The sequence below is a fragment of the Pempheris klunzingeri genome, chromosome 19 (assembly GCF_042242105.1).
Source record: "Pempheris klunzingeri isolate RE-2024b chromosome 19, fPemKlu1.hap1, whole genome shotgun sequence".
In the NCBI taxonomy this organism is placed as follows: Eukaryota; Metazoa; Chordata; class Actinopteri; order Acropomatiformes; family Pempheridae; genus Pempheris; species Pempheris klunzingeri.
The window spans coordinates 5011573-5133468 of NC_092030.1; the positions used below are offsets into that span (position 1 = coordinate 5011573).

The 121896-nt window shown below is 42.1% G+C and overlaps 3 protein-coding genes across 3 annotated transcripts; 2 read left to right on the top strand and 1 right to left on the bottom strand.

The window, feature by feature from the left end:
* Positions 1–5777: 5777 nt before the first annotated feature.
* rxraa (retinoid X receptor, alpha a) lies at positions 5778–98220 on the top strand. Its single transcript, XM_070850073.1, has 11 exons — positions 5778–5838; positions 32873–32986; positions 64606–64844; positions 79230–79380; positions 81691–81870; positions 85585–85754; positions 91544–91673; positions 92964–93096; positions 94908–94999; positions 97198–97303; positions 98067–98220. Exons 1-11 carry the CDS (start codon positions 5811–5813, stop codon positions 98212–98214), a joined length of 1491 nt encoding a protein of 496 aa, XP_070706174.1. The 5' UTR covers positions 5778–5810; the 3' UTR covers positions 98215–98220.
* Positions 98221–103704: 5484 nt separating this feature from the next.
* On the bottom strand, positions 103705–110880 carry wdr5 (WD repeat domain 5). The gene is made up of 14 exons (XM_070850358.1): positions 110736–110880; positions 109668–109777; positions 109348–109456; positions 109010–109083; positions 107886–107975; positions 107397–107486; positions 107180–107263; positions 107035–107090; positions 106247–106293; positions 105930–106005; positions 105659–105692; positions 105253–105327; positions 104958–105045; positions 103705–103872 (listed from the first exon to the last, which is right to left on the bottom strand). Exons 2-14 carry the CDS (start codon positions 109743–109745, stop codon positions 103772–103774), a joined length of 1002 nt encoding a protein of 333 aa, XP_070706459.1. The 5' UTR covers positions 109746–109777; positions 110736–110880; the 3' UTR covers positions 103705–103771.
* Positions 110881–111352: 472 nt separating this feature from the next.
* Positions 111353–120222, top strand: LOC139218551 (bromodomain-containing protein 3-like). Its single transcript, XM_070850157.1, has 11 exons — positions 111353–111465; positions 112414–112732; positions 115378–115515; positions 115600–115735; positions 116405–116520; positions 116624–116956; positions 117052–117180; positions 117303–117491; positions 117973–118100; positions 118190–118464; positions 118601–120222. Exons 2-11 carry the CDS (start codon positions 112475–112477, stop codon positions 118702–118704), a joined length of 1806 nt encoding a protein of 601 aa, XP_070706258.1. The 5' UTR covers positions 111353–111465; positions 112414–112474; the 3' UTR covers positions 118705–120222.
* The last annotated feature ends 1674 nt before the right edge of the window (positions 120223–121896 follow it).

A 121896-nucleotide genomic window follows, 5' to 3' on the forward strand; every position in this document is an offset into this window, starting at 1 on the left:
ACACACTAATATCCCACACTGACAGGCCTCTTTTCACATACAGGAAAAATGACTTTGATTTCAGCAAAGCAAAATGTATTATCTCTATCACATCCACCATGTCTGACTCACAGAGGTTTATTATTAGGTTCAGCCTTGCGCGCATGTGCGACTGTCACTGCTGGTCTGTAGGTGTCCTGTGGGTGTCCTGTTACTCCACTTCACTCTAATGTTCCTCTCAGTGAAATGACTCTCTCTGTCTCTTTCAAGCACCATTGAGTCTATTTCCTTCACAGGCGGTCTGAGGATCGCGTATCACACCAGCGTGCGCATGTGTGCATCTTTGCAAACACGTGTGCACATAAGGAGGCAAGAGGTGTGGAAGCTCCGCTTCCACAGCCTAACCCAAGGTCGTATCAGAGCTTAATGGCTTCAGCAGATGGGGTGGTCTCTTGTCATATTCTGACTGCTGTGCCCACATGGACTCTGGCCTGGTTAGACCATCCATCCTTGTGGCGGCTGTGAGGCCCCTCGCTGAACGTGCGCTGTGCCCTGTGTGTACACAAGATCTCTGGCCTCAGTGGGGAATGTTTACCCAGCTGAAGTCCAACAGTGTCGCACTCTCTCCCAGCTGTACTGAACAGACTGGAAAGGAAGTCACTTAGGACACATCTATTGAACAATATCAGATATGTCGATATACGCTTCCCTGGGATTTATAACTGTATTAATGTGCCATTTGAAGAGGTAAATAAATATAATAATGATATTTTTACATTTTCCATCTTTATTTAATTGTAATTGACTGTAATTGTTTACATGAGTAATGCTTCCAAATCTTACTGCACTCATTTTTCCTGGATGCACACATTTGCAGCTGATGCATATTAAAGCACATTGTAAAGGAGGATGAAACAAATTGACAAATACAAAAATAGACACTTTATCCAGCCAGGCACTTATACTTCTGCCAAATCATTCAGTCTATATAAGTAAACGGGGACTGCCGTTTTGTTGCAAGATGCGCTGTGATTGCAAGTCACAACGCTGCAAAGCAAATCGGGATTAGGAAGCAGGATCAGCAACAAAACTGGAAGCCAAAAAAAAAAAAAAAAAAAGCTCTCTGTGAAATGTAAATGAGTGACTCCAGTGAATGTAGTGAGTGATGGTTAACACTTTGACTGGTTTCCGGCACATTTTGGCCACAAATTTCTGCACGATCAGGCACCCAGGTTCTCAGTTTCAGCTCACACACATAACTCACATTAACTGGCTAAAAATAAGTGTTCCGGTTGGATGGATAACTGATAGAAAAAAGGACATTTGGAAGAAAGAATATTTTTAATGTTCTTTCAGCACAAAGTCATATTTTTCTACAGATTTTGTCGGAAACTCATCCTAATCTGAAAACAAAACTGAACTGAAAAAACTGTATGCAAATTATTGATCAGAAATTCAATCGGTTACGTGAACACAATTTCATTCTTAACCTTCCAATATGTACTTACACCACCTTTCCTCTTTCAACTCCAGACCAAAAAAAAAAATGTTTGACTACACCTTCAACCCTTTGCACAGCCATAACTCACCCTCTCAATCTGTCGGCTCCAGCAGCACACTAGCTCCATCATCGTGCAATAATGCTGGACTCAATCGTAGGTAAGAAGATGATGCTCTGCGGGGACGGTGATTCTCCCTTCCAAGATAAAACCAGCTCCTGCCAAGTGCTCACGAGATTTATCGCCATGTCTGTTTAAATGTAGCCAATTTCACTTTCATGTGATATTAAAGAATGATGCATGCCTAAGCTTCAGATGCTGCCGTTGAGGGGGTCTCATCTGCCCATGGCAGCATTCAAAACCCTGCATGGCAAGTCAGTGATACAGCTGGTGTAATGTTCAATATTGATAACAGCCCTGAGCGGAATGGGCTCTGATCATTTACGAAAATATTGTGCGTTTTTGTTTTTTCTCTCAAACTACCTTTTCTTGGCCGTGCGCCTGGATTCCTCCCATCCATCAGTTTGATTTGATGGGCAGATATCTGCAAAGCTCTCATCACCTCCAATGAAATGAACTCTGTCTGTGAAAACAGAGCAAAGCAAAGTACCTCTGTGCATACGAGGTCGAAAGTGTGTCGTTCGAAAGCAGGAGTTATTTCTGATATCTTTGTTTAACAGGTTTATGTTTTCATTTTACTTTGTGGGATGAAAAAGAAGCCCTGAATGAAGACGTGCTCTAAAACATGGCCGCTGTCAGTGCTTTGTGCTCTGGTGGATAACGCTGCTTCTGCATGGTTTGGCCCATTTAATACAAATCACTTTAAAATGATTTTGAAATTTGTATTTTTTTCTCTTTACATTCATTTTTGTACAGCACAAAAATCAATGGAGGTAATACACTGCAGTTGTTTTGTTTGAACTTGATCAACGTCTAAATTATCATTAGATTTTTTCACAACTTGGGTCTTATTGTCATGGATTTAGCCATCATACCTATCAATGATAATAACGTAATAGTCAGCAAGTCAGCAATTGCTGACATTTTGGGATCTGGCGACTGGAAAGAAGCTTTATATAGACAATGAAACACTGAAATGATTGGAACTGTCATTTGCAAACTAATCAGGCTCAAATGTGGGCTAAGACTGAACAACGTGTATTCAAAAGTGGTCAGCAACAATGTATAGCACCAGTAGCCTAAGTGACTTGTACTCGGGGCACTAAAACGGCATACACCGGTATGCTGCTTTTACAGTTTTCTCCACTATTAGACAAAATAGCCATGTTTATAGCCATTTGTGTGCCTCTGTGTGTGTGGTGGTCCCTCTTCCTGCCTCTGTGTGCGTCTCCAGCGTTCAGTGTGTCAGCTCTTGTTGATTTCCGCAGGGGAAGTTGCCTCAGTGCTGTCCTCAGACAAAGCCCTGACCCTGGGGTTAAGGAATGTGAACCCGGGGCTCTGACGATCAAGACCTTCCCTTGGGGCGGACAATGCTGAACACCTCAGCAAACGCCCTAATGATCTCACATGCTTTTGTCTTCCTCATAGCACACCTTTTTCCTCAGCCCTCAGTCATGTTCACATTAAGTGGAATTTCCTCTATCAAATTAAGAGGCTTGGCTTAATTGGCTTTTTTTTTTTTTCATTCCATTGGTGATTAAACAATAAGTTGATGAATCTACAACAGTTTTGATAAATTGTTAATTGTGTGTGTCATTAATAACACAAGAAAGTCACGTTGATGATGATAAATTGAGTATGTTGGAGTTTTGGACCATTGGTCGGCGATGACGTCCTGTTTTGAAACTGAACGGTGAATTAAAAAAATTGCAGTATATATTTATCTGTACATTCCTCGAGATTGGAAACCATTGTCACTGCCACTGAAAGAGGCTGTAATCGCTTTTACGGATGAGCTTGTTGTGAATGGTCAAAGAACAAAGGAGACCAAAAGGCCCTTGTCTCATTTATCACCCACTTTAAGAGAGGGAGAAAGAGGAGGAGGTTAGCTGTCAAAGCAACCATAGCAGAGTGTATCGTAACGGTGGTCTCCCTTCCCCTGAGGCCCAAACACATTGCTTAAGGTGGAGAAAAACATGGCAAAAGACAAAGAGCGAAAGAGGAGCAAGAACTGAGCCAAGAGACATTGCATTTAAGAGTTAAGTATAGACTTGAGACCTCTGCAAGCAGACGGGTGAGTCGCTGAGGAGAGTCAAAACAGCCTCCAGAGAATTTATATGGATGGAGGTGAAGGGTCAGGCAGCTATTAATCATGGCCCAAGTTGGGGATTAAATAGCTTGGTGTAGCGGGCAGATGAGAGAACCCGGTCTGACTGAGGTGTTTAAGAAGACCATGCTGTGTCTGTCTTCTATTACAGAGCACAAGCCCGAGGCGAACCAGCCTTCTGAACCAAGGACAAATAGGATGTCCAATCACTGCTCCTCCCTCCCTCTCTCCCCCTGTGATGAACATTTACCCAGCCATTTATGTCACTTAACATCATCGTGCTAAAATGACACTGTCTGATTGATAATTGTTTACTTGGAAGATAGATGAAGGAAATATTCACACATAAGCGAAGCCCTGTGCTGTAACAATCAGCCATCCGTAGGACTCATTTTTTTTCTCCTCACACCCACAGAAACTCACACACACACACACAGTCTCTCTCCTACACACTCACACAAACACACCTTGAATCAGTGCCCAGTCAGACTTAACTTTTCTCTTTTTTTGCACAACTGCCTTTGATCTTTGATGTGCCATGCATTGCATTAATTATGTATCTCGCCTCAGTACAAACGTGGTGAACACCTTCAAGTGCGTAATAGGAGCAGGCTCATCACGGGGGCCTGGAGGATGGCTGCAGGAGGCATGTGTGTGTGTGTGTGTACCCTCCATGGCTCCTATATGCACTGCATAGGAGATTTTACAGTATGGGGAACGTGCAAAACCTGCATCTGTGGTGCTCTCTTTCAATCTGGGCCAAAGAAGGGACATTTTTCACTCACCTGGAACATGTGTCACCTCTATGTGTGCAGGATTGAGCGTTGAAGGGGGAGAGGGGGCACACAAGATGCATGTGCCTAGAATTAGGCGGAAACCATCATGGCCAGAAACATATACAGTAGCGAGAAGAATGACAGAGAACTAGATCTGCGCTAATGCAGTGGGAGGTATGCAAATTGTGCACGATGCCGTTTGCTGTAAAGCGAGCCGCAGGAGGCTTGTGATCTGCAATAAATTCATGGATTTTTTTTCAAAGGTTTTTTTCATTTTTTCATGTTGGCAGAATTTAGAAAACATTAGCCGATGTAGAGTGGGGAGCTTTGACAAAAAATCTTGACATTTTAGATTGCACTGGACTAGATCCCCTCCCCCCCTAATATAAACACAATATCTAGGAATTGGTTGTCATATTTAATAATTTCATTGAATTTAGTTGCAAGTTGGTAAAAAAAAAAAAAAGATAATTTGAATTGAGTGTCAGGTAACTTTCTCTCTACATCGGAATGAGAATGTACGAGACATTCAGGTAAAGAAGAAAAGAAGCCAATATGCAGGCAAAAGAGTTTGGGGGTCTAGAAAAGTTTGAAATAATTCAAGTTTACAATCCAGTCTTCCAACTGGATAAAATGCTGTCAAACCCCAGTTGTACAGTGCCCTGAGCGTGTCTTTGTTATTTCTTTGACTTGTGGCAGCTTAGGTAAAGATTGGCTAATTGCAAAGTGCAGTTGAAACATCTACTGGATCTCCTGAGCCAACAGTCCCGGTTCAACAGATGTGACCAGGTTAAAATAACAGCAGATAAGCAGCGAAAAGAGTAAGTAGCTGCAGCTCAGCCGAATGGGCTCCACCCGGAAGAAATCTGCGGGCTTTGTCACATCTACAACGAAACGCACGGCACGCTTTTCTGTCTCAAAGTGTCAGTGAAGTTTCAAAGTTCGGCCTCGGCGTCTGTCTGTGGCGTCGCTGCAGCTCGGCGGACGCTGGTGGGAGTACCCCCTGCGCGGGTCCCCTTTGCAGCGCGGATCCAGTAGTTGGAGTTGTTGTACGAGCGAGCGCGAGAGGGTGAGAGAGGAGAGAGGAGAGGAGCAGCTGAGTGAGCTAACAGAGGCAGAAACATTAGGTTATCATCCGAGACTATCACACAGCGACCTGTCACTTTTACCGCTTCGAGCCCAGTCCCGTCTGCTTGCAGAGGACCAAAGCAGCAGCAGCAGCAGCAGCGGCAGCAGCGGCGCCCTGGTCCGGTCTGCTCCAGCAGCCGCCCGTGAAAAACTCCCGACCGCGGTCGTCTCAGCTGGCATGAGCTAACCTACCAGACAGACATGGAAACCAAACCGTTCTTGTCATTGGGTAAGTTTGTTTGTTTGATGACACAGCCCGGCGCTGTGTGGAGATGCGGAGGTTAATGCATCACTCCGATCAGCAGATTGATGCGAAACGTGTCTTCGCGCTTGTTTTCCTCTTTTTCTTTTTCTTTTTGCCCCCTTTTCCCCTCTTTTGACAGCGCGTGGAACGAGTTGCCAAACGCATCCAACACGCCGAGCTGCTGACGAGCCGCGGCTCCGTCTTTAACTCCAACTAACGTGAACTCGTGCTTTCCAAACGAAATTAAACCAGACAAACATCCTCCGTGTTGAATATTGCAAGCAACGGCGCAGTTGGAGCGGATGACATTGCGCTTTGATACGTCTACTCTTTGGGCACATTGTGCGCATTCCACGCGTGCGCTGCAATCCAATGCGTGAAACTCCGTTTAAAAGTTTGTGGGAAATGTGCGTCGGTTTATTGAGACGAGATGTGAACGAGCAGAGGCAGAAACGCATTTAAAGTGAATGCAACTGTTCACTTTTTTCTTTTTTTTTACTAGTACAACACGTGCTGTCTGTGTGTTAGTGTGTGTGTGTGTGTGTGTTTTCATCTGGTAATTCGTTATGCTGTTTTTCACGTGACTTGGTCTAACTTGCGGCTAAAATGACTTCCGTTTGACTTTGGATGTGTCGCTGGTGGTTTGAAAATGAACCCAAGCAGCGCACGAATCGGGCTTCAAACTTGACTCGGAGTTACCTGACTCAGTAAGGAGTTTGTCTCTTATGACTGTGATCAGGTAAAGATTAGTGCCAGGTGCGCAGGTGGACTAGCAGTAGTGTCTCTGTAGTTGTTGTCATGTCTCAGGTCTGAACACAAGCCTGTTTTTTTTTTTTTTTGGGGTGGTGGGGGGTGAAAGTGGACACTTGGTAAAAGGTACTCAATTTGGCACTCAGTGTATTTTTCCAGAGGGAGAGTGGCAACTCTCTCATTAATGGTCATTCTTCATACTTCCAGAAGGTAAAAACACAGGAAAAAAAGGCAGCATTTACACATGTAGTCAAATACTAACACAGGATGTGTTTTATATATCCTGAAGTTCAACAATAATTTGGCTTGTGTTACTCTGTTTTGAAGCCATTCATCTTAAATCCAAGTCTCATTTTTATTTAGGGATTAATTTCCACGTTAAACACACATAAGCACACCACACTGTAAATGATTAATGCCGAACGCTACTGTGAGTTTGTGTGAGTGAACAGAGCAGACCCTTGTCCCCTACAGCAGAGATACAGCACAGGGCTGTAGGCGAGCCCTCTTATTGTGTCTGCTGCTCTTTCATGAGGGCGTCGTGTTACACCTCGACACGTATCATCAGCCGCCTGGATGCACCGAGGAGATTCACGGGGACTTCTGAGACACTGGGCTGCTTTCTTCTGTTACAGGGCCCGCTCGCCGACACTGTCGCCACAACGCCCTTTATGTGGCTTCCCAGAAATACTCTAAACCGCCAGTGTTACACACACTGACAGGCTGTTGTTACAGGTGCACCGTATTGTGTGTCCACACTGAAAGTGCTTCAAGTTTCACTCCTGCCTAAATGTACACTAGTGCAGCTCGCACAGACACTTGACAGCACATACAAACAGCAAAGCCTTATCTGAAAGCGTCTGTGGTCGGTGTAAGGCTCGACTCCTAATTGTTTAAATGAAGAGGAACACTTTCCCAGCAGTGTTGGATCTCCTCTTTTCCTCGCAGCCACACTACATGCTGCATCAGCACCTCCTTCACCGCATATTCTCCTAATCTGTTGGTCCTCGAAGTCGCCATTTATATTTAAACTTGCTTCTTCAAAGGTCCACTCTGAGCGCTGATTGTTAATTGGCCACTTCAAGGACGCCGCTATCTGTGAAGTCCTTGAACGTATCGATTAGCCGCTCACTCAGTGTAATTATCTGTCGTGCTGCATTAGAAATTCTGACATGCAACTGTTAGAAATGACAGCCAGTACATTTCACAGTTATAGATTGGTTGTTGGCTGTGATGACGACATCCCCCCTCTGGCACAGAGTCCTCAGTGCTGTATGCTGATGCGCTGCCTGATTCCACTATCAACCCCCCCCCCCCCTCCCCTCCATATCTGACTTTAAGCTATAAAGACTGAAGGGATGACATTGAAAGGAGAATGTGTGCTTCTGTCAGAGCCATAGGAGGCTGTCAGTGATTTAAACGACGTGACTGTGAAAGGAAAGGAGGGCTTTGAACAGTGCTTAGACAAAAAGCCTTTTCCCTATAAGTCAGGTGATCTGTAGGTATTGATTTCCTGTTCTGGTTGACTATTTTGTAGCAAATATGTCAGCACCTAATTAGTTCTACATAATGATATTTCACCTGCTGGGTGTTGCACTTGTGTGGTTTTATTGAGTTCTTCCACAACGTGAGGAGGTTGACAATAGATTGTGTTGTATAGTTCCAATTGTTTAGCTCTCAGTGCCAAATGTGGGCTATTTAAATGAAATAGACTTGAGTACAGTTGGATAGAGGCCCATGTGTGAGATGCAGATGTGATTTCTAATGAAATGATTATTAAAACAGGTTATTTTCTTTAAAATGACTGAGAGTCATGAATACAAACATAACAAGCTAGCACATGTTTAATGAAAAAATAAATCTAAATTAAATATCTGAATAATAAAACGAGAAGACTTTCACTCTTCTGTTTTTAATAGAATTTCTATTTGCTGAAATTTGACTGAAAACCTGACCAAAGTCCTCATGGTTTACAGCTCTATCGGACAAAACTCCGTCTTTTCATATATAATTAATTGAACACAATTGAAAGGTACCTGATGGTATTGTTTTACCACCTGCTAACGGGGTGTGTGCTGTTTTTCCTTAATGCAGTGGAACTAAACTTTCTGTTTGGGGGATCATAAGGTACCCCCAGCACACACAAGTTCATGGTCTCTGATGAGAAAGTGAGATTCATGATGGTGTGTGTGTGTGTGTGTGTGTGGGAGAGACTGACATTCCTTTTCTGGCAGTAACTCTGGAACAAAGGTAATACAGGGAGAGTAGTGTCTGCTGGGAGGAAGGTGTGTGTGTGTGTGTGTGTGTGTGTGTGTGTGTGTGTGTGTGTGTGTGTGTGTGTGTGTGTGTGTGTGTGTGTGTGTGTGTGTGTGTGTGTGTGTGTGTGTGTGTGGTGGGACTGGGCTGGTGGAATTACACTGCCAAAAGCATTTGGCCAAGTTTGTCTTTTTACGGCCGTCCAGTTTTGTGTTCCTGATGTGATGCTTTTGCTCCCCTTTTGAGAAAAGGGGCTGCAGCTGTCATTTTTATTGGAGGAGTTTTATAGCGAGACTTAATGGCTTAAAGTGACAGCTCTCTCTCCCTCTCCTTTCTCTCTTTTATTTTTTTTCTCTCCCAATCTCACCCACGAGGCCTTTAACTCAAGCAAATCAAAGAAAATTTGCTCGCCGTCTATGTGCCCACCCTCCACTTTCCCACCCCTCACCCCTGCCAACATCCAAACCAAAGTGTACCAGAGAAAAAAAAAGATTTATGCTCCAATTATGAACACAGAAAGAGTGTGCTTTTTTTTTTAAATTACAGCAAACTGTCGTGAAGTATTGACCAGTGTGCTTTTTTTCCTTCATGGAATATCTCTGCTGCTCAGTAGAAAGCATTAAGAGTTGGCTTCAGATAAAACAGTGCATACTTTTAGCCTGTCAGGCTCTTTCCTCTGCAGCCCACACTTGTTTATGTTCTAAACATAGTGTTGCTGGAAGGCTTTTTGATGCACAAATCATAAAATGACTCAAGGGCTCGTTAATTATTTGTGTAAAGAGCTCCTCGCTCGCAGGAGGTCTTTATTAATAATGACCGCACTGAACTTTGCACCTCAAACCTTGACCTTTGCTCCTCATATGCTCCATCATTTCAGGAATTTGCCTTAGGCATTCAATCTGTTGTTTAAACTGTTTAAGACAGTAGCTTGTAATTCTTTCTTTTTACATTGTCTCTCTCTCTCTCTCCCTTTTTGATTCTTTCTTTTTTCCTTTTATGCTTTGTCACTCCGTCTTGTCTAGATTCCACAATTTGCGATCTGTGGTGACTAATATTAATGCTGCAACCAAGGATTACTCATAGTGCAGTCTATAAACTAGTGAAAAATGGCCTTCATAAGTTCCCAGACTCCAAGGTGATGTGTTCACATTGCCTTTATTCATCCGATCCCAAAATGTTCAGTTTACAATAATACAAAACAGCAGCAAAGTCTTTCATTTCAAAAGCTAGAGCCAGGGAGTGTTTGGCAGTTTTTGATAGATGCCTTAAATGATATCAACTTCTTCTTCCCAGAAGTAATTTACACTCAGTTTTGAATTTGTAGAAGCTTGGGTGTTGCTGTGAACACTTTCAATACTCGGTCTTGGAATGATCCGAGCACCATTAGTCTCAGGGTTTATTGGAGGTCCTCCGGGTGTCTGAATGGCTTTTCTGTGGGCTGGCAGTATTCAGGGTGCGTACAGCCACTCTTTTGAAGTGGAAACGTGGTCTCTGTGGGGATTTGACCAGATCACACTCATAATTCGCATTGAGAGGAAGGTCGGTTTGCCCTACTCTAGCCAGAGCTCTCTTCTGTGCTCTGTGTACATCGCCACGCATGATTACTAGCAACTACAAAAACTAGTGACACTGAGATAGAAGCAATATGAATAAGAAAGGAAGAGAGAGACATAAAGAACACGGTATATTGTAATTTGTACCAAGAAAACAGCCTAAAATAAAAACAGTAGCAATCAGAGGCTACCTACCATCTCAACTCCTCCATAATCCTCAGGTTGGCATGTTTTCCATAATAAAAATAACTGTCGACTCTTCCTCTGTGATCGTAGTAAAGCATGAAAATATCTTGGATGTTTGGCGTGTATGATGTGTTTTTTTTAATTAAGTTATGAGGCTTTGATGGGTATTCGCTGGAGAGGATGAAGAATCGAATGAACGCTAGATATGTTATGCTTCTTCATGTCATTATATTTCTTGATGCCCACATTTTTTTTTTCCACAACCATTCTAATTGGCCCCAATGAGAACAACAGTTTTGGAAACAGAAAAAACCCCCAAAAATGTTGGTTTATTTCAGTTGAACCAGTCGTGTAGAACAATGCGGGAGGAGTGAATAGAATTTGATGGGTCACAAGAAGATTAAGCATCATTGCTTTATGTGTCGTAATAATATGGATCTGTTACACTGGTTGCGATACCATCAGTGTGTAACATGATCAAAAGATGGACTGATGTGTTTGATGTTCGTGCACCCCTCAGAGAAAGAAAAAGAATTTGATTATAGACTCCAGCTGTGAGGTTGCTTTTAGAACCTTTACATTCAGGTGTATACAGTGCGCTCTCTGTCTTTTTCACACACACACACACACACACACATGTACTCAAAACACCCCATGTGTGTCTGTGTGTATGTACATGTAAACACCCTCCGCCGCAGCAGAAACAGAGCAAGGTAATTAAGACTCCGTCTCTCGCTGCGCCGTCACAGTTTCTTTTTGAGGTCACAGGGAGCGAGAGGAGGTGTCCCAGTGTGCCTCACGCCCTCCTCCCTCCCTAACACCACCACCACCGCTGCCGCCGCCACCGTTGCCCTTATGTTTGTCTGTCACCTTGCCAGATGCAAGGGGGGTGGGGCTTCCACGCATTGCTGGGCACATGGCCACGGAAATCCCACAGCATGCAAAACACCTTGGTTATGTTCTGTGTGTGCATGTGTGACTGTGTCAGTGGGCGGGTGTTTGGGTGTAAGCAGAAGGCGGTGGTTTTGAGAGCAAAGGGTGAAGGTTATGAACATTTATGCCTGCACGCCAACAAATACATATCTTGACTGTGATCAAGTAGCTTCAATATCCATATTTTTGCATATCAAATGAATTGCAAGGCACTGATTTAATATTATGAATGTTAGCAAAGTAAATCCTGAATGTTTTTATATTTATTGAGGAGAGAAGATTTAAAAAACAAAGAGGTTTGCCAAGATACACCTGAAACTGGCTAAGGATATCCCCCATCTTTCTTTCCCCAGGCAGATGGAGGTTTGCACTGGCATTAAAATCAGACCTGACCCCAGTCCTTCCGCCTCAAGCCGCCAAATTTGATAGCTGAAATGTAGTTATTTCTTTTCCAGAGAGAGAGAGAGAGAGATTCACTTACTTTGAACACACAAAGGCTCTCATACATAGCGAAATAACTTATTTGGGAACAGCCAGAATTTAGATTAGACTTCGACAGAGTAAGGCACAGTACAGGCTTGTACACAAATAGCTTTTTAATAGCCAGTGACTCAGTTCTCTAAAGTTATATTTATACACTACACAGATAAACCTGCAGATCTGATGATAATGTTACCTGAAAATGCGCCTATTTCCCTTTTCCCAGTATTGGCCAGATGAACGTGGCATAATCGTAGTTTGTAATTTTCCTAAAATCAATATAATTTCCTTGAATAATTTTTTCCAAAGTTTGATTTATTTTATAAATTTTTGACCATTAGTTTGATATACTAACGCAAGGCAAGGTGTGTATTTCTGGAGGGAATTGAAATGGCATTGATGACATAGTTGTGTTTATTCATTGAATGAGTAACCGGAGCTCTGGTGAGGTCATGTTCAGCTACTAATGTCATTGAAACTGTCGTTCCTTTTATTCATCATTCGTAAAACTTTCCCCCTTCATCAACTTCCCGTAGCTATTTTCTCACTGCTTTGGAAACTCTTTCATCACGTCTTAACTTTAGAAGCTCTGGCTAAGATGCTTTGTAAATTGCCTTTATTGGGATTTAACCTTAAAAATTCTAAGAAACTGGCATCGATCTAAGAATTTCTTTTCTTTTTTCACCACCATACCAATCAGAGCATTAGATTTTATGCGAGATTGTGAATGCTGCTCCTCACCTCAACAATATGACGCTGCACAGCAACATACCATAGCAACGGTTTCTTGCTAAGAACAAATAATCTAACATGCCAGTTGTGTCAGAGCAAGTGTGTTGACAAATGTTATATCGTATGTAATAATGGCCACATTTTGTGGCTTGAGAAGCAGTCAGTCAAAACCATTGATGTCCCAATGTAAGCTCTGCTAACCTGCCAGCCTGCTATTAATGAATGAAGGCCTTAAATATCAACCACGAGTTCAGAACATTGTTACATTTCAGATGATACCATTTGCCCAATTGACACCTTTTATCAAGCTCCTGTTTCTACGACTGTTGTGTTCAGCATATATTTGCACAGGTTTTAAAGCACACCAGGCTTTCATATTGATAGTAGCTCTACACTATTGTTCAGTATTCCTCAATATCCATTTTTAGCATAAATGTTAGTCATTTTCCTCTGTTTTCTTGCAAGTTGCCCTTAAAGCTCGTAGTTTGCCTCGTTTTAGCAGTTCTTCAACTTTCAGTTTCCCTTCCTCTGAGTCAGCCCTGCAGGGAAAGTTGAAGCTGTTGTTCAACCAGATATAAAGTACTAAAGTACTTCCAGTATTTCCAATAAGAGTACGTTCCCCAGACGCAGTGCATTGGGAAGTTTTATTTGACTTTCAGGTCCTTCTCATAATAAAACAACAGGATTCAGGTTTAACTTTGGTGAAGTCTGTAAGATTAGAGGCTGCAACTGCAATTATGATAAACACAAGATCTATTAGGTGACCAATCCAGGGAGTACCCCGCCTCTCGCCCCAAAGTCAGCTGGGATTGGCTCCAGCCCCCATGAGAACCTTAAGGATAAGCAGCGTAGACAATGGATGGATAAGATCTATTACAGGAGCTACAGTCTGGATTATGGATGAGATAGAAGATACTGAGGGACATTAGCAGATACAAAAGTACTAACACAAGTCTTCTCAGAAATGAATATAAAGCATAACTACGTACGTGCTTAACGGGTTGTAACTTTCACGTTATCTCCTCTAATGACAATGTATGGGAGAGACTGGAGAAAAATAGATAACAGGGTTCCTTTGTGGGTTTTTCCTCTGCCTGCTGTAGAACAAAGAGTTATTAACTCTTTGTTGACGCCTGCAGGTCTAGCATGTTCATACATCTGCCCCAGACGGTGGCCCCTCCACACACACACACACACACACACACACACCTGTATGCATGCGTACACTCCCACAGACATGTGCACAGATAGTCTGTACAGAAGTCTGGAGGGCTTTGTCACCTCTGGTTAGACACCTTGCTGCAGCCGTCTGGGTTTAGGAATGTTCTCAACAGGCAGGAGGATAGAAGAGTGTTAAGAATAGAGGGGGAGGGGCCATCTATCTTGAAAAACAACCCCGGCAACGCTGAACCTATTTCTCGCTATATTGACAGATGACCATGCTGCTCCAATCATTCCATCTTGAAGGGCACAGTCAACAACAAAAATATACAGCTGGATTTCTACCCCTCCCATTTATAACAGAGTGAAGTTCAGACTCATGTTCCCTCCCTTCCTCTGCCCACAACATTCAGGCTATTTGAGTCAAGTATTTTATTGCCCCTAAAGGGAAATTTGCTTTGCAGACAGGGTTTGCAGTAAAATCACGCAGCAGAGTCATGTAATACAAAACAATGAATGAGGCCGCATTAATATTAGACAACAATGAAACACATAATAAATATAAACCCACCCTGACCATGGCAAGACCAGAGTTTTGTTTTTTTTTTAAACTGTGCACCACTACTTAGTCACTGAAACTAAGAGGAGTGGATGAATGCAGAAAGCGCCTTAAGTGGAGACAGAGTTGAATGCACTCTCATATGGGCTATAGAATTTGTTAACCTGCTTATTAGAGTGAGAGAACACTCGCACTGTGCCACCAAGGAAAATGTTCTCGGAGTCATGTAAAAGGATTATATACATGGCTTTGTATCATTGTTCCATGACTGTATTTTTTTTTTTTTTCTTGACTCTCTAACATAATGAATTTAGAATTCAGTCCCAATGTAACCCTACCGGTCTAAATAAATCTGCTGGTTGTGCTATTTCGGAAGAGAAAGTTGAGCAACCAAGTTTTTCTTGACAGACAGAGACAGGCAGGCGCTGGCCATGTCTTTGTCATCTGCATTCTGCATACCAAAGTGCTGACAGTTGCCTGCGCAAACAGCTCTGACAAGTTCAAGTGTCACATTTAGGATGCTTTCTTCTGTTTCAGCTCAGAATGGGAAACAGGAGAAGGCAGCAGATTAAACGGGACAGATCTGAGCTTTGAGTTGTTGGCGGAACTGGACTGTTATTGGCAGGACTGCGTGCAGCTGTGTAGATTTATGTATTTTTGTGTTGTGTGTGTGTGCATACACTAGTGCTGCAGCTAACAATTACCTTTGTTATTTGAGTAATATGTTTTTTAATCAGTTATTCTCTTAAATCAGAAGAAAATAGATGCTTGAACCGGAGTATGTTTGGTATTTTTTCTAGTTGCATCACTTAAACAATGATGATCAAAAATGAATCTTAATTAATATCCTGGTGATGAAGTGAATAATTTATCGACTTATCCTCACAGCGTGAACATTTCTGTTCGAGTACCAGAAGGGGTATGTGTGCATGCATACGTGTGCCACGTTCACGACTGGCTGATGCTGCGACATGCATGCGTTTAAGCGGCGGTGGTAGCGGCGGGGGGGGGAGTCCCCAGCACACTGATTCATAAACTGGTGCATCTAGAGCAGTGTAGAGTTGAGCTGCTGAGAATCGGTGCGCTGTCTGGGAGAGGGAGGGTCAGGGGTTGTGGCTGGGTCACGCTCTGTGGGAGAGGAGCAGCCTCAGCAGACATGACAGCGTTTGTGTGGAGGTGAGGAGAAGGGGAAAAAGGGATTTTAAGGGGGGAAAACAAAACCGGATCACAGTGGAGGACGGTAAAAGGAAGCAGGAAGCATGTTGTTTTTATTTAGGTCTTGCTTCGCTCAGTGCATGGCTTTTTTTTCTTTTTTTTTTTTTTCTCCTCACATCAGTGCTGCTATTGTTAGTAACAGAGTTAATTGTTAATTGATCCAAAGAGCGATAAAACTAGGCACCTAATCTCCCTCTCGCTGTCTCACACACACACACACACACACACACACACTCTCTCACACGTGCTGTAGAGAATGAGAGTGGATGTTTATTACAGGATCTTGGTGGATGCTATGGTGCCCTGGGGCCTATTAAAGCCCTCTCTTTAAAGGCACTATCAGGGAACACTGATGTGGGCTGCTTAAAGGAGGGCAGCGTAGAGGGGTTGTAGAGAGAGAAAGGGAGAGCAGAGGAGAAGAAGGGGAAGAAAGAGAAGTCTCTGGAACAGCGAGCAGAAGGAGGGAATAAACAGAGTGAGCACATCTGGATTGCCTCAGCAGAATATTTGTGCAACATCTGGAAAAATTCCCTGGAATTTAAGGGTCCCCTCCTTTCGTTTCAGTTATTTTTTTTTCTCCTTCTTTTCACTTCTTCACCGTCCTGTTTTCTGCAGCTTCAAAGTCTCTTACCCTGGTGCGGCAGGCACGTAAATATTTCTGTAGTAATGCATGTTGAGCCCTTGCAGACTTTATAGTGGGCCAAATTGGGCCCATGTGACCAACTCCCCTTTGTGCAGGGCCAGGCTAATTAAGTGGCACAGGAGTAAGAGGGCACCCGGCTGTGGACCCAGACCTCGGCCAGTTGTGGGCCAAACGCAACTCCTCATAAAAACCGGCCCCCAAAAAGAAACAACAAACCCTCTACTTCTTACAGACAGTAAACTTTAAGTCATAGCATGAAAAATAACCTCTTTGTTTTGTTTTCACCAGAACGTACAGACTTTTCTTGTATGGCACGAAAAAGCCACCGCACGTTCTGACGGAAACGCAAACAATCCACCTTTGTGTTATTTCACAAACAAATGTGGCTTTTTCATGTGTTAGTTTGTTGTCATTGAAAAGGACGTACAAAGACTGTGTCCGTGAGTCTCCTTTTGAGGTCTGAATTCCCAAGAGGGAAAAGGAAGCTTCAGTATTGAATCAACACCTTCAGTCGTTTCTTTATCATCATCATCATCACTCTGCTTTCACACAGTGCACACAGTTGCGTTCAGCTTCGGGGGCCCTTGCAGAACATAAGAGATGCGCGGCGAGGCTTGTCCGCCTCTACAGTGAGATCACAAGCGCGGTTCTCTCCCCTCTCATCAGTGGCGGAGCGAGCCTGTGTTGATTAAGAGCGATTAAGATTCAGACAAGCTCCGACTGCCTTCTGTCTTACCTGGGCGATGCTCCTTGTGGGTCGGCGCTGCTGACAGGCAGGTAGCTTACTCGGAGCAGAGGGGGGAGCGCAGGAGAGCGCAGAGGTACATGCTAATGTGGCGACTGCGCTGATCAAAAGAGATGCATCGCAGTCTCCCTCCGATGGGCTTACTGATGCCGGTGCCCCCCTGAGAGCTACAGTGTGCACAGGCAGGAGTAGGGCAGTGATCAGAGGGAGTGAGAGGAAGAAAGGAGGAGGAGGGGGGAGTCATACTTACGGAAATGAATGACAGTGAACGGAGGGAATGGGAGAAAGCTGAAGAGAGAAATCCATGGAATATAATGCCATCAATATTGAGCATTTCACTTATTCGTCAAACAAAAATACCAAACATTCACACGTTTCCTTCATTAGCGGGTCATCGGAGTGAGAAGGACATGCCATTCCAGTTCGTCAATCATCTCTTTCTATGAATACACTGAGCTGATTTTTTTTTTTCCCCCTCCATCTTGCTGTGCCGTTGGCCTACATCCTTCTGCTCAGATGAACTCACAAGTTGCACTCCTTTCTAGGAATGCTGATGTTGGTGATATAGCACACTGTATGTGTTTGTGGGACATTAGACTATGTATGCAGAGCAGTGTTGGCATGCTGATGTGCACGAGGGTGCGCGCTGGTATTTGTGCAGGTCAACTGAGTCAGTATGCGCTGGCATGTAAACAAGAGGCAATTACTTCTTTCTTTTATTCAGACAAAAATATATTTCCAAAGAGTTGTAGAAGTATTGTTTGCAACATTGTTTTACTTGTGTCTTCTCGCGTTTTCACTCGCTGCGTGTGGTTTATTACTGTGCTGTGGTGGTAATAGTCTTGTTGCAAGAGGGAGCACAACAGTGTTTGGACGAGTGAAAATCCAATCCTGTCGAAAAAACAGTACAAACTACTCCTAACTAACTAAACCACTCCTTTTTTCTATTTTTTTTTTGAAAAATTGAAAATGACGACTTTCACTTGAGTTCCAGAAACTGATTTATATCAGCACATCTGTGGATTATTATTATTTTTGTGATACATTTGTGAAATATTTAGTCAATAAAATGCTAGAAAATAGTGAAAAATGGCCATTACAGATTTCTGGAGCTCACGGTGATGTCCTCAGCTGACCTACAGTTTGGACCAAGAGTCCAAAACCCAAAGATATTCACTTTACATGATAGAAAACAAAAAAAAAAAAAACAGGAAGAGGGCATTTTTACATTTGAGAAGCTGGACGCAGGAAATATGAAGAATGTTTTCTTGAGACTTTTCTGGACCATTATTATGTTAAATTAATTGCTTCTCTCCAAGCCATACAAATAGAAAAAAAAGGATGCACAATTCAATTCAGATGCATTCAGGATTGTTAATAATAGCATTGTTAGGAAGAGGTATCTCACTGCCAGGCTTAAAAATAAGATTATGACAGTGTGGGTGCTTGCTACCTTTTTAAATGAGAATCGTAGAGGCTGGGGCCTTGCAGTACACAACTACACCGGCCTGTAGTGGGTGGGAAGCATTTGTCCTGTGCCTTTTGGTTATTGTGTATGCGGACATCTCTATGTAGCCCTGCAGAATGACCTTGCTCTTGCTTGTCCACTTGCCTGTCCCTTGATCCAAATTAACTCTGCTGTTTTGGCCCCTACTTTTTGAGAGGGTGCACCATTGCTCAGCTCTAAGCTGATCTGACGGTCTGTCTCTCTTGGTCAGTAATTGTTATTTGAGATAAGAGTTTTTACCCTGGAAGGCAGATTTTGTATTTTTGGAGCAGCTTTATGCTTCGTTGGCTCATTGCATCTTGCGGTGTGTGCAGGTAGAAGTACAGTGATGTCATCAATGACATTTCCGCAGAAGGAGTCCGCTGCAAGCCCTCAAAAGGTGCCTCACCTGTTGACCTGACCTGGACCTTGCTATAGAATCAAAATAAACTTGATTCTTCTTGCTATACTTATTTTATTTGTATGCGGTTGAGGTTTAGTGGTCTCACTCCTGGTTTACACAGTAAAACTGGAAATACGCCTCTTAAGCTTAACCAAAGGATTCCATATGAACTCATAATTGGCTCTAATAAATACCAAGTTTACATCTGAGGCAAGAAAATTGTCATAAAAATGAAGTTCAGAGACTGCACACAGAGCAGGATGCAGACCTGCGGAAACATAAGCAATGTCTGTCCATCAACAAAATTGCTTGCATCAGGTGAACAACTCTATATTTAAAATAGTCAGTATCTTGGTGTATGTAGCTAAGAGAATAAATACATTTTTTCATACTTGATCATGACTAATTTCCTTTAAAAGTCCACCGTCGTTTGACCTCTACCACTGAAACATACCGTTGATACATACAATATTTTGTACTAAAAGGTATTGTACAGTCAAGACTATTACATTTTTAAATAAATTGTTTTGTAAACTAGAAAGATTATATGTTAAATATTGAGGCTTACTAAATAATGCCTTGCAGTTTTCATGGTTAAAAATCATTATGTCCCCATCAATTTCTTCATGTGCACCCATACCGTAGCATGAGGGATGTTGATGCCTTATAAGGTTGTCTGTGTATCATTTCTTCAGTACTTAAATCTGTAAATCTGATTCTTCGTTGCAGCAGCTGCCTGGTTTATCTGCACACAGTGGTCTAAACGCGCCGTGCTGGGCCTCGTGACCCTGAAAGCCTGGGGGTCAAACCGATTGGAGAGAAGAGCCACGTGGTGGTCTGGGTCGTCAGTGTCATTACACCACATTGATTGGCTCAGATCCGGTGGCGAATCTCCAGTTAGGGTTCACTTAGTGAAATTATGAGTAGCTAGCAAAGGATTTCAGCTCGGTGTCACACACATACCAGTCGCTCCGCCTCAGCTGACCTCGGATGAGAATGAATGATTGATATTCCACAGGCTGGGCCCCAGGGGGATTGACTTGAGTTTTTGACCAGCTTAGCCTGTAGTCCTCTGCTTGATTGGCAGCAATAGTTTGCTCTTTCAATTGAACAGGGTGGGTGGCGGGGGGGAGGGGTTGATGGAGTACCAGTGGCATTTTGCATCTCATGACATGTCAACCTGCATTATGCTGTATGTGCATCTCAGTCACTCATTTGATAGTCAACTCAGAAGGGCATTGAGTCACAGTTAGAGTGCATCATTCAGTGTCACAGCTGAAATGTCTCATTGTGAGAGGGTTTTTATTATTAGCTAAAGCCTCGCTTATTTTTAACTGATGACTTTTTATTGTAAAAATATTAGCTTTTAATTTTAACCAGTGTGGTAGCTGACTTTTATACAGGGTGTCCTTTAGCGTTAAGCTAACTTATGACCTTATGACTATGGTGTACTGGTACACATCATTGTGTTGCTGCACAAAAAATATGTTTTTGTGTAAAAATGAAATGATAGAAGCAGCGTCATGATCCTTTTTATGTGTGTTTATTGATCCGCTGTAGTTTGCAATTACCAAGCTACCTGTGTAACGTCTTCAGCAGTGCAGCAAAGCCTACCTTCTATCTCAGGTGACACTGTTGTGCCAGATTTTTAAGAAGAGCTTAAAGCTTCAACAAAAAGACACTTTGAGGTTTTGAAGGCAATTCAGCGAATCCCAAATCCTATTTTGTGTACCTTTGACATCATGCGATCGTGCTGTCCAGACATTAGGGCACACTTTTGCTGTCACTTTGCAAAAAGTTGAAATATGTGACATCTTTGTTTTTTAACATTTCACCGTCCTTTGCTTTTTACTCATAATAATGGACAATACATGATGCAGCCATTAGCTTGTCACAATGGAGCTGTCTCACGCTGGAACTGTGCTCCCTCCTGTTATGATCATTTTCATGCTATCTGAGGCTCTCACTTTGTTTCCTGTCTCAGAGGGAACGGCTCGCTCGAGTCTTTAATGCTCTGTTTTTGTGCTCACTGAAAAGCTTCGCTTCTACCCAGAATACAGTGCAGCATCACACTAACTATGCTGAGCCTCATCCCCCACGGAAGAGAAATAATTTATAAAATGAAAACTACATTTGTTGTGTAAATGACCACATGCTGTAGGATATTTAATCCTGCCTGCAGTCGATCCCAGTCATGTGACTTGACCTAGTTTTGCGTGCCTCCCTCTGCTGTCTCCCTCTTTTTCTCTTTCATTCTCTTTCTCACTCTTTCTTTCTCCCACAGTCTCCAACCATTGCTCTGTTCGCCCTGCATCCCTTTTTCATTCTTGTTTCTCCCTCCTTGTTCTCTCTCTCCATTATTTTCCCTTTTGTTAGCCCCCATGCTGGCTGCAGTCTCTTTTGGTGTTTCTTTTTTATGAAGGACCCAAAGACTTTTTTCCTCCTGGGGCGTCCACGGTGGTGTCTGTGACTATATGGCCAATAAAGCTTGATTATGCACTGAATACCGGCCAAGCTCAAAATTAAGACATCTGTCACATGGAAGAAGTAAGTAATTAAGTACTCACTCTGTATTTTTTCTAGAGGTTTTTTTCAGTGGGGGAGTGGGGGTTTTACTGCATAAACAAACTTTAAACATATATTTGTATTCATATATATATATATATATAATACCTCTTTGACCAACTACTTAGGGGAGGGGCACTGTATATTAGCCTCAAGTTTCATCTTCTTGGCCTTTTTTCTTGGCCTCACTAACTAAAGTGACGTTAACTACCTATCGTCCTCATGGACATCAGTAATTTTTCGCCTCTTGGAGAAATATTTTAACAAACTCCTGTGCAGTGAGGAATTTTACAATATAGAGTTCATGTAAACACTGGGAATTATTTTACCAATGTTTATTGAGGTAATGTCACCAGTATTATATTATTAATATTAATTCTAATAAAAATTCATTGTGGAGGTTTGTTTAAACTGTAAAATCTAACTTAACATTAGCATGTACCTTATTCTCTGCTAACGTGATCCTATTCTATGCCTTGAGTGGCATTGCAAAATGTATACAATGGAATCTCACTTACAGAATGAATTTTTAGGAATCTGATAGAGATTTTCTCTGTATTTTTTGTTGTCTTCCCGGCTTTGTACAGGCGTACTTACAGTGGCCCTGACCTGTGAGCCAGGACATTCTTTTCAGTCTGTTCACTGTTTTGTTGTGTTGTGACATGGTATATTTGTTCCACTATTGCTTCCTGCAATTTAAATCTCACCTTGCCAGAGTCAATAGTAGGAATTAATATAATATAATATTATACTGTAATGCATTTAAAGATGCATACTTTTGATTATTTAAATGATTAGGTGCCAGTTTTGCCAGTTCTTTTTTTGAATCGTATTATGAATTTTTATTATGAGTAGTAAATAGAATACAACATGTTAGATATGAAGATAAAATAGTGTTATTTATTTAAAATTAGTGTTGCACATTTCATATTTCACTTTGACATGTGGGCCTTTGATGGCGCAGACCAACTTCTTGCTGTCCTACTACACAAATGAATAACCCACCAAAAATTAAAACAAGCTAACAGGGCTTATCACTGCCCAAACATTAATATAATACATCCAAAGTAACTGTCATCCTGTGACTTCAATTGTATAGTCACCCTCAAAACCCTGTTTGCTGCAGCCACCTGCAGTTTGATATACACTGCTGAAAGGTCAGAGGAGCCAGGACTTTCTTTTCCCTTTATATAAGCATTTGTGACAGCAGTGTTTAGTTGAAGAAAGGGTTGAAATATGTGAAATGATTTGCAAATATGGCCTTTAAATTTTAAACCTGATAGAATAAATTTATAGGTCATTTGCCAGATTGACGTCCTTGTATGAGCAGCAGCAGCCTGCTTGGCATAGATTGAAGTGAAACAGTTTGATTGCCTTTTGGAATGCGTGCCATACTATCTATTCCTGAAGAGCACAAGACATCACTCAGGCTTTGGAATATTACTGTAACTCACAACAAGCCTCAGCCTTTAGCTAATGTAGTGAGCATTCTACACTGTGTGTCAGTGATTTTACACGTTTTATATTTGTCTCCATACAAGCTATTTTCCGTCTCCCCACAACAAGTGGCTTATAGGCTATTACTGGCTATTATCTTTCTGCAAATACGAACTAATGATGCTGTCTGGGTTACAGCTTTCAATGTCAAGGCTTTGAGAAAAAGAACCCTTTGGTTTTAGTCAGTGTGTAGCTGCTATTTTGGAACAAATTACAGCGCAAATGTCATTTGTTTCTTGTCTTTCTAAATCCAGAAAACTGAACTGTGGCACAGAACGCGTCATGAATCGCACACAGTAGTACTATATGCAAGGTATTAGTTTCACAGCTCATGGCTGGATGCTACGTTATCATGGAGAGGTGAAGTGTTTTCCCACTTGAATAGTATTCTAGGAGTGATTATAGGAGAATGATTATTCTTGTATAATCACTCCTGTTGAGTTTTGTAAGGTGAGACTCATGAAATTTAATGAAAGTCTTTCATCATGAACCATTTTGCACGATTGGCCCATTTAAGAGTAATTATTTTAGTGCTGACTCTGAAGGTTGAGCAGGGTCCAGCTCTTTAACCTATGTCATAATTTTTACATAACATGCACAAAGAGCCAAAGAGCAAGTTGAGATCCTTAGCCAGAGCTTTCCTGGACCTTGTCAAGACTTTGCTAAAGACCTCAGGATTAATTAGACTTTTGAACTACTTCAGATGTTAAGTTTGGGAAAAATCAATGTCATCTCCTACGTTTTTTTTTTTTTTTAAACAACTTCTTTATGGATGGAAATTTATGTCATAGTCTAAACTGGATTTCATTAGTTCTCTAAACACACTGGCCAAATTCATACAATACAAAAAAAGAACCAAAAGAACAAAATGTGTTTTCAAGATGTGACTTTCAGTCTCACACAAATAGAAGTTATGTCTTGCCTATCAAAATTTCCTTCACAAATGGATTGCTTGGGGATTAGATGCCAGGTGGAAGTATGTTTATTTTTAAAGAGTCACGAGTAAGTATGAAGAACAGCTCCCTCTCAAGGTGCAGCCGTCTCAAGTCATGTCATTAATATGGGACCTGAAACATCAATACTTGAGGGTTCGCTCAGTGAGAGAGCCCTGTTGTCTCCATTCATTATCTTGGCACAAATTCTTCATTCCAAAAGTTGACTTTGCTCTGTAAGCACCATTTTCTGTCCAAGTCTTTCCCAGTCCAGCTTGGCTCAATGTCATATAGTGATACTAAATCTGAGGTGTGCACTTTACAACCAATTTACTGTAGATTTTAAATCCTGGACAGGATTATTTCAATATTTTTCCCTTCTGGAGTCTACTCCCTAATGGAGCTTTACAGTCAGCAAGCTGGAATAAACATCACTGGTTTTAAAATCCCCCACTCATATGTGCCTCCAACTTAAAGAGGCATTTTAGCCAAAGAGTGCACTTAATCCCTGTTTTTAAAGCTCTCCTACAAGTGGTCTGTCTTGTGTAAGTCTTATTCTACAGTATTATAAATTTCAGTGTTTTTATTGTTCTGGTTTTGAGTGCACACCCATGCAGAGCAGCTGCAGCTCCAGATGTTTTTGTTTCAGGTTTTGAATTATGTAACACTTCATATTAATATGTTTCACATAACGGGCACACTGCAAACACATTGTCTCCTATGACATGTATGTGTGGCTTTTTTTTAAATCAAGTTTTTAAAGTATTTCAAATTCTTGATATTTGCTGGCTCTGTCTTTTTAAATGTGTACTTTAAACTGAAAACCTCTGGAGTTTGGATTGTTGTCAGGATATTGGGATAAAAAACTATTGAAAATACTACTTATCATGCATATCATATATTACGTATATTATATTATGTATAGTAAATGTTGTAAACCCTAAAAAGAAAAAAAAAAAAAAATTTCAGTGTACTTGAGTATCAGAGTGTTGGCATATGTACATGTGCCATGCCAACTTGAGCGGGGCAGTGGGTGCAGAAGGCCTCATGCCAAAGGCAAAGGCAGAATAAGTAAATGTTAATGCAAGTCGTGACTTAAGCTTGCGTCACCTTGATTGGTGAATCTGGGTCAGAGTTACAGAACACATTGTTCGTCAGAAAAGAACAGAAGACGTGGGTGGCAACACAAGTCCTTCCCTCTGTTGTGTCCTTGGGTGATAATACAAGTTTACATCCTCAGTACGCGGATTCAAGATGTACTAGACTGAGAAAGCAGGAGGAGGTTAATAGGAGATTCTATGCTCCTGTAGAGATGGAAGCATGGGTGTGTGGAGTCAATTTAGCAGGCTAACAGGAAGCGTGTTCTGGGACCTTCAACAAGGACTAAGGCAGGCAGAGAGTGGGGCACAGGTCGCTGCGCTGTACCACACCTCCGTTTCGGCCTCACTGCTGTTGATGCATTCAGTTTTCCCCAACAGAATATTTATCTCCATACTGTGAAGCCAAGCTTTATTTTAACATCAGTTGCTGGAGGTAATTCTCTTTGATCAGTCTAAAATATCAGCTATGATCATGGAAAGTTGAAGCCATGAACTAAGGCCAGAACTGTATCCAATTCCAACCATGAATCATCAATTGCAGTGCAATCGAGGGTGAATCCTACAAAATACTGGATGAATTTACACTAGTGATCCATTAAAGGAAGCACATAAAACAAAGTTTTGTCTCTGCCTTTCTGGTGGTGATATTTCACAGCTGAGAGAGGGCCAGTGTGCGTTCTGCCAAGGGCTGTTGGCACTGGCAGATAGTTCGTCATGTGAACAGCTACTGTAAAGATCAGGAAAGGGATAGTAGATTTTTAAATGCTTCCTTGTGACCTTTCCAGGGTGAAAGGAGCCTTTTTTACCCATGCAACTTTTTCTGAGTCCAATCACACAAATTTGATTAGCGTCGTTTGCCCAAGGAACTGCTCTGGCTGCTGGGCTGCAGTGAGGCCCTTGTTCCTCAATTTGCCCTGCAGAAAGATTCTGACGTTCACAAGCAGTCTTTGAACTGGCCCCTTCTTTTCTTCCCCTCTAACCACATTTACCACACTCTTTTAGTTTCCCCCCCGGTCCCCCCTTTCTGTCTGAGGCTACTCACCAATGGGCTGCCTTTGGCTTCATCACGTCACAGTAAGTGAGACATGACTGTTATAAATTATCAGAAACTGCTGCTTTGGTGTCATCTAAGCTTAACCCTGGCACTGTGTAATGTTCTATACAATACTTCGAGAGACTGCAGTACATCTCCGTGGGAATGGTGAACCTGAGAGACCGGGAGAAATGGAGCCACAGTCAAAATACATCCATCTGTCATTCAGTATTGAGTCATCCTACAACACTTTTTTCATACCTCTCACAGCAGTTATGAATGCAGGTGTACTCTATGTCTGAAATCAGTCAAGTTTGGATTTGGTGTGTGTGTGTGTGTGTGTGTGTGTTTTACACCAACCAATCCAGAGACTGGAGGGTGGTGGGGTTGGTTATTTGCACCAGAAGTTGTCCACACTTTCAACCAGTTGTCTCCAGATGTGTTGCTCTCTTCACAAAGTGACAGAATTATGTCTGGCTCTGTGAGCGTAGTCAAAACCCTGATGTCGACAAGGGCAGTGGAGCAGGAGTGCTGTTTAATAATTACTGTTGATATATGTTGGTGTTTGTTTTAGACTGAGGAGCACACAAGTCAAGGTTTTGCAGCTACTCAACGTTGTATTGAATGGGGAGAAAATAGTGTGAAGGTGATGGCGTGTGGAACAATATTTAAATTCAGTTTTGACTATGCCACCTATGTTACTCAAAGCTACTAAAATCCAGCATGCATTTACAATAAGCACAAAAACAACCCCAGACAATAGAATTAACCATTTTATTTCAGTTAGTATTTTATTTAAATAAGTCGAATCACACCGTTACTTGGAGCAATCCTTAACCACCAAGCCTATCTGCGTTCCATAGAGATCTAAAAAAAGATTGTGGAGAACAACTCAAAGTAAAAGCCTATGGTTTGCAGATAGGCATGTGCTGCTCAATAATAACGGTCCTAAAGTTACAGTTTTTCAAAGGTCAGCTTTGTCAGTTCTACCTTTTCTACAGATGCCTTGCAGCTTCAAATGCCACACCAGGGCAACTGCCACTTTCATTATCCTGAGACTGTGTGAAAGTGCAGCCTCAATTTCAGACAAAGTAGGAAGGAACTTTTTTTATTTTTTGAAAGAGCTGTCGCTACAGAAAGGTGCTGTTGTTCATTTCAAAAGCGCCTCAGTTTAGATCTCGCAAAACACAGTGGCTTGAGAAGTCATTCAATAAAACTGTCCAGTTAAATTTTTTATTGCCGGTCCAGACCTCAGTGGCGGTTGGTTTTGTGACTCACAACTTAAGAAACAAATGCAAGTTGCAGAAATTAGTCACTTTTGTTTTCCAGTTAAGTGGGGACTACTCATAGCGTCAACCTCCTCGTCATTTTGTTAAAGGAAGTTTTGTCGCAAGTGCCTTGGTCTGTTTTGGCTGAACCTGAGAATTATGTCTCCCGGCCAAGGTCTTTATGGGTATCTGTTTCTGCACATTTTTTCTAACCTTCCAATAGGACTAAAAGAAGCCCTCAGGTGGCTGATGTTGCCCTAATTCATTCAAGGCACAGGAAATTATGGCTCTGAAGAATCTGTAGCTTCAGCGAAAAGTGTGTTCGCGTTCAGTTTCTGTACGTACAAACCGCTTGTACCTTGATACAAGGACATCCTTTTATAGGTTTGACACAATATTCCAAATAAAATGTGCAGTATACTACAGAGGCCTGTAAGTCTTTTCAAAGCCAAAGCCCTTGTTTGTCTGAGGGGTCACCTTATGTCCTCATAATCAGTTCGCCTGCTCCCGCTGACCTGTCCTGTCTGTGGTTTCGCTGCTCAGGGACCCTCAAGGTTGCAGAAATGGGGTCTAACTTAGGTTGGGATGTCATCCCAAAGGTAGTGTTTCTGAAACTGTAGGAAGTTGTAATGAATCCAGATGTACAGAGACAGGTGTAGAAGTGACAATATAAGGTTTGTGTAAAATACGTCAAAGCTATTTTTTTAAAATTGAGTATAATAATGTGGTCAGCATCTAGGTGTATTGCCTCCAGTTATCTTTATGAGGTTTGCTTTGTTGTCGTGATAGAGCTGCTCAGGCTTTGTTCTCATGGAGATAAATAAGAGCTTAGAGGCATGTTTAAATGTGGCTTTTTCCCTTCAAAATAGGTATCATCTAGGGGGAGGGAAGACAGTTTGCTGATGTAGCAGACATGCTCAGGAGCAGGTCGGATGCCTTCCATGCTGATAATCGGGATCGGAGAGAGATGCAGCACTCAGATGAGAAGTGTTTGATTGTCAGCTGATGGGTGCTGTGGTGCCTTTTAGCTGCTCACAGAGAGCTGAAGCTAAATGTAAAGTTGTTTCAACACATAGGCTTTGTCACAGTGGTAACTGTTGGTGTAATGAGACTGTGTTGCACGGGGTTAGCTCTCCTTAGCGAATTGCAAATGGATCATTAAGTTGTTGCACTTGATACCTTTCATTGATACAGCATGAAACACAAGCACAGAATGTGTTATACACACTTGCAAAAAGCCTTGACCTAGTGGTGACTAGGCCTGTACCTCAGAATTATTTTCATTGTTGACTAATCTCTGAATGATTTTTATTCATGTAGTCTTTAGAATGCTAAAAAATGAGAAAAATGTCTGACCAGTAGTCAAAAACACCAAAATATTTAATCCAGTGATATGAAACACAAAAGCAGCAAAAGTAACAGGAAAGTAAGGGAAAAGGATTTAGTTTTTAATCAGTTTTCTAAATTGAATAAAACACTTACACAGTGTTTATGTCTCAGCATGTGAAAGTGAGTACTGTATTCTTATAGTTAATTTATTAATGCTTAACAGTCATTACATTATTCAGCGCTCATTCACAGTGAAGTCTTCTTCCTACAAAATAGCATGTTGATGAAACAGTAAATCCAATAAAATAGATATCTGAAGGACATGCGGGTAAACGCTTGATAAGCACACTCGAAAATCAAGGCCTGCGTAGAGGACAGAGGATGGGGGACAGCGTAGAACTTGGCCTCTCTTGCACAGGTTTTCTCTTCCTCATGTGGAGCTTTGAGCCATGCTGTAGAAAACCTCTGAAGGTGAATGACATTCATGATGGTAACTGTGGCGATTGATGACTCCTCTGCTGGTCTGTCCTTCTGCACGCTCTACCAGGACCTTATCCCCTGGAGTACCACATGGGAAAGGCTTTTTTTTTTATTGCACCTGGGAGATGCATTAAGGGCCCAATGAACTCTGACCTTGGGCTTGATCACCCTGGCAACACGAGACATGAACAATTGTTACGCTTGAAGAGAACTCGGCTGCAATCCCTTAAACTCTCATAAATGCTTGAATGTATTTCATTCAAAAGACTTGAGTTTTGTTGGATCCTGTAAAGTCTGGAAGCACTTTCACTGATGTATCTGTGATAAATGAGCGTTGTCTGTTAATGAAAATACTTCTGCTCTTATCCATAAGTTTAGTTATAATGGAAGATTTACACACCTTTGTTTCATTAGAACCTTGTCATTAAACTTTTCTTTTATTAGCCTTAAATCAATAAAAACCCTTCTTTCATTAGTGAAACATCTCAAAGGCTTGCCTTCATTAGCACAAGGTTGTAAATGCTGCATGCGATTTCATTAGCAGCCTATCTTTAATGAGGAAACCCCCAGCGTGTTTACACTGCTCTGATCCCCCATGATCACCAGTAAGGAAAATGCTGATTGGCTGCTTTCATTTGAGCTTGTTCTCCCGAAGATTGGATGATACAGTTATTAAAGCCAATTAGATCCTTGCTGCTTAGAAGTGAAAAGCAAGATCAAACATTACTGCAATCAAGGTCCTACTGGAGTATATGGGCCAAGATGGAGAAGATTTAATGACAAGACATGCACCAACCTTAACACTCATGACAGCAGCTCCTGAACCTGCACATACATGTCCGAGCTACCGCCGCACTTTCATCATTTACTTCAAGGCTGGAAAAGTAAACCCTTCACTGAAAATGATTTATGATGCCAACAGGAAAAAGACATGAACATGCCCCTCCAGTCCTTTAGTATTTTAAATGTTTTTACAACTGTCAAGTGAAGGATTCATCATTTTGAATTTAATTTATCTGAAAATGACCAAAGTTTGATGTAATTCGTACATCTGTGTATTTATTTTTGAAATTAGTAATTCTTTTTCAGAGAAACTGAGATCATGTTCAAGGTCAAACTGATTTGTTCAATCTTCTAGAAATTCCAAGTGTTTGAACACCATACTTTAGCACTACTCTGTCCCGTGGGAACCTTAGTCCAGAGGATGGCTTGCAGTGTTGGCCTCTTTTTGTGGGGGAGCTGCTGTCTCCTTAGTTTACTCTAGATTTTGGAAAAGTCCAACTTGACTGGGAGCCTTGGCTCACATGTTAATGCCTTAATGTTCAGTGACAATGCTCAGAGCTCTATACCATGTGCCATTGTTTGCCCTTCAACCCATTTGTACAACCAGGAATATGCTGAACTGTAGCAGATGGAGCAGGACTTATTTTAATCAAAATTTTACAAGATTCCTCCAAGATTTTTTTTTTTTCCTTACACAAGAGATCATGCACCTCATCCACAAGTACTGGAAAAATCCTTCTGCATTGAGATTCTTGGTTAGGAGGAGTGCTTGGTAGAAAATAGTTTACAGTGAAACTACACAAATCCTTCTTTGAGGATAACAAAACATTGTGATGATAAAGATGAAATGGCTAAAGTATTTTATTAGTTTTTCTTTTATAATTTACAATTACATATGTTTTATCTTTGTCATTATTTTGTAGTACTTCTTGTAGTATAATGTGAAATGTGGGCACTGCACTACATTCCAGCATTGGTTGTATATCATTGACATAATATTAAATGATTTCATCATCACCATGTTCAACAAAACCATTAAGGTCTTGCATTGCAGTGATGATAGATATCTCCAGATTTTGGCAAATGATGTGAAAATCTCATTTGATAGATTGCACCCAAGCTAAGAGGAAAAACATGTTTGATTTCATTTTGGGGTGAACTAATCCTGCAAGATTGACAACAAATGTACAACTTTTTGTACAGCACACACACACACACACACACAGGCAAACTAATTTCTTAAGCTGTTGTCATGTGGAGTCACCAACATAAATTTTATTATTCATTACATTTTACTCATGCCCTTCCGACATGCCTTTCTTATTAATGATACCCATGAGTCAAACATCTGATAACAATAGCATTATTGTGCTCAGCAAACATTGAGATAAAGCTTATAAGGAGAAACATGTTGACTTTGAGTTTAATGAGACCGCCAAAATGCTCTGGTCGTCTGTTTTATTTAATGCGTGATGTTCGGGTTCATCTCGGTCTGACTGTGTTTGTTCTTGCTGGTCCAGACTTGCTTTGTCTTGTCAGTCCCTGCTTCACCCGTAATACTAATCAAAGCTTTGAAGAATGCATCGGGCATGAAAGCCCCCCCTTCCTCATACATCCACATAACTGCACATGCACATGGCGCACACTCAGACTTGCACACACTTATAAGCAGAACATATCAGCATCCCAGGCTCACAGCTTATCAAGAGGAACTAATTCAATATCCCTTTGCCTGTTTTAAATGTCATTCTCTGAGCTCATCCGGAGTGACATGTTTTTCATGGTGGCAATAAAGGGGCTTTATGGGCTCAGAACACAATGAGAGGGGAGGGGGGGTGATCTTGGTATTTGCCGGAAATCTAAAGGTCCTCATGAGAAATAAATAAAGTTTGGATTTGCAGTGATCTGCCCATACCAATGTGATCTGCATGAACTACCCAGTCGATAAAGAGCGAATCCTCCTTTGAGTGAGATAAGTAAAGTTATCGGGCTTTGGCTAGAGGCTACAGTGTCAATCATGAAATTAAATGCCAGTCATATGCCACTTTAAATCTACAAATTTTAGATATTTAGGAACCAAAAAAGTCATTAGTGTTATGGTTAGAGCTACAATGTTAGTGCTTTGTACATTTTCAAGTTAGTGCTTGATTTCTGGTGCATTTGGCTCCAACTTTCTCTTGCATTTCCTTATTTCTTTTTACATTTTCCTCCAATTTCAAATATTAGAGTGCTGTAGATGAGGAAATGTTTCACCAAAATGTTTTACTGTAGGTTTTGTTGCTCTACCTCTTTGCTGGGTAATGTCAGTGATGGGTGAATGCTGGTCCAGAGGGCATGCAGCCTGCTCAGTTGCTTTATTGTGCCAGATAATGACTTCCCTATTGAAAATGACCTCTTTGACCCCAGAGACAGACAGTAAGACCGCCTCAACCAGCCCCTCGAGGCACCTCTGCCTTATCTGGCATTTTGCCCACACAGGGCTGCTAACCTCTGTCCCATGCCCGACTGCTTTTGGCGTTCCTCTAGGCCAGTCTTACCCAGTATTCTGCAGGCTTTGTCTGTTTTCTGGAGCCCTCACCTAGGGTACAACCAGAGTGACATGAACAGTGAGATGTTGTGGTACCACTGGTGAGGAGGTAAAGGTGAGGGCCAGTCAGCTGTAAATGTGAGAGGTCGGCTAGGTCGGATGGTGGCACGGTGCTGGCAGGAATACATATATTTTAGTTTCTTCACTCTTCACCCCATGAGCCCCTAACAAAGAAGCCCTAAAGGCACATTCTCAATTTTGGCATTTGCCTTTCCAGCTGAAGTAATCCTTTGGTGTTGTATGCTCAGAAGACTTTCATATATCAGCTACTAGAAGCCATTTTTTTTTTGCCATTTTATCTTCTCTTTCTGTCTCTCATTTTTCTTCACCTCTTTCATTACAGGGTTCCTGAAGCCCCAGTGCTCGCTGGCTCCTCCCATGCAGCGAGGTCGCTCAGGCGAGGCTTGTTCCTGTTTCAGTGGCATGTGTCCCCTCCATCAGCGTCGCCTTTCCTCAGGTAACACTGACTGTTTAAACAAACCTGTTGTTACTTGGGTTCTTGTCAGTTGTTAGGTCAAATGTGGGTGAAAGCACAGGTAAGAAATGTATTGGTGTTATTTAAAGGGTGGATACTGATATTTTTCACAGGCCAAGATGAAGGTTTATGGTTACCGTTTTATTAGGTTCAATTGAGATAGTTTTGTTTTACCATATTTGCGTGTTCTGTGTTTAACAAAAATAACAATATTTTTTTAAAAAATCATCTCTAAACACACAGAAAGGTTTTTCTTAAGATCTAATTTTAGTTTGCATGTTAATTAGTTTTAACTGGTTTAAGTATTGCACATATAACGTACAGTCGGAGGCAGATATGGCCACAGTGATAGTCAAGGTAACAGGATAGAGTTGCGCTGAAAATCTGAGCACCTATCGAAGATTTTGGACCAACGCGTAAGATAATGCTCTGCATCCCCATCTACATTAGATCAATTTGTAAAATTTAAACTTTCATCTTCAAATCTGTTTGGTGATGTCTGATTGCCTCTGATGCTATATGTCATTTTGTAATGTTTGGCTATGTTTACTTGATCTCAACAAGATTACCTGATTTAATAAAGGTTGTATATATAAATGAGGGTACATCTTGTGGAGGAATGGTGTTCAGCCCTGCAATAGAGTTGCACAGACACTTGGCAAGGAGCACTGAAGCTGTTCTAGAGGCTTGTGGTTGCCTGACTCAAGACACTTCATGTTGATTTTTCCTTTAATTTGTCATCCATCTGTATGTGTGTGTACACAGATGCAGGTATATACTGTATATACAGACTATCTTCTAAGCCCATTTTTGGCCAATTATTTTTGGTGAATGTAAACATTTGCTTGTGGAAAACAAGTTCTTTCCTTTTTGACATTTTTTCTTTAGTCTCTTTGATCTGTTTTGGGCAGCACTACAAATAAATCAGACCTCTTTGTGGTTTGATGAATTGAATTCATTTGTACTGTACTTGAAATGCTCTTAGCTACATTTAGTGGACTTTGTTTGGTGAAACGGTTTAGTGGATTTGAAAATGTTCAGGTAAATATAATTAAATGTCCTGTTGAATATCAGTGAAATGAAATTTCAGTTTCCCCAACCAGGATAAGTTAGGCAAAACACTTGTTTTGTTCAGCAAATGTGTGCTGTTCCCTTTTAAGAGTGCAAACACAACCAAATTACCATATTATAGGCATATATTCTAGATATCAGCAAAAATGACAACATCTCTTTGATCTACAGTGAAGTGCAATCTGAATTTGATAAGCAGAGAGAAAATCTGTTGTTTCTTCATTTCTCAGCTGTATCAAAACTGCCTTGAGGTCTTTCCGTAAGTGAAATCATCCCATTATATTTGCCAATAGACTATCTTTAAAAAAAGAAAGTATGATTACTCCAATCAAGTCCATTACTGGTCACATTTCCTTGTCTTTTATTAGGTTTTTATTGTAGTGAAAGTTTTGCCCTCAACTGTCAGAAACAAGGTCATCCTGAATAACCTCGGAGGAGCAACAGAAAAGAATGGAAACGTGACAGGACAGTGTACTGTTGTATCATGTTTGAGACCCAGACAGTGAAAGCAGTTTTGGTTAACATTTCCTGGTTGTTATGTGAACTATTTTGTAGCTAGAAAGTGAAAGTTCACAGGACACTGACCATGCAGCAAGGACACAATTCCCATCTGCCCCAGTGGTCTGACATCAGAGAGACGGGGGCTAAGCTTGTGTAACATTTTTCAAGAAATTGTTTTGTCTTACTGTATTTTTGTCCTCTTAAGCAAAAAGAGAGTGTAAACCCAGATATCTTATTTTGCTCTTTGGAAACTCAAGGATTTCTTTAGTGTCTCAGTGGAGGCAAACTGAGAACCCACTGCCCTCTCTTTCACAGGCAAATACTTTTTCATGGACAAGTTTCAGCACGATCGGTGTGGAGCACACTTTTTCCACCAACCTCACCCCCATCTTTGTGTATGTTGCAGAGCTATCTTGATTGATTGCTACATTTTTTACTGTCACAGCCTGCAGTAAGGGTGGACATGTTTCCTGAACAATTAGGAGCATCTGGATTAGAAGTGTAGTCTTGCTGAACTATGTCAGAGGTTTTCCTTCTTCGTGTTGTGGCTATTTTAAGACACGTAGGGCACAAGGATACGCGGCACATTAGATTATTTTGTCTACCTCAGATTCAGGCGTAAATGGAGAGGAGCGGAGGAGTAAAAAGTATGAGAAAAAGATGGATTTTGCTGTCTTAACTTTTGCTGTTGTTCACTACAGGAGATGTTAAACCAATTCAGTGGTGTGGTGAAGGCTCCCTAAGCAGCCAAGAGCAGAGTGTACTTCTAGAGAAAATGAAGTAACTGTTAAGTCATAGCAGCAGATGTTGGACAGCCGCTCTGGAGTCTAAAGTTTATAGACCCTGTAATAACCATGGGTCTAATTATGGAATGTGTTACTATAAATCCAACAGTATACCCAGATCTTCTGATTGTCCTCCAATCTCGACGTTCCAGCCGCCCGACTACGGCCACAATGACAAGCTGCTGTGGGAGGTGCGAGGCATGTAGCGGTGACCAAGCAGGAGGTTTCTGGGAAGACTTGCGAGCCTCGCCCGGGGAGCCGTATTCAGCAGCGATCTGTTGAACTCCAGGCTCCACACTGATGTGGCCAGGCTCCGGTTTCAGCGGTTTTACATTGTTTGGGCTTTTCAAAAACAAACTCTTACTGGAAAGGGACTGTGAGAACCATAGTGTTCAGGACCTTGCTTTTCTTCAGGATCATTTCAAAAAAGCAATCATTTAGTGTATTTTTTTTTTTTTTTATGTGAAAAAGAAGTCATGATGGGAAAAAGGTTTTTTTTTTTTTTTCTTTGGAATTGTGGTGTATGAGGTGAGAGAGAGGGAAAGCATAAAAGAGAGACAGCATTGAAAACAGGGCTTTTTGAAAAGGCCCTCACAATGCAGGCCTTGTGCTGTGATTTGGTCTGTCCTCACCGAGCTGAGCAGAGGAATGGAAAAGATTATCCACAGGAATGTCTGGGGTGCCCTCAAACGGAGCGGGCCGCGTGACTGGCCAATAGGAGCGAAGCCTGCAGAGCGGCGGGCTAATTTTTTCCTGATGAACTCAGCTGCCTGCTCCACAATGCAGTCTGATTGCCAGGGCTGAACCCACATATGGTCTGTGTTTGGTGGGTCCAAATGACAGGACCAATTCTGCCTGGAGAGTAAAGGGGGTGGGGGTGTTGGATGTAGATGATTATTACTGGCTCCCCCACTTTTTTATTTCATTAGCTTTGGATGTGGCTGAGTGGTGTGCCGGAAACGCACCAACATGATCTGGTTGTCCCGCCCTCAGGTTCTCACTACCTGCTGAGACTAACCCACCAGGTGTTACTGTTAGCTTTTCATTCATCGCTCTTTATTGATTGCATTTTGTTCAGATAACAAGCAATTATGCCCAAAGCCAAGCCACATTAGTGTTCACGGCAGTCCCACTTCATTTCAGTGCCTCAGAATTATCTCACTGCCTCACAAATCCTGCCAATTAATTTGGAACCTTTCAGTATACTTGGAAAGAGGCTCCATTGCTCCTGAACATAGAACGGGGCCAGAGTAGACTACAGGGAAATGCAAGTGACACAGCTCCATGTGTGTGTGCAAGCTCATTGTTTTTCTGCGTGGTGCTTTTTAGCATCAGTGCGGCAGTAAAAAGCCATGTGGTGGGCCTCTGGAGAGAGGCAGCATGTGTTTGTAGACCTTGTGGTCACACAGCAGGGTTTGAGACTAGAGGTTGGGGTAGACAAAAGAGGCTAAAAAGAGAGAGTGGGGTGAGTGTGTGTGTGTGAGATAGGTGGGGGTGGGGGGGCGGGCAGTGAAAGTGGCTTTCGGCTCCTCATATTTCTCATTGCGGGGTCCTGCAGAGGTGAGGAGGGTCACGGAGAGGGAGCTCGTTAGCCTCAATGTGCTCCATGCTCCCCTCACTCTTAATTGGCTGGCCGGAGCCAGTGCTGTCCCAGGCTGCTTCCTGTTAGGTCAGGAGCCAGAGAGGCTGGAGGACGCCAAGCTGCCGATTATGGGCCCTGGCCCCCATTCATTCAGAGTACACACTACAGGTTATTTTTGATACACAAACTCCAACTATCCAGACTAATCCTAAACAGCAACCAGCTAATCTCTAATTCTTCTAATGGTAGGGGGTTTACTTGAGGCCAGAGGACTGGGGTTTGTCATAACTCGGATAAGAACTGCCAAACTGTTCAGTTAATTGGCCGTTTTCATTTGTATTAAAGTTAACAGATACTGCGAGATATATTGGCTTTGGTTCCCAAGATATACAGACTGCTCATGCTGCTCTTGAAGATGATTTGAAGTCTGTGACATGTGAAGAAAAATCAAGCTTACATTAATTGATTTTTTTGGCCACCTCTGAGTAGAGCAAGACGTTGTAAACACATCTGACAAATTAATACATCGTAAAGTTGATGTGCGACTGTAACAAACATTTGCTTGTTCACACATCCAGCAGACCTGGAACAAGTTAGAGAATCTTAGACAGAGAATCTTACAACTTACAGAGTTCGTTAATCACCAAGAGCGACACTTTTCAGTTTAAACACAGTCACTTGATTCACCAAAATAAAAGTATTGATCAACTTTTAAGAACTTTGAAAGACTGACTGAACTATCTCACCATTGCTGTACTACTTTCCCATTACGTTCTTTTTGTGTCTCTTTGTACTGCTTTCTAAGAGCCATTATGCTAGCCCTTTTATCTAATGGGGATTCTCTGAATATCCATAATACCTGTCCATCATGTCTGCCAATGGGATTCCCCCAAGTGACATGGCCCCTGGTGGCCAGCTGCCATGGTGGCAGCAGCTAGGATACATCTGCGTATGAGGCCTCCGTGCTGGCACAGAGTGACGGCAGCCATCCACGGCGGGTCACTAGAAATCAGAGCGACTAAGCCTTTGATAACTCTCTGAGCCTATAATCCCCCAGCAGCACCATCAGAGTGAAATGCTATCTCATTGTTACAGCTCAAACTCAGTGGCGAGCAGGCAGCCAGGGACACGGGGGACAGACAGGAAGTGGCCGTATCCCTGCTATCATGCAGTCATTGTCATTTCCACAGTGTAATCGGGGGTTGTAGAGTTGAGGGTTGAGAGTTGAATTTGAATTTTTAAGTGAGCTCAAATTCTCAAAGGCTATCATTATGAGTTTAAACATGAATCATGGTAGTGCAAATGAAACAACATTTAAATTTAAATTATCAGGAGTACAGCATAATTTAATGCCTAATGAATATTTGAGTGGAATACAAATTTATCCATTGTTCCTTCTCCTGTTAAAATCAGAGAGAGCTCTTTGTATTGTTTCTAGCAGAAAACAGTCGCTTGTGTTTTAAATACATTTTTCTTTTGCATCCCTCTGTATATTTAGCTCGTTGATAATTTATTCTGTCAGAGGCAGTTTACACAGATGTGGTGAAATCTTTTTTCTGCCACAGATTCCAGCTCTCCTTGGAGTTGATCCTGACCTGTTTAGTGAGGTTACAGTACAGTGTGTGAGGCTTTGCAACTGGAAAGAAGAAGAAAAAAAAAAGAAAGAAACCCTGCATTTTTTATTAACATCAATTAAACATGAATAAGCAAGTTCTCATTCTTCAGGCCCCATGTTGCCTAACACAGAACAGTATGTAAATCACAGTGAAGCACACTGGGTATACTGCTGAAATATATGGGTAAATGAATGGACGACATGAATACAAATGAGCATGTACGTCGTTACCCTGATATCTCGGTCCTGGTTCTCTCTCTGCTTATCCGTGATCCTGAGTTCCATGGCTGTGTTGAGGGTCACCGGCCTCCTCCAACCACCGATAAACATTGGAGGACTGGGATTAGAATGAAGTGCATGAGTGTCACATTTGCAGAACAACAGTTCTACTTGGCTCATGACACATTGTGCTCCACTGTGCAAACAAACAGTGGGAAATGTGTTATTTGTGTACAGAAAAGTACACCGCAGGCAGGGGTAAATCATGGCAATAAAATGGAGGGAAACAATTATTTACTCAGTAAAAACAAAAAAACTGCCATATGTGACGTGATAGATGAACACGATGAAGAACTAGAGTGCAAAGTAAGATGTGATTTTAAGAAATGCCATCAGTTATGGTGCCTCCTTTTGTTTTTCCTCTTCTCACCAACAAGTTTTTGTTGAACATCTGGATCAGCTAACAGCAGCACGGCCAGATATTTTGGACAAGGCCAGACCAAAGGAAGAGGCCAATTTCTGTGATTTATTTATCAAGTCTTATTTTCCCTTGAAACCATGCATTTCCTGGTTGTTGTGCTTTGCTTGCAACATCCGACAACACAAGAATGCAGGAACATTTATCTTGGCTTTAGCAACTTTCTTATTTTCTTTTATTATGTCATCTCCCTCTAAACCATAATGAGACTCACCATAATGTTACAGCAGTTTCTGCATGTCCTTCTCAGTCCTCTTCTTGTTTGTTCATTGGCCTGTGTGTTAAATAGGTGGTAAGGGAGCTCAGGTGTCCTTTTAGAGTGGACTGGGAGCTCGATGTTGTCAGCGGCGGTTGTGGCTGTTCCTCTTCTCACTATGGTCAGTTGCCTCCGTCCTCGTCGATGGAAGTTTGAAGGGCAACAGGAGCTACAGATCATCAGACTGTGTGCGTCCTGCCGCCCCCCCGGAGGAGGAGAGGCAGGGGAGAGAGAGAGAGAGGCAGTCAGGGATGTTGGGGGATGGAGAGAGAGGGTTGAGGAGTTAGCAGAGGAGAGAGCAAATGGGGGGCGGAGTGCGGGGGGACGCTGTCGGTATTTTGACGCTAAAGTGATTCGACACGCTTGGCATTATAGCCAGACTGGTGATGGGGGGAGGGCGAAGTAGCGCAACCGAGCGCTTGATCCGAATGTCACCGAAGCCGATCTCATGAAGTGGAAGGTCAGAAACATAGCACCTGCCGCCCTGTTTGCACAGGCTCCGCCCTTGTGCTCCCGTAAAGGGCAAACCAGGAATCGAGGGTTGTAGGGTAGAGGGCGAAGGGTCGGAGAGGTCTGTAGAAGATGTGTGTATGATTATGGTGGGGGGAGGCAGGGTGGCAGAGCCCTGACCTCCCAATGTCACATGTCTCTGCTGCACAGCAACAGGCCCACCCGAGTGTGCTAATGCAGGCCAGTACATGCTGGGATGTGAGAGGTTGAAGTGGGGGAGAAGTGTTTGCAACTCCCACATGCGCTCTCCTCAGAGAGTTGTTTCTTGAGGTGCATGGAGAAAGAGAGGGGCGAGTAATGGTAATGCAGCGGCTAATGGAAATATCTTGTTGGGACTTGGTGTTGGTCTGAGAAGCTGGTGGCCCTAGAGAAGTCGACTGTGGCTGCAGTGGTGACACTAAAGCCTTAGCCCCTGTTTTACCAAACAAACAGGACAACAATTGAGAAGCAGGAAGTCTCAAAGTTTAAGTGAGGACTGTAGTGTCGTGAATCATTTGATTGGCACTCGGGTCTTTTTGTCATTGTTTTGGTAAGAATTTCTAGCGGTTATGACAACATTGAACTCACCAGAGTAATTGCTGAGCTCATACCACAGCAACAAAACACAGTAATAAAGTCATACAAGTTCTAAATAAGACAGCAGGTTAGCCAGATTACCCAAGCCACATAGTACTGTAACTTGTTAACTGTGACAGATGTTAATGATGCACAGTTTGTAGTTTGTAGGAGTAATAATTTTCCCATTAAGTTTGGCTAACCTTGGTAAGTACAAAGTACAAGAATGTACAGAAATATTGGCAAAATCTGTGAAAATACAACAGGCGTTGTAAGAAACTGGAATTGTCCTCTTAACTCAGCCACACTCTTACCCACTCTCCATGGGCTCTGGGCGCAGGAAGACCTAGGGTGTTAGTGGGGGAACTGTTGCAGAAAGTTGACCTTTAGTGTCCGCCCAGGCGGCTCAGTCAATGGGACTGTGTGATAGAGTAGAGTCTGTGTAAAAGAGTGCACCAAACACCACAGGGGCATCATGTCCACAAGTCGCTTACAATCACTGACATTGAGCTAATTGACAAACGTGGTCGTGCAGCAGTTGCTGGCATGACTTTGAAATGAGGATGGAGAAAGAGTAATATCCAGAGAGGGCCGTGAAGACCGCGAGAGACTGCAAACAAGGAGGGGGTAAAGTCAAAGTCAAACCCGATGGCTCAGCATTGACATATCTCTGGTTGTTATTTATCAGACGGTTTTGGCTGTGTGGTTCAGTTAGCCAGACCTTTATGAATCATACTGATAAGATTTCCCGGTTCACAAACCTTTGAGAGGACAAGGGGGGGGCAGCATGTTTTGAAATGAGAGGACAAAAACTAGTACTTAACTTAACCATGTGTGGGCAGGTGTTTATGTAGAGCGTTGCTGAAATGATTGGTAGGAAATCACCGATTCTGATAAAAGAGTTTGATGATTGTTTACATCATTTATGAGGCAAACGTACCGAAGGATTTGCTGCTTGTCTCATTCTAAGTACTTGTACTGATGGTCAAAACAAGATAAAGCAAGCAAAGCAATTTGAAGGCTCACTGTGAGCTCTGTGAAACAGCGACAGTCATTTTATACATGTTATGGATGTGCTCACACTCTTACCTGCCTTGTTGGCTTCTCCCGCGAGGCAGCGGGAGGCTCGCCCAGGAAGGAGTTAGTCATTTACGTGACAGTTTTACACTAAATATTATGAAACCATCCACAGGCCCTGGAACATTTAGTCCCTGTTAATGCTCGTCAACTAAAGACCTCCTCTCCCGTGGCGACATAAGCATCAGGACAATCACTTAATGCCAGAAAGAAAAACCCGCCACGAAACTAATGCCTTTGCATTCGTCTGTGTTTGTGTAGGTGGCTGTGTGTTTTGTATGCATATATGCATGTCATGGAAGGCTTTAAAAGGTGTGATCCTCATCTCTATCCTGCCAGCTGTGCTTGATATCATTTTAGATTTTGTACCACCCAGCTGAGTGATTAGGAAGAGCTGAGCCACTGCGTTGTCCAGCCTTCCTGAAAGTGACTTGTGCTGTTGCTCCTCCGCTGTGATTTGTTTTCCACCCTCCTATGTGAACAGGTTCATCACGGTGTGATTGTATAGAACATCTATGTCAAAGGCAAAGTGAGCAGCAGCAGCAGCTGCGTGTAACCCAAGCTGATTATGAGCATGTATTTGTGTTTATTTAACACCCTCCCTGCCATCTGTTCCATGTATTGTGATACATAGGCGGGGCACGTGTGTATGAGCCTGATAATTACACAATAGCAGGGCTAGTTATGCGATGGCAATGTCTCACCCGACACCAACGCGCCGCCAGTTCCATTATTTACATTTTGTGGCAGAGGCAGGGTGCGCACATTGAAACGTGACAAGCATACAGACAGGATCTAATGTCGAATACACATGTGTACTTTCAACACAAAGAGACACTGAAATATACGTGTTGTTGATGTCCGTACAGGCGCACAGACCACTTAGAGAGAGTCGTGATTAAGGCGAACTGACAAGCATACGGAGAGGACGGTGTCTGTTGACATCATTACGCTTAACACAACAAGTGATGGCTGTGTTTGCCAGCCTTCCACCTGCCTGCCAAAGATCATAGGGGTTAAAAGACCATTTAGAGCTTATGGAAAAACAAACATGTCTATTAGCACTGATTGTACCTCGATGTTATGTGATAATTTAGCATTTGTTGATTTTACCTCTCACTACTTGTCTGAGTAATCATTATTTGTAGACCCAACACATTTAGCATGTGGGAGTGCAAAAATGAATGCCGGAGCACAGCCACACTTCAGGTTACATAATGATCATAACCTCAAAAGTACCCTATTCTCTGAGCAGTGTGCTAAAACAGTATTTATAACACAACTTTACAGCTCTTTGTTATCTGACTGCGTGAGTTATCGCTGAAAATGTTGATACTGTCTGAAGAAGAGACATGCAAAGTTGACTTTGGCCTGCTTTAATGGCTGGGAAAATATCTGATTGATCTTTTATCTCTCCGCATGTTAGCTAATGTGTAACCCTAGTGCCTGGCAAGCTGTGTGTTTGTATGTCAGCAGAATTCAAAACAGAGATACAGATTTTCATAAAACTTTACACAACCTGTGGGTATGACTGCTATGTTCAAGACAGGATCTTGTGAATTTCCCCCTATGGGGGATCAATAAAGTAAAGTCTAAGTCTTTATCCCTCATTCATCTGTGTAAACGCAAATTTCGTTTGACTCTAAATCAAAGGAACAGAAGTCAAGATACCCTGACTTACAGTCTCTTCCAACAGTCACATTCAGAAAACATTAAATCCAACAACTCCCATAATGCAGCAGGGTGGTGCCTTTCAAATTGGGTTGATTTTGCTTCCCAATGGTCTGTGGTCACACAGAATTACCACTGAGTGATGTACAGTAGAGATGAAAATGCTTGGTTGATTAATTAGTTCATTGACAGAAAGTTAATTGGCTATTATTTTGAAAATTAAATAACTCTCTGATTTACTTTTCAAGCAGAAATGCCAATGCCTGTTTATTAAATGTTAGGATTTGCCGCGTTTCTCTGTTTAATGTCATTGGAAATGGAATATCTTTGGAATTTAGACTGGTGATCAGACAAAACAAGGAGAGTTATCATCTCCTGGTTTGATCTCTTCCTTCTCAATCTACCTGTGGCATGCTTCGGTCCCCGCGAGAATAAAGTGACGTACATCAATAGTATGGCTGCCAGATCTGAAACATTCTCCCATTGGCTATCAGACATCCAAAAACAGAATTTGACAGCTGCCAGGACGAACACAGCAGTAGAAAGGCATCAGGACAAGCAGAACCACGTAATGTCAGGAAAGAAGGGTCTGAAATGTCTGAATACACCAAGAAATCTACAGAATATCCCATGGATTTCAGGTTTGGATGACATTAACCACAGCAGGGGTGTTTCACAGACTCTGCCATATCAAATATTGAAAGTTTCCAGGAAAGATTCGCATACAAGAACATGCAGGAAGGCAGAGCATTGTCCGGATTACTGGCAGAACAGATTTTGCTGAACAAATAGACAAAACCAAGTCCCAACATGGGTAAGAGAGCTTTCTTGAGTCAACACAAGTTGTAGTGCGGTGTGTGGTGATGTAAGCAAGAGAAGAAGCTCTCCACTATTTAGGACCTTTCTCAAAATACTCTTCAAAGATGCAACACATGTGGAGCAGTGGCTTCAGGAGGAGGAGATCTACATGAAAGTGACTGTAAACAGCATCCCTGATTTTTTCCCTTCACACTGGGGTATATTCTTACACTAATAAATCCTTCAAAACGTTCTATCCACTACTTCGTACTGTACATCAGACTGCACTTACAGCCTGAATGATGCAAGCATCTTCCTCTCTTTCACCTCTGTCGGAAGAGGAGGAGGAGGAGGAACGTGTGGGTGACTCCTGTCTAGTATAATTAATGTAGAGGCCAATTTGTTATGCAAGTATTGTGTGTGCCTTACTACAACTGGGTCTGTGTTTAATTCCATGATTTATGCACCACAGGATCTATATTGTGTTGTTGATTATTTTATTTCTAATTAAGCCGAGTCTCAGAGACACCAAATGTCTCCAGTTTATGCATTTTGAATAGTTTTCACTTTTTTCATATTTGCTGCTGCTTCCATCATTCAGACTTAACTTAATATCAGTGTCTTGCAGTTTGTAATCCAGGATCAAACTTGTACCTGTGTGCAGGATAAGATAGTGCAAGTTTGTATTTCCTCTACATGTTTACTTCCATGTTCTATATTACAACTCCCTAAGCGCAACAAACCAGGAAGACAAAGGCCTACTTGCCTGCTTTCCTGTTTGTGTGCTGCCGGGAAGTCAGGGGGAAGGCACGGCTAAGGAACGAGGGGAAATTAGAATCACACACATTGAGCATGAGCGTACGAATCTCCAATCATACATGACAAGCAGTGCATTTACACAAAGTGCTTTTATTTACCCTCTCTCATACCCTGGATGGGACAGATAATAATGTTTTGACATCTCTGAGTATCATTTTTGTGAAGTCTGGAGTGTTTGATATTCCGTCCAGGTTTTTCCTCTTATGCTGTGAACTGAAGAGCAATTTCACTGGAGTGCTGCTAAGGATGCTGTGTATCAACCAGACCACATGCCTCCTATCTTTCTCTGTCTGTGATTTTTCTAGTTATATTTCTATGAAAATATTACCTAAGAAGCACGCTGCAGTCACCATTATGGCATTTTATCACTTTTCTGGCATGTCCACTCTGGGGTTTAATTAAAAATAGTGCATAAAAAGAGATGGATAGAAACATCTGTCTCAACTCGCCTCTCGATCCTTCTCATCCTTTCTCTTCTTTTCTTTTCGTCTCACTCTGACTCTTCGCTCTGTCACAGTTGTCTTCTCCCTCCTCTGCTGCTTCCTCTTTTCTCCAATGCGATTAGTCCCGAATCACGTTCCAGGGGATGTACTTCTTGGCCAACTACGCCAATAAGTACGGCCTACGTGATTGATCCTTCTGCCTGTCTTGTTTACACAGTGTGTGCTCGCCTGCGCCCAAAGGAGACGTTGACCTTTCACACACGGGGCAGCTCACCCTCTTTATCTCGCATCATTGTGCAGCCGAAGAGTCAATCTGAGTCGATCATGTGGGAAGGTTTCACCGACGAAAGCAGAGGAAAACACTCTGGTCTGTGTGAGTGAGGATGATGAGGGGAAAAAGGGATGTTTTCCTCTGATGTTCACGTCCATATAGTTTCATCGCCCCTGGCGGAGGGCTTATTTATTGAGGGAGCCGTGTGTGGGAGACAGAGGCGGCGTTGTGCAGCCACCGTCTCATGAATCAACTGCTCTGGTGATCTTGTGACCCGCTGCTCCCCCTGTTCAACTCTGCAGTTCAAAGGTTGTCTCTTAAGCTTGTCTCTAATCTGCACATCAACATCACAGAGGGAAGGTGTAAATTGGCCCTCTATTGGCAGTAGATTGGACATGCATGTCTGAGATCTGCAGTCTTTGTAACTTAATGAGTTTTTACTTTGATTCTAAAAAAACATCACTACTTTATTTTCCAGCTGTCTCATTCCTTTATCCACTGGTGTTAAATGTAATGCTGTGATTTGACATTTTCTGGTTATAGCTTCTCAAATGTAAGGATTTTTTTTTTGGTTTTTTGTTAATCATTGGAAGATGTTTTTACACTGTTTCCTAGTCTATAGTCAGTTAAAAGCATTATTAGTAACGGTTGTTAGATGCAAATACAACCAAAGTCTGTCGTTATTCCGCGGCACATGTGTGATTGTATATTTGAGTTCTGCGGCAGGACAGAGCCAGTGTTTTCACTGAAGGATAACTGCGGCTGCTGTGCTGCTAATGTGTTGCCTTCACTGCACGACCAGTGCAGAAAAACATTTAATCTCTTTCATCATGTGATGCCTCTTTCACCATTCTGTCGACCCTCAGCACAAGACAACAATTTGACCTGGTGACCTTCGGCTGCCCATCCAGTTGCCCATCTAGTGCTAATCTCACCCTCCATAATGCACTTTTGTGCTTGACTTATTGTGACCGCAAGCACGACTGGATCTTGTTTGCGGCTTTGCTGTTAGGCAGCAGAGTTGTGAAAGGAGTTGACCCTCCGTCCATGGCCTGTCCATTAGCATGCTTGTTCAGCTATGTCTTTTTTACCATCCTCCTTCATGCTCTTCCTCTTGTCTTTTTTTTTTTTTCTCCCAGCGCTATCCCTGAGGTATGGGGGAAACGGAAGGAGGGAGTGGTGCAAAAAACAAAAAAGAGAAGGAGAGAGAGCTGAGATATTCTACAGGGGATTGTGGGAACCCACTGATAAAGGCTTGCATCTTAATCCATCCTAAGGCCTGTCTTACGGTGTACTATGAGCCTTTATGTGATCATTAAGAGTGTGTGCCCACGTGCATTTCCATGTGCACTCTTTAGGTATGAGTGTGTATGTGGGTTTGCGTATTTGATATGTTAATGTTCTCTTTTAGTGCAATCACTGAAGCAGTAGTTTAGGCCTTTGAATCTTGTGTTTCAAGGCTCTTACAGATCTTCAAATATCTCCAGTAGGAACACACTACACCTCTTCACTTTGACAACATGGCAACGCCTCTACACAGTTAGTGCATAACGACTTGTTTTACGGCTCATGAGTGTATTAAAAGCACTAATTAATGCACCACAGCTCTCCCTCTAATGCAGTGCACAAGGTAGGGATGTCTTTCTTTCTCTCTCTCTCTCTCTCTCTCTCCCTGAGCTTATGCCTTCAACTCCCTCGCTCCTCCTTGAGCTTTAGCGGAATTTGGCTGATGTTCACCGAGGGGAGGAGAGGAGGGAGGCGCTCATCTTGTTTCAGTGCTTTATGAGTCTGACGTGTACGTCTGTAATTGCGGTTATGGGTGATTAAACTCCCGATGCCCCTCAGGATCCACAGCCAGCTATCAGTCAGCGTCAGGCCAATCTGCACAGTGTTGCTCCGCTCTGAGTGTCTGTCCCTCACATGACGCTGCTGCATGTCGCTCTGTACCACATTCCATAGTGGAGCTGCAACCATGATTATTTTCACAATCAGCGAGTCTATTGAAAATGTTTAATTTCCGGAAATAAGGAACAAATGCCCGTGGTAGTTTCCCAGAACCTGAAGTGTCGTCGTTCAATTTGTTTGTCTGTGCGTTTTAGACGATTGATCAGTTCTTGATTTTGATAATTCATTACCTGCCGTGTACATTCACTACGTCCAGCTTCTCAAATATAAGAGTTTGCTGTTTTCTGTGTTACAGAATTAATGTTTTGCACTCTTGTACTCTTTGTCAGAGAAAACAAGCAGTTTGAAGATATTACTTAGTGCTCTTTGAAATGCTTTTACTATTTTCTGACATAGTGATTAAATAACTAATGGTAACTAAATTAGTTATTAGATTTGTAAAACAGTAGATTATTTTCCTCATAATTGACTATTCCATTGTATCCTCCATGGCGATTTGTTTCAGATACTTGGTTATAGGAAGCGAATGACAGGCAGATCACATTCATTAAGTCTGAATATGTGTATATTGTGTGTGGGTGGATGGAAGTGGATATTGGAATGAAGAATTGGTTGATCATTTCATGGTACTGTATCTGCATGTTTATGCATTCATGCCTGTGCGCAATGTGCTTTCATGCATGGCGTTGCATCTGTACGGTGTGTTTGAATTCTCTTTATGGCTAAAAAAAGAAGGGAGGCCTCGAGGCCTGCTGCTTCTTGGTCTAATTGGCATGTTAATCATGTCTCTGTGGGTGGGATATGTGTGTGTGTGTGTGCGTGTGTGTGTGTGCGCGCATTTGTGCGTGTGTTTTGTGAAAGATCCATGACTTATCTCCAGAGGCAACGTGTGACCGCGGGAGTCCTGTACTCCTCACTGCTCCGACACTCCCATGGCAAGAGGAAATAGTTTCTCCCAGCTAAAGGGAGAAAGGCAGTCAAGCCAGGAATCTAGTCTATCACACGGGGTTGAGTCCAAATAAAACACTTCAGCGTGTGTGTGGTAATGAGGAGCTGTGCGCTCTGTGTGCAAGTTGTCTTTGAGTGGACTCCTCCCACCAGTTTGCTGACTTGGCTAAGCCTTTCTCCTGTGTTGATGTTTGGATGTTTTCTCTTGTTCCTACCCCCCCCACACAGTGCCCTTGAAGGCAATAAGGAAAAGAAGAGGAATCCCACACCCTCTTTACCCCGAGGACCCCTGTTAGTCATGGCAGAATGACTTCATAGAGGAGGATGCGGGGTCACAAGGGCAGGAAAAATAAGTCAAAACGCAGAAAGACATTAAAAGAGGACAAAGAGTAGAAGAGAAAGGGAGAAAAAAAACAGACTAAATAGAAGTAGCTCCTGTTGCACCATGTTTGAGGCCCTTGCCTAGACTTGACTGAGGCAGAGTGTCTGGGTCAGCCCAGGTCAGCTTTGCTCTGTAATGTAAAAGGCTCAGTGGAAGGGCAGTAGGATGACAGAAGCTAGGAATTGATTAATGTGTGACAGCCCACGTGGATCATAAACAGCATGAACAAACTACTTCTTCACGCTGCCATGCTTGTCTGTGCACGAGAAACATGCATTGTCCCACAAGTTTTTGTTTCTCTATAGAGCAAAAAGCAGCATTAGAAGTCAGTTTGAAATGGAAATGAGTCCTTAAATCATTGTTTTCTTTGTTTTTATTTTTATTTTTTTCTTTGACTATCATCTATGACTTATTTGAACATAAAGAAGTAAAAGCAGAGGACAAAACAAAATGCGAGAGGGAGAGAATAATTACATGGAGGGCGTTATCACTTTGTGTATGAACAGAAAGAATAATTAATATTGAACCAAACACAAACACACACTCCCACATATAGTTGCCGTTAACCCACTTACATGCTTGCATTTACATTTATACTTGTGTTGTGGCATTTCTCAGAGGCATCAGAGTAGATCAGAGAATTGTTGAATATATTTGTTGAACTATTGAACTGTAAAAAATCTTTTTATTTTTTGTTTGTCTAGATAATTGTGTAATTGATTTGTCATGTCCAACCAGTGTAGCTGTTGATTTCTTTCTAGTGTTGTTTTTTAGGTAGTAGGGCTATTATAACTTATATATCCAGATCTATCTGAAGGGTATAAAAGAGCCACACACATAATAGAGCCACACTAGCCATAGAATAGTTATAGTATGGTGATTATTCCTAGAGTGTGGAGGAGGTCATCAGTTGTGTTTTGCTGAGTAGATAATGAATGCATATGTCTAATGTAGTGAATTACATTATGTGCATCATGTGCAGCGTGATGTGTGCTCTGTTTGTATTAGCCTAGATGTTAGTGGTCCTAGACATACTAAGGATGGCATTAGAGGTTTTATTCCAAAAGTGGTTATTGGTGTGGAGGCTGAAGTCGTTCCTCCATCTGTCTGTTGGTTTCATTAAACAAGTGCAGTAAGAATTAGGAGTTTCGTGTTTTTTGACTGTGGTACAGCAAGCAGCCTTGTGCTTTTTCCCAAGAACAGAAAACTGTACACCCTAGCAAATCCTTGAAGAAAAGAAATATTCTTTTTGAAAGGATGTTTGTTTCCATTCTTTAGGCTTGTAACTGTAGTTGCTCCAGTTTTAATATAGTATAGTAACAACTGATAGTCCCTGGAAAAGATCAAACACTTGACACTTAGGCTTTGGATGACGCTCATCATGGTCCTCCATTATCTAATCAAGACAAATCCCCAATTTTAGAATGTATAAAAGCATATACACAACCCAGATTTAATAATGTATTATATAAATATGTGTACTTAGTCTATTTTGAACCTCGATGAAGACCTGCAAAGGTCAAAATTGAAGCTGCACAATATATCGACTCAGCGTGGACATGGCGATCTGCACATGGGCTCTTGTCACCTTTTGTGTTTAGAAAGACAAGTTAACTCAAAGAATCCATGCTACAATTTGATACAATGGAAAACTCTCAAAGCTCTCAGTATTTCTAATTAATCTACAAAAAAAGTCAGTCTAGTATTACATAAGTCTTATTTAAAGGTTGATATGCTCCCAGTGTGCTCCAGTGATGGAGTGTACTTGTTAGATTTATTAAACAACCACAGCAGGCCCCTCTTGTCACCTACCTCTGATCAAATGCATCCCTTCACCAGAGTATAAAGCAAACGGATCGCTGTGCACGCAGATTCTGCACATCACACGACGGCTACCGTCACAGATCATGTTGCCTGGATGCCAGATGGAGGCGCTGAGTTATGGTTTTGGTTCTGTGTATTCCCATTATCAGTGGCACCTTGTCCTGATGCTGGTTGAGATTAAAAATACTGTCACGATGCAGCTGTGTGCCGTACTGTAAGAAACATTTAACATACACGACACATACACAAAACTTGCAGTATCCAAATCCATCTGTTCTTACATCATGCTGGCATATAGATAAGTCTATTTGTTGCTTGAGTTTGAGAGTTTACCATCCTCAGCCATGCTGGGGGGCCTGTTTATCTTTAACCACGCAGATTAAGTATTCATTTGAAGATTGAAGTACACATGAATAACACAGCTGTGACACACTGCGACAAAGACATCAATTTTTAAAGTTTATTAACAAAATGTGTTGTTATTCCAAAAATACCTCTCGACCTGTTCTCTGTTTTAAAAGTAGAGGAGGGACGGAAGACGGCTGAACCATATGTGGTAGAACCCATATGACAATTATTTTATCATATATCTGTACATGAATAAAAAACTCACTGGCGGCGTCTGCGTCGCGCTCTGGCTGCGCCGGAGCAAATCACACCCACTCTAGTCAATGCTTTAAAACCCCCCGGGAGCGTCCCATAAGCGGCTCAGCGCACCATGTTCAACGGGAGGTTCATCTTGGATGTGGAAAACAACAATTTTACTTTCACTTTAGCTGCTTACTGTAGGCTACAGCACAACAAAGCACTAAATACACACAAGAAACACACAAACAAAATATGAAATGTAGCTTGTTTGGACACGTTAGAAGCAAGAAATTCACGGGAAAAGTCAGCTAATCAGCCAGGCAGAACGCTCTGCGCCTGACACGCTTCTGAAATGCTCCTAGTGAGTTTTGCAACCGCGGTGAGGACGGAGCTGAAACCACTTGTTTTCCAATAAGCTATATAACTACTAATGGCTTTTTATCATAGCTTCAACATTGCTCCCGCAACTGCACAAAAGCACTTCATTTAAAGATTGCAACACTGTTTTCTTCTGCAGCAGTGTAGAATGTAGAGTGCTTCCCTACTGTTTGATCACACCATTATCCTTTTAGCCTTAATCATGATTTTTGATTATTTTTAGTGTTTTTAAGCCTTTGGATCGACTTTCTGTTTTCACTGGGCAGAATTTAAAAAAAAAAAATCTTCCTTAACTTGGTGGAAAAACCCAAGTTGAAGCTCCTTTTGAAAGTCTTGCTGGATGGTGTGTGTTTGTTGGAAAGCAGCCAGTGAAAATGCAAGAGAGGGGAAGTCAGCAGACTGGCTGTCTTCTGTTCACTGTTGTTCAGATTGACTCTGTCAGGCCAGCCTTTGAGGCCTGTGATCCAGGTGGTCTGTTCTCTGCGGCGCCCTGTCCCCCCCATCACCCTCCCCTCCTCCGCCTCGGCCATCTCGTGCCCACAAACATGCCCGGCATCAGCAGCTTCCTCCCAGAGCGGTGGTGTCTTCCCTCCACCAATCACAAGCCTCTGCAGCTATGGGCACATCTGTGTGAGCCAATGAGCAACACCTGTTTCTCTCAAGCATGGCTGTCCATGCCAATCATAACACCCACTTTATTTGGCCTCTGTCGCAAAGCCAATCCCAACACGTAATTCTCGGGCATCCAGGCCATGAGAAGCACAGGCAAAAAGAAATATGGATTTTATCGCTGGGGAGCGGACCTTCCAGAAAATGACTTTCCCAGCACAAATGTCACAGCAAATGTGCCTTGCATCATTGCATCATCGGAAAAAAGTATCTTGCAGTAAAGCAACCTTTTGATAGGACTGAGGAGTCATTGTTCAGTGGTGAGACTCTGGAAAAATGACTCATTTTGTTGCTTTTTTTTAAGTGTGAAAGCTTGGCATTGTGGACAGGATCGTATAATCTTTTCCTTCATACATACACATACAGTATATGTTGCCATACATCATTTATTTTAAGTGTATTTTGATTGTGTTAGAAACATAATAGGAGCTGTCAACACCCCAGGTGTCAGAATAATGTCTTCTTTAAACGGGCTAAACAGTTAGATCACTGGAATCTATGAAATTCTCTGATATGCTTCTGATGGGGTGCTGTTTAATTTACTTGTCATTTAAACTTAGTTTACTGAGCCAGCCTATGAAGATTTGTCATAAGGTGTCGCATTTAAGCACCTGCTTACATTTGTGCATGTGTTTGCAGTGAACATCAACAGCAGTTGTTTATAAGTGTGTTTTATAGTATATTCTGTTGTGGTCTTATCTAAAGAATGTGTTTAGATCACCTAGCTAAGGCTACTTTTTACTGGGCAAGTTACACGTCCAAATCATATGTATAGAGACAGAAATTGGCCCAGAATTCGTTTTGGAAAAAATTCAAGTAAGAGATTGGATCACCAGGACACAGAGGAAGGCTGCTAAGGTTTACATAAACTTACATGAACTTCTTTTGACAAATGAAAATGTTCTTTATGAACACTCTTGAGTCAAAATGTTTTAGCCACAGTGTAATTCTGTTGTGGGGATCCACAGTCCTCTCCTCAGAAGCATCCAGAGCGTATAAAAGACTAGAGCTGCAGAAACTCCAATGCCTGGAGATGGATCAGCTCCCAGGTGTTTGTGTTGTGTTTGTGCTGTCTAAACACAAGCAAGTAGTGTGAGTCATGTACCCGTAAGAGCCGATGGGCTCCACAATGAAGGAGAACATTAACATGGGTGAAAACACAAGTACAGTAAATGAAATAGAGGGGAGAGAGAGAGAGAGAAAAGAGAGACGGCAAGCTTGGGAAGCTGACGCAGGTATCTGTAGAGAGGAAAGGGAGCTGGCAGCATACTCGCCAGCGTGTCTTCCCAGGACATGAAAGACTTGCTGCTCCGATCTGGGATTATCCTCCTCCTCTGGGGAATCCCTCTGATGAGCAGAGAAGGCAGAAGGAAAGATGTGGAGAGAAATTGAAGGAAACAGGGACAGAGGAGAGGGAGGATAGGAAAAATTAAACGTGAGAGCACAAGCACTTGGGAGAGATAAAGAGAAGTACATCCATCAGCTCTCATCCGCACGGATGCCAACTCCACTTAACGGCCTGCTGATGCTAACAACGCTTCAGCTGACCACCTTTGTGCTTTTCCTTGTTTTTCAAAATGTGCCTCCAACCCCCTGAAGAACGGCCCATGCTGGTAATTCACCAGAGAGCCATGTGCTTGTTTGATCTGACTCAATCCTGAAAATCATCTGTGCAGGCTCAGACAATCTGAAACAGTTGCGATCATTCCTGTCTGACAGGAAATACAGATCTGCATTTCAAAAATCTACCATGTACGAATGGATTTTTTTAAAGAATTTTCTGGCATTAAGTGTAAATCTACTCTGACCTCTTTCAATAAACTTACTCTATGAGATTTAAGTTTGTAGTAGATACATGTTTAGATTTTTGTTCTCTTGGTTTAAGAAAACAGGAGTATTAAAATTCAATAACATACTAAAGGTTTTCCCAGTGTAAAGAGCTCATTTGAAACCTGCCAACTGAATTCTGAAATATGCGTTTGAAACAGAGCGTTCAGTGGAAAAACTTTTACGCTGTTGACCTAAGTTGTTTGAGTTGTCCATGCTTCTTATTTTGTTGATAATGGGCCAAAAGTTAATTGATTTTGTGTGTACTGGACAGACTGTCTGTGTACAGTCGAGCCGGAGGAGGGGTGCACGGGGGTGTGGGGGCAGTGAGGTCGGGTCTCATCAGTCAATGCAACTATATTTTCATGATGTTGTTTATTTACCTTGGATACGGCGTCCCTCCAATCCCCCGCCTCCGCCCTGCAGGATTCTGTGATATTTGTTTGCTGTGAGTTGACGCACCGATCCAAAGTACACTCCTCCAGTGACAATCACACATGGAACACACACATCTACATACTCGTCAGGACGTACAACGCCCCCCCCATTGAGGCGCGTGTGTTCCCCCCCTGCTCACAAGGCCTCTTCCTGCAGCACGTACACACATAGTTTCCCATTGCCCCCCCCCCTTCATCTCATCCCCTTCGACTGGCCCCCAGGGTCTCCAGCTTTCTCTGAGACTTGTTCACGCTTTCTCTTCCTCCTGCTCCCTGTGTGAATCTCTCTTATCTTTCTATGAATCTCTCTATCGCTCCTTCTATGTGTCCATCTATTGATCAATCTATCTCTCTCCACCCCCCCCCCCCCCCCCCCCCCCATTCCCTTTATGTCAGGCTTCTTCCCCGAGGGACAAAGCGAGGGGGGGGGGGGGGGGGGGGGGGTGCAGCTCCAGTTTAGGGCCAGGAGCCAGAACCTTCTCCATTTGGATTTCATTACAAACAGACCAGCACGTTACAGAAGAATAATAATCAGAGGGGAAATAAATGAAAGAAAGAAAGGAGGTGGGGGTAGGGTGCTCAAAGGCTTGTAATGTAGTCAATAAAATCAAGCTTTCTTCTGAAAAAAAACAACTTCTGATATTATTTTCCTGTCCCTTAATGCGAACCAGCTCATGTTGTCTTATCCAACTTTAACTAAAAGGGATCTGTTATCCTAAATCACGTATCACGCTTCTTTTTTTTTACTGCCTCTCAAACCCAGCCAGTGGGATTGGACATGCCCACCATGTTCACAGTTGCCTTGTGCCCAATCCAGGTTTCACACAGGATCAGACACACAGTGCTCAATTTTTGATGTGTTTCAGTGTGCTTCCTAGATACAAATGGAAATTGTACATCACCTCCGCCGCCTCTGAACATGACATCAAGTGGCAAATTCCTCTTCCTGATGTCACCGGAGGGAAGGGACAGTTTGTTTTTCCTAATAGTAATTGGCATAATTATTCTCCATAGACTGATGGCTTTATGAGTCATAACAAGACACTTTAAGAAGCAGACAGATGCACCTTGTAGATTAATTTGTCCTCTACTACTCCGCATCAGTGGCTGTTCTTTCTCTTCCTCATTTACATGAAAGTGGAACTGTTCTGTGGGCTTCACCAACAGGCTCCCCAGGAACCGGGCAAGCACATAATGATGTCATTTGATGTTAAGAGATTAACGCATTATCATTATTATTCCTCACCTGTGATGGCTCACTCTTCATGTTTGTCATAGATAATTCCAATAGACTTCCAATAGATTTTTGGCTGTTTTAGCCAACTGGTAGCAGAAACTGTAACAGTGACAAGTGATTGAAATATTTTAGCTTTGCACAATCAGTTCTTATTCGTGCGTCTGTGGTGTTTGACCAATTTGTCAGAGGTCTTTTCATGCTTAGATCTGCTTAAGATGTTGTGTCTCGTGCCATTTATGTTTACTTGACACACACATTTTCTAAAGCATGCCTTAAAGAGTTTATGAATGTGCCTTTCCCTCCCTATCGCAAGAGGGAGGGATTCCTTTCTTGTCAATATAGAAAGGTAATCTTGCTTGAGAGAGGTAATGCATCATCATACTTGGTTTCATTTTGTCAAACTTTGTGATATATATGTTGTTAAATTACACTCAGCGTTGTGTTTTTGCAGTCAGGCTGTTATATCTGTCTGCGTTAATGTATATGCTTGGCCATGGGACTTCAAGTGCGTTTTGGCAGTGAGTGAGCCAGATAGCGGCCTGTGTTGTGATATTCATCACCGGGTGAAATGAAAGAGGAAGCTCAATGAATCATGGCTTCCTGGCTGCCTTGCATTTTCCCAGTTACTTGGATAATGTCACTATTGACATGACAGCTCAGAGGGCATTAACAGCAAAAATATCAGATTAATTTTAGTGGCATTCATAATGGGGAAAAAAAGAAAGCCAACCCATTAACACAATGGCAGGGGTTCCACAAGAATAAGGAGATGAGCGAAGTTGAAGATCTGAACTTAATTGTTAATGTGTAAACTTCAAATGTTAGACTTAGGACGTCAATCTCTACTTAACCAGGTTAAGGTCATTCAAAAAGACATGCTAACTTAGTGTTCCCTCGCTACTTGCTGAAAATGCAACGAGTCCTCAAAAAGAGCCGAAGAGCATCATTGGTAATCTTCCTCTCCTGAAGGCAGCTCCACAGGCTGCAGTGGTAATTATGGCTCCATGCCTCTGCTATTGTAAGTTGCCGCTGCTGATATAAGCTGCCGACCAAAGGATAACCAGCACGATGCATTCCCCATGCTGTCTGTCATTCATCTGTATTTTCCGTGAGCTTCTCAGTAGTCTTTTTGCTCTCTTTGTGTCTGTCCCTCCACGTGTCTTGACAATTTCATATAATAAGCATCTTCTGTATTATCCACCTGCATGATCGGTATATTGTTCACCTGATAGTTTTGCCAAAACATGTTTGAATACACTAACGCTGTCACAGCTTTAAAGCATACAGGAGGAAGGCAGTGCTAGTTTTCCAATGTTTAAGCATACACACTGCATATAAGTTGATTCCTTACACTACTTCATTTGCATTTTCTTAACCAAACTTAACCACATTCCCGTAGATCAATCTTGTCTGTAAGGCTAAACCTTGACAAGTAATATGTCAAATACTTTATACTGAAGCGTTTCCAGGCTGCTACTTTCAGCAGCATTTCCTCAGCCTTGCCTTGCGCTGCCCCGCTCGCAAGCTGGCTGGTGTGGGAGAGATGCTATATCACCCCTGAGCAAAAGAGAACAATTAGGCCATATCAGCAGATCAGAGTGTTGGCAGTCGGGGCACAGTTAGCAATAGCGCCAGTAATCTGTGGTTTAGCTGGCTCCTGGCCACGGCCAGCCGCGGCTCCACGGCCTCTTCAGACACTTAAGAGTCACTGAGGGCACCGGCATGCCCCAGGACCTGGCACTTTCGTCCACATGCTATCAGGGCAATGAATTGAAATGTGAGGAAAAATAAAGGGAGCCTGCAAGAGACAGAATAGAGTAAAAAGGAGGTGGGAGGAAAAGAATTGAGTCTTTAATGAGGGCAGTTGTTTCAGCAGGCAAAAAGAATCGGGTTATATCAACACTGTATCAAATGGTTGTTAGAGGCCCACCTACTGTGAAATTATGGGTGGCCTGTTTTGGGTCCTTTCTGCCACTTATCCCACATTAAGGCCCTTTTCTTTTGCTCTTACATTTTCTCTTTTAGTTGGTTCATTGATTTCAGCAGATCGGGGCATTAATAGACGGTGAACAAAATGGTTTGGATACTTTTGATTTGCGCTGTCACAAAGGTGCAGTCGCTGCTGCTTTGTGTGATCATATCTCGCCATCAGGGAAGTTGCTGTTAAAGCAAACGCCCTCATCACTGCATGGCTTTTTGCGCCTTCCTCAAGCCCTGTTTACATTAATGAGGCTGTGGGATTAGAATTAAAAGATTGATAAGAGAGCAGGGGAAAACGTGTAAACATAGTGTATTATTTTCTCCTGTAGTGTATCTTTAATTGTGCAGGGATTATAAAAAGCAAGTCCATGGGGAACAGATGACTAAAAACAAAACCCTTTTTTCCGTCAAGGGTCCTTTGTGCATTAAGTAAGGCTGTGATGTCTTTTGCTTCGTTCCAAGTCTCAGAGGTTCTGATCAAATGCGACTGCCTGCAAGTATTCATATCGTCTTGGATGGTAGGAGCATTGTTTTGCACCAGTCCTAGGTTTGCATATTCATTTTAAAAAGTGCACTTTCCATCTTGCTGTCATGTTGTCATAAATGTGATACTCGGACAAAATAAGATATGACAAGAAAGCCAGTATCAAGTCACCACTGATTTGAAATCACACCAGAAATGAGACATCAGGGCCTCAAAAGTGTCCAGCTGTTCAATCCACAACAACCCCAACCTGTGTGGCTAGATTGTCCTCACTACACTGACTAATACCAGGAATACCACCCAGATTACTTGTCTGTTCAATGGACCTCAAGTAGGCCACATGAAAAGTATACAGGTCATAAAATATCCATCCATCTATCCATCCTTTATTTATACTCCTTATCCTTAAGGGTCGCGGGGGGGCTGGAGCCAATCCCAGCTGACATTGGTCTAGAGGCGGGGTACACCCTGGACTGGTCACCAGTCAGTCACAGGGCTCATCATGTTGCGCATTACCCATTGACATCATCAGCCAATTATGGCCCCGCCTCTTTACGCCAATTCCTTGCCACCCTAAGCACACACACACACTCCCCCACACACACTCACACACTCCCTCTATCTCTCCCTTTTCCATAGAGTAAACACATCAGACTGAGATATTTACTTTTTGGACCTCAACTGAAGGGACCAGATTAGTCTGTTTATATAGTGGAAAACAGTAGACCACCATTCCCTGATTAATGAACACACACACACCTACACTTACATGCATCACTCAGAACATGTGGACTGATGTTTGATATGAATCACAGAAGAATAGATGTTGAACAATAGTTTGAACTATTGAAGAATAGAACTGGCTGATAATTGTCTAATTGCTGAAACAAGCATAGAAACATGGACACACACGGCATCATGTAAGAGTAAAATATCAGCCTGCTGTCATCACAGTGATATAGACATCAGCGGTAAAAAGTATAAAAATGAAGCTGTTATACTCCTGTGTTATTTTGGGCTCTGGGTTTGTACACAGCTGAGTGAATCTCTTGGGTTTTTTGTTGTCTTTTCCCCATCTCCTCTCTTCCTCCTCTGAACACATCTGGGGAAATGCTAATGACTAGCGCTGCATCCTGACTGTGCTCTGGCGCTTCGTGCTGCTTCAAAAACTGACTCACCTGCCTCTCCTAAAATGTCCCTGTGAATAATAAAAAAAAAAAAAAGCCTCAAATCAACAGATGACAAAGAAAAAAAAACAGAGGCTGCATTATTGTTGCCGCAGCTTCATCCAGTTTTCTCTTTCTGACGAGCAGCGGTTTACTAACGTGCCGTGGTGTTGGTGCAAGTGACTCATGACTGCTGAACTCAATCCATGAAATAACCTTTTTTTTTCCCCTGGCTGCAGTCTCACCAAAGGCATCATCCCTCTAATGAACATTTGCCAGCACAGAGTTGTGTAGAAAATAAAAAGGGTCTGTGCAAGGATCTGCATGGAGCCTAGTTTAAATATTTTCTTTTGTTTATGTGTATATTTTTGTGTGTTTGTGCTGTAGTGAAAGATCGAATGTCGTCTCAGGAGAGTGTGGGATTGGACAGAAGCTGTGGGGGTATTAACCTAAAACTGGCACGGCTTTATGCATCCTTTTGTGAGCACAGACTACACAAAGCGATGTGATTTCTGCCGATTGACAGTCAATTCCTCTGATTGTGAGTGAAAAGATTTAAAGGCAAAATGGCAACTGGACATAAAGTACGTGATTTACTGAGATTTATGAGCTCGCCCTCTCTGTTTTTGCTGCATCCCACGCCCTCGTGTTCCACTAAATCTCCACTGTGCCACTAGTAGATGAATAATAGAGGAGGAGAGTTAGCTGAGGAGTGAAAAATGAGCATCTGCCTGGCTGTGCATAAGCACATGCTTATGACTGTGAAGGTGTTTAAAAAAGGACAAAACAAACTGGTGTCCAGAAGGTAAAGAGACATTGACAGTGAAGACATATCAAGCTACGTCAGTGACTTGTCAGAAAACAGGCCAGAGAAAGAAAAAGACAGACTTGGAGGTTTTATCTGCTCTTAGTATTGTTCAGACTATTGTGAGGAGGGTATAAGGCTGTACTTTCCATCTATAATGCATCGTCCCTTGCTGGTGGCAGAAGCAACATGAGCTCATGGGCTAAGAAGAGAATGCAGCCATTTGTTTTAGCTCTGCAGCCAGCTGAGTCATTTGTAGTCTTTATAAAAGCTGTGTGGAGCCAGTGGTTGCTAATATTTTGGATTGTAAGCCCTCATCACAGGTTGCATGAATGTGTGTGACCTGTTGACACATCAACAAAAGGGTTCCTTTTTCCTTCTAGGTTGTTTTTATCATGATCCTGAAGGGATCCAGTATATTGCGAGGAAAGTTCAAGTTGATTCATGAAGTGCTCGAAGAACAAAACATGTTTGTGTCCAAGTCCCTGCAGCTAGGCTTCTGTACCTCACACACAGAAACCACAGAAAGAAAAGATGGGCTGCTAAATAGGCCAAAATAAGCACCATGTTTTGGAGCAGTGATATACCTATGCATCTTTCCTCTTTTCTGTTAATCATTGCCCATCCCTTAAATTATATCTTGGGACTCCTTGAGCGGCGTTGACCCAGAATTGGCAACCACTATCATGGGAAGGACTAGAACCATCTCAGTCTCCATTTCAATGTGATAAGGCTGCAGAGACGAAGCAGTTGTGTCCACTTCTGTCAGCCGTGCCTTGTGTCCCACTTAACTCGCACGGTTGACAGAGGCTGTAAGTGAGTTAAGAAGACATGAGAAGTCAGGTAGCTTTCTGTTACAGAGGCCCTCTCAGTCTGTCACCTTTCTCTACAGCGTCTGTTCAGCTGACAAATAGAGCACCCTCTGCTGTGTTGCTTCAGGATATGCTCCCCCTTGCCAACAATTAGAGTATCAGTGACTCAGTGTAAATTGCTGAGACCACAGAGCATCCTCCTCTCCTACGCCACCAGCTTTTCTTCGAAAGACATAAATGGCTAAATAGTTTGTTTGTCAGTGACTCAGTTCTAAAAAGGATTCATGTTTTCTTATCTGCGACCTCTATATTTGAGGTTAAAGTCAGGGAATGGGTAAAAGAAAAACAATATGGCAGTTGCAAATGTGATTTAAGGCGTATATTTAGACTAAGCTTGAATTAGATGTTAGCATCTCTTTCTTCATTAAAACGTTTTCAGCATGGGGTTTCCTGCAAATGGTGCCTCCCATACCGGACCCATCTTTCCATAGCAGTCGTGACACCTTTAAAATTCCCTTCGCTTTCACTCTGAACAAACCTGAGCAACATCACGGTGTCGTTCCACCTTTCCTGCTGAACAAACGAGAGCTGGTGTCATTTCTCTGGAAAGGACGGTCTTTAATCACAACTGCATCAAATCAGGTTGCACCTGTCAGAAATATGGAAACATCATTTGTTAAAGCGTTTGAAGGAGCCTCCGTGAATGTTCGTTTTTGTGTTGAGCATTGTCTCCTCTCATCCCGTCATTAATTGTCATCTCAATCATCCATTTATCATATTGTAAATGTACAAGCCAGCTACAGCCAGAACACAAATTGGCAAATTTCCTCTGTGTAATCACACCCAACGGCAGAACAAAAGAGGGAGAAAGGCGAGAGCGAGGGAGGGTAGCGTTGTTTAGAAATAGGAGATGCTTGTATGGAGTACAGAAGTGATAAGTGGAGAACCCTGTATGCGCCTGCCAGTAAGATGGGCCCTAATTTGCTTATTTGTAACTGTCAGTTATGCTTTTGTGTGCCCGACGACCGAGGCCTATTGACAGGCAGGAGCTGGAAACGCTCAGAAACACTTTTCAACTCCTATCTAAACATGACTCAATCTTTTTTGTATATTGGCACTCGGGGAACCTGAATGACTGCAACCCATTGCTTGGATCCCTTAGTGCTTTTTCTTCCCCTCTCATCTCCTCCCCTGCCCTGCCTTCCCTCACTGATTTGCTTCGTACACACTCTTATCTAATCTTGTGAGCATGTTTATTTTGTGCATTTTGCAGATAGTGGAAAACGGTCGCCAGAGCTTGCCATGTGTTCTCACGACCGCTGGCCAAACATGTTTCATATTCCAGTGCAACAGGTTGAGATGAAAGCAGAACTTGAAGAAATACAGACGGGAGTGTCAATGTGGTAGTTAGACTCTAGTCTCTCCCCTCCTCTCCTCTCCTTTACCCTTTTCTTACACTGTCCGGCTTCTCCTTTCTTTTCCTCTCTCCTCCTTGTATGTCTCTCCTCTCCTCTCCTCTCCTCTCCTCTCCTCTCCTCTCCTCTCCTCTCCTCTCCTCTCCTCTCCTCTCCTCTCTGGGGAGGATTAGGACAGAGTCCTTTTCATCCTCCTGTAATCCTACACTGGCAACCCAAACTTCAACAAGAATAAACATACACACACACTCTCACACACACACACACACACACACACACACACACTCACACACACTCTCACACACACACACACTCACACACATTTTACTGTGAGATATCTGTATGTTCACATACAATATGAGCACATAGCTACACAGTTTGCTTCATGTGAACAAAGAGCATTAGAGAGGATGTGGTTAGATTTATCAGGCAATTTTCTTCTGTAAGTGTTGTTGTAAGGGAGAGAGAGACATAAGAAATGAATGAGAGTGGGAGAGGCATAAAACGTCCGATCTACCTCCCATCCTGTGTCTTTCACCCCCTTTGAGGTGGGGCCTTGCTGGGACTCAGCTGAGCTCCCCCCTGCTGAGACCAACAATGGCAGATTGGCAACCCTAATACCACAGCTCGCTTTATCTGCCTAAATTAAAACCCAACTGGCAAAGGGTTATGGGAATTGCTGGCTAAAGGAGAGTTTATATTTGTATTTTTTTTATTTTTTTATTTTTCAGGAATTATGTGTGTGGGAGCATTTTAGGGAAAAAAAAAAAAGAATGAGAGCAAAAGAAGCTTGAGGGGTATCAGTCAGAGGATTAAACACTGAACTAATACAGCTAGATGCTGAGCTGTTGTTAGCCCTTTATTAAGAAGGATGTGTGTTTGTTTTCAAAAGGATGGGGCCCATGTGTGTATGTGTGTGAATGTGCTTACAGGAAGTCCTCGTGAGGCAAGCAGGATGTGCAGGAAGTGTTTGGCTTGGCTGAGCTGCCAGCTAGGTTGCTGCCCTGAGGACTGCTGATGCAGGGGACAAAAGACACAAAGCTCCTCTTTTCTTCTTTTTTTTTTTCTTGCACTTACAAGACATATTACAGCTGAAACACACCTCACAGAACCACGTGCCCGTATACTCAAAAATTAAAATCATGCAAAGTCGGTTGGGACAGAGCTGAAAACTGCTGCGAACAGGTCAACTCATTGAGCCATCCATCAGTTTTATTCCACCGCACGGAAACAGAGGAACCTGGCCACTTATGAAACGTGGGAGTTTGATAGACGAGCCACACTCCCACTTATTACATAACCAGTCTATGTCCCCGATGCAGAGGGGGGGGGTATGTTAGGACAAAGGACTCAGAGGTGAACCAAAGCTGTATATGTCAGCTGTAGGGGTGAACAATTTGAATAAATGAAAAAGTTGAAATGTGCAACAATCAGGTGGGAATGTCTGTTAAACACCTGCAAAATGACGGCGCTTGATCATGTTTGAAAAGAAAGAAATACAATAGTAGATAATCATGAATAAACAACTAAGGGAGAGCAAAAGGCTGTGTTGAAAGATGAGGCGGGAGGGGGGGGGGCGGCAGTTATCAGTGCATATACAACCCTGTCGCCAAATTCTCAGTGACATACCGCAGTACCTTCTATCTTTGCTCGCGCTCCTGCCCGTCCCATATCTCCTGTGTTGACAGCTGATGGGAAGATGGCCCGCTCAGTCAAGGTAAAGAGCAGGGCTATGTCTAGGAGGGAGAAGAGAGGTTTTATACGGTACACATGACCTTATCTTTATCGGCCCCTCTAATTTCAATCTTGCTGTGGATTTCCCCTCAGCTCTGATTGAAGGTCGTATATTTAATTCTCCTGGGCCCACTGCTCCACTCATCAGCCACATGCATTATAGATATAGATCCTCTTTTTCTGAACTGCACTGGTTTTCAACACTCTTAATGTGGATCTGATTTGTTGCATCTCAGTGGACAGTTTTTTTTCTTAAAAAATCAAAAACCACAGAGGTCATGAGGTCATGAGTTACAGCAACAAACCATCAAGATTTAATTCAAACATCCCTCCTTTTTTTTTTCTGTTTTTCTGACCAGACTCATCAGGGCAGGTGACCTCCTCCCCACTGGGCTCACCCACATCCCACCGGGGAATGCACCCGTCTCTGCTCAGCCCAACGTCCATGGGGCCCTCCAGCTCTCTCCACTCACCCATCAGCACGCTGAGTTCGCCCATGAACGGCCTGGCCTCACCCTTCTCTGTCATCAGCTCGCCCATGGGCCCCCACTCCATGAACTCGCCCGGAATGGGCTACGGCCCCAGCGTCAGCCCCCAGGTGAGCCCCGTGACAGACTCAGAAAAAGAGCGCAGATGCACACACGCCGTGCTGAAAGTATCATTACCACAACTGCACATACAGGCATTGTGTCTTCAAGGTTACTTGCTCCCTCAGGAATATTGAATCGGTCTATAGAACATACTGAATAACACTGAGGTAAAGTATGTCACAAAGACGAGAGCAAATGCGTGGACAAACCGTGAACCACGTCGGTGAGATGATTGCAGTTATTATGCTGATATCTATATCACACATAAACAACATGTATCTCAAGAAAAGCAACTGCCAACGTTTAGATTCTTTTGTTTTTATGAGACCACCATGAAACACAAAGTCAGTTTGAGCCAGTTTTCATCTACTGTCCAACAGTTATTTGGCGGGATTGAGAAATGACCTCAAATAAAAGTCTCTTTACGGCACACATGCATTCCTCATTATGGACAGAAGGCATGTAGGTTAGCTTTTAGTAGTTAGTACACGTGAAGCTGTGTGTGTTTATGTATATCTATGCTTACTTTTCCAGTTGGTGGAATCACCACCATCAATATAATAATTAAGAATAATAGAGTCGAAGATGTCTTGATGATTTGTTTGAATTTCAGCTAGAAAGTAAATCTATTCTCTGAATTACCCCAAAAGTCTTAAAATAAGCAAAGAAGAGGTTACAGTGTGTTTACATGCATAGCCACTAATATGACAAATTCAGAAACCAGCTGCTCTATAAACTGACCAGACAAACGGCTGTCTATTATGTCTTACAAACTGTATTCACATTTCTCAGAAGTGCAAATTACAGTCACTTAAACACACACACACACACACACACACACACACACATATCATTTTCCTAAGCCAAGCCTTAGCAGACAGACCCCAGCTTTGACCCCATGCCACAGTTAATCAAGGCCTATTCAACTGGGATTCCACAGCACTTCAGCTCTGTCACTCTTTCCTCTATATCGAAGGCACATTTGTCACTCTCTCCCGCCACATATTGCTTTCTTCTCTATCCCCTCATTCTTCTTTCTGACTGTCCTCTTTCCTCGTTTTTCCCCCTTTCTTTTTTCTTTTTTTTTTTTAATTCCATGTCTCTTTCATGCCATCTCCATTTCCTCTCACATCCTTCCTCTGCGTCTTCGACGTTTTTGTTCCATCAATAAGCCTCAGTTTCTTTGGTATTAAAAAAAAAAACACACACACACACAATTAAGACATCAAAGCCTGCAGTGGCCCAGTTTCCGTCTGGAGCCATATCTGAAATTAAAATTGTTTCCCTCCAAAATGCAGTGGCTGCCCTTTTTTTGTGTTTGTTAATAATTGTGTTAAAGTGCGTCTGCAATGTGATGCTATTTGGAATGGGCTCTCCTCGCTATTGTTGGGCTTATCGGCAAAGTGTCCCACATGTAATGGAGTTAAGAGTGGATTAGGGGCAGTTTCAGAAAGCGGCCAGAATCTTCCATTGCTAGAAAGCTCCCTTCCCCCTCCCCGCCGTGCTCCGTCTGATTCTTCTACACTTTTTAATTCCAACACTTTTATCTGTGCTGCTGTTTCTGTCCCGGAGCGGCGTACTTTGTATGCAGGTTAGATGTTGAGGTAGCAACGCTGTCCGTCTCATTTGAAAAAAAAATCTATAAGAGGAGCTTCAATGGTTATACAGCTCACGTACGTATACACATTTAACATGTAAATACGTATGCATTATGAGTATCATGAAAAGTATCATGTGCTTATCCTTACTGCCTCAAGTATCTGCCATTTTGGCAGCTGTAACAGCAGGTAACAGCTGTTTCTGTTGGTGGCGACAGCTTTAGTACTGTACGTACAGTAATTACAGCATGTACCTAACTTGTGTTATGGCTGGTCTCCAGTCTGTAACGGTGCTGCGTTGTTTTGGATTTGCTGAAACAGCTGGTACCAGTGTGATTGGCTCCAAAACATGACTATTCCCAACACTGCTTTTTTTTGCAGTTTGTACTGTTTACATTATATTCCTTCAGTTGTCAAGTATGGACACACATGTGACAAATGGGTCACTGTTAGTGTTTAACGGCAGCCGGTGAACTTGGAATGAAAATGATACCACTTCAGATATGATATTTGAATATTGTATAACGAAACGACATCTTCCTTTGAGTAAACACGCTTTTTTACAAAACCCTTTTTCTCACTGAGAGGTCGGAGGAGCACCACCCTCTTCTTTAAGGCTCTCCACCCGTTTCGAGATGCTAGTGTGTGGTCAACACATGTAAATGTAAAGCAGTATCCCCTCACTCTTTGGGGTCAGATTGAGGGCATATGAAACAATTAAAAAATTGATTCTACATTTATGTAAATTGATTCTACATTTATGTTGAACCACAATAGTTTTTGTTCTGTAACATCTGAATTGTGTCTGCAGCAGACAGCAAGTATTGCAAACTGTCAAATAATTAAAGTTGCCATTACAGAATTTTAATATATTTCATATCTTGCTTACTTTGTTTATTTTTTTTCTCTTCAAATATTGTTTGATTTTAATTCAAATTTCTGAAATCTTAGACATTTGGCTTTTGTTGCTTGTGTTGAAGCAAGTAAACATTAAAACTGACGCAATAGTGTAGTTTGGCTGACTTTATTTTTATCACAGACACTCTACCTTTAATATCCCTATTTAGTATTTTACAAATAAGCAGTATAAAACATTTAATGAATGGTGTATAATCGCTATAATGTGGCTGTATGCAGATATAAGCACATCTTAAGTGTTTATTAACAACAATTATTGATTCTCCTATGAGGACATATTTTATGTGTCACAACTGTGTTTCACTGTATTATGATTCCTATGTTTATAGAGGATCCTCCACTTGTGTGTCCACAGGAGGTGTAGTTATTGACAAATGCATTAATAAACACTTTAACTGCATCGTCGTACATATATATATTGATTATAGTGTGCTGTGAACCACTTATTACAGTTTATAAATGCTAAATAGGGGGACCTGAAATGACCTAGCAAAGGTAAATTGTCAAAAAACTTGTTTCTATTAACAAAGTAAGACATAGTAAAAAGTATTGGTTATCCTACCAGAACCATAGTATCATATGGGTGTCAGTGATGAAACTTTTCAAATGGTACCCAGCTGTAAATCTGACAGGGAGGATTTGGGCCGTTAACTGTGAACCTTTGCATAACTGAGATGGTAGAGGCTGACTGTTGCTCAGTGAGGGTGGAGAACGGCAGTTTGATGTGAGAGCGCGGCTTAGGGGTTAAAGATGGTGGCAGGGCCCTGTGGTTATGAGGCGCGGCACTTCTGATGAGACGAGATTTGAGTCAGATGGCGTATGCCACTTGCTCTTAACACTCGGCTGACTTGCCGTTCTCATGAGCAGCTGACTGGAACGAGGTCACAGCTCAGCCTCTTCCCTACTTAACCACCCAAGGCCAGTACAAGACCCACACCTATACTAACCACACACACCCCTAAACGCATAGGCATGGACACACACTCACTGTAATCTCACATACCTGTGACTACACAGATTTTGCATTTGTTAAGATGAATTCTTAAAGATGTTACTTGGACATACATGTATGTAGATAATAGAAAAATGTGGTTGAAAACCTGGTTTGAAAAATACCACTTGCAATGCTAACAGTGTAGTTTTACTTTCTTTTTAATGGGAAACAAAACATTTAGATGGAAAGATGAAAACCAGGTGGAAATCTTATTAACCCATTGTGGCCCTTTTTAGAACCTGGGTAATTTGCAATGAAAATTGGTAAAAACCAAAAACAGCGAGCCTTAACTTCCCTACATCAAAGACGTAAATGACAACATGATGACAGCACAAGACTAGATGAACAAAACTCCCATTCTCACTGGAATCTTACATCCTCCAAAAGCCAAACCACATGTAAAGAGTGAGACAGTCCTTTATCATCAGCCAATTCTTACATCTCAAACAACAGTGCTTCCCCTTGAGCTCTGTCCCAAACATCCAGACAAACTCACATATTGTGGTTGTCCTTTTGTTTTTTTTGGTTCGTCACATCTGCTCAATGCATCTTGGTTATCTGCTGCGTATATTGTTGAAGATCAGAAAAGCATCTGCATTGTTGTGAGGAGGGCCGCACACACTTCTAATAAACATAATTTGACTTCGCCTGCAACATGAAATGCATGCTTTGTCTTTCGTTAAGTGGTTCTGTTGTTATAAAAGGTTGTCGTCTCTTGTATTCTGGAGCTGTATGAGGGGAGAGATGGCAAAACTTTTCCCAGGGTCTCTGGTCAGGGGCGATGCCAGACCACAGCTATGCCCAATAGGATCCGACCCATCAGTGGTCATGTCTGTGGGCTTGAACTCACTGACAATTCAGACCCAATCGCAGACACCACAACTCTCCAAGCAGCTGGAAGGGATTATACGCAGGGTTGGAACACATTTTACACTTCCAGTGACAATGGCGAGAGTTGTCTGGCTGTTCAGCAGAAAAAAGATGTTCTTTATCATCAGACCACTGCAGACTCCCATTCTCCATTTTTTTTGCGGCTCGGTCTGTACCCTTCTAGCTTCCATGCTCTCCCACTGGAACCTTCTTGAGAATCCTAAACCAACAACAGGCCTCCAGTGTCTCTCAATATGCCTTAAAAATACATATAAAGCTTGAGTGTTTCTGGAGACGCAAAAAACACTAATGTGAAAAAGGTGTAAATGTTTTACAAGAAATGGAACACGCACTTAATAAGTTATAAATGAGCGGCGGCGGTGATGTCAGACACCAGTTTTAGGTACGTTGTGTTTAGGTGAGGGTCGCTAGGAGACTGAAGCACAACACACGAGGGAGGGAGGGAGAGAAAGTGGACCTCAAGCCCTTCCTGTGTGGGAGTAATAAAGGTCCATTCCGCTGCTCTGGTCTTTGATGGACCTTGCTGTAGTCACTCTGCATGACATCATGGTTGCATGGCTCTAATGGCCGCACAAAGGGGCAGTGTGTAGGGTCCCAGGAGAACAGTTAAGGCTCTCTAACGTCAATCAACCCTCAAATGGATGAGGGGAAAGATTTTTTTTTTTTTTTTTTTTTTTTTGCTAAAGCTGTCTCCAGGTAGCAATTAGAGGCAGTTTTAGAGACCACTTTTTTCCCAGCAGTGGTAGTTCAAGGAAGTGTAACTAATGTGTAGAATTAATTTAGTTGTGCTTCACTAGAAGTTTAGTACACAGTTCTTTAGTTCTTTGTTTCTAGTAGAGAAAACCTTGCAATGCTGAATTGAAATGCTTATTTCAAATTTGTTCTGTTACATGAGTAAACTTACTCATATTTTAGTAAGAAGTTTCCCATTTGCCATGTTAATTTGCTGTTGCTGCTGTTAATGCAAATTTCCTGCATGTTTTTCTCTCCACCCCCGCCTGCTTGTGCACGTCTAGCTCAAGGAAAACTACAGTCTGAAGGCTATGCTACATGCGTTGATTTGACTAGGAAAAGAACATTGCTACAGACAGTGTGTCAACCCTGGTGGCTTTTTGACAAGGGTGTTGACAGAGAAGTTGTTTTTGTGTTGAACAGTCTGTTTCCAATTGACTGTTGAATTATTGCATTTTGACTATATGACCTTAGGGTGGTACATTCCCAAAAATATGGCAGTTATATCACATTTCATATCGTGGAGCTTTTAAAGAAGAATTTGAAATTGTTAATGACAGTCGTCAACACATAAAACCAACGATCTGTTTATCTTTATGAATCAGGAGTGGATAGTCAAACAGTGATATAGCCACCAGCGATGGCTAGAAAAGTTTAAAATTAAAAATGAAATTAATTTTTTTTTTTTTTAGAGGTTGAAAGCACAGACAAGGTTGAATCATTGAATAAGAACATAACAAACTGGTAGCAACAGAGTGGTGTGTTGATGGAAGTAATGGAGTGGAAATGCAAATTGTGAAGAACACATATTTATTTGGGACTGTCGTTATTTGTTCTGTTCATTTGAGAATGGACATTATATAGTGTGACGTCTCTGGGGTGTGTGTGTGTGTTCTGACATGTGTGGGGCCACACAGGAGATCAGCCGTTGGGGGGTGGCATCAATAAGGGGTAGAAAAAGTAACGTTAGGTTTAAGTTTCAGAGAGCAGCCTGCTAATGCATGATCTAGACGCTGCGGTTTAAATGCCCTAGGGCGCATATTTATTTTAAAGCTTCAAATAATCCCTTTAGGGCTTTAATTGCATCTGGTGGTGTGATCTTACAGCAATCCAACACTGTTTGTGGACAGACATGTACACTGCGGCATGCCTGTGAAGTATAATGGCACTTACTGTATGACTAATTCTTTTTTCACCACTGACACACCTGTAAAACTTATAGCTGTGCACAGAAAGTTATGGACATAATTCTTTCTCAACACAATGCATGTCATGCTGTAGCAAACCAGCATAAAGATGGAATAAAAGAGGCAAACATAGGTCAGAGTTTCGAAATACTACTTCATGTACCAGATGGTTGGGTTTTGCCACGTCATCTTTATTTAACATAAAGTGCTTTCATGTTCTGCTGAAAAATAAAACTGTGTTTGACTGAGGTCTGCAGTCTTAGCTGAAACCATCTCAGAAATCTGTAAAGAAGAAACTTTTCCATATTCATGAAATGTGTGCACACCAGTCCTAAAGAGCAAAATATGAACGCACAAATGAAAAAGCTGTACAAATGTGGCTTGTTTAGTCAGAGTACCATTTATATTAAAAAAAAAACATTGCTGAAAGATAAATGTATATGTATATAAAAATATACTGACAACACCAGACTGACCTTTTTCATACAAGTAACATAAAAATAGACTAATAAGATCAAGTAAAAGGTAAAAGCTGATCATCAAACCAGAAGTGGTGTTAGTCAGCCCCCACTTCTTGTTGGAGTAACACACTCTATATCACTGATGGGAACATTTGTCAGCAAACTAGGTTACTTGTTAGTGGCCAGGAAAAATAGCAGTGAACGATTGCCTGCTTGACATGCCAATGAACAAGTAAAAACACAACTCTATTAAAAACAGGACGACTTGCTAATGGATTTATCAGTCTGTTATCTGCTGGATGGTGGACAATGGAAATACTACTGAATGGCTTGCAGGATGTAATCAATCTAAATGCTGTTAAATTCAGTGGTGGCTTGACACTGAAATACGATTTGAATAAATGCTGGATTGTGTGCTAGTTTCACAAAAGAAGTACCAGGCGGTGCATGTTCATGTAGAGTACTGTAGGATGCTCAGAAGATCACGATAAATGACTTGATCATAATGGACACACCAGAGAATTAGTCACTGCGTAGCTCTCGTTTTGACATTCAAAATACTTTGTGATATGTTTTACAATGAACAGATTTTCCGGTGACTAGCTGGAGGACAAACCAGTGGACAATGGAAACACCAGTGGGGTACTCACTGTTTGATTAACAGTTGGAAAATGGAAATACTAATTACTTATTTGACAAATGAAATAGTGGACAGTTATAATTACTGGTGGAGGACTTAGTAATACAGTTCAAACACTTAGTGACAGAGAGATGAGATACATGAGCATGATCACATCCATATACAGGCTTATTATGCAGTTTGTAGACCGTTTTGGAATTGCGAAACTGGTTTCCACACATGGCAACGGTCAGTAAAATGAATCTATAAATTTTCATAGCAATTTTAACTACTCAGCAAGCCAGATGGATCCAACTTAGAGAAAAAACCCAAGCAAAAGCAACCCTGAAACATGCGTTTTAGTAGTGGAAACAGCAAAGGAGAAGGAGAGAGGGTTGTTAGAATCCAAACACCCTACTGAGTGGTGTGACAGGAGTATGATCCCAGGGTTGTAAGAGCTGATATGTTGCTGATATGTTGGGGTCCACAGACCTCGTCATCATCCACACACACACACACACACACAATGCCAAAGGACTTAGTTATACATACATGTGAAATCTAGAAACACACTCCTGCAGGCACACACACCTGAAGCAGAAATGAAGATATACACATGTGCGCCAAAGATCCACCCCTATGTGCGCACACACAATCCCACACACGCACTGATACTGCCATGCTGAGGTGAAACAACAGTTGAACGTCACTCTGCGTATTCCCACCTCACTGCTGTAAGGCGTGCTGCCTTTCATGCCATTGATAGTTTTAATATCCTTTCTTTCTGTAACAAAAGTTTCTGTCAAAACACATGAACACCCAACCCCCCCCACAACCACACACACACACACACACACACACGAGCGCCAGCAGTGCTTGCGATGATTCATTTCATCTATTGTGGCACAGCATGTGGTGAGTTTTGGAAACCTCCAAGCTGTCTAGAATAATGTCTCCTTCTACTAAATTCTATCCACTGGGAGAGAGCAGAGAAAGTAGTTTATTAGAGCTGAGCGACAATAATCACGGAGCTATTTTACTGGCAGACTTTGGTAGGATTTATATGTTGTCACTGAAGGCTTTATTAATGGTTATCAAATAATTTATGTAGTCACTTACTGATCATTAATAATCCACTAATGCATAAATTTGGATTGCCAGGTTGTGAGCCCATATCTAAGTAAAGGATCCCTTTCATTCCATTATATCCTCTGCCAACGATCTTGAATTAATCCAAAAGGCTGCACAGCATTAAGACCAAACACAGTTTCATGGATTGCCCACATTAATAACATTTAAAAAAAACATAAAATCATAAATAAAATGTTGTTAGTAAGGCTGACATTAAGGACAACAGTCATTACAGATTGGCTTAAGAAGTGGTCCAGTTAAAGTAATGCGAGGATTGGTCAATTTAAGTCACTGAGTCTGTGCTGAAAAGGCAGCAGAATCTACTGAAACCTTTTTATTAAATATTACTGTGAAAAAAATAGTTGTTTTAGACAGTAAGAATACCTGTAGTGTTTTTTAGCAGTGTCAGGGAACTGTTTTTCCATGAGGGGCTTCCCATTTTGTTTATTTTCTGCAAACGCATCTCCACGGGGCCCTCTAAAGTCACATGTTGACACATGTTATTGTGACTAAAATCCATCCTTCCTTCCCGTTTCCTCAGTTTGACTTTAAACTTACAGTGACATGACGGACCTGCGGACGACCCCTAAGTTCATCCGCAAATAACTGAGCTGCAGTCTGAGCTACTCTGAACTGCTACTGCTGTCTATTGTGTGCGTGCCACCACCCACATGCCTGTTGATTTGTGCTTGTTTGTGAACTATGTGCTTTCAAACAGGTGTCTTTCAAAGTCAGTAACAGTGCCGTAATTGATCCCAAAGGGTGTCTCACCGTGAATATACCCTTAGGGCAACAGAAGAGCAGACCCATTAACACACACACCCCTGCGTGAAACCTGATCCTCTCATCTCTGCCGATACGTGTCCAGATAACACTCACACACTCCCACCGCAGGGATGAGAAGAAAGTTCTTGCTCATTCCTCCCATACTTTGCTGGTCCGCTGGGATAAGTTTGCTTTTAGAAGGAAGTGATTGTCGCGAGGTGTCAAGAGGTGAAAGGTGACACGGGGTTATCATTAGGTTACATCGTGACCTGCCCTGTCCTCGTCTCTCAGGAGGCAGCTGGTCGGATGTTGTCTGCTGTCCGCTCGCACCTCCTTGCTCTTCATTCTATTTTTTTGAGCTCATTTTTAGTTTCTTACCTTAAAACGAAAATGAATTTAAGCCACAGAATCTAATTGTGGTCTAGGGGCTGATACAGTTGTGTGGAATGAGATCTGCGAAGTAGAGTGTTCTATTCCTGGCTGTGAAGTAACACTGCAATAATGGGAAGCCTTATGAAAGAATTCTGTAAGGGCGTATTGAAAGAATACTGTGAAGATAACTTTCGCCGTGTTAGAAAAGGTGCCCTTGAACTGGAAAGCAACTGAAGTTCCGCATGAGGGTTGTGCAGTGAGGAGTGCGGCGCGAGGATTTGATGTCTTCTTTTGAAGTGTCTTTATGAGCAAAGTCTGTGCTCTGACTCGCTGAATCGAGCTAAGCCCGTCTTAAGCAGAGGCCTCCACTGTCTCCTCTGTTCACTCGAGGGACGACTCCTCTCCTTTTATTTCACCACCGTGTGTGTTGTCATAGCATACTAATAGTTTACGGGAACCTGCTCTGCTGCCAAGATGAGTCTTTCTATTAAAAATGAATTAGGATTGAGAAACGCACCAGCCAAGCCAAGTTTTGATGAGATTCTATCTAGTATTTCTTGTGTATTGTTACAAAAAGACACTTGAACCGATTGCTGATTGTTGCTATATCCTTTTGTACTTTTGTCCATTAATATGAGAGCAATATTTTATTAACCATTTGCCGCTTCCAGCTTATTAAATGTCTCTTTCTGCTGTTTTATGTTGTTGTTGTTGTTAATTGAATATCTTTGAATTGTGTGGCTTTTTTTTTTGCCTTTTCTGGATGAAAAGATCAATGGAAAAATAATGGATACATTTATAAGGATAATAATCATTAGCTGCAGCCTCAGCTTACAGAAAACAAGGTTTATTGAACTGTGTTTCTGTGATCCAAAGACACTCACGGCCTGATCTACGAATAATGCGTCATCTCTTAGGCCTCTTAATATGTCTCTCCAGGCCTAACACCCCTTTGAGGACATATTAATTCATTCCCTTTTACATGTTTGGATATTGCAGCATTATGCTGAAGCCAGTGGATGGCACAGGGCATATAATCACATCTATCAATTCTGTGCAGAATCTGACACCCACAAGCAGACAAAGACCCCCACTGTACTGGATGTACCAGTCGAATGTCCTCCACAACATGTTATGTAACATCAGCAGCACATGAAATAGTGTTATTCAGCTGGAGCGGTTCAGGCTCTCATGTTGTACATTGCACTGCAGGGAATCTTACGGCCCACATTTCCAGTCCTTGATCTTAAATATCCCTCGTTTGTTTCTGTCCCTCAGTTTGGAAAACTTTGGAGCGTTCTACTCCAAAAAAACAATAAAACAGACACGGTATGTGAGGAAAGGATCGTCAAGGGGTTTCCCAAGACGATATGGCTAAACACACAGCTGGCATACCTCCCCGTGGAGGGTCACATGTATATGTTGTAGGGGAGGGCGCATGTATTCTATTTCCAGAACCGGTCCTGAGCCACTTTAATCCCCCGCCTTGCCTCCATTGCCAGGGGCAGAAGAGAAAGAAAGGCCCCCCAGCTTGCCCACCCCACCGTGGGGAGCAATGTTGCTGAGATTGAGTTGCAAGTTTACTGAAAATAGATTGTGAGTGGAAGAGTCTTTTCTGTCAGGCAGAGGGTTTGATACAGACATATCAGCAAAGGAGACAGCCCTGGTAGCGCTGCACTGCAGGGGAAAAGACTAGACTCAGGTGTTTAATTGAGGTAAGACCTCATGTTGTGTGTGTGTGTGTGTGTGTGTGTGTGTGTGGCTGAATGTGCTGAGATGATGGTGTGTGCATGTGCTGCTGAAGCTGGTTCCAGACAAATGGTGCAGCTGTGTTTGTGCTTTTGTATCACAGTGATGCTCTCAAAAACCCGTCTCATCCCCTGCAAAAAAGGCAGTATTTTACCAACATAAAGTTGATAATAATGACAGGAATTAATGGGTGCGTCTACTCTTTTATCAGTTATCATTTTAATAGTGCAATTTATATTATATATTATATAAGGATTACAATACTTGTTTGAATTCTGTGTCACTATGTGTAAACTATGGCCACGATGATGGTATTCTGCAAAAGATTTCCAATTTTCTCTCGGTTTTAAAACTGAAATAATGTATAAGACGTGACACGGAAAGCTCTGCAGGACGATAGCCTTGAAAATAGCTTCGTGTGTGTTGCATTCAGTGTGTATTTGTGTAAACGTGGGTGTGAAGTGCAGGCCGGGAATGTGTGTCTGGGTGTGAATTGAACATTTTCATGTGGCAAAGGGGCTCTAACCTTTTCACCCCCACGAGTGGATTCATCATTCAAATGCAGCCAAACATTTAAACCCACATAAGCTTTATATTTGAAATTCTAGTCAGGTTCCCAAGTCAAGTTCCCATGACACCACATATGTCATGCTGAATTATGTGAAGGAGACATTTTGAATTTTCTGTTTGATGTGATGGCAAAGCACCGTGGTTTGGAAGATTTCGCTCAATGAGAGCGCTGTATACTGTAGCTTCAGGCGAAAATGTATATGGCATTGCTGACATTTTTCTAACTTTGAAGCTATTTAAGAGGAATCATGTATGAGAGTGTGTGGTCAAAGAAGATGCCAGTAGCCACGGCAGCGAGGTGTGTACTTGTCTGTGTGTGCCTGACTGTGTGTGCACTATATGTCAAGTGCACATTCATTTTGCATAACTGTTTCCATGTATGTGCAAGCTTCAATTTTGATGAACTTGTGAATACTGTGTACTTGTGTGTCAAAGCAGCTGCTTCCTCGTAATAGACCTTAAAGGCTGATAGTTCCTCATACATCTTAACATGCTGCGGCGATGGCAACGGTTTTGAAGACTTTCCTCGAGCGATGCATTGGTTTGTTTGTGCAGACATTAATGACACGAAGAGCTGATGCTGTGTGCTGACCACGCAAATTTACAAGTTGAGGAAAGCATCTAAAGAGAGATGCTATTGAGTTGCATTATGGGAAGTGTAGAGCAGAGTGTGACCTAGTGTTGTTGGGAGCTTGACCCACACAGGGAAATACTGAAGGTGGGGGTATCTCAGCCTCTGCTGAATGTTTTTACTATTGATTATTGAATATAGAAAGTCAGAAAATAGTGAAATATACCCATCATAATTCAGCTTGATAGAAAATTTAAGCAATAATTAGTTTGTGGATCAGTTAATCAACCAGTTTTTTCAGCTATACTCCCTGTCACATGCACAACTAACATGAATGTATACCAAATCCAACTCTTGTTTGGTCTCTTTAAACACATTAAAGCAGTATTCTCTGCTGCTTTCATGTGTTTTTTTTTTTTTAATAGTTTTAATATAATCTTTAGTCTTAACTTGACTTGATAGAAAAATGATCTGTACAATATTCAATTCTTAAAAAAAAAAAAAACCATAGTTGCAGATGTAGAGTTTTGGAGCCACACGCCAACATTCATATGTGCGGGAGTATGTTAAGTTTACACACTGCATGTTTGAGAAAGGCCAACATCTGCTGTGGTGTATACATCCTCTATGTTCTTCCAGTGCCTAGCTAATGTACTCTGTCAGATCACTGTAAACACAGCCAATGACGACAAACTCTCATAAATGTCTCGTCTTTATAAAAACAAAACGGTCCTTCTGTTTTGCCGATTGCTGCAGACAGGGACAGGGTTTTTTCTGCTACATTGAGCTAAATTTAGAGCCTAGAGGTGCTTCAGACATGTCTCTCATGTGGTAACTTAATGAAAACATGTCTGGCTGTACGAGCCCATGTGGCTGCTCTGCAAACCCTGATCCGTCTCTCACCCCTCAGTTGTGGGTGTGTTTGTCGGAGATCCACTTGTCTGAATATGTTCCATATATTTCCTCCTTTTCTTTCCCCTCTCTAACGTTGTTTTAGCATCAGCCCAGACCGGTGGTTTTACTTTTTACCCATTTTTTCATTAAATAGTGCTCATGCTTTGCTAGCTTCCGTTCCATCCCGTGCGTATACCTTTTTAGGATATTTTATATCCTGCCTCCTAATATCTCCTCTGGAAACAGCGTGGTGCCAGTTATGATAATTAGTCTCCCCTTGTGCTCCACTTTTAGCAAGAGGAGAAGAAGGGTCACTTTGAGATTAATTTTTTCAAAGCTCTCTTACAGAGAGGGAGGGAGGCAGCGATCGCAGTAAGACTCAAGGCTGCAGTTGCACTGCTGCTAAAACAAATGCTGTCTCTTTATTCCTCTGTACTGTTAAATTTTGCAGTGGAGTTATGCTAGTGCTGAACATTCGGGCAGCCAGCGGGGCTTGTTGAGAGCATGAATAAAAGAGTTCCTGGGGTGGAGTGGTGCAGGATCCTGCTGCGCCAGATTTAGATCTGAAACAGGAGGGAGGAGAGAGACAGAGGGAGCAATGAACAAGCTGCTGCTAAGGGCTGCTGACCATCTGTATTGAGTATCAGAAGTCATAACATCCCTTTCACTTTCTGCATTTAGCAAATTGTTCAGGACAATCTACTATGACATAACTCCCGTCAGGTTTATCTTCCCTGTTAGCATGTGTAACCAAGCCTTTTTCTCTCTTTAACAGAGCTGGACCTTGCTCAGTCGTTAATGTCATCGGCTAACTATGCCACACCAGCTAAGCTATGTGGCCGGCTTGTGTAACGGGGAGGTATGATGTTGCCAGGTTTTGAGTGCAGGAGGGCTGCTTTGTGACCTGTCAGTGTGTGTGTTTGTGTGTGTTGATGTTCCAGCTGAACTCTCCAATGAACTCAGTCAGCAGCACGGAGGACATTAAGCCACCGCTGGGCCTCAACGGCGTGATGAAGGTGCCCGCCCAGCCCTCAGGCACGGTCCTGTCACTCACCAAACACATCTGCGCCATCTGTGGCGACCGCTCCTCAGGTGAGTAACATCAGACTGTGATCAGCACCCACGTATGTACGCTCTGCACAGGAAGCATTGCTATCGCTGTGCAAAATACTAAAGTCAGAATCCTTTATTTCAATATTTTAAATAAAATGACATGACGTTATTCTAGGTCTTTTTTTTTTTTAAGTTGTGTGAAGTTGCCTTTAGTTCATTTTCTACACGTTTGGCCTTTTACACACTTTACTTTTAACACATCTTGTGATTGTTTGTGTCTCATCTGTGTAAAATGACCCATAATGCTAAATTTGGTTTGACAGACTCCTATAAATACATTAAAATTATAAATATGAGATGACTCAACGTAAATTGATCGGACATGACTATTAACCATGCATGAGTCAAAGCCTAACCAAGACATCCAGGGAATTGTATGTGTAATTAAGGCAAGAATTGTGGGGAATGGTCTAAAAATAATTTCTCAACAGCCAAAATTACATAACACTCCATTTTTACCAAATGAAAAGAAAGTGGGATTACCCAGCATCTTACTAAAGCTGGTGTTCTGACCACACTGAGAAACCTCCAAAGATGAACCTTGGTCAGAGAACAGCCCACGGACCGCTCTGGCAGAACTACACGCTGCAGCTTCATGCAGTGGGAAATCTTCCTGGAAGGACAACAGTCAGTATAATTTTTCACAAATCTGGGTTAAATGGCAAGAAGACCAGAAAGAAGCCACTCCTGAGAAACTGCATAGGAGAGCAGCACCATGAAAGCACATAAAAGAAACTGAGATCATGAGGAAAAAGATTGTACAGTTTGATGAAACCAAACCTCAGTTAAGCCTGGACTGAAACAGAGAAGCGCTGTGTCTGATCCCTTCCTTAAAGCTTTGTGACGCCACTATCGTCATTTTTTTTTTGTTTTAGAAATTTGTCACACAAAGTAGGAACACGGCCACATCTCCACTGGAACACTTTCAGATAGCCCTGTAAAGATACATTCTATGGATTAGACAGGTCGGTCTTGTTACGTGTCGCATGTCAGTATATTGAAATATATGAATGACACAACAGTTACAACCTTCTGAGAACCTTTTGAAGTTCAGTTCAAATTCCTGCCACTTTCATGTCCCCAGAGCTGAAAATCATTAAGACATGACTTGGTGCAATGTCTTACTAGAACTTGCAAAAACAGCTGCAACATCTAACACTGTTGAACCTACTTTTATGTTGACATGGCTGCACATGTTATTATGTATCTTGGCAGTTGTCGTGTTATTGTCTTCTTTCACTGTATCATTTATGGAGATCCAAAATGTTGCCTCATACTTTGGATTTAAAACTAAGGGAAATGTCTCTGTGTAAAGTTCAAACTTGCAGGAAATACCATTATCAGTGTTAATTCATTGACCTTTTTGGCTTTTCACACAGCACATGCTCACTTCTTAATCACTGGCTGTTATTTGGTCAGAATTAACTTAACCACTTAACCACAAGGACATTTACCCGTGGCTAACTGTCAGCCCAAGGCTAATGTCTTAGACAGCAGTCCTCTTTGCTGTTGTCAGATGCAGTCAACAAATAACCTTGTGTTTAAATGTTTTTGGGGGGATAACCATGAAACGTTTTCAGGCGCAGGATGAAGCTGGGTATTTTATTTTTTGGACAGTTTTAGTTTCATCCTGCGTCATCACTGCTACATGGACCCAAGGGGGAAAATCAAAACAAAATTTAATAGCAAGTCATGCTTCATTTAAGTGTGCTTGGAGGCTTTATTTATCTTCTCTGGTGGTCTGACCAGCAAAGAGCTAACAAAGAAACAGTTTGAGCAACACTGGAGAATGCAAATGGCCTCCATCCCTCCAATAACAAAAAAGGAGCTGTTAGGAACAGGGATGTGAGAACAGTACCGTAACGCAAACCCGTGAGGCCCCCCTGCAGCTCACATTCAGTAGGCCTCAGTTTTCTTCACGCCACCTCAACATAACCCGCAAACACACACTGTTCACATTCATAGGTCTTTGACCGTAACTGCTCTTTTGCTGCCTCAGACGCTTGTTCCTGCATATGTGTGTTTGCATGTCACTGTAAAGGTTTTTGTTCTTAGATCTCCTTTAAAACCTTCTATTAAAGTTGCAGTGCGCTCCATGATTGTTGCTATTCCGGACGAGAGAAGCAACTGATGGGTCCGTTGATATCAGGCTGTCACCAAGCTGACAACCTAATGTTTCAGTTAGACAATAAGACACTGAGACGGACGAGAAAATATGACGCAGGAAAGCTGTTGTATTCTGTATGCATTAGACAAACCATCTCCTCTCTGTCTCTTGTCTCTCCTCAGGTAAACATTATGGAGTATACAGCTGTGAGGGCTGCAAAGGTTTCTTCAAAAGGACAGTGCGCAAAGACCTGACCTACACCTGTCGTGACAGCAAGGACTGTGTCATTGATAAGCGCCAGAGGAACCGCTGCCAGTACTGCCGCTACCAGAAGTGTTTAGCCATGGGCATGAAGAGAGAAGGTACAGCACATACCGTTGAGGATAAAGTCCCACTTACCCATTCCCTCAAATGTGTACTAATCCACAAAGACACACATTTAGACACAGATAATGGCCCTATTTTAGGAAATGAGGGAGCAGCGTAATGAATGGGATGAACATATTTGGTATTTTTGTGACCAGAAACACAGAATCTCTGTAGTATTTGGTAATAGCAGCAGGTCATACCTTTTAAACCAATGCAGTTTTCACCATTGTGTGCTGACCATTTTCTAAAAGGACAGGAGAATCTGCATAGACTGATTTTATTTCTCAGTACACTCAAGCTGCCGTTGAATGTGATGCTGTCTACTGAAAACATAACATTGGAGCTGTGGACTTCAGCTTCCTGAGCATCTTCCGGATGTCACCGCTTATGCTCTTGTGCCCCCAGCCTACCTAGTTATTGTGGACCAGCTCGTTTTCACAAGCACAAAGATTTGCAGTGTGCTTATTTTGCAGGACACCGAATGCTCCAAATTTTATCAGAGTGCTCAAATTGGATAATGTCTTGTGATTGCACAGCACCATGAAAACGTGCACCACATTCTGGAAATTAGATGTTAGGAATGGCATGCACACACCGCTCCTCAAATTGTTAGAGAGATTTAATCAGTTGCATGGTGAGGACAGACTAAACTTTGACCTTAAATTCATATTTTGTGTCCTTGTAAATGCAGTTAAAGAATAAAATTAACACTTAAACAGGCATCAATAACATATACATAATAAGGCTTTATGTCATGTTTCGTCTCAACTAAAGGCATAAAACTAACAAAGAGCACGACTGGCCTGTGACAAACTTTTTGTTTTTTACTAATGACACTTAAGACAACAACCATCGCATGTTTAGCAACCTACTTCAATGCATCGTTGAACGTTTTTTGGGAGGGATAACATGTCATCCTGATGTAGACAGGACAGGCTTCATTTTACCATTAAAGGATTTATTCAAGATACAACTATCAGACATTCCTGCAAACTTAAATCCCCCCCCCTCCTCCAACACAGAAACCCTGTCCTCTCTCAGTAGAGACTGGGGATTATAGAATTATCCACGGTAATGTTTACATGGTTAAGGTTTGACTACCATGAATGTCATTCCGAAGTCCTGCTACTTTTAGCTTCCACAGTGACACCACATTTAAACTTCCATTTGCAGCTTACATGCAGAGTCGGTGGGGTAAAAAGAAACGCATTAACAAGACAGCATTTTGTATTGATGAAAGACGCTCACATGTGAAGTTTCCAAAGCAGTTAATGTGTATGTGTGTGTATATATATATATGTATGTATAAAGGCTAAAGCATTCTTCAGACAGACATTCTCTTTTAATGGATTAATGGCTTTTCATATTCACTCAACAAGTGAGAGTGGTTCATGAATGTTGGCATTTTTTAAACAGTTACCCACCATGTGCGGTTGAGGGGCAGTACAGCAAAGCGCCTTTTGAGGAAAAATTGCAGAGCAGTTAAGACCAGGAAGAGCTGGGATTGTGCAAAGGGGGAAAAACAGGCAGTGAGGTGTGAATTTTAACACTCTGTGAGGGTGTTAGAAATATTAGCGCTCTTAGCAGTGCTGTTAAGCAGTCTTTCGCACATTGAACAAATCAATTACTGCCTCTCACCATTACGGTCACCACGGTTACAGAATACAGATATAGAGTGCGTGGATTATACTGAACGATGTACTGTACACCCAGAGCTGTGGAGCAAGGACGGCAGCAGGTGTTAACCAGGTGTGCACGTGCAGGTGCGTGTGTTTGGGATGTTGCTTCATTGTGTAAAGCTGAGTGATCAAGACGGATCCGTGTTTTTTGGATAAATGCATTTTGGATTTTATTCTATAATTTGCCAATTTGTCTTGACCTTTACTTGGCCTCTCCTCGCTCTAGCTTGTATTTATATCATTGTTGGGCTCTTTACTCCTTTCAAGGATATTATCATTTACTGCCTTTTGCCTCACTCACAGTGCTCCCTAAGCCTCCCTCTGCACCCTGAGGGCTGTGGTTAGAGAACAAGGCAGCAGTAGCCCAAAAGGCTAAGCGAATCCACAGAAAAACAGGATTAAATGAATTTATGCTCTCCCAGTCAGGAGAGGAGAGGAGGAGGGGGAAAGAATAAAGCTAACATGATTTCAGCCCTCCTCACCTCTCCCTGACTCCAACACAAGTATTCTACCCTTGGGCTGACCTCCACCACCAGACAGCAGTTCCTCTAAAATGGGGCCCCTTTCCCTCTCCTCTTCTAACAACCACTGCTTCCCTTCTCCACCCCCCCCCCCCCCCCCCCCCCCCCCCCCCAACAAGACCACGGCCTCTGATTCAGGACTTGGAATAGAAACCAGAGTAGGGGAAACGTAAGAAGACAGATCATCCTTGCTAACCCAGTGTGTGATGTGTGTGTGTGTGTGTGTGAGGCAGGCCGGCTCTCCAGGTGCGCATGTAAGCTTGCATGCTGACAATGAATTTCCAAAAGCCCTTTATCATTCGACACATTATGTCCGAAACTTCTTTTATTAATCCACGTGTGGAGGACAAACTTGTAAAAAGCCGCACTACTTTTTTCTGCGGTGTCTTGAATTAAGTAAATTATAGCCTTTTGAAAAGACAAAACACACACACATGCATCTTTTCCATCCTCACTTGAGGGTGGAGGTGCGGTTTCCCTTGCCTCGGCCACAGTGAGTCTCGGTGTCTGCTCAGCACACAAACCATTTCCTGTGTCTCCTTGCCAAGCCAATCAGATGGCAGAACCAACACGGTCTTGCCTCAATCAGTTTTTTTATACACGAAACAGAGAAAAAAATTTACGATACAAAGTCTTCATTGATTTGTGCTCAGGATTTTTTTATTTAAACTGTTCTGGCAGGCATGCACTGTGTAAAGGATTGACATGTGGTACATTATTTATCTGTCTATAAATGATTTGTATATAAAAGGAGCCGGCTGTTTGTCACCGAGCACTGCGTGAACATCTCTTTGCTCAGGAAGCTGAGAAAGGTCCTTGAACATTTCCACGCTGCTGCATTGTGCATAATGTAGGTCTAAGGTCATACATATATTCCATCCACAATGTAGAAGCAATTATTGATGATTGAACTGTCTTGGATAAGTTTACTCGCATATTACATTCAGGGTCATGTACTATTCATTGGCTTACCAAGACACACCGAGTAAAGCAGGCACTCACACACGCAGACAGTGTTTATGGGTAAGCAAACGCACATTCAAGCATGTACACACATATTGTACGTCAAAGTGTGTGGAGATACAAACAAGGGCCAAACTATGTATTCATTTTTCTGATGTGTACCAGAGTATGTAGAAGAACAGTTTGTTTTCTCAAAATCAGCAAGAATTCAGGCATTTAATCAAAGGCAAGATTCAGTGTTAAAAAGCTGTCTCATCTACTTCTGTGCAACTGGGCCTTATCTAGTCAGTCAATTCATCCTCAGTCATTTTTCTTCCGAGCAGACAAAGTTATCTACCAGTGTGGTTCCCGTCATTTGAGAAGTCATGTTTAGCATCTCAAAACGAGGCTTGGGTAAGGCAAGATTGTTGCACTAGAAATGACATAAGCTTGCAATCCTGAATCTTTCTTTTAACATGCATGTGCTTGTGAGTACATGCTGACATTGTGAAAACACAAAACAAAAAACAGCAGTAGTGACCGGAACCAGTTTTGTTACATGCAGCGGTTCAGGAGGAGCGCCAGCGAGCCAAGGACAAAAATGAGAACGAAGTGGAGTCCACCAGCTGCGCCAACGAGGACATGCCCGTCGAGAAGATCCTAGAGGCTGAGCAGGCAGTGGAACCCAAAACTGAGACCTACATTGAGACAAACCTTGGTGTGCCGTCCAACTCGGTGAGTTGATATTTTTATACATTCTTTGGCAAACACTCGCAACAAGTTATCACTTTGTGTGCATGTTCATGCCCATGGGCACGCACACACACACACACAGTGGGTGAATTGTTCATATTTAACCTTGGGGCTGGTAGGTGGCATTTGGCAGCCAAATGGTTACTATTCTCCATTCTCACCCACTGTAACCTTAACCTGATTACAAATTAGCTGGAAAATATGGATGATGGTCTCAACACAGCTTCTTTTTTTCCGCTGTGATAAGCGGCCATTGTACAGGCACAGTGAAACACTAAAATGTATGCCAGACTACTTCTACTAAGACTTACAGAAGGGAAAGCAAAATGTTTGAGGTCTTATGACTTATACTCCATGTCCGAAATCTTCCTGCTCTGCCACTGTCCAAATTTTCAAAGAAGTGTAGCCGCAAATGGCTCCTATATACCATTTTTGCCTTGAATTGCAGTGTCCAGAATCAGCACACTTTACAAACTGACATAGTGACACGTTTAGAGCATAGTGCTTTTGTCATATTTCAGTGTAAATATAGTACTCATTATCCAGTTAGAAGTGCCATGTAGACTAGAGTTGAGGTATGCTGATTTGAGAAGCATTTCTTTTCTCTCTCTCCTCCAGTAAAGCTGTTGGTTGTATTTGTTGGAGTCTAGGAGGGTTATCAACACCCAGCTGCCCACTGGTGATTATGTTGAACTTTTGGTATGATTAACGTTTGTCCTCCCCATTTTAGTCCCTCTGGAGGTGATTACTTCTAGTCTAGAGCACTGGTTTACCTGCTCACCTTGCACCAGCTACTACACTCAGCTGTGAGTGTCCTCATCTATCCCCTCAGTATCAGCTGGGCACTGTGGGCTGCCTTTGACACAGAGGAGACTAAGAGAGATGAATAATGCAACAGGCAGACTGTTCCTGAAAGCATCCCACAAAGCCCCAGCTTTCTCAGGAATCCTACTGGAACATAAGAAACAGCGGAGCAGTGCAGCAGCCTACCAAGGGAGGCGGTGGTGACGGAAGGAGGGAGGGGGGGGTAGGGGGGTAGGGAGGGCTTCTTGTGGGATTCATCTGCTGCAGGGGAGGGAAATGTCCTCTGAAGTAAAGGTAGAAATGCGAAGGCTGTTATGTGAGTAAATGGGAGCTATTTTGGGGTCCAGATGGAAATGTAGGAGATGAGCGTTGACATTAGGGAGAGGGAGACGGAGTGGGGAGTCACGGGGGAGTGGCTGGCAGCTCAGACACACTAATGCACTGAGTGTGTTTGGGCTGAGCCACGGTGGGGTCCCTCGATGCCTGCTGCCTGCCTGACACCAAGCAGAGGGTTTTTTCTTAAGAACTACAATAGCGATGAAAGCTCACTGATATACAGATGCACAGGGCTAAGAATCGTATTGTTAATCAGTTTAAAATGGACTAACATCAGGATTATATCATGTTATCAACGGACTACATTGTCCCATTTCCAGACCTCTGCAATCTGTAATGAAAACAGAAACATAGCTTAACTTGTAACATCATTTTACGTGCAACTTTCACATATTCACCAGAATTCCTTGCCCTACTTCGGTATGTCATTTGTTTGGCTCACCTATATTTTGCTAATTATGGCTTTATGCATGAATATCTCTTTTGATCCATGTTCAGGTTATGTGTCATGCTTTCAAGTTAAGTGAAATTAAGATTTGACTTTTCAAATGTCATTTTTGAGCAGCACAGGGTTTTAGAAGTAGTATCTGGTGACACAGGCTTTAACTGCCCTTCCACCACGACAAACACGTAAAGTTTGGTTCTCGATATTGGCAGGTAGCTGTTCTAACAATCACAAGTAGCCATGTTGGGAAGGCAGGGAGGGTTAGTAGCGGCTCTTCCGGGCTGGATATGCCTTCTCACTGATGTTTACTGATGGCAGGTGGAAACAAGTGGCTCATTACACCATGTGTCGTGGAGCACATGACTGTCTGTCTGCAGGCTTCCACAGCCCAGGAGCAATGCTGGCAGTGACACGGACAGCAGTGCCTAGGAGACTGGGCATTCCAAATGGAGACAGCTGGGGGGAAAAAAAGTGAAAGTAATGAATCTTAGAGACGTACTGTATCTAAAACCTGGGCAAATAAAACTGAAAGTATCTGCTAAGAATAGAAATCACAGATTGAGCTGACCCTTTAACCAAACTGGAGGCCAGAATGTGTCGGCACGCAGGCTGTCCTGACCACAAGGACTCCCCATCTCCCTGAGTTCTGCCCCCCCCCTGCCCCCCCCCTGTGAGGGCACCATTGAGAGGCGCTGCCCCGTGCTATAATTGATCACAGGGCCCAGGCCATGAGTGTACGCCATGAATAGGCCACTGCCACTGTCTAATGGCCGGGGTCTGGCCAACCTGAATAAAGTGTGTTTATCTCATGGTGACCTAGAACAGGAGTTAAACAGGCGTTAGTAATTTGCCTTCAGTCAGACAAAGAGAGGACTTCTTTTAAGGAGGGGGACAGGAGAAGATGCTATCACAGACTAATCCTGGGAGGGTTTCTTTACCTCTATTCTATGTATCCTTCTATATTTTTCTGTCTGCATAATTTCTGATGGCTTCATTTATACAAAGGTTTATTTATTTATCTTTTCCCAAACTTAAACCAGGAAGCATTGCTGTCATTTAGAAGATAATTAGCTGATGATTCACCCCCCCCACCCCGCCCCAACTGTGAGGACAGTTTCTTTTTTTTTCACTCTGAAAAAGTGGGACACTTGAGTAATTCATTTTCATTCTGATCTGTACGAGTGCCCAATTTTCTCTCAGTTGTCACGCTAGTATAGTCTGGTTCAAGCAGAATAATGAAAAATTGAAAGGCAAATCTTTTTCGTCTCCCTTCCTGAAGTGATGAAAATTTCATAGGACAGTATGCAAGCCTGGCATTTCTCGAAGTTGCCGGGATGATCGACCACGGCGCTGGAGCAAACACGGCTTTTGATTTGCTGGGAATGAAGACGGTGGTGTTTGTGGCAGCCGTTAAAAAAAAAAAAAATCTGCTGAAGGGGCTAAAATCCAGTCGCTTAAAATTTCTTCTCTTACTTTCTGTCTTAAGTTTCAGTTTTTTGTCCAAGCCTGCTCCTGCTTTTTTGGCCTCCTATTTTCAGCTGTAGAAGAACTGGCTAGAAGTGGTATTGGCTCTTACAGTTGAGTTGCGAGGTATTCCCAGGTGGGATATTGTACTTTTGTACACGCAGGTTAATGTTACTCCCTCATAGGTCACTGATAACAACCTAAATGCTGTTCTGTGACTTGAACAGTAAGTACAGTAATGTGATGCCTGAGGATTGTTGCAGGAAAGTGTAAGCTCCTCTCCCCTGTCATCTCCACAGACAGAGGCAAAGAAACCAGGTCAGTGTAAACATGGCTAAGATAGCCATACAACATTCATGAGGCTTGCCATGTTTAACGAGAACCCTGGGACTTGTATTCTTATGAGGAGCGGTGGCTCGACAGCGGCGCACACTGAAGCACCTTTTTGTTTTTTCTTTGTTTTGGCTGGGGCTGCCCTTTGGAATGAATTAGCTGAATCTGTTGATGTGTTTTTTAAGAGGAAGTGCAGCTCACAAAAAAAACTGTCGCGCTGAGCCGCGCCGTCCACGTCTCCCACGGAGATCAGATGCTGAAATATTCATAGGATGCCTGTTTTCTTTCTCCACCCCCCGAAGAAAAAAAGGGAAGACTTTCAGTTTTCAAAACACTGTAGGCTTTGTGTCTCGTTTAAGTTTTTCATATGTGTGATACTCTGCAGTCAGTGTGAGTTTCACACCGTGGGGAGGGAACGTGGAGGAGAGGAAGGGATGGTCTTTGGCCTGCGTATTTTAAAAGGAGAATGTGAGCGGAGGGGCTGTTTTCACCTTCATCTTGAACTAATCTTCTCTTGAGAGCTGCAGTTGATGTAAGGATCCTCTGAGCTTTTAGCATCGATCGGTGGGATTTGGAGAAGGAAGTTGGGGAGAAGTTGCTGGCTGTTTTAGTCGGAGTTTAAGGATGTTTACTTGATTTATAAATTATGCACAAATGCGTGTGCACAAAGTCTTTGTTTATACATACATATCAAGGCTATGTACGCCTGGGATGAAATTACTCGTCAGAGGTTGACAGTATTGTTTGGAGGTTTTTTTTTCCCCTGCCTAGATGGATTTACATTTTAGTGTGTTACTCATACTGTATATGTGTTGCATTAGTATTCCACCACTGCTCATAACTGTCTGTTGGTGAAAGAACAATGCCTCCCAGCCTGATGTATCAGGACAGTTGAGGAGAAGTCCTTGTCTTTTGACTGGTGCTGAAATTGCAGTCAGAATGTACTTAATATTACAGACACAGGTACAGACTACACCCTCGGTAATTTTTTCTGGGAATGTGGAGATTCTGGCCACATTAATTGCGGTTCTTGTCTTACTATTTACATATATCCAGTTTCTTTAGGATGATACCAGTTATTTCTAGACTAATTTGCTTGAATGTTGACCCTTTATAGGGCAAGGTTTATAAAGAAAACACTAAATGAATAATGCAATAACTCAGCAATTTTAACCCCCAGTGCGTTTTTTTTATTTGTATGTTCTACAGACTTGTGTGCAGCATTCTTCACTGGTTAATGTGGGTTTACTTGATTCCAGGGGAGCTGTAATCGAATGTAAATGATTGTGTCAAGTGTCAACAGTCAACAGTCCCTGTCCCATGTCCACTGCACTTGTTGAGATGGCACTTACGTTATTTAAGCCTCGAAGTGAAGAGAAGTGAAAAAAAACGTCGGTTGTAGCATACATTTAAATAATAGACACGTCCATATCTCAGAGTTGTAAGATCCTTTTGCCGTTCCAGCTTATATGTTCATCTCTCGACTTAAGTAGATCTAATGAAGTGAAATGAGGAAAAGGTATTAGCTTTCTCCATGGTTCACCAGGACCCTTTTATTTCGTGGAGGAACTATTCAGTGCTGCTATTTTGGGCACCACTAAATGGACAATATACAGCAGCAGCCCAGTCCATTAGCCTGGCCTGCTTTTTTTTTATCATCTATCCAAATGGAAGGTATTTTTCCTTCTCAGAAATGTTGGTGGGAAATTAGCAACAATCAGTCTTTTGAAAACGTATTGAAAACTTCTAAGAAAATTAAAAAAGATATAAACTCCACCTGGCTAGCAATTTATCTTAGTATTTGATAGGTAAGGACACAAGAGTTCTTGTTAGTGTATTTTTGTCTCAGTCATGTGAGAATACTCATCATCAGTTTTTACTGTATGTAAACATAAAAGAAATCATATTACACAATCATGTGCACATTTTCCGAGTTTTATAAAATCCTCCCCAGTCTGGTAATAAAGTCCCATTTGAGCTTTTGAGCTCTCATTATGTTGTGAAGTGTCAGTAGAATGTCTGGTGGGGCCTCTTGAGCTCCACTAGCTGTCCAAAAAGCTGATTTGTGTGTCGGCTAAAAGGTCCCCAAAGAAAGAGTCTGCTTGGTGAAAGTCGTTTTTCTCACCAGCAGCTCTTTGTAGGTATTTCCTCCACAAGCTGTGACAGAATCACTGTTGGTTTTGTCTTCCTACTTGCTCCTCTTTAGAGGACATTATTCATAGCATAGTGCTCGTAAGCCTGAACGTGCGTGTGGTGGCTCAATCCGACATCAGGCTCTTGGCCAAAAGAGGCACGGACTTAAACGTTAACATGACGCCTATTCATTTCATGCATTGCCTGAATTTCTAACTTTCAGATCTGTTTCTCTTTGTTTCTTTTTTCCCTGCAGCCCAACGACCCAGTGACAAATATCTGTCAGGCGGCTGATAAACAGCTGTTTACCCTGGTGGAGTGGGCCAAGAGGATCCCCCACTTCTCTGAGCTGCCACTGGATGACCAAGTCATCCTTCTACGAGCAGGTATTGTATTTCAAAATGTGCATAAAGAAGCAGTGAAATGAGCGTTTGCATCTAGCTGTATTAGTTGGATGTCTTTGATACCTAGCAGTTTTCAGTTGTTTTGCCTGATTAGACCACTGATAACGGTACAAGCCAAAGGTGTAAGATGTATTGTAAGAGAGTGAAGGAAATGTTCATCAGTTGTGAGAAGAGGTTAAAAATGAATATGATCTACTCTCAATAACAAAATGTGAAGACCTTGTCTCTTAATCAAAGATAAAACAGCAGTTCTTTTGTTAGCCACAGCATTCACATCATGCTGGTGTCTAACCAGACTCATACAATATTGTTGTTGTAGATACCCACTGATGTTAGAATATACACAGAAAACCCCAGAAACATGGTTTGTCTGCTCAAAGAAACCCTCTGTGAGAAAACACACTGAATTATAGAGCCTAGTGCCTAGATGTCTATAGATCTCTATCTAGGTAGAACAATCTAAGCAAAACAATAGACTAATGTGGCCATGAATAATCATCTTGGTCATGTGACTGAGACTGACTGAGATCACAGGAGCAGTGACGTAAAAACACAGAGTGAATCATCCGTCAGTTCTCCTCCATTCACTAATATCACGGTTTTCCCAATACATTGCTCTTCTTGCTTGCCTGTCGCTCCAAATTACACCATTCTATTCTAAATCCACATTAGAATGAGCAAAAAAAAAAAAAACGCTATTACACCTCCTCCCATCATTCCTTATCCCTCACACATACAATAATGGAGAGACTTCAGCAAAGCAGAGAGAGACGTTATTCCGAAGAGCTCGTCTCTTCTCGGTTCTCAGGTTTTCTATAAATAACCGCTTTAGTTCTGCCGTATCACAGATAAAAGCATCCCGGCTCCTCTCATACCCAACTCAACTCTGGGGAGAAGAAGCAGTTGCCAGGCAGAACAGTTAAAGGAGCCCTGTCACTCAAAAGGCAGCGTCTTGTGTCTTCAGTGCTCTTGTGTCAAGCCCCTGCTTTGGCACATCAAGCCTGTTGTCTTCATTGTGATGGCAGGCGCAGTTCATCCCTTTTACACGCTTGTCTCTCCAGAAAGCATGATTCAAATGTCTTAGTAATAACTTAATGCCTGTGCTTGAGAAATCTACACGCTTTTACTGCGCAGCTTAATTGATTCATTGGAATTCCCCCCTTTGTTGTCAGTTTCATTTTGCTTGAATGCTGTGTGAACTTTTGTTCTGGGATTTGCTTGTTTTTTTTCTTTTTCCCTCATACTTTTCCTCAATCCTCATCTCTACCGCAGGTTGGAACGAACTTCTCATTGCATCATTTTCACACCGTTCGATAGCGATTAAAGACGGAATTCTGTTGGCGACCGGGCTGCACGTCCACCGCAACAGCGCCCATAGTGCCGGAGTGGGAGCCATCTTTGACAGGTCATTATTACCATGCTACTAAACATGTGTTCAAATGAGTGTAGGTGTGACCTGCAGCTACCACTTTTAATAACACTTTCTATTGAAACGTCTTTCATAAACGGTTTATAAGTGTAAAAAAAATGGCCTTGTTAAGTCATTCATGAGGACAACTTGGGTTTATTAACATTAATAAATGACTCATTATCTAGTGGTAATAAATCATGTGTAGATGATATATCAGTCGGTAATAAACATTAATAATGGCAACTGCATGCTTGTGCTTTATTTGTGGATATAAGACAAAGCATCTCAAGCCATCACTGCTTTATTACTGATCTCTAAAGAACTAATGAATAATAACTAAATAACTACTAATTGAGCATTTTTTAAACATGTTACAAACTATAATATGCCTGGTTTCATGATTTACAGCATATGACATTTATTTTTCTATTAGACCTAGCCTGGACCTAGCCACAGGAGCTATTGATTGACTCCAGTATATCTGTGTGACCTGTATCAGAGGTCACACAGAAACACCGAACTCCTCAGAAAATGTCAAAAAGAAAAAAAAAGAAAAAAATCCATGCCTAAGTCAGTGTGTGTGAAGTCAGGCGTGTGCAGGAACCATCCTGGTGACTGTTATTGACATTCCAGCCGTCCGACAGACTGAAATCTCACATGAGTCTGCGACGTCTGTTCAGCGGCATCTCGCTGTGAGCTGAACTGAGATACACAGTTTGGACAGTTGGAAAAGACACAAGCGAGACACTTCTATGTTTTTATTGATCGATGTTCCTCGTCAATTCACGCCATCAATTAGTCGGCCAGATCATTTATTTTGAAAATGTCATCAGACTCATATTAACAGCAGTCTGTCTTGGAATATCCATCTCTTCTTCTTCTCTGTTTCTCCCGTCTCTGCCACTGTGATCAGCCGCCTCTGTGCTCAATCTTTGGCGTTCACACCCGCAGGACATATTCCATCTCTGGCATTAACTGTGGCGAGCATTAAGATACAGAGAACTGATAATGTATCTTTATCTAGTCCCCTCTCTATTCACCATCCGAATGAAGAGACTGATTAACTTCAACACTTGAGGCTTTTCTTTTCCCTTTTTTCTTTTTCCTTTTCCAGCCCTGTTGTTCCTCCTCGGAGCAAATTGAATTAGAATGAACTAAGAGCCACAATTGACTTTACTATCCGAGAGAGAGAGAGAGAGAGAGAGAGAGAGAGAGAGGGAGAGGGGAGGGTTGGGAGAAAAGAAACGGAGTGAGAGGGAAAATACGGAGCGCCGAGGAGAGGGTGTGATCGAGTCAAAGAGGGGTGAGGAGTTCGAGTGACTCCACGGAGTGACACGCCCACTAGTGATGTCGCACACAGACAGTGGGGGAGTGCTGGTGTTCGATTACAGCTTGTGTTTACTCTGTGGCTTTCCTTTTATGAAAACCATGTACTAAATATAATTGCTTTGCAGGGTAGTAAACTTTTCCACTGATCTAACTGCGCCTATGTGGGCTGAGAGTATGCTTTTCTCTATTTGTTTTAAATAGATTTGAGCCGGATAGTAGTTATAACATATTTTTAATGTCCCAGTCTGGATCTGGATAATTCACATGAAGTGTAGTGTGTCATTTACAAAAATGTACCAATGAGCCTCAAATGGTTTCCTGTGATCTTAACTTCTCTGGCACCCATTAGGTGTCCGGTATGACATGAAAAACTATATGACAAAAATAGTCTAGTAGCCGAGAAGAACTACACAAACTGATTTTGAATAAATCTCATCTCTGACCTTTTTTTTTTTTTTTTTGTCTCTTTTGTGCAGAGTGCTCACAGAACTGGTGTCAAAGATGAGGGACATGCAGATGGACAAGACAGAACTGGGGTGCCTTCGAGCTATAGTCCTTTTCAACCCAGGTAACTGTCGCGACATGGAAGCTGTCATTTGCTCCAGCTATTGGAAGAAGCTGCACTGCTGTTGTTATATCAAAATTACCAAGCTAATGTTAAGCATCCACAGCTCTGTTTCCAATGTGTGATCACTCTGAGTGAACAATCACAGCTCAGTCAAGTTCAAAGTGAATAATGTGCTGCTGATGTTTTTAGCTACAACCATATATAGAATAGAAAATGACTCATCAAGGACTTTGATTCCAATTTTTCCACAGCAGGAAGGAAAGTACCAAAACATCCATAGAAACTTCTCAAACCACCCCTGCAGCATAATCCACCTCTCCTCTGTCTATTGGGATGCTCTGTGTCCTGCATGCGTTCATATTTGCACCAAAATATGAATAAATACACCACTTCAGGTGGAGTTTTATAGCTACGAAAGAGATGATGGCGGGCGACAGAAGCAGTGTATTCAGCTGCATGTTTAGAATTAAGATATGGATGGAGAAGAGGATTATGCAGCAGTAAAAAAAAAAAAAAAAACCCCGTCTCTGTTGGGATCCTATTTAAACACTGAATCTAAGGTTATCTCCAGAGTGAGGAGACTACATATGTTTTACATCGGCCTTTCAAGCCAACTGAAGAGGTTTGGGCTATCTATCACTTAAGCTTTTGGACTTGTGACTTGGCTTGACCTCATTAATGTAACTTGAGAAACGGGAACTGGCTTTTGCCTTTTCTTTCTTTTCTCTGAACTTGACTTTGGACCTCTCGTGAGAAATTGAGACTTGCTTGTGACTCGTAAAAATGATGTGCTTCCACCTCTGCATAGCACTGAGATAGAAAGCACAAAAGAAAAGCTGATACTTGTGCGTACATGTGATTTATGAATGGGCTTAAGGTAAACCAATAAATTCCAATTAATCTTTATTTTGTAATATTACATCCTTGTGCGATTTTCTGGCATTTTCCTGCAAAAATCTGGCCAAACACAGTGAGATTTTCTTAAACCGAGGCCCGTGTCTTGCCAAGGCATGTGGTCACTGCTCTGTCTTTAAACTTCATCCACGTGACACTGACGTATACTAAACCAACTATGAATGTGACCCAGGCTTTTAATGATTCAGTGTGGGAGCGTCCCTCTGTCCCTCTGGGGCCACTGTGGATCTGTTCACCACAGGCACACTGATCCTCTGTGTTCCATATTTTGTTGAGGCCACATCCAGGCCTGCTGGCCCTGGTTCACTTCTCGGCCTGATTCCTTGTTAATTAGGGGTTCACTAGACTGGTCTGACTGAGAAAGCAAAGGGTGGGGGCGATGGAGGTGGGGGCGGCGAGGCTAAAAAGGCCCTCAGTCCTTCTTTCCCACACTATGAGATCGAGTCCAGCAGCTAACAACAAATGTTCATTCATTGTTGATCAATTGTGTAATGCTGTGTTCGTCAGAAATGTTAATCAATGACGTGTTTGTGTTGTTAATAAAAGATGCGTCCTCCAGTGGAGCTTAAATTAGCGCAGCTTGGAAGCTGTAGTCCTAATTGGTCTAACCCAGAATGTGGTGACCCACGTCACACAATGAGCCTACGAGGTTAAAACTCAACTTGTAAGTTAGTAAGGCTCTGCTGTCCGTCGTTAAGTACTGCGACGTGCCCTTGAGCACCCCTTCACTCCACCCCCATCTGGCTGCAGACACGGAACACTTGCATGTTTTAGCAGACTGTCTGTCCTCGATGCCATAGCTGAAGTGTGTAGCTTGCAAATCTGTACAAGTGTGTTTATGCTGTATGTATATGTATCTATGTTCTGGAGGCAGATATATTATATAGTTGAATGACTTCCTCAATATATATATATATATATATATATATATATACACACACACACACTGTTGCCCATAAAGTTGGAATAATTGTTCAATACCCCCAATTTTGTTAAATCTGAATACACAGTTTGCAAAGGTTAATTGTGGTTTCAGTTTTACTGTGATATGTTTGGAAGAGTTTGATCAATAACGTTTATTTAACACTTTATTTATCAAGAATAGAAAAACATTAAAAACAGGTAAAAAACATTTTATTCCAACTTCATGGGCAACAGTGTATATAGTATATATATATATATATATATATTGAGGAAGCAGTACAACCTCAGCTGTGCACACCTTGGGTTGCTGTTATTGATCATTTATTTTGTCGATACAATTTTTGTGTGTGTGTCCTCAGACTCTAAAGGTCTGTCCAACCCAAGCGAGGTAGAAGCTCTGAGAGAGAAAGTGTACGCGTCTTTAGAGGCCTACTGCAAACAGAAGTACCCCGAGCAGCCCGGCAGGTATGAATACAAACACACAAATGACTGTGCTCATCCCCCAGACTGCTGACTCCACAATCCACAGACAGAGAAAGAAAAACTAAGTATGGCTCGCAACTCGTAAACATGGCGGCTATTTTACATCCAGTATCCACATAATCTACTGTATCATTAATACGGTAGATTTGGGATCACGCTGTTATCAGATGGAATTGATTGCCTGCACAGATGTATTTTATGTACACAGTAATGCTTTTTTTTTTTACCTGAAAAAGATGTGTGTGTATTCTAATAATGAATTTAATTTGATACAAGCCCTGCTCTTCCTCACTTGCTCTCTCTTTTTTTCTCTTAGATAAACTTCTTGGTATATTCAAGTTTAAAGATTAGAGCCAAACCTTTTTGAAGTTATCTTTTTTACTCATTTTTTTTATCTGTTTGTTGCGTGTTGTTTGGATGCCAGAAAAGGCCTCAAAGTAAGTGAACACAAGGGCCACGTCCAGCACTGCTGTGCTCCTCCCTATTTTCTGTGTGGTTTGCTTGTTCCAAGTCATATTTACCAAACTCTGCGACTGCACCAAATTCTCTTAAATGACACCAACTTGACAGTGGCTTTGTTCACATGAGTGGCATGAGGGCCAATCAGTGCAGTTTGTTCCCAGATGTTTTTTTTCTGCAGGATCATCTCCCTGTCCCCCCCCCACTCCCCCCACTCCCCCTGTCACATGTATAATGCTGTTTTGGTCTAGTGTCCAATTTCCATCTTATCTTGTGTTTGTGACAGATTTGCGAAGCTGTTGCTGCGGTTACCGGCGCTGCGCTCCATCGGCCTCAAGTGTCTCGAGCACTTGTTCTTCTTCAAGCTCATCGGCGACACACCCATCGACACCTTCCTCATGGAGATGCTAGAAGCCCCGCATCAAATGACATAATAGCAGAGAGGGTTGAGCTCCTCCTCCCTCCTCACTCCCCCACCCACCCACCCACCCATCCCCTGTGTCCCCCTCCGGCCCTGGATCGGGAGCCTTTTTAAAAAATCCCGTCTCCAGCAAGGGACAGATCACGTGATGACTTTGAATGGAGAACCTCACCCTTCGTCCCTCCCTCCCCCCCCTCCCCTCTCTCTCCTCGGCTCCATTTGATGGGTTTCAAAACGATGAATCCATCATGTCTGTGGGTCTGTTTTATACCTTGTAAAAATATATAAATAAGAAATATATATATATATATATGAAAATCACACGGCAACACGAGTGACAACAGTGGACTGAAATAAGGTCGGACAGAGGACAGAAGAAACATATTGAGCCATCGTTCTCATCCTTGCTTTTCCTACAACCTGATGAGAAAAGCGGAGGTGATCAGGTTTTTAACACCCACAGTTATGCTTGCAGGTATATATAAAAAAAAAAAAAACAGCGGTGATGTCATATTTGGACACTCAGCGTTGTGATCGGGACAATCGTGGACTCGGAGAGCCTCAGGCAGGCGAGACTTGGACCTGAGCCCTCTCTCTCTCTCTCTCTCTCTTTCAGGACTGAACTCACCTCGGGGAGGGACGGTGGTGGTGGATGGGGGGGGGTTGATACTCGTGTGTTCCTGCGTGACTCGACGGGGCACTTCTTGCACTAGCTGTTTTTTTGAAGTGTGAGCTCAGACAAGACTGCAAGTGCTCAAAAACCTCAGGTCTCTGCCCAAATCCAACAAATCCAACCATGTCTTACTCTATTAGCACTGTGCAACATCGGAGAGGACGACATGTTAGCTCACTAATCAGCCCTGCAGCTAATGTTGATTGATTGAACAAGCATTGGGGGGGGGGGCTTGTTGTGTACAATCTGTGCCGTGCTTCTGCACACAGGAAGATGCAGGCTGTTATAAATCAGCCACACGTTAGCTTTATGCAATGTGATGCTCTGAAAAGGCTACCAGCAGGCGCAGGAACAACTTTAAGCATCCTATTTCAAACCATTCGGCCTCTGTTGCGGCCTCACAGGTGATCACGGCAAACCTCGATGGCTGGAAAGCGAGCACGCAGTCTCATCTGTGTGGGGGGAAAATATTGTTGTTTTTTCGTCGGCGGCCTGTGAGCTCCTTTTCGTCCCTTCTCCAACCTCTCCGCGTCTCATTTCATGTGAATTTCAGCACACCTTTTACTGCCTCCACACTCGGCACTCCCTCCGCTCAATGCGGCGGGCGTCGGCTCATCGGGAACACCTCATATATCTTACCTGTACAGAAAGTTACAACCGTACACAGTATTGACGTTATGTTCAGTTTTTTGATTTCAACAACAGCGATGCACAATTTACCTCCGTTTCCATCCCTTTCCGACCTTCGGTTTCTTGACACTCATATAAATATTCCCAGTGTGCGGGAGAAGAGCTTGTCGTTGCAGCAGAGCCGTTATTTGTTTATTTGTTTGTTACTTGGCACTTAACCTCATGACAGTGGAGTTGGGCTCCCAAACGGAGGGCTGATGTTGATGTAATCGACCTCTGAGGTGGAATTTGGCCCAGGCCCAATCAGGAACGCCCCAATTGTTTTCCTCCTCAGAGGGACACACACACACACACACACACTTGCTCTCTCTGCACTTCTCTGGACAACGAAGTGTCATTTAAGTCGAGCTGAAATGTTAAATATCTCCATGTTGTTTATAAATATGCTTTATGCCCATATTCTGCTTTTTTTTCTCCCCTCTTTTTCTTTTCTCTAAATGCTGCAGCTGCTGCAAAACTATGCATCAAGTGCATTTCCAAAGATTGTTCACAGAGCGGGTGCATGTTGATATGGCTTCAACAGGTCTGATACCGTTTTAAACAAGCGTTTTAAAACAATATATTCTTGGACCGGAGTAAACATCTCATTTAGGTTATTTCCCTCAGTATTCAGATATTTGATTCATTCACCCTGACTGCAGAAAGCAAACAGCTATCGGCCCTCATGCGAAAGTGGAGTTAGCAGACTATAAGGGCATGTTGAGTCGTAGCTAGTGCTGAGTGTGATATGAGAAAAGGACTAAAAGAGAATTGAATCAAGGATTTTCTTCCTATATCTACATATTCGCCATCAGCTCTTTCATAAGCACCTTGACGCTATTTGGACCTGAGAGAAAAGCAAAAAAAAAAAAAAAAAAAAGCAACAAACAGCACTGTGTTTTCATCCCCTTTTGATAAACTGAGATGGTTAATGATCTGGGATGTAATGGAGTCTTGAGTGTGCCGATTCAGAAAAACCTTTTTACTGTTTAATCACTGTCAATTAGATTTGCATTTTAAAAATGCATTGAAAAAAAACAACACTGATTTTGACTTTCTTTACATTCTATGCGACTAGTTCAACCCACAGATCAGCAACAGGAGCTTTTGCCTCTGATCCACCTGCAAAGCTCGTTCCTTTACTGCTTTTATTCGTCAAAGTATTCAGTGAGGATACTTAAGGCTGAAAAAACTTATTCTGGGGGCACCGTCAGGACTCCAGGGTGCGTTGACTCTGAGCACGACGCGAAGATACAGTAACCACGTGTCAAGTGTTTCATCATGATTTAGGTCCGCTCTCGCAGAAGGGCCTCCACTGGGGATGACTTTGCAGATGTTATTCCACCTCTGCGAAACCGATCCCCAGTTGCCCGACGATATCTTTCCTCGTGAGGAAAAAGCAAAGTGTCCCTTCTGAAATGTCACATACTGTACTGCTTCAAGCGAGACGCCGACTTTAGTTCGGAGAGCAGTTCTGGATGAGAGAGAGTGAGGGATTTAAGAGCCGCGAGCGCCCTCCAGTGGAAGAAAGGCAGTGCTGCAAACATTACTTGAATTTTAGTGTTAAACCAGACAAAAACATGGCACTTTCTCACAGCGTTGTTATCATCAGTGGCTCCTTTGGGTCAGACAAAACCTCAGTGTCAGCGCATGGTAGAACTGACAGAAGTAGCAATAACTTCAGTATGACTTATTGGCTTGTTTAATTCTTACTCTACAGCTGAGGTGGCCTGTATTAATACAAAACTATCCAGGTGACAGTATTGACTGCCAGTTTGAGCTCCGTTTACAGTATTTATATCTTGAGGAAAAAAAAAAACACCTGTTTGTCTGTTAAAACGAAAAAAAGTTTTAAAAAATTAAGTTTTCAACACAACCGTGACAGCAAAGACTAACTTAACTCTGGTTAAGATTTGTCTGTAAAACCAGGCTGGATTCACTGTTTTTGTTTTTAACCGATTTTAGTCAAGACAAAGCAGATAGTAAACAATTGAAGCTTGGGTGAGCCAATTTTAAATGAATATCCTCCTGCGTTTTTAAGTCTGACGTCTCCTCCTCTTAGCTTATTGTGATTGGTGACCGCAGGTATCTTAAGCCATAAAGTGGACGATGTGCGAGATCACTCCCTTGCAGGAAAATGGCCAATTTCTTGACTAGATAAAGAAAGGATCACCCAGATAGAACGATTACCTACACGGACGCTTTATAACATAAAGCTATATTTTGTTAATATGTATATGTGTATATATTTATAAATATATATCAGCAGATCTGTTCCTTGAGTATTTCCAGCATTGGAAGAGGGAGACAAGTCTTTCAGACCAAACTGTTCCACACCAGGTTTTCTTCAACTTGTTTTTTTTTCACTAATCTGAAGGGTGTTTTTGCATTTGGACCTTGACTTTATTAAATAAATCCTGATCAACCAGCAGAAACGCAGCAGCTCAAAAACTCAAAAGAACCAGCTTCTCAGCAGTTTATGGGGACCTCAAAAACCATGAAAGAGATAATAAAAAAAAAAAAAAAAAACAAAGGTTAAGACTTAAAAACCCTCCAAAATGTATGTGTTGCTTGGCAATTGTATGTTCAAAAAGTGTAATCAGGAAAAGCTGAGCTTGTGACACAATCACTGCTTTCATTGTTGCATAGACAGTAAAATGTTCAAGTGTAAAAAAAAAAAAAAGGAAAAAAAAAAACACTTGGGAAAAGATCTATTTTTGTACAAAGGTAATTTTATCCCTTGCTTGTGTACTGTTCTCTCTTCTTCTGTGGGCTGTTGTATACGTTGTGCTTCAACGAGGCAAGAGACAATTTTCAGATTGAAAATTTAAGGTGAGAGGAGTAGTTGGCTTTGGCACCTTTGGTAACTGTGTCGCCTATACTTTGCCATTTTCAACCCGTCACTGCAAGACGGGAATGTCTTTCATTATATTTTTGTCTATTTTTAAGGAGATGGAATTTTGTCATCTGTTCTTTGTGGGTTGTTCTCTGATGTTCTATCTTTCATGGACAGAAAAAAAGGTTATTAAAAAAACTTAAAAGTGAGCTCGACCTGATTCGCCACTTGATTCTTTATGTTCAGGGTGCATGAAAACACTCAACATCACGCTCACTCACAACTCGGTAACATGAAACATACAAAAACTGGTTTTATTAAGTTGCAGGTTATAGCTGTCAAATGCAAACATGTTCCACAAAAATCCAGGTTAACAACAGAGAACAGATGCTGCTGGTTTTGTGTGCAGAACTACAGGATGAGCTAATCAAGCAGAAGAGAACGTAAAAAAACAAAGACCGCTAAAATAATCAAATCACAATACATGTCGATGTAATATGTACAAAACCTAGAACACAAAACTGCCATTTGGTCACCGTCATAAACTCTAAAATGTTAAAGTTGAACATGGGAGATGGGGAACTCCAATAGATCTAAAAAAAATTTTACTTTTTGTAGCTGTTAAATTCATGACATCATTTTCTTGAGGCATTTTTGACTTGAATCACCCAACACTGACTTCAGTCCTGTTTTTTTGCCATAATGATCTGCACAGAACTTACAAATATCCGAAAATATCTTATGGCACACAGCGCTTACTTGACAATATTAAGAAAAAAAACCCACACTAATAGTGGTGCCACTTGAATAAATAACAGACATGGATCCTTTGAAATCTTCTTTTTTTTTTTTTTAAACCCAAAGCTTGATGTCAAGGACACCTCTGCACCTTGAAGTAATTTCGACAATACCACACAATTACACAGACAAATTAAAAGGCAAAAGAAATCATCGAAAGGCAAAATAACCATGGCATTTATTGTATAAGACCAGAAATGCATGTGAGTTGGTGCGAAGCAGTGACGCCAGGGTTAACGCAACGTCAGGAATACTGAAGCACCAGAATCACTAAATCAGTATCGGTGTAACAAGAGTCACCATCTTCCCTGTGGAGGCGACAAAATGTGGCACGTTAACAGACGGATGGAATATCTCAGAAGTGACAAAGGAAAACGCGTCCACTGCAGAACTGACTTAAGCTGATGCTGTGAGTGGCTGATGTGTCTCATTTGGTTCTCCTTGTTCAATTTCATTACCTGAAAGCCCTCTGCGTCCGGCAGGAGCTCTCTGTTAGAAAACGAGTCCTCTTTTCTTACAACAAAATGTAGAAAAAAAATTCATAAGAAAAAAAAAAAAAAGAAATATGAATCGCCCCGAAAGATCCGGAAGGGCTTAGCAGTCGCTTTTCCATAGCTTGATGGTTTTGTCGTTTTCTAAAGCAGCGGATGCGATGATGTTCTCTGTCGGGTGGCAGGCAGTCGAAATGACAACGTCTGAGAAGAGACGAGAGGGAAGATTGAAAGAGCTGCGTGAGGTTTAGGAACATATTACACCCAGAACACAATGTATTTACACAGAGACACGGATACCAAAATGTCTCCTGTAAGGTTCCACGGATGAACTGCATGACTCTGTATTTGGTTAAAGGGAAATTTCAGCACTTTTTATGTGGATGTAAATGTGGTCAGCTGAAGCATTAAATACCTCAGAGTGTCTTGACCAAGAAAAGCTGGAAAAGCTGTTGTTCTTCCAGGTCACCAGCAGCGTCATTTGACACAGTCGGTGGTCCAGAGGAACTTCAGACTACACCAGCTCTGACACTAGTGTGGGTAGCCGGGGGCATGCCTGATGCTCTCTTTGCTTGTATTGCAAACTAGCTTTGTTTCTAACAGTGAAAGTGGGAGCCAAACTCTGAGTGCAGAGGACGAGGATACAACTGAAGGTGAGTCACTGTTGAGTTCATAAAAGTGTGAGCTAAACCTTCTCCTGTTCATTTTACACACTGTTAGCACAACTTTTAGCCATGAGCGTATTTTTCAGTTGGTTGGTATCTGTGTGTTCACATGATGTCCTTTGTACCTCTGTACTACCGAATGCTTGCTGGGTAGTGACTAGTAGTTTGCTATAACTGGCTTATTACACGGCATTACTAGCCTTTAGCTCTGTAAGCTAGCAGTTAGCTGTGTAAATGCCAATGTGTGGCTTAAATTCGTCTTTGTGGTGCAATGAATTTCAGTGTGGGCGGTTTTTGGTGGATGCTGTTGCTGGCCCTAACATTGAAAACATGAAAATGGAGCAGAGATGATTGGGGTGATGGACATCAGAAGCTTGCGTGCAATGCATCCTGGTATATGTAGGCACTGCCGGCACAACTCAGCGAGCAGGAGAACTCAGCTTTCTCTGTCACTATAGCGCGCATCGAGGTATTTACTGCTTCGAATAACTACACTCATCATCAACACTGATTGGGCATCCACATAAAAAGTGTCGAAATTTCCCTTTAACCAGTGCCTGCGTCAGGACACAGTGATTTAAAAAGTGTGCTTTCATAAACAAAGACACGGTGCGTCTACCGTACCTGTGTGGCCCTGGAGTTTCTGCACGATCTCCTTCGTCTGCAGGTTCCAGATATAAACCATGTTGTCCTCGGAGCCGGACACAATCCACTGCAAGAGAACAGCCACTAAGCTTCAGCTGGGAGTTACATTTGGCTGAATGCGTCAAAGCATGAAATCTAAAAGATATGAACTGTGCAGGCGAGGCGTTAACTACCAGGAGGAGGTTTACTAAAGCGATGCAAACCCAAAGGAATAAATCGACCATAGATAACCTGTGCGTCTCGTCAAAGAGCTGTAGAAAAGAAAAGTTCTTACCTTTCCACCAGTGACAGAGAAATTGGCAAATATGCAGTACTTCTCATTTTTATGGCCGGTGTACGTTTTCAAGCACTGGAAAGATGGAAGAACAATAAAAGGTTAATTCTGTATTTTTTTTCTTTCTCAAAAATATAACACATGCAGCAGAAACTAGCGTTACCAGCTAAAGCAACTTCACCTGTTTAAAAATGCAACCCTAAGCATTACACATATCAAACACTACTATCAGTAATAAAAACGCCACAACTAGTTTTGTCAAGTTAATTTAGACTCTCCCAATTTAAGATATATAAATAAAAAGGGACATTTGCTCATAAAAAAACTGAAAAATGGAAGCAGGCATGCAAGATGAACTTTGTATTTGAGAATAAACAAATAGTTTACACTGAGTGAAAAGGCTTACCTTTCCTTTGCTGTAGTCCCACAGCTTCAGCGTGCTGAAAAGGAAACACAAACACAGCAACGTGTCCGTTAAACTACTAACACCAGAACAACCGTCTAAAACCAACACTCATTTCACAGACACTCCGTTTATGGACGAGTGCAGCTGAGGGAAGCTTAGTGCAGCGTTACACCACCCTCTGCTGGTGGACACTGGCAGATTAACAACAAAATAAACTTGCACAATAGGAAGGAGCGCTGACTTCACTCTCCTGCAGGTACAGAGTACTCACTTATCCAGTGTAGCAGCCAGGATGTACTTCCCGTTAGGAGAAAACTTCACGAATGACACCGGAGGGTTGTCGTCATCTAACAAGAAACACAACAACAGGAGCATCGTCAGCGCAGCAACAGGGGGGAAATAATATCTTCACACCCGGAGCAGTATCCTCAGAAACGACGTGACTTTCTGTCACTAAAGCAACTGCACCATTTTACTTTTTACCTGTAATATATTAAATGAAAATTAGGTGAAAATCTGCAAACATTTCTACAATGTCAAGGGAAGTGAAGACGGCCTTAGAGCACCGTACATGCTGTGTAATCTTACCTATGAGTGTCTTTAAACACTGCCCCGATGCCGTGTCCCAGATTCGGCTGGAATGTTTAAAAATAAATAAATTATTACTTAATTTGAGGCTATTAAGACATTTCATTGTTATGTAACATAAGCAAACAAAAAGGACGTGAACTGGACACAGAATATGTATTGGAGATGTACGCCATCCACCGCAGCTTCATGTTTTTTTTTAAGAACTGTCACAACAAATCACGCTCATGTTTAGTCTCAAAACGCTTCCAAAAGCCGTCTAATTAAACATGTTTTGCTGTTGCTGTCGTCTGCAGGGGATATTGATGTCAAACATTTATTCCTCCGTGGAGCAAAAACTTCTCCTGGATCGAGTACAGCACAAATATGTACGGGGAGGAGGGTTGGCCAGACGGACCAGACGAGCTTGCTTTTTTAAAACATCGCTCACAGTGACTGAACTGAGTCTGGAGAGCCACGACGGCAAGTCAGACACACAGACAGCAACAGGCTTATTCATTTGGCATTGCAATTTTAATGAAGTGAAGATGCTTTGTGTAAGACAGCGTCTGTGACGACAAATGAAAATGAGCACAATTGATATTTAACTTTAGCAAAGCTGATGTTAAAAACTTTTAGCCGTGTCTGCATACACTTATACTCACATTTTTATTCAAGCAGCTGAGACCTGAAATCCTTTTCTTAATTTGCAAGTGCATGCTGTGACAAATTACTTATAGGACCCATTAGGTCTCAAACTGACCAAGTAGGTGATGAAAAAGGGGGTAATAACAGGAGCTTGTTCTCACCAAAGACCGTCATAGCTACTGGACACAATCAGGGAACCGTCTCTGTTGAAGTGAACCTGCAAGCAACACACATCGTCACATCACTGATGCTGTGTTAATTTAATGTTTAGGATATTCCTAAAAAGAAAAAAAAAGAAAAACTTACAGCAGAGACAGGGTCAGAATGAGCCGGCAACGTTTTCAAACATTTCCCCGTCTTCACGTCCCATATCCGTACGCTCTCATCAAACTGGAAGCAGAAACAACAAACGTTAATCACTTCTTCAAAACCACGCGGGGACGTGCCTTGTAATGCTTCAGCAAAAGGTCTCACATCTGCTTTCCATTTACCGCTTGTTTCATGCCAAAAGCTTCGTACTCACCGATCCCGACACGATAAGATTGGACTGGGGGTTGAAGTTGCAGCAGAAGACGTAGTTGCTGTGACCTTTTAGAGTTTTTAAACATTTCCCCTAAATCAAAGAAAAATTTGTTGAAATGTCACGTTCAACTAAACGTGCAACAGAAAACACTTGTTCAGCTAGTTAATGAAGGAAGTGACTGCAGCTTTAATGGTGACAAACATTTAACACCAACAGTGAGCACAGATATGAATCCTAAGTGGACTTTAGTTTCATACTTCATGGATGTATAATATTAGAGGACACTGCTGCAGTCTATGTGTGTTTGAACTTTTATATATAGTGGTGCGTGTTCACTTAAGCAGCATTGCTAAGCAGCACTGGCATGATGATCTGACTGTGCGGCCAGTGACTGAATAACTCACATCAATTAAGTAAGACCTTCTTAGATTTCAGCTGTGACACAAACACGAAAGCCGCGCAGTCGCCCGAGTTCACCCGCTCTCTTACCGAGCTGACGTCCCAGATCTTCAGGGTTTTGTCATCAGACGCAGACACCAGGAGGTTGGAGTCGGAGGACCAGGCCACGTCAGAAATGCCCTGCACATTCATGGGGAGCAATTAGGAACATCTGGTTAGGATGGCAAAGATGACACCACTGTAAGAAAAGTAAGTAATTGAACCGTGGCTCGCACCAAAGTACAGGCAATGGGGACTGGGAATATTTCATCGATACCAATGCCATCAGAGAATCCGCTTATGAGTCCGATTCACTATAGATTCCCTTATTGGTTCCTGATTATTATTCTGTGCAGAAAAAAAAGTAGGCCTACACAGGTTTTGAGCATCAAAGCAGCTGTTTTATCATGACTGAGATTGAACAGTGTTTGTCATCATCTGAAGTGGATGAAATAAGGGAGTATTTACACAGCAGTCGCTTTTATTTAGGCTTTCTCAGTCAAACAACAAAAAAAAAAAAACCTGCTACGCTTGCCTGCGTGGCTCTAATGTAACAGATGTGCTGGTTGGTATGGAAACAGTGGCTTTTGTGCTCAGCTTCCTACTTCTAGGCTGGCCTCCTTCTCTTTTTCCAGCAGCTGCAGGAAAAACAACGTATAGGAGCTTTACATTGTTCGTGGGAGGCTGCAGCCTTTATTCTCAACTAACTGAACATTTCCCGCTCTGCTTGTATTCAGCGTCACTTTATCTGCCGCTCACTCTCTCCACCACTCAGTTACCATGTGCACCTTTATACACTGCCCCATCCACATCCTTACTCCAAATGACCATTTAACAGACATAACTAGCACTGCTGCAATCCGTCTTTGTGAAACGTAGCCATGCTTTGGACCGTTTCTTCCTCTCTGCCATGCCTTCTTTTCCAGCAGCGTAGACACGTGACTTTGAAATCATTGTTTAGCGATGGGCAACTGTCCGCATCAGTGAAAGGAAGTGATAAGCTTGGGAGCGTGCGACTCCCGTGGAACCGGACAATTTGGAGTCCGTTTTCAACTGGAAGCGGTTACACCGAATGCATTAAAAAAAATAAACATGCAAATATAATCCCACTTTTCAAATCGCAAACAAAACGCATAAACACTGCAGCAGTAAAGATGAGAAGCCATTAAACTTACAAGTTTGTGCCCAGATATGGTTTTCTCAAACTTCCCATCATATGCTCCCCAGATTTTGATGAGTTTATCAGCAGCTGTAAGGACAAGTAGTTGATAAATAGTGATTAATATCAGCAGAAAATTGTTGGCTATATTTAAACTGATTTATCGTTTCAGTCATTTTTCAAGTAAAAATACCAAATAATCTCAGCTTGCAGCTTCTCACATGATGATTTGCTGCATTTTCGTTTACATTTCGACCAAGCAATTAATTGGCAAATTATTCAACAATGAAAATGATTACGTGTTTGCTCTGGCTAATATGCAGTTTCATGAGAGCAAACGGAGATGGAACTCACATGAGCTGGCGAGCCATTCTCCACTCGGGCTGAATTTGACCGAGGACACGGCTTTGGTGTGGCCCGCTAATGTGAATTTCAGGCTGTAGTTAGGCTTGGCAGGTGCAGACTGTAAATGAGAACAAAACATGACATTTAAAATTCTCCCTGATGTCTGACACATGTGCAAACATCTTTTTATCAAAAAATTCCCCAAATCCCATCACTGGATATTTACCCCATCCAGCCTACTAACATCTGTGAGGTAATTACAGAAGTGCTGAAGTTACAATAGGATAGGAAGCTGCAGGAAACACTACAGATATATAAGGAATCCAAACCTTGCTTTGACTGGCAGATGCTGATGGGACAACTGGAGGTTTTGTGTCGGTCTCTGGTTTTTTATCTTCTGTTGCCATGGTGAGGAAATGAGCATCTACTGAACACACCCCTGACACAGAGGAGAAACAGATACTGAAATAAGTTAAGATCAAATTCGTTTTAAGTTCTGATACGCAAGTGCTGCACGATGGAAAACAAACCACATACAGTCTGAGGGTTTTAAAAGACGGAGCGCAACATGCAGGGTCTAAATAATTAACATTATTCAAATAGGAATTAAAAGGTGTGCATTATAAGGAGGCAGACAAGTATTATGCAAGTTGTAAAATGTGTAAATGTGATTAACAACAAATCTTTGCATTGATCAGTCTACATAATAATTCAGACTGTATCACTGATTTCTTCAAGGGATGCATGAATCTTATAATTCAAGTGATGTTTAGTCAATTAATTGATATTTATGCAAGTCTGTACAACTATACAGAGGAAATCATTCATAGCCATGCAACCACTGTGAACAATTCAGTAACTCTCAGTAGATGATGCAAGTAAGTCTATGAGGATATGAGGGTTTTTTTTTTCCCCCCCGAGTATTTATTTGTTTAAATGCAACTGTGGCAGCTGTCTCCTCAGACTATGAAGCTAGCTAACGTTAACTGGCCTTGTGCAGCTTAGAAAGACTAAACAGAAACATGTTGAACAGTCAGCGAAGATTATAAAACCGTCTGGTCTAAATTACAGAAACGTCCATTCGTGTTTAACCCCAGTCAGTAAGTTGTGAAAGAGGACATATCAAACAAAGGGCCTCCGTGGAGAAGTTCAGCTCTGTCAGAAACCATCATCATACTGTGGATATTTATCTAAGCGTGTAGGATATGAAGCCCGACAGAAAGGTAGAACAACACAGTCTTCAAGTCCACTGCTTTTACACGAGAGCTAATGGCAGTCTGGTCGTGTAGCCCCCCCCCCCGCTTTAAATGCATTGATGCTGTTGACAAACTGGCTGAGCTGCCACGGAGGGGCCCTCCATTCAAACAATGAGGAATTAGTCGTACGTCGATACTCACGGGGATGTAGTGCAGCTTCGTGGTCAGGTTGTTGGTCCTCGTGAAGTCTGGGAACCGAAATTGGCGTGTTTTTTCTGACTCAGAGGCTCATGGAGAACGTATAAATCAAATTGCCTTGCTCCTGGATGCTTGCCTGCGAAGAGAAGCGGGGAATGTGGTGCGGTGGTGTTCCTTTGCGCATGCGTGTTACCCTAAACGGCAACGGCAGCTGACGAGGGACAAAAAGAGTTTTGTGTGGTTTTGTGTTTAATGCCGATCAATAATGTGTACTTATCATAGACTGACTGCACTCCAGAAGAGACTGCAGAGGAGTGCAATCCTAGGAACAGCTAACGCTAAGATACTTCGTAGAAACCCTTAAATTTATCTGCCAGAGGAACCGAGCTTTTGAGGCAGAGGGTGAGATGTTGATTTTTAATGTGTTTACATACACAGATAGTAATTATGTGTAGATATATATTAATATATACACATGTTTATATCCGTTTACATTAATATACACACTCCATCCACTAGGTGGCGGTGTCCTCCTTGGATTGTAATCCACGAAGGAAGCTAACGAGGAAAGAAAGTCACTGCCACAGGTTTGTTTTACCAAGAAAGTTTTCAGAGTTGCCAGAAGATGCGCCCCCGAGTGAACTGGGCCTGTTAATTGTGTGCCGGCTGTAGCCTCTTATGAAGCAGAGTAGCCCCTGAACTTTCCTCCCTTCGCACCTTCTTACGAAAATGAGTCAGTAAAATATTCAGTAGCTCCTTTTCTATGTGTTTCTTTGTAACCTGTGAAACTCCCCGTTATGTGAGGGACCAGTTAGCCTTATTGTCGGGCCCGTTAAGCCTCACTGTGGAAACTTACTGCCGAAACTTCGCCTCTTTTAAACAAAGTAGGGCATCAGTCGGCTAGGCAGTGTGAGTTCTTTGTGTTGTTATGACGAATTGTGTCTTTGAGTCGATGGTACTGCCCTTGATAACTTTCACAAGCTAACGCTAGCTAAGTAAGGCTAACAGCACAGCACGGTTAGCGTTAGTTGTAGCGTTAGCTGACCTGGTACCTCATTTATCGTACCGCTACCTTTTTTAAAAAAAAAATATATAAGTACTTTGGTGTGTGTCCAGCGTTAAAAGTTAGCTTTTGTGCTAACGTGTCGCTAGTAAAGTGAGTAAAAGCAGTAAGTTCATTTATTTTATAAACTTCAGTGTAATGACTTTAGCTTAACTCTTAAGCTTACAGGTACTCAGTTCCCCTGTCAAAAACCCCCATCAACATTATTTTGATGACTTATGGCCAATTGTATTTTTAAAAAATGACTTAACATCCTAGAATTACATTCATATAGTACATTTTTTTTTGCCATTTAAGTAATAATTTAAAGTATAACAAGCATTTCAGTCACCACTAACACCAGTACTCATTGGCTTGTCCAAGAGAATGGAGAACCATCAGAGAGATTTATTCATGTCAGCATCTTTTCGCCCTACATGATGTGTTATGGAACATACCTAGTGACTTTTTGACTCCTTCCCACCACCTCCTTCCTTCAAATTCAAAACTAAAGCAGCCATGGTTGTATTAGGCTACACTGTCAGTAGAGGCTGCTGATTTTATATATGTTTGATATCTGACATATAGGAATAATCTCTGACCTACCACATTCTCATAACTCTGTTTTTATGTCAACAGATTGCATCATGTGGCATGAAAACTATGAACAAAGTGCGCTGGTGTTCCCTCAGAGCCTTTGATGAGCGGACAGACAAAAGCAACAGAATTCGCAGAAGACCAGTCGCCTCCAGTGCCCATCATCATGTCAGAAGGCATGAACCTGGACCCACGACGACTTGTGAATCCCCCGCCCCCTGAGGTGATCAACCCCAACAAGCCAGGACGAAGGACCAACCAGCTGCAGTTCATGCAGAACGTAGTGATCAAATCCCTGTGGCGGCACCAGTTCGCTTGGCCGTTTTACCAGCCTGTTGATGCAGTCACTCTTGGACTTCCAGTGAGTAGCTTACAAATGTGTTTTTCAAATTTTTAAATATACTTTCCATGCAGATATTATTATTATTATTATTAGCATCATGTAATTATTCAATGTATCATTAATTTATGTGCTCATAAAAACAGGGAGGATTGTTAATATTCAGTCCTCATTAGGAATTCCTAACGTAGCTAACCACCTGCCCTTATTTTGTAAGTTAAAAACACATCAGGAAATAACCCTTGAAATAAACACACATCTGCTGTACCCAAAGTTGTACATCTGCTCATTGTAATATGGTATTTTACTCACAGACATTGTGATTAATTCATCCAAGTTAAATGCAGTTGTACATTTGCTACCAAATACATATCCTTAGGCTCTGATGTACAAAAAGAGAAACTATGTTCTTAACAAACAAATTAAAGTGGCATACAGGCTTTGGATGCCTGAACCCAGTGTGTTTCTTCCACCCCCAACCCCCACTGTAACTGTGTGATCAGTCTAAAATGTCATATACAACGGTCAAAAGTTTATGCACACCCGTGAAGAACAGTCTTGAGTTTCCAATAATTTCTACAACTCTTATTTTTCTATGATGGAATAATCGGAGCACCTACCTCTGTCACAAGACGTTCATGAAGTTTGGTTGTTTATGGTTCCTCTGAAAATGTGACCAAAACTGCTGGGTCAAAAATATATATACAGCAATGCTTATATTTTGTTAAATGTCCCTCTGCCTTTTTCACCTCAGTTAGCTGCTTTTGGTGGCCATCCACAAGCTTCTGGTTAAACCTTTGACCACTCTTCATGACCGAATCGCTGCAGTTCGACTAATTTTGTTGGTTGTTGGTTGTTTTGACATGGCACAGACCTGTCCACGTGATCAGCAGCAAACTCCAGTTGAGCCTTAAGGTGCTACTTCAGCCTCAGCTCATGTAAATTGAAACACACTTCAGTGTGGACACTGACACCTGTGTTCCAGCAGCTCCTAATTCCTCGCAGACCTGTGTGGTGATTCTTGGTTGACTTTTGACCATCCTGATCAGTTTTCTCTGAGAAGCAGTTGATAGTTTGCGTTTTTTCCTGACCTAGGGATCTAGGGACCCGTGGCTGCTATGAAATAGCTCTAAGTGACGTTTCTGACTTGTTCAAGCTGCTTTTTCAGATCTGTGCTGAGCTCCTCTGACTTCCCCAATGTAGCATTTGAGGCCAAGTGTAATGAGGGTATCAAACAAGCCGGGATTCCGGGAAGTCACCAGTAGCCAATCATAACCACTAACAAGAAGAGACCATTTGCCACAAAGAATATTTGATTGACACAACTTTCTACATTACCAAAAGTGATAATTCAAGTTGCTGTCTGTATGTTTTCAGGAGACCCATAATAAATTCATAAAAGACCAAACTTCATGAATGGTTTTTGTGACAAAAAGTATGTGCTCCATAGGAATATAAGAGGTGTAAAATTATTGGAAACTCAAGACTGCCCTGCCATCCGTTTTCTTTATAATCGTATGTAAACTTTTGACCACAACTGTGTTTGTCTTACCTTGTGGGAAACCTTTTGCTTTTCTCTTTTCTTTCACTGAAGTAAAACTGCTTCTAAATCCTTACATCTCCTCCCGTCTTTGGCATTCTTTCACTGCAGCTGCTGATGTTGTTGTCGAAGTTTTGTTTATCTTTCTTTCTTGTTTCTCCTTTGGTTTTGATTGCCTCCCCATGCACACCCCACTTAAACGACACAGCACAGTGAGTATAGAGACACTGGGGTGCGGCAGTACACTCTGTCTCAATCTTATCTAATATTTGCAGCTTATACCCATAGATGAATCATAGCAGCCCTCAAATTTGCTGAAATAACCTTGATTTTACATTACTGCACTTTTAATATGTCTATACTGTACATGCTAGTCAGTAATTAATGACTAACTAATTTGAAATAGATGCTTTAGTTCTGGAATTAACTAATTGAGTAACTAATTACTCTATTAGGGACAATTTCTTAAGTAGTCCCTTTTAATAGTTCTTAATTAGTCCCTACTGTAATTCTTAATTCATCCCAATTAAAGAGTGAATTATCCGGAGTAACTGAGACCAAGTGGCATTTAAATTCCGTTCACCTCTGTCTGGGTGGATGTAGAGAAATCTCTGAGAGGGAATTCTTAGAACTTGGGCAAAGAAAACTACCTGCATGGCATGCAGGTACCTTGTGAAAGAATAATAACAGCTTATTACAGCTTGGGTGTCGTTTACATAGTGTTGGCTGTCATTTGTATTGGTAATGATAACACAGTGCTCACTGAAATTTGCTGAGATGTGGGAACATGGCGACACAGCTACAGTTCTTACAAGGTAAAAAACGTGTGGTCAGATCAGACAGGTTGTAAACAAGACAGTTCGCTCACAATGTAACCGCAAGTTTGCCAAACGTGGGCTTTTGTTTAAAACCTATCTGATCATCTGGCCAAAACTTTGACAATGAGGTCCAAATTGTAGTGAACCGGGGTGATCTTGGAAGTGAGACACCTTTTTAAGCGTTGACATGCAGGAATGGCTTTTTTTGATCCGTCATACTTGAGCAGATTCTTTTAAAGATACGGGATAGAAACAAAAAGCTTGTAAGACTGTATTCATCTGACCCGTTGCCTTTTTTTCTAAACCAGGATTATCACACGATTATAACATCTCCTATGGACTTAGGAACCATCAAGAAACGACTGGAGAACAACTACTATTGGAGTGCAAGCGAATGTATGCAAGACTTCAACACCATGTTCACCAACTGCTACATATATAACAAGGTGAGGAGCTTGATGATTACGAATGCCCCACGTCGTGTAGCCTCACGCAAACTGAACCCTCTTAGATTGTCCTCTGTCCTGTAGCCTACAGATGATATAGTGCTCATGGCCCTCGCCTTGGAAAAGATTTTCTTGAAAAAAGTTGCCCAGATGCCACAGAGGGAAGTGGAGGTTTGTCCTCATGCTGCCAAAAGGAAGGGCAAAAACAATACCACTGCAGGTAATGAACTTGTTTGAACAGGCAATACGACTTTAGGCTACTTCACATGTTCCTTACGGTAAGTGGTTATTAGAGATAACAGGAATTTGGATGTGTCTGATTGTGACATGTTTTCAACAGAAAAGCTGAATGAAAGAGAAAATGCAAATATCTATTTTAGTATTCTTACCAAAAGAAGAAGGATATGAACATTTAAATCAGCCATTTGGTCCTGTTATTACTCTTATTTTATTTTTGTTGTCCATTTGCCAGAAAATTCATTTTTTGTTTCAATTAATAGCTTAATGAATATGTGGTTTATCTCAGTATTGTGTGAGTCAAAGGTTCCTATTTCAGCCTTCATGAACATTAGTGTCAACTCCAATTCAGCAGCAGTGACTAAGTGCATCACTAACCTAGTAATCTTTTTTCTTTCTGTTTGAAATGACACTGCTCAGTCCTCCAGACTATATACTGGGTCCTCTACTATGGTTTCATTTTGCAGTGGGTTTCTTCTCAAGCATGTTTTTTTTTCCTGCACAGAGCAACACAGAAAGATGTGTTATTTATTAAGTGCAAAGTACACGACAGCACAGGACGTTTGCCTCATGTGGTCAGAAAAGACAAATAATTTAGTTAGAAGTGTGTGTTTTTGTGCTTCTTTTAATTTGCGTTAATGGGTGCACACAGGTGGGCAGGATGGAACAGCGACCACATGTTCTTCAGCCACATCTCCACCAAGCCTCACCGACACATCCTCCATCTCATCCTCAGTGGCCAGACAGTCATCGGAGACCGCCACAAAGGTGAGCCGTCATCAGTGTCTCTGACCCTCAATCACATTGTTTTAAAATCACAGAATGTGACGACAATTTGACCTTATTGTGGTGTTTCTCTGTGTCGATGAAGCAGAAAAGGTGGAATGAAGACATCAGTGCTGATTTGTCCCCAGGGACCATTAACAGTGAGTCATCAGCATGCAAGAGGAGACGAGGAAGCGCAGGTCAAGTCATCAGTCCCTTCAAGAAGGACTCCGAAAGAAAGAAGTGGTCGCAACAAGAAGCTGAACAGGGCAGACTGAGCGAACAGCTCAAGTATTGCAAAAGTATCCTGAAGGAAATGCTGTCTAAGAAACACGCAGCCTACGCCTGGCCTTTCTACAACCCTGTCGACGCCGAAGCATTGCAGCTACACGATTACCACGACATCGTCAAACACCCGATGGATCTCGGCACTGTTAAAGTATGCACTGTATTTTTACATATACAAATACATGTTCTCCATGGTTCATATGATTTCCGTGATGGATGTTGTCTTGATAACTTTTTAATTTCCAGAAAAAGATGGATGGAGGAGAGTACCACGATGCACAAGGCTTCACCGCAGACGTTAGGTTGATTTTTTCCAATTGCTACAAATATAACCCTCCACATCATGAAGTCGTCACTCAGGCCAGGAAACTTCAGGTATGTCTCGAATTCTTAAATTTAATCATTGAAGGATTTCAAATGCTTTCGCTGGTTCTTTAGGCTCAGATTTCTATTTCGCTGGATCCTCCTTTCGTCATTGTGCACATGTTTTTCTTCAGGGTGTGTTCGAGAAGAGATTTGCAAAGATACCAGATGAGCCAGTGGAGCTGATTTCAGCAATGAGTGCTGAGAGTGCAGGCTTTAGTGGGATAAGTGTCGACAGCTCCTCTAACTCGGACAAATCACACTTAGCAGAGGAGCGTGCCACCCGACTTGCTGAGTTGCAAGAACAGGTGGGTGCAGAACAGGTGGGTTTCTACACAGATCTCAAACTCATAGTGTTGTTATTTAACATCGTGGTCTGCTAACACAAAAACTCTGCTCAGGATTGTGTTATAACATTACCAAAATATTTCTTATTATCTGGCTAACAAATATACAGCAGGGAGAAACGCATCCATAAAACATTTCATATCATGTGTTTTTCCCTTCTCTTGGTCCTCCCAATTGTTTGGAAAGGATATTGGTGACTGATAAAATCATATGCTGAGCCGGACTTGGCCGAGCAGACAGCGAATCACTCAATGAGACTTCCTTGTTTTTATTCTTCCACATTATGTTGCAGCCCGCCAACTTACAACAGAGAAAAACAACTCTCTGGCTCCCAGAGAGTTGTGCTCAATCCACCTCTTCTTTGATTTCTTTGTACAGCAATTTTTCTTTGCACTTATTATTTTAATACCGCTATGTAGCACCACACTAGTCCATCTCTGTTGACACTCTACCCAGCTTAAAGCTGTTCATGAACAGCTCGCTGTGCTCTCCGAAGTCCCTGCGATTGAACCAAAGAAGAAAAAAGAAAAAGACAAGAGAGAAGACGGCTGGCAAAGTAAAGGCAGGACCATTCCCAGCACCAGGTAGGACGTTTTACACAACTGAAGAACTCTGTGTTCATAGTGTGTTACTTTTATACATCAACCTTTGACCGCTTTGCACTGAATTTCAGACGGCCTTGGAAGAGAAGCAAAGACTGGGAGTCGGATGATGAGTCTCTGCCGATGACGTACGATGAGAAGCACCAGCTGAGCCTGGACATTAACAGGCTGCCTGGCATGAAGCTGGGCCGCGTGGTGCACATCATTCAAACATTAGAGCCCTCAATGTGCGACACCAACCCAGATGAGATCGAGATTGACTTTGAGATACTGAAGCCGTCCACGTTACGTGAGCTGCAGCAATACGTGAAGTCCTGTCTCTACAAGAAGTTTAAGAAATTTCAAAGTAAGTATGAGACCTCGCTGCTGTCTTGCTTCGAATTATTTGATATTAAGTTGCTAATTACCCCCCAAATTGAAATGCCCTCAGCATCTGTAGCATGTAAGAGGTAACGGTGCCTGCTTTACTCCCCTTCATCCAGAAAGAGGCAGCCAAGCTACTTGTCATCACACTGGCTGCAGCAGTTCTTCACATTCTTCCATCAGCAGCTCCAGTGACTCCACTTCAGAAAACAGTGACTTGTGACAGCTGTAATTTTTTTTAATTTATTTCATCAAAACTGTTACATGGACTTATTTTTGCATTTGGTATATGTTCGATTTGTGGAAAATATAACTCGTCTTTGTATTCAGTGGGGCTTTTCTCACTCCTCTTTGATAGACTGCAATATCCGTCACTGGTGTTTCTTATCAGACACTATAAATTCACAGCGCAGCCAGATGGCATGCTGCCGGGGCTGGGGCCCATTTCATAACATCTGACTTTCAGCCAATATCCTGTCCCTGTAATTCACTTTGCTCACACTGTTTAATTACAGCTCAGATCTTTTTCAAATGCATCATAGAATCGCAGTTATATTCTATTATAACGTCCAGTGTTTGCAGCTCTCAACGGCTGCTAGTTGGGTCATTTAGCAGCAGATTATCTCTTTTAAAAATATGTCTGATTCATTCAAATTCATTTCTACCGTAGCATGATTAGTAACAGATAAAAGATAATGAGCAAACCTAGGAATTCGAGAGAGACTGGGCTCATTTCAACAGTTGTATGTCAGATAATGGCCAATACTATGTTTTTATAAGCCATTGTTTGTGTAGAAATGAACTGGATATCATGCTGAGGCTTTTTAGGTCTGCATGGTCAAACGTGGGTGGAGGTTATCAAGGGTTCTGACACACACACATTTCAGTGATACTGGCTGAGTAGCTTTTTTCATACTGTTTAGCATTTACTGAGACAATTCAAGTTCAACCTTTTATTTTTGCATCTAAAATACAGATTTCCTGACCCCTGTTTTGACTTTCATTCCATGAAGTTTCTTTTAACGTTCATCAATGGCTATTTAGAACACTAAAATTCTTTCTGATAAACAGTTTAGTAATTCTGCTGAATATCATTTGTAGGGGGCCACACCAGTGTTTTGCATGTTGTAGTTCATTTACTATAAATTACATTACGGTGAATATTCTCAGCATGATGTAGCGTTTTAAATGTGTTTTTCTCTTCACCCAGGCTTCTTTAGATTCTGGTATAAAAGTCAACTTTCAACTGATTTCAGTAATCCATCAAAGTGAACATCATGTCCATTGATATTTATGTCACCCACAGTTCTGTTGCATGGCGGAGTGCAGGGCTTTCCAATCAGCGTGCTCCTGTAACCATGTTACCATGCAACAATAGATATAAAAAATAAAGTAAGAAGAAGATGATGAATGGCCTAACCCGTGTTTCAAATCTCAGCAATTAGATTTTGTATTCAGTGCGAACAGAGAAACAACCAACTGGATGTTTGAAAATTCTGAAACTCCAAGAAAAACAGCCCAAACACCAGAAATGTAATTTGCAGTAAATGGACCCCTGTGTGAAAAAAGAAACACTGAAATGGCCCCTTAGGTTTTTTTTCCCAACTATTTTGAACTATTTGGTTACTGTTAATACGAAGTGACTCAGTTTGTCTAGCTCAGTGTTCCTATCTTTGTCATGTTTGCCATCCTTCTTTGTGGTGAATGACAACTTGTATGTTTGTAAAACCAAAATAGAGAGTGAGGCAGTTATGTCAAGTTTTATTTTTTTTGTTAATAAACGTAAAAGCACAAAGGTGGCCTTGTGTTTGCTCGACAGGACAGGTGCAAAATACCTTTTAATATTGTGCTCTTTAGTGAACAATGTGCACCACAGTGAGTAAAAGCCCTCTCGCCTGAAGCATTTACTCCACTCTCAGCTGGCCTGCCAACTGCTCTGGCACGCGGCCAGAGCTGACCAGTTCAAACAGCTGGTGCCTCCATCGGCTTATGCTCCATCGGCTCTCAGCGCTTAGCTTATTTGAATGTGGGCTGGAAGCACCAGAGATCTGTATTTGGGGTTGTTTGTATGCGAGGACTGTGGTACTAAATCACGACTCATATTGGAGAGAGAGAGGAGATAAGAGCACGCAAGGTGAATGTCTGTGCTGCTTGCAGTTCAGTAATTAACCAGGAGATGGCCATAATGTACTATGCCTAGCTTTATTAAGCTTACTTTCCATGGCCTCACTTTTATATTGAAGTAATTTACTGCAGCTGGAACTGGTTACACATGCTGTGCATTTATTTTCCATCATGATTTGTCTGTTTAGTCTATAATCTCATTAAAGATGCAGCTCAAAGAGAAAACAGCTGAAAACTATTTCACGAACAGAACAGACAGGATGCATCCTCTAAACATTTTTTATGAAACATTGTAATACATAAGTGCTTCAACACAAAGTGCTAGGTAAAAAGAAGAAGCCCCAACTGCACACTGTGGAGCAATTCATCATTTACCCCCCCACACCCCCACACCCCACCCATGTTGCTGTCCTTGCACTGTGCATGTTGCGGGCAGACGTGCTCTTTGTGACCTGCATTCCCACTATACCACATACCCCCGACTCTCAACAACCTTTGGGCATGATTGATCAATGGCACAACTTTAATGACAACTAGTCATTTCTGCCACTTCTGGCCATCACTCACGACACATGAATCCAATGTTTAAAAAGCTACACACATGCAACTCTCCAGACGCTCGACTTGAGACTGGGTTTGCTTTGATTAATGGATCTCTGGTTTTCATTTTCTTTTCGCCACCTTGTAGAGGACCATTCAGGAAACAACAGAGACTCAATGAACATGGCCTCACATTGTCAATTTGAATCAAAGCATGTAGAACGAACAGCACACGCACGCACTTCTGTTCAGTAAAAGATTTATGCTAATGTGACGTTCTTCTTTAGTATGCTCAAATTGTACCAAAGTATATGACGCTTATTAACCTATTTTAAAACCATAACTTGTCCTAGAAGATATATTGCTGAGTAGCCTGTGCTATTTTGAAGCATTACATTATTACTGAGGTAATAAGCTTTCAGTCAGCACTATCTAAATATCAGGCTACTACTGCCTGTTACTTTACCATTAATGTTCAAGATGCCCCACGTTCCCTGTGTTTGTTTGCTGTATGTTTTCCTTGAATGCTATCTGCCGGCTTTCAGTAAAGCACCTGGAGGAATATCTGTTGTACTAACTTTACAGAAAAATGCCAAAATATGATATTCCAGCAGCACCTAGTTGAAATGTTTTGACCTTTAGTTATCTGTCTGCACAGGATTTACAGAGTATATGTGCTGTTTTCTTTTTACAACAAAGTTTTTTTCAAATAGGTCATAGGTGAGCGCTAATCCATGAAACAGCAGTGTGA

Bases quoted from the DNA above. Each gene is read 5' to 3' on its own strand.
- rxraa (XM_070850073.1), top strand. From the start codon at position 5,811: ATGGAAACCAAACCGTTCTTGTCATTGG. The intron at 32,987-64,605 runs GTAACACTGACT...TTTTCTGACCAG, and splicing joins TCAGCGTCGCCTTTCCTCAG to ACTCATCAGGGCAGGTGACC. The intron at 93,097-94,907 runs GTCATTATTACC...TCTTTTGTGCAG, and splicing joins GTGGGAGCCATCTTTGACAG to AGTGCTCACAGAACTGGTGT.
- wdr5 (XM_070850358.1), bottom strand. From the start codon at position 109,745: ATGGCAACAGAAGATAAAAAACCAGAGACCGACACAAAACCTCCAGTT. The intron at 109,084-109,347 runs GTGAGTTCCATC...TTGTCCTTACAG, and splicing joins AGAATGGCTCGCCAGCTCAT to CTGCTGATAAACTCATCAAA. The intron at 107,091-107,179 runs GTAAGTTTTTCT...TGTTGCTTGCAG, and splicing joins ATTCTGACCCTGTCTCTGCT to GTTCACTTCAACAGAGACGG.
- LOC139218551 (XM_070850157.1), top strand. From the start codon at position 112,475: ATGAGCGGACAGACAAAAGCAACAGAATTCGCAGAAGACCAGTCGCCT. The intron at 115,516-115,599 runs GTGAGGAGCTTG...TCTGTCCTGTAG, and splicing joins ACTGCTACATATATAACAAG to CCTACAGATGATATAGTGCT. The intron at 116,957-117,051 runs GTATGCACTGTA...TTTAATTTCCAG, and splicing joins TGGATCTCGGCACTGTTAAA to AAAAAGATGGATGGAGGAGA.